The sequence below is a fragment of the Caretta caretta genome, chromosome 11, assembly GCF_965140235.1.
Source record: "Caretta caretta isolate rCarCar2 chromosome 11, rCarCar1.hap1, whole genome shotgun sequence".
NCBI lineage: Eukaryota > Metazoa > Chordata > Testudines > Cheloniidae > Caretta > Caretta caretta.
The window spans coordinates 69028672-69172850 of NC_134216.1; the positions used below are offsets into that span (position 1 = coordinate 69028672).

The window sequence follows — 144179 nt, forward strand, 5'->3', positions numbered from 1 at the left end:
GCCAGGCTGAGCTAGCTACATGCAGCTTTCAGTGAAGTACATAGAGCACTGAGCACCCCGATCGGAGCAGAGGCCCCCATTTCACCTGAGCGGTGACTATGTTGTTATATGATAATGGAGAACTCTATTCATGAGTGTGCTCACTAAAACCAGCCTGCAGTTTGATTCAACCATACTGGTGTCCCTTTCGTTTCAATTGGCCATTTAGATGACCCTGTATGTGTCTGTGTGAATATTCCATAGAGGCTCTGTAAGTCATTCCAGTACAAGTAGTCACACACGATGCTGGCCATTCATGCCAGAAATGCTGGCATGTCCTTCCCTCCCCCAGCTCCACTGACATTCGTTTGGAAGCAAGAGGGTTAGCTATTAGGAGGCAGGGAATGACTAGCTCTGTGAGAGTCAGAGATTTAAACTTGTAGGCCCTGTGTACATTACAGAAATGTAACCACTTATACTGGTGCCAACCCCAATGTAGATACACGGCAGTGGTACGAAGTGGGGGTTACAACAGCACAGTGTGTACACCACTGTAGCTACACGGGTGCAAACCCCCTTAATGTAGGCCGGGCTTTAGCAAACTGAGTTGTCATTCACTCAGCATGAGAAGGAGAGGGAAGCAGGAGTGGGGATTTGTGGGAAAGGAAACACTTTGAATCTACCCCAGCCCCAAACCATGGAGCAAGGTGTCTAGAGGGTGGTTAGATAAGGACACAGAGACTACAGCATCTGGGGACAACTGTCCTATGAATCACCTCAGTAAAGGGCATAGGGCCACAAATACAGCCCGTCGCTCTTTCCCAGAAGTGCTCCTGTCCATGTACTTGTCAAACTCCAATGACTGAACTTAAATCATCCAGTCAGGGAACATAAACAATACCATGTGACTTAGGAGACCAATCACTCAACTAATAATCAAAGAACTCAGTTTATGGCTAACCCATCGGCTGTAATGTCTCTGGACAATTTACCTGATTACTAGTAAAGCACATTCAGGAACCCCTGGTATCCTCCCAGTGTGTTCAACATTTGAATTATTTCTAATGATTAAATTTCTAGTAGTGAATCAAATTACGATTCAGCTCTGATGAAACATCTCCTCTTTTTCACTGAGGTATCTTCAAGGTTCTTTGTACAGTCCAGAATTCTCTGTCCGTGCAAAACAGGGATGGATTAAAGCGTCACCCTGACGCATCAGAAACCCGAGGCCTCCAAACTGCTTTTTGGGACACAGGAGGTAGGGCGCAAGGGTGATGCTCTTGGTATACGTACTCCAGGAGTGTTGGGATTAATGGGGGTGCTTTTACATGGGTTCTGTATAATCTGCTCTGCTTTGTCAGGCTTTCATCCACCACTGAGTCTTTACTGACAGATGTGCGGCCAATGAACTGGTGCTGATAGCTATGCTTCCATCTGAGTGAAATCAGCAGTGTAAACCTGGTTGTTCTGATAGGCCAGAATGAACACAAAACGGACATCACACAGCAATTTCATCTCCCGCAACTGCCAACCATGGCAACGCATGTACGGTATTCACCTTGTGGTAACCCAGGGCCTGCGGTCCCTCCCGCCTGTCTCAAGGTTGCCTGTAATTGCATATTCGGTATCTATGGAGCCAGTTGAAACATGTGCTCCCTAAACAAATCCTCCCTTTGAAAGCTTGTCTGTGATGTCCCCTGTAAGGCTGCTTTGCTTGCACAGAATCAGGGCACCTCCCAGTTTGTTTCAAGTGATCCTTGTTAGCGTGGAAGCAGGGAGCACCACTGAACAAATTTGTTTAAACCCTCCAGCTCTGCTTCAAATTTGAACAGCAAAGGGATTTATGAGAAGTGGTGTCTGGAGACAAGAGGAAAACATTGAGTAATCAGAGCAGTGGCTTGAAGGAGCTGGCTCCGCTGTTTATCCTGACCGCACTCTTGCTCAGTGCAGACAGCTGGAGTGTGTCATCTTGATCTCACAAAAAACATCACCTGTGTAATTCATAAAATCCAACTCTTAACCGCGTATTGACTCCTTAGACACACGAGTGCGTAGACAGAAAGCTCCTTTATTTATTTATATATATGAAGCTCCGTGATCGGCTTCAGGCTGTGTTGGTATGGGATGCCTTCATTTCCTGGGGTTGTACACGATGTAGAGTCTGATTTTGTGTGTGTGTGTGTGTGTCTCTCTCTCTCTCTCTCTCTCTCAGGCAGGTTACAAGAGGCTGCCAGGTTTTCTCTCTCCCCTATTTTCATAGACGTTTGATGGGAAAAGCAGGGCCACTGTAAATACATTTTGCACCAGTCAGGCGATGAGCTGGAGAGAACAGGGACTAAATTCTCTCCTGATTTGGAAATGAAAGGCAGGGGACATGCTGCAGGAGAACCCAAGCAAGTACCCCCAGAACGGTACATCAGGCATGTCTGTCTGGTCGGAATCAGATATGCCTGAGATAAGGGAGGCTGGGGCGGGGACTGAACAGTTATTTCGATAAATGGCTTTCAAATACCGTCTCAATTTGTGTTTCTCTTTGCAGTTGGCTCTGCTTTCTCTCCTGATTGAATAGCAAAGCTTGGGGCCTCACCTGGTGAAAATCGGTGCAGCTCCAGATGTTGGCATGGCTGCCAACTGTCTGATTTGTTAACTGGCTTATCCATTTTAAGGTAGTCTCCTTTTACTGGCCATGGGGTCTGGTTTTCCAGCATAGTGCTTCCTTTCCCCGGCCTCGGACCCGATGTCGAGTCTGGCCCCTAGCTTTCTGCATCTGACGTACAAACGAGGTGCAGTAGAGACAAGAGATGAGGCAGGATTTTCTTTCCTTCACCAGTCGACCTGTGGGAGCGCAGCTACAACTATAAATAGCTCCTCCACCACTGGGGACTGGGAACCAGCCAGGTAAGGGATGAAATTCCTCCCCGGGAGAACACGGGTTGAAAACAAACGTGAATAAATGTGTTTCATAGGGTCATTTCTCTAATAAGCGAATAACATGCAGTTCAACAGGAGACCATGAATGCGAAGGCAGACAAAGGCAGAGAGCGCCATACATCTACCCATTAGTACCGTGCATGGGTTCCCAGCCAACTTCCTCTGATCCCTATGCGGTCTCAGATTGATTCCATTCCCAATTATGGGAATGACGAACATGAGACCCTCCTGCTAGATGCCCAATCAATTGCGATATTCAGCTGGCCCCCATCCCTGTACTGTCTCTGTGGTATACAGACATTCATGACTCTATCTTTGCAGCCTCACTGTGAAATATAAGGCCCATTTTACAGATGGAGAACGGAAGCACAGAGAGATTAAGGGCCAGATTTTCAAAACATAAAAGTGGCCGAGTGTTAAGCTCTTTTGGAAATCTGCCCCCAATTGTGGGTAGGGAGCACTTGAAAATGCCACCTATAGAAGCTGGTTAAGATCACATGGGGTCTCGAGTTAGGAGTTAAACCCAGGTCTGCGGAGCCCCTGTTCCATTCTTTAACCTCAAGACCCTCCTTCCTTGCCCTCAGCAGTTCCATGTGGGCAGCTAGGTACCTGAGACACTTAATAAAACACACACACACACAATTATAAATGGATCAAAAGCCATACAAAAAACCCACCCAACCCACTACAAATAACACCCTAAGACCCCATTCAAGCCCACTGTCCCCAAAGAACACCTGGGACAATAGGTAAGCCTTGAATTGTTTTGTGAGATTCAATAAATCCCAGGTCTGTCAGACCAAGAGGGGGAATGGAGGATTTGAGAGGGATGAAAGCTAGCTGGCTGAGACTCAGTGCAGAGAAGCCTATGGAAGAGCTGGTATTGTAGGTTGGGAGAAGCAACCCCAAGAAATGGCAGAAATCATAGCCGCTCCCTTGACTGAGGCAGTTTGCCTGGCATTTGTAGTTCAGGTTCACAACCTGGGGGTATTTTGTGTTCTGGATGTCCCGGGTTCTTTTCCTAAACAGAGGGAAACAATAGAGTAAAGCAAAGAGGGTGTTGCTGGTCCAGCTAGTCCTCACCAAGGCCCAGGTTTTAAAAAGTATTTAGGCCTAGCTTCACTCAGCGTTGCATGGTATAAGTGACTTAGACGACTAAGTCCCATTCTGAGAAGTCAGTCTAAAAACAGCAGCAGCCTGGTTACGTTAATTTGTTTTTCCAAGATGTAAATCCAATGGGCCTGACTCTGGAACATGAAGCTACGGCCCATTTTGTCCTGTGCCTTTAAATTTATCCTCATTCTCACAGCGGGTACAGTTCTGCAGCCATTTGTATTGCCAAAGCTGAGCTCAGCACAAAGGAGGCACCCTATCTGCTTCAGGGAGGAGACCTCGGGCCTTTCTTGTTTTGTTGTTCTCCTAAGGCCTGATTCCACTGCCATTAAATCAATGGAAAGGCCCCCACTGATTTCACTGGGAACTGGATCAGGCCCTCAGTCTAAAATCAAGGTAATTCTACCTGAAAATATCTGTTTCCCCCGTATAACACTGACAACTCATAGGTATTGAAGACCTCCTGGCACTTTTAGCAAGAGCTTAAGTTCTAGTGTACTTGCTAAACTTGATCATTATTACCTAGACCTGATTGAAAAATGGGAACAATTTCCATGAAAAATTTGACCCTTTTTGGTCAATTTTTTTTTCAAAATTCTGTTTATCAGCTTTCTAATTAACTTCAATCTGGCATGGTATTCTTCTTCTCTTTATGAATAGTGATAGTGTTAAAGAAGAATGAAAGTAAATTAAAGCCAAAAACTCTATGGCCTAAAATTGGTCCTCTCCCATGGGTAGATTTGATATGATAATGGACACCCACTCGTCCCATTTGTGCTTTGTTAGGGTGAGCTGCTGAAATAGGCCAGGTGAAGCAGCTGTAGAGATGAACTGTCAGTATAAAGAAAAGGAGTACTTGTGGCACCTTAGAGACTAACCAATTTATTTGAGCATGAGCTTTCGTGAGCTACAGCTCACTTCATCAGATGCATACCGTGGAAACTGCAGCAGACTTTATATACACACAGAGAATATACACTCCTGCCTTTCCAAGCAGCAGGAAAGACATTTAAAAACTCTCTAACTGCTGTAAAGATTTCCGCAGAACTAAAATGTTGACAGCTAAGAACACCTGTGATCCCTCCACCTGATTTGTTGAATTCTTACCGCTGAGGATCAAAGCAGATGCACTTCACTTCTACCTAGTGTAGACCTACTGAGAACTGTTACACAGCTGGCCATGGTAGAGGTCTCTGCACTTCACTGTTCAAAGAATTTAAATGTGTATAATTAAAGGATGTAAACCAGCCTGGGGATCTTTCAGGAGGAAAGATACTGTGGCCCAGATCCTGTCCCATTAAAATCAGTGGGAGTTGGGTGGCTAAATACTTTTAAGGATCTAGACCTACGTAAATACAAGATTTTGGGTTAGATCCTAAGTGGGTGCAAATCAGCATAGCACTATTGATTTCAGTAAAGATAAGTCAATGTACACCAGCCGAGGACATGACCATTACTTTTCACAAAACAGAGAGGCAGTTTGGTGCCAGAATAAGTTGAAAGAAAAGCTAAAGGAAGAAGGTTTCAGCCCCTATCTTATTCTACTCTCTTTTAGAGTAATCAGAGTGCTTAGCCCTGTTGGAAGAGTGCTGAGCATCCTCAGTTCCACTGATACAAAAAAGTCCTGAAGGACCAGCAGTTTCCAGGTGCTCACCACCTCTCAGGAGCAGGATCTTATTGCATCAAGAACACATCCCAGAAATGCACAGAAAGCCTGAGCCAGCTTCCATTGAGCTAATACTTGGTTATCCCACCCACACCACTAGATTTTGGAGAAAGAAACAGGTGCAAAACACAAGTGTTCAGGGTGCTGAGTGTTACTAAATAAAGATGATAAACCCAAGAAGCTCTGTGAATTGGAGGTTTTCATGACTTTGTTAGAGAAATTCACATTGACTTGTTGGTTATTCCTAGTTCACTGCTCCCACCATAAAAAAAACTTCAGCACAAATGATTGCCAGATTTTGTCCCTTTGTGTATTCAGAGGAAATTAGGAGCCTGCAGGTTTAACTTTCATACTTGCGACTGAGCAGCAGCAGTAGAGACCTAAGGCACAAACAAACCCGCTACAGATACTGTTTACGAGGTCAAAACTATCAGCTTTCATAGGATCATAAAAGATTAGGTGTTGAAAGAGACCTCAGGAGGTCATCTAATCTAACCCCCTGCTCAAAGCAGGACCAACCCCAACTAAATCATCCCAGCCAGGACTTTGTCAAGCCTGGCCTTAAAAACCTCTACAGATAGAGATTCTACCACATCCCTAGCTTTTCCTGTCTCATCTGTTGATTTTCTTTAATGAACATTCTCTGCCTTATGTTAGGATAGCAATGGTATTCAATCATAAATGTGCAATAAATGGTCCTGTAGAAAAAGAGAATCACAGAATGCAACACTGAGAAAGACATTGTCACCAACCCCCATCCACTGCAAATACAGGACAGTGAGAGAGTGATCCTTCTGGGTGATACCGACCAGAAAAAGACCTGCTCCCATCTTGATCCTTTTCAATGTGTCCTGGGGAATATTCCCCTTCCAAATTCCAGCTCAATCTAATGTCCAGGGACTTCAATGGAAAAACTAGTGTTGACTTCAGTGGGTGTTTCCATTGATTTTGATGGACAACGGATTGAGCCCCTAGTGATTAGTTAAACCTGTGCCTTTCCCAGTTGCAAAAGAAGCTCTTAAAAGTGAAGATTTGCTATTATTCACATGGCTACATCCTTACATCTTATTCTATGTCTAGGGAAAACCTGGGAATCTCAGACACCAGTCATCCTGCTCCCCAGAGGGTGCCTTACTCCAGGAGCAGCTGCTGCATCCACTTTGAGACTTTGTGGGAGGAGACACAGAGGTTGGGAGAGGCAATGGGCCTTGAGACACTTGCTGATTAACCGTCTCATAGCCATAAGAGAGGGGGGTGGTTTGGGTGGCAGGATATAAGCAAGGGATGGGAGGGAATAATTCAGGGCAGAGGCAAGGGAAAGAGAATTAGTTCCTCATCCTGCAAAGACTTGTGAACATGCTCAACTTTGTGCACCGTGAATAGTCCCGTTGAAATCAACGTGACTTCTTAGCAAGGCACGCCTCGGTACACACCACCTAATCCATGGGGAGCCATCCCCACTGCAGCCACTGGCCCCAGCACCTCACCTACTGAGCCTGCGCCATGCTCAGACTTTGCCTTGCAGGCCAGCCCACCCCGGTGCAGTGTCTCTCCCCCTCCCTGAGAGGGGACTTGGGCTGCGGGAAGCAGGGAGAGACCAGGCAGGCCCCTGTGTCATGATAGTAAAGGAGCCAAAACTGATGGCATTGCAAGCTAGTGCACTCACTCAGTTTTGGCCTTGCGGTTCCTCCTGGTTATGATGGAGGGGCCACGAGGCCAAACCTGAGCAGCGCCGTGACCCCCATGCACCAGGTCACAACACCCCCGACAGAAAGCTGCGGGGCCAAACCTGAGCGGGGAGCAGAGCAGTCAGCGCCGCTGCTCCTGGCCAGGGCCAGTGATACACACGTGCGTAAGCTGTGTACGGCTGTGGGGCACCACTGCTTCTTACAGTATGTAAAAGCTAAGTACCTGCATGGGTCTTTGCAGAATCAGGGCTCGGGCCCAGTTCTAGGGAGTTTTGCCATTGACTTTAATAGGTCCAGGATTTCATCCATTGTTCTTTGTATAGCTGTAAGATCCAACCCCATGGAAAGCATCCCAATGACTTCCGTAGTAGGTGTTTGACTGTATCACTAGAGCATCGTGAATTATTGGTGGTAAATCATTTCATCAGTGAATTTATTCCCCACCACCACCTTTATGAATGATCTGAAAACAGACCTTGATTTTTCCAAATGTATTTGTCATTCAAAGTTGTTTAATGCACACCTGACATGAAAATATTTCATCCTGTTGATCATTCTCAAACTAGACACTTTGATTCTCTCTTTGACTATTCTTTAGGCATGGCCTTTGATCATCTAAATCCATTTATGTTAATAACGAGGTTAGGGTACCTAGAGCCTTGGATAAGTTTTTGTTATTTTAAATCTAAATAAATAAGTCAGCTTTTTTGGTTACTGATCTTTTCAAGACAGAAGGACAATTAGATTTCATTATGGCTGCTGCCCTGCTTCTGACATGAATGTGTTTATAAGACTTTCACTCTCCAAATGTTCTTGCAAAGAAACCCTGTGGAAAAACGTTCATCGGAAATGCACGAAAAGGGTGGCGAGTGGCATCAAAGCAAGGTCACCGTTCTTACTCAGATCAAAGCTTGTGGAGACTTATTTTGTAAGTGACTCAGTCTACTAGTCTTCATTATATTCGAAAAGCACAACCTTCTCCCCCAAAGAGAGAGAGAGCATTACACAACCTGCTGTAGTTCCTAATACTAGAAACTGATGAAACGGACTCCTTCAAAAATGACATTTTCATTTTTATAGCACTTATAAAAAGAAAAAACCATTTTCTCCTACACGGTCCATTCCCATTATTCCTTAGAATTAATTTCAGATGGTGCTTATGTCGCTCCATTGCAAATAATAGTGCAAGTCTCACTTTTACAGGCCATCACCTCCCCAGCCCCTATTTTATTCCCCTTAAGAGAACACCTACACTGCCACCTTCTGGCTATTTCTGTTACAGCAGCTAGCCAAGGAACTGCCGCGTGTGCTCTAGAGAAAACAAAAATAAGCTTTTTCACGTTCTTGAACCTGTGATTCACATGTGCACATTCAAGCCACTCTGTCAGTAAAAATACTCTGAACTACTTTGTAGCAGCTGAGCTCCTATTTCATACTGTGACAAAGATTCTTTCCTCGCTTCACCACACGCTCTCCAGTGCCTTTCTTTCTCAATCAGTTGATCTAAATGGAGCAGAGGTGAGGTCTAACATTACATTTGCAAAGGACTACATCCTAATGTCTCCATCATAGTCACTTTGAGACAATGCACTGCTTCCACATTGTCAACCCAACTCATTTGTCCAGCAACAGCCCACAGACTTTTGCACAGGTCTGATTTAGTGCTCAAGATAGTGCGAGTTACCGGGCGGAGGGGTTGGTAATAGACTGATGGCCTGCTTGTCAGCTGGTGTAAATCAGAGGAACTCAGTGGAGCTATGCCGATTTATACCAACTGAAAACCGACCCAGGTTGTTGTACCAGAGGGTGGAGATTGGGTTTACGTCTTACAAGTGCTGCCTGGAAAAAGAAAAACGACCCAGTTAGAACATAACATTATTTATTTGAAGGGATGGGGAAAACACTTTTTTCCTCCTGTTTAAGTACCAGCTGGATTCAAAGCCAATGTGAGGTGTTATTTTCCTATCCAAGGGCCAAATACACTCAAAGACACAGTATTTAAAAACAGCTCAAATGATGAGAAAGAAGGATTGGTGGTAAAAGGGTAAAACAAGGGGGAAAAAAGGCAATCTCTCCCTAAGATTAGGAAAGGGAACAAGCTACAACCCCCCGAAATTTGTTCAATTTCACTGGCCGGGAAAGGTACGGTATTTACAGAAAAAGCAGGGTGGAGCTGCAGCAACGGGGTACTGCTGTCCTTTGCAATGGAAGGGGGATGGGGTGAGCCCATCTAGAAAATGCCAGCAGAAAGAAAATGTTAAAAATAAAATCGATCGGTAACAGAAAGCCAGCTCTAGTACATTGAAGGAGAGAGCCTGTGCATGCAACAGGGGGTCTGAAAAATTCTCTTGCTTTGCATTGCCTTTGGATTCCATCAGCACAGCATAGTGTGGATGAGACAACAGTGGCATCTAGTGTTCAGTCAGCTTTCTAGCGATCAAGGTTTTAACAGAGGGAGTTGTTCAGAGGCAAGGTGGGACACAAACATGCTGGTTGATTGGTAACAGGTTTCAGAGTGGTAGCCGTGTTAGTCTGTATCAGCCAAAACAACGAGGAGTCCTTGCGGCACCTTAGAGACTAACAAATTTATTTTCGTGGGCTAGAACCCACTTCATCAGATGCATGGAGTGGAAAATACAGGAGCAGGTATAAATACATGAAAAGATGGGAGTTGCCTTACCAAGTGTGAGGTCAGTCTAATGAGACAATTGATTGAACTCACATCTTTTCATGTATTTATACCTGCTCCTGTATTTTCCACTCCATGCATCTGATGAAGTGGGTTTTAGCCCACGAGAGCTTAACCCAAATAAATTTGGTAGTCTCTTAAGGTGCCACAAGGACTCCTTGTTGTTTTGGCTGATTGGTAGTGAACTGTGCAATCATGGTGCTTGTCGAGTAAAACTCATCCCTGTTCAGAGGGCCAGCACAAGGCCTGTGCACTGGTCAAGAACCACTCGCATACACTTTCAAATTCAGCCATTCACCACTTTCAGCCCCCTCTGCACGGGGATGTTTTGCACCCTTAACGAGGTCCGCTGAGTCAGGTTGTGGAGTACCCTGCTTCTCTGAAGGCCTTTGATACAATGGGTCTCCAGCAGGACAGCACTCATCTGAGTAAGTATTCCAATTTAGTTGTATGCACAACCTATTTTGCAAAAACTCTGCTCAGAAATGACTCACCAACTCAGACTCACACTACAGATCAAATCAGAGAATCAAAGCATGAGAAAATAGAAGCTGGCCCCTCCAACACTGGAGCTCAGAATAAACTTAGTCTGGATAGTATATTAATCTTGTTTTTTTTTTTCCTCATTCTTTATTCCTGCTTTGTTTTAAGAGAGTCCCTGCATCTCTTCTGCACTAGTGTTTGTCACGGACGGACTCTTGTTCATTTTCTCTGAGAATTGCATTTCTCTCTCCTGTACATGCAGGAAGTTTACATCAGATGAATCTAAAAGTAAATCTAAAATCTGAAAGATTCCAATTTACCTAGGAATGACCAGGAATATTTACAGGTTTCAGAGTAACAGCCGTGTTAGTCTGTATTCGCAAAAAGAAAAGGAGTACTTGTGGCACCTTAGAGACTAACCAATTTATTTGAGCATAAGCGTTCGTGAGCTACAGCTCACTTCATCGGATGCATACTGTGGAAAGTGTAGAAGATCTTTTTATATACACACAAAGCATGAAAAAATACCTCCTCCCACCCCACTCTCCTGCTGGTAATAGCTTATCTAAAGTGATCACTCTCCTTACAATATGTATGGTAATCAAGTTGGGCCATTTCCAGCACAAATCCAGGTTTTCTCACCCCCTTCCCCCACACAAACCCACTCTCCTGCTGGTAATAGCTTATCTAAAGTGACCACTCATAATCAAAAAGGCTGACAAAGGAGGTGCTGTTGTCATCATGAATAGGTCGGAATATGAACAAGAGGCTGCTCGGCAGCTCTCCAACACCACTTTCTATAAGCCATTACCCTCTGATCCAACTGAGTTACCAAAAGAAACGACAGCATTTGCTCAAGAAACACCCTGAAAAAGCACAAGATCAAATCCGCACAGACACACCCCTGGAACCCCAACCTGGGATATTCTATCTACTACCCAAGATCCATAAACCTGGAAATCCTGCGCGCCCCATCAGCTCAGGCATTGGCACCCTGACAGCATGATTGTCTGGCTATGTAGACTCCCTCCTCAGGCCCTACGCTACCAGCACTCCCAGCTACCTTCGAGACACCACTGACTTCCCGAGGAAACTACAATTCTTGGGTGATCTTCCTGATAACACCCTCCTGGCCACTATGGATGTAGAAGCCCTCTACACCAACATTCCACACAAAGATGGATTACAAGCCGTCAAGAACACTATCCCCGATAATGTCACGGCTAACCTGGTGGCTGAACTTTGTAACTTTGTCCTTACCCATAACTATTTTACATTTGGGGACAATGTATACCTTCAGATCAGCGGCACTGCTTTGGGTACCCGCACGGCCCCACATTATGCCAACATTTTTATGGCTGACTTAGAACAACGCTTCCTCAGCTCTCGTCCCCTAATGCCCCTACTCTACTTGCGCTATATTGATGACATCTTCATCATCTGGACCCATGGAAAAGAAGCCCTTGAGGAATTCCACCATGATTTCAACAATTTCCATCCCACCATCAACCTCAGCCTGGTCCAGTCCACACAAGAGATCCACTTCCTGGACACTACAGTGCTAATAAACGATGGTCACATAAACACCACCCTATACCGGAAACCTACTGACCGCTATTCCTACCTACATGCAGTGATGCCATTTGGTGACTTCCAATCCTGTTCCAAAATGGAAATAAAGTCACCAGTTCCATCATGTCTAGCATTTGAAGGGTTTAATAACCCCGGCATGTTCCTCCACCTCATGCTTTCTGCCACGCAATTTCTAGAACCATTTGATCCCCACATAACCAAATGGTACTTGCAGAGGGGAAGCACTAGATCTAGAGCACAGATCAACATGCAATAAGAGAGGGGAAGATTTTCAGAGGCACAAAATGGCAGATAGGCTCCTAACTCCTATCGAAAAAAAATCAATGGCAGTTAGACCCCTGGGGCTGGATTCCAAAAGAAACTTGGGTGTGGTGATGCTCAGTGTCACCACCCCTTCCTTTTAGGTGCCTAGAAAAATCACCGTGATTCATGAAGCCTGCGTTGGGCACCTTGGCTAACTGTACAGCGAATGGAAAGGGAGAGGAATCTCGGAAAGGGATTCACAAAAGCCAGCAGGCTAGGCAGCTCTCCACCTAAGCTAGCCAATGGAATATGCCCCAGAGAGGGGTGTGTCCTAAGCCCTGCCCTCTCAGGGAGTTCAGTGCCCAGGTCCAGGCTGCAGGGAGGCAATGCTCTCTGCTTGGGATTCTCAGCTGCAAATCCTCTTGATATACTGGTGCTGTTGTAGCCCAGAGGAGCAGGACCACCTCCCTCAGAACTCAGCCCAGTTCAAGTGCCCCCTCTGCATGAGGGGGAGAAGGGATTTGAACTGGGATCTGCCACCTCTCCGGCCTATGGGGATATTTTGATGTAGGCTCATGGCGACACTCCTGTTAAAGCTTTGCACCGTGGCTAAATCATGGAAGAATCATTGGGCCAGAGAAGGAGCAAGAAATGAGAATGACATAGTAGCCTGGTAGTTAGTGCACTCACCTGAGAGGTGGGGGGGGGACGGACACCCAGGATCCAGTCCCCCTGCACCCGTGATTTTTTCCCCCCATTATTTATCCACAGTGGAACAGCTTCAAATGGGAGAAGATGAGGGAGCCCACATCAGAATATCCCACAGCTCAAGGGCACTGGGTGATAGCAGATCCCTCCCTTCAGGTGGAGCAGGGATTGACCCAGGGGTCTTTCACATCCCAGGGAACTATCCTAAGCACTGGGCTAATAATGGTGAGGAAAGTCCTCTCCACCCCCACCCCATCACCCCCAGTTCTGTGTCAGATCACCTACAAGGGCAAACACCACCTCTCCTTAAAAAGGGGAACAAATCGGACCCAGGGAATTATAGATCAGTCAGCCTAACTTTGATACCAGGAAAGATATTGGAACCAATTATTAAACAATCTGTTTGTAAGCACCGAAAAGAGCCTAGGGTGAAAAGGAATAGCCAACATGGATTTGTCAAGAACAAATCATGCCAGACCAACCTAATTTCCTTCTTTGACAGGATTACTGGCCTAGTGAATGGGATGTAGTTGCAGAAATAAAAAAAAATGGCTAATATTATTCTGACATGTATTAACAGGAGTGTCATGTGTAAGACCTGGGAGGTAACCGTCCCGCTCTACTTAACACTGGTGAGACCTCAGCTGGAGTACTCGATCCTCCAATTCTGGGTACCACACTTTAGGAAAGATGTGGATAAATTGGAGAGAGGCCAAGGGAGAGCAACAAAAAATAATAAAAGGTTTAGAAAAACTGACCTCTGAGGAAAGGTTAAAGAAACTGGGCACATTTAGCCTTGAGAGGAGAAGGCGGGGCGGGGGCAGGAGGGGGCAAGGGAGGTTATATCTTTACATACATTAAAGGGCTGTTATAATGTGAACGGTGATCAACTGTTCCTTGTGTGCACTGAAGATATGACAAGTAGTAATGGGCTTAATCTGCAGCAAAAGAAAATTAGGTTAGGTATTAGGAAAAGAACTAACTAACTATAAGTGTGGTTAAATTCTGGAATAGGCTTCAGAATCCCCATCATGGGAGGTTTTTAAGAACAGGTTGGCCAAACACCTGTCAGGGATGCTCTAGGTTTACTTGGTCCTGCTTCAGCACCAGGTGGCTGAATTTGAAGACTTTTTGAGATCCCTTCTGGTCCTGCGGGTCTATGAGTCTACAGGGACCCAATGCAGTAGCTGAGCTCTGAGCACGCTTACTGGATTGGGCCCTACAAGCGAGTTACGTGGAGGAATGCCAATCTTCCCTCATTCGTGCTTCGCTCTGGGGCTTAGGTGCCTGGACACCTCAAGCGGGGCTGCAGTGCACATGCCCAGAAGCAGAAACATTGGCACCTAGGGAAATTTTACTGCAAAAAATACAGGTGCTGAGTGAGTTTAGGCACCTATAGGGTTCAACAGCAGCTGAGCAGAGGCTTTTTGAGCCCCAGAGAGGCCTGATTCTGAGATATAGACTCCTAGAGTGGCAGTTAGATGCCTAAAGCCTTTTGTGAATCTAACCACTAGCTGCTGTTTGTGCCTTTAAACTGCCCCCTCCTCAACAGGGCAGAATTCTCAGAGGAGTTTGAGTGAGGTGTCCAAATCCCATTGAAATCCAGCATGGCTGAGGTGCCTAATCCTCACAGGGTCCTTTGAAAATCTCAGCTGTACTCCCTACGGAGGGCAGAACTCCCGCTGAATTGCACGAGGGACACAAAGTTAGGTTGGCTTAACTGCATCGCTCAGGGCTGTGAAAATGGTCACTCCCTGTGCCGAGTAATGAAGCTGACCTAAGCCATGGTGTAGGCTGCAGAGTGAAGAACTCTTTGGTTGACCTAGCTACTGCCTTTCAAAGAGGCAGACTTACTGCAGGGGCCGAAGAACTCCTTCCGTCTCCGTAGCAAGTGTCTGCATTCTGCAGGAAATAGCCCGACTTGATTATGTAAAGAGTTGTCACTTTGGATGGGCTAGCACCAGCAGGAGAGTGAATTTGTGTGGGGGGGTGGAGGGTGAGAAAACCTGGATTTGTGCTGGAAATGGCCCACCTGTTGATCACTTTAGATAAGCTATTACCAGCAGGACAGTGGGGTGGGAGGAGGTATTGTTTCATATTCTCTGTGTATATATAAAGTCTGCTGCAGTTTCCACGGTATGCATCTGATGAAGTGAGCTGTAGCTCACGAAAGCTCATGCTCAAATAAATTGGTTAGTCTCTAAGGTGCCACAAGTACTCCTTTTCTAGTAGCACAGCTGTAACATTTCGAGTGTAGACACACCCTGAGTGTCATGCACAGGTGCATGAAGTAGATGCTCTGCATTCCCCCAGCCACCCACACAGTAGGGAAATTCTTTTTCAACCAAAAAAAAAAAGCACTCACTGAACAGGTCCCTGTAGAGGCAAACACCCCCTCAAATGAGAACTTTGCCTGATTGTCACAGAACTTTGTGTTTATTAAAGTAAGGTTTCATCAATGTACAGAACTCACAAAACATTTCCAGGAAGATTGACAAACATTTACAATTCATAGATATTTTAACACTGTAGGTATAAACAAATAAAAGTTCTAACTGGCGATTTTGTTTCCTAAGAAGCCTCCAATGAAACGAACTCTCTCAGCTGGCCACTCTGCAGCAGTTCTATTAACCACTGATGAACAAGAACTCTTACTTATTCTTAACATCCAGTGTTTTAAAATTATTGCTTATTACCAGATAAAACAGCAAGATGACATAAAGGGTTGTTATTAAAAATCTCATGTCACAAGCTTTGTAACAGCATACTTCTTTGCACAATACACCCTCACCTTTTTTTCCCCATTTAAAATAATGCAGTTATGACAACCCAGGTTTTCCAAAAGCAGCTAGTGATTTTGGGGGCCCAACCAGAGACGCCTTAAAGAGTCAAGTTGAGTATCAAAGAATGGAGGCATCCCAACATCACTAGTCACTTTGGAAGGTCTTGGCCGATTTGTTTACAGAGATACAATGAAAAAGTTTCTGTAACCCAGCGTCACACGTGCTTTGCAAAACAAGTCTTTAGAACAGAATCTCACTGGGAGCTAAGCTTGGAATCAGGATCCTTCACTGGCTTCATGCTTGAGTTACAGAGCTCAGTCCTGGACAACCAGTTTTCAATCTCGGGAGGGAAGATGCCAGCCGGAGGAATAGGATTTGATTTTCTGCCACCACTTGCAAGAGCAGCTACAGGGCTGAATAAATAAGAAGGGAAGGGATATTCTCTTCCTGTAGCATTGCTGATGAAATGGGAAATCATACCCACATCGGAATCTGACTGCATCACTGGACAAGGACAGTCCTTGACACATGCAACTAAATCCACTCAGAGACTTACTCACCCGCTCACTGCCTATTGAACCTTCCCAGTGCCTAGTGTGATCAGCCCCCATGTGTCTTACCTTGGCTGCTGAGGGAACTGGGGAAGACAAAGTATCATTTACATAATGCACAATACAGTCCATTTTGGTCGAGGGATGTGACCACCATGGAGAGAGGTTGAATACGTTTCTAGTCAAAGGCAGTTAAAATAAATAGTCTCTCAGAGGTTCTTCTGACTACAACGGACAATGTAGGGAACATCCAGTTATGAGATGCCACTGGAAACCACCGGAAATACAGAACTTTATATGCTGCTCTAACTAGAGGCATCCCAGCCTTTGCAACACTTTGTACAGTGGGTTCCCTCCTCCCCAAACACACGTCCACGTCCTTGCTCAGACACTGGTCTCTCATATTCTTCCACCTGCAGAACTCTGGTTCATAGCAGCACTTGCTCCTTTCCACTGAGAAGCATCCCTGCACCAAGGCCCACTCTTAGCCCCCCTGGATCTTTTTGATTGTGCCACCCTTGCGCTCCATGCTCACAATAAAGTCATTTTACTTGGGCACTCTGCTCTTGTGGATCCACTCATGTCCTCTGAAGGAAAGAAATCACATCACTTTGGCTAACCTCAACGAGTAAGCCAACTCCCGTGAGGGAAAGGAAATCCAGCACACCTCCTGCCCAAGCAGTCTCTTCAGGGCAATGGAGCAAGTACGTGCTGCATTTCTTTCGGATTGTCTTCCACTTTCACTGCCCTGGGTCTCTTTGGGTAGGCGATGCTGGCCATCTTAAAGAATTCATCAGCAGCATCCAGTGCAATAAGACGATCCTGTCAAAATAATGGAGTCGTCAGAATTGCTGGTATCCCTGACTTTGCAACAGTTTCCATTCAAAAATGCCCTCTCAGACAGGCTTGAAAAGACATAAGGCCTCATCCTTCACGGTGTCATGCCAGTGTCATGTCTCCAAGAGAAATAATGGCATAAAACTAGAGTAACTCTCAGCTGAATCAGGCTCATGGTCTATAGTGCAGACATGTTTCTATTTGTGCCCAAGCAGGCCACCAGTGCAATCTTGGACTGAACAGTCATATCTGGGAGACTGAGGTACACGGGGCTTTGATCCTGTGCATTTCACTACTCGTGCCACTTTTGTGACCTCATTAGCAGAGACAGAGGGGGTTAGATAAGAAAGGAATGTTTAGCTACCTACCACCACAAAGAGGTATCGCTCAGAGAGCTCCCAGCTGTTTGGGAAAATGTTCGTCTCCTCAGAGATCTTTAACAGGATCTCTCGGGCTTTGCTCATGTTCTGAGAATCGCTGATGATGCTAAGTTTAGTCACCGATAACAGGGAGTCCGCTTCCTTCTGAAACCCTAGGACAGAGACGATCAGTCCAGTTTAAATGAAAGGCACAAAACATGGCAGGATGTAAGTGGGCAATAACATTACTACAAAGAACCAACCAACCCAATCCAGCTCTCGGCTAGTAGACAGCTCGGTATATATTTGAAGGTTCGCTATTCCCCCTCTGCCTTGTGTATTTGCCTTTTAGTGTTCCTATTTTATACTCCATGACAGGAAAAAATAAAACACGCTTGGATAAAGTGAACTAGCATTTCCTCTGAGCAGGCTCCACTGTGTACCCTTGCTGTAGGGTGAACGGGAGGCCACCAGTGAGATAACATTTAAAACTGCAACACATGCATTGTGCTTTCCCGATTAAGGGGCATCTTTACTTGTGCTGATTCAGTCTTCGCCTGCTCCCTGTGTGCATAGACAGTGAGTACATTCAGTCTAGGCTGGGTGCCCTGCTCTTTTCATGATCCAGCAAGTCCCAGAGCTGCTGATAGAACTGAACATATTCAGCACCTCTCAGGCCAAAAAAAACCCCCAACCAACCGAAGGGGAAAAGCAACACTGCAAGAGTAAACATGCAGGTGGTTGTTTGGTACTGAAACAGTCAGCATGGTTTTGTTTTGTTTTTTTAATTAGAGTAGCATCTGTGGGAAGGAAGCGACTTGGAGTGTAATCTTCATGATCTGCCCATAACCCTGGCCCCAGGAAGTGTGAGATCATCTGTAGGACCTTTATGACGCTGCAAAGTCTGTCTGGGCTTGTGGTTAAAGCATGGGACTGGGAGTCAGAAGATCTGGAGGGTTTATAGCTAGTTTTGCTATTGACTTTGTGTAGGCCCATCAGATCATGTGCTTTGTGTCTCATGTTCCCCCACGGCAGTCTGTAAGATTGAGGATTTTTTGTACATCACAGTGCTAGCATAATTTTCAATGTATAGTACTTTCTATCCAAGGACCCAGGGCATTGCGGTTCTGTGATAAGCGGTATGTAGGAGCTAACCAAGTCTGGTTGATAAAGGTTAACAATGATTTACAGTTTCAGTGCATAAAAGATTCCCTCCATCATCACGTCTGGGAAAATAAGTTCTTTTGCTCTTAGTGGTCATGTCCTTGCAAAGGCAAAAAGCCCAGGAACGGACACCCAAGGGATGCAGTTCCCCTGTGCCCAAGATAGACTTCCACGTGCGTAGTCCAAATCACTGCCTTCCTGATCTGCCAGAATTTTGCATCTATCTTGCCCAGATGTCAAGAACTACACAAGGCCATGGGGACCCTGGCCCCACATATCATTGCAGTTTCCTCCAGAGGACCAGCCAGATGTGTTTGGATCACAAGGTGGATTTAACTCTTTCCAGGACAACTAGGCAAAGCAGTGGAAAGAAAAGGGCATTGCCAAGCAGTTTTATTCATTTAAACCCTATTTAAAATTTCTTTACAGTTCTTCAGATCTGCTGGTATTAACCAGAGGAGGAAAATGGATAATTTCACATCACTTTCATCAGAAAAAGAGATTTGGGAAAAATGTAGTTTTAAAGAAATCAGTGCTCTTTCATTTTGAGCTGCCTTGCTCTTAAAAAGACAGGGTAATCCCTGACCCGATCGTCCAAATAGCCTGGGGACAGGGATTTTATTTGGATAATCAGGAATTTGGTTAATCAAGGGAGCTGGACCCAGCCAGCCATTCAGCAGCAGGGTGGCCTCCCCCACGACTGGGGGTTCAACTTCTCCTCTACAGTCGTGGCCAGGGTCTCTGCCCCACTCCCATGACAGCAGGACTGCAGAGGCTCCCTGCACTGCCACAGGGTGGGTGACATCCAACTCCTGCAGGCACAAGGAGCAGAAACCCCTGGGTAGGACTCTGCTAGGACTGCAGATCCTTGGCCCTCCCCTGCACCTGCAGGTACTGGGTGTCACCAGGAGCCCTCTGCAGCTCACCTGTCACAGCACTGCTCGCTCACTCCTGCACCAGAGAGGTTGCAGAGGGCTCCTGGTTCTGCCACAGGAGACATTCAACAGGGTGGGCTCCCCCACAGATGGGGACTCCTCCTCCTCCTCCTCACAGTCCTGGCCCTGAGATGCATGGGGGACAGCGAATGGATCTGGATTAACACGGCGGTTTGGATAATAGGGGTTTGGATAAATGGGGGTAATACTGTATACCACATAGAATCACAGATTCTATGTGGTATACAGTATACCCCCCATTTATCCAAACCCCTATCATGATGCAGACGTCAAATAGACAAACACCATGCATGTTGTGGCAGGGTAGAGGGGACACCCCCTTTCCTATCTGGTGGAGCACCTACTGCCACTCTGTGTAACCACCCTAGGCAATTTTTTGACTAGTGGACCCACCCAGAGTTTACAGAGTGTGACAGGGTCAGGCCAGATGGCTACAGGTGGGTGATCGAAGGTAGATATATTAGCCCCAGATTAAGCAGATCCCTTTTCCCTCAGTAAGATAATGGGTTGTTCCAGAACAATCAGGAAGTTGCTGGAACAAATTAAGGCAGGCTAATTAGGACACCTGGAGCCAAATAAGAAGCTACCAGAATCAATTAGGACAGGCAGGCTAATCAGGGCACCTGGTTTTAAAAAGGACCTCACTTTAGTTAGTGAGGTGCGTGCGAGGAGCTGGGAGCAAAAGGCGCGCAAGAAGCCGAGAGTGAGTAAGCGTACTGCTGGAGGACTGAGAAGCTTTTGACACGGTCTCCCACAGTATTCTTGTCAGCAAGTTAAAGTAGTATGGGCTGGATGAATGCACTATAAGATGGGTAGAAAGTTGGCTAGATTGTCGGGCTCAACGGGTAGTGATCAATGGCTCCATGTCTACTTGGCAGCCGGTGTCAAGTGGATTGCCCCAGGGGTCGGTCCTGGGGCCGGTTTTGTTCAATATCTTCATAAATGATCTGGAGGATGGTGTGGATTGCACTCTCAGCAAATTTGTGGATGATACTAAACTGGGAGGAGTGGTAGATACGCTGGAGGGCAGGGACAGGATACAGAGGGACCTAGACAAATTGGAGGATTGGGCCAAAAGAAATCTGATGAGGTTCAATAAGGATAAGTGCAGGGTCCTGCACTTAGGACGGAAGAACCCAATGCACAGCTACAGACTAGGGACCGAATGGTTAGGCAGCAGTTCTGCGGAAAAGGACCTAGGGGTGACAGTGGACGAGAAGCTGGATATGAGTCAGCAGTGTGCCCTTGTTGCCAAGAAGGCCAATGGCATTTTGGGAAGTATAAGTAGGGGCATAGCCAGCAGATCGAGGGATGTGATCGTCCCCCTCTATTCGACATTGGTGAGGCCTCATCTGGAGTACTGTGTCCAGTTTTGGGCCCCACACTACAAGAAGGATGTGGATAAATTGGAAAGAGTCCAGCGAAGGGCAACAAAAATGATTAGGGGTCTGGAACACATGACTTATGAGGAGAGGCTGAGGGAACTGGGACTGTTTAGTCTGCAGAAGAGAAGAATGAGGGGGGATTTGATAGCTGCTTTCAACTACCTGAGAGGTGGTTCCAGAGAGGATGGTTCTAGACTATTCTCAGTGGTAGAAGAGGACAGGACAAGGAGTAATGGTCTCAAGTTGCAGTGGGGGAGGTTTAGGTTGGATATTAGGAAAAACTTTTTCACTAGGAGGGTGGTGAAACACTGGAATGCGTTACCTAGGGAGGTGGTAGAATCTCCTTCCTTAGAAGTTTTTAAGGTCAGGCTTGACAAAGCCCTGGCTGGGATGATTTAATTGGGGATTGGTCCTGCTTTTGAGCAGGGGGTTGGACTAGATGACCTCCTGAGGTCCCTTCCAACCCTGATATTCTATGATTCTAGTACAAGCATTATCAGGAGGCATTAGGCATTAGGAGGCAGGTCCAGTGGTGAGGATAAAGAAGGTGTTGGGAGGAGGCCATGGGGAAGTAGCCCAGGGAGTTGTAGTTGTCACGCAGCTGTTACAGGAGACACTATAGACAGCTGCAATCCACAGGGCCCTGGGCTGGAACCCGGAGTAGAGGGCAGGCCTGGGTTCCCCCTATTTCCCCCACCCCCAACTCTCTATTTGATATAAGAGGAGTTGACCTGGACTGTGGGTGCCACCAGAGGGGAAGGTCTCTGGCCTGTCTCCCAACCCATTAGGTGGGCCAGCAGAGACTGTGGGGATTGTTCTCCTCCTTTTCCCCAAGCTGGCCAGTGATGAGGTTAGCTGAACGGCAGCTTTGTGCCACTAACAAAAGGAGCCAAACGGAGGACTGCCGTGAACCTCTGAGGTGAGCAAATCTGCCAGAGAGTGCAGAACCCACCAAGGCAGAGGAGGAACTTTGTCACAAGAGCCAGTGGCCAGACCCCTCCTCCAAGCTCGCCCACCCATGAGCTGCTGCAGAGAGCCATAGGATGGCACTCCTTTGCACGGTGCGGCAGGTTGGAGGGAAAAGACCCAGTGTCCCTCTGCACTACCTCTTTCCAACTGCACCCCTCTTCAGTGAAGCCTTGGTGGCTCTGTCATTTTGCATCTATGCAAAACAAAAGAAGGGGGGGGGTTTGGAAGATTACCCCAAGATATGAAGGCATCAGTAACAGCCTTTGCTGAACAGCTATGCTGCTGCAAATAAAATAGCCATGACCTCGAGTTTACCTAATTCTTCCAAAATACGTTTCCATCTGCTTCTCACTTCCCTTCGGATTTGCCGCAAGGTATAGATGTCATAGTTCAGTTTTTGCCATTCCTGCAAGGCAAGGGGAGAACAGATTCAGCCTTCTTCACTCTGTATGCCTCGTCCCACCTGGCTCTTTTCCAGTGATTTCTACTCCCAGAGACCCAGCCACATTCATAGGTCTATGACAGAGTAACGTCTCACTCCACAAGTCTGTTTCCAGTGTGGATTTATGGCCATAGCTGCTTACTTTACCAACTAAAATAATTTTTTCCTATTTTAACCTTCTTGCCACTGGAGTCAGTACATCTGTGGGAGAATGGGCATGAGTTTGGCTCAAGCATCAACATAATTAACTAAGTTCCAATCACAAGGCTTAGTGTAACTGCATTTTAAAATATGTGCTCATCTTTCTATAGCAGAGGACCTACAGCTGGCTGAAAAGTGCAAAGTATTGTCACTGAAAAAATGCTGAAACAAGGTGGTGGTTGTTTTAAAATCAAGAACAGAAAGCTAAAAACTACAAAACGCTTCTATTTCTGTTGAAAAGCCAGAACACTTCCATTCCTCCACCCCTAGAAAAGGCCATTTTTTCGCATCAAAAACAAATGGACTAGAACATTTGAGCCGGTCTGAGTTGGACCCAGTTCTTTGCCCACTGAAGTCACTGACCTAACTCCCATTTATTTCAATGGAAGTTAGGTTGATCTCTTCAAAACATGGACAAGCTCTACTCAACATTAGTTAAACTTAAACTTCCTCGTGAATGTATTCTGTCCTCAGTTACACTGGTATAATCCCTAAGAAACTCTGTGGTCTTCAAGTTGTACTGTATTGCAGAATTTAGTCTATAATTTTTGAAAATTTACCATGATTTATGGGTCCAATAGCTGAAAATGGACTCCTTATTTTGGGCAGGGGAAACAAAGAGGAAACAATCTAGAAACAGAGCCCAGCCCTCTCCTGGGTTCTGCAATGCTGTCCTAGGATGCAGAACAAGGTGTGCTGGAGGGGACTGGTTCATTCCCACTCCCACTCAGTTGGTCTGAAGCTGAAACCCTAGAGATATTTCCCATCAAAGAGCTTTTCCTGGAATTTGGAGACACAAAAAGCTGTTCCTGTGAGGATCTCTTATCTAGTTATACCAGACCTTCCATTGCAACTTATTTTCCCAGGCTTCTAACTTCTAAAGAAATGGCACCTTTTGGTTGCAATTTTCCGTGTCTGATCACAACCCACAGAATTTGTGGTTTTATTTTAAAGCTTGAGCATAACCCAGTGACACATTTCAAATTAGGCCAGGGCCAGATTTGCAGAAGAGCTCAGCTCCTATTTAGGCACCTAAATGAAGATTTTCAGAAGTGCTTAGAGAACAATGGAAATTGAGCCCTTTAGAAAACCTAGGCCATGATTATTTAAATAGCCAAAAAAGCAAGATATTTGTTTTGTCCATGCTTAACTCAGAAATGGCTGATTTTTACAAGCCAGGACTTACCGGTACTGAGGACTAGTCTTCAAGCTAGTGCTGAACAGTTAAAAATGACTGAACAACTGGGTTTGCAGATGCGATTTCCATTCAATTTAGAGTTACTATGCAATTTGTTGTGCTGCAGAATACAAAATATCTATGTTTTTAGTGTCATTTTATACTAATCTTTTAATCTGGTATCCCACACCTGAGTAAACTTTTGACCCTGGAACCGTAAAAGTGACATTAGTTTAGCTATTTGTGCATTAGTATTTCAATTGACATTACAGAGATTAAATGCCACCACTTATTTATAGAACATCAAAACTGTGCACACACCAGTCAGGAAATGCAACAAAAGTAAGATTCCCCTAGTAATCACGGCACTCCCACAGTGCATGTGGCCCGGTTCTGACCTCTGATACAAGCATGCAGTTGTATATTTGAGGTTGAGTTGGACCCCTTATACATTAAAGTATCCATTTAACATAGTAACTGGTCATCCAAAATACACTCTGTCCTTTGCTACCGTGATTACTAATATAAACATGTTAAATGGATACCTGAACGTTAGTCCATTTTACAGAGTAGAACGTGTGTAAAAATGGCATCATGGAGTGGACAGGTGTCAATCTTTTTCATCTCTTAATTATTTCCCTATTTCATGCACTCAGTTTACAAGTAACCACCAGCCCTATGTGAATTCAACTTAGGGTCTAAAAATCCAACTGGATTTTTCTTTTTTTCTTTTTTTTTCTTTTCACCTTATCAAATCAGCACAATAAAGTTCAGTAAGTCCTGTGACCACACTGTCTTCCAATTATGCAAACGCCTGTGTAGTCTGTGGATTTGCACAGGTTAAGTGATTGGTAATCCAGACCTTTGATACATAAAATGGAATTGAATTCAGATCACTTTCCTAGTTGTATTCATTCTCTATCAAAAATCACTAGTAAACTTATGACTGGTTTCAGAGTAGCAGCCGTATTAGTCTGTATCAGCAAAAAGAAAAGGAGGACTTGTGGCACCTTAGAGACTAACAAATGTATTTGAGCATAAGCTTTCATGAGCTACACCCCACTTCATCGGATGCAGTGAGCTGTAGCTCATGAAAGCTTATGCTCAAATAAATGTGCTAGTAAACTTATGTGATCAATCACTTTGTTCCAGTTACTCATAACGTTCGTCTTTTGGGCTGTATATTTCCAAGTCTGACCTCTGCTCACAGGGTGAAGACTTTTGGAAAGTTTAAGCAATGATGCTTCAGCTTCTCTCCAATCCCCATAACCACCCCATACACACACTTTCCTCCTCTAAAAACAAAACAGACACCTCACTTAGAAAGGCACAAAGCCATCTATAGGAGGACTGGGGCTGGGGGGAGGGGGGTTGCAAACACCTGGACATTTCATTACAATCAAAACCAGTTAAATTACATATGTGAGATCAGATCCATATGTTTAACCATTACAGAGGAGACAGATGTCACCAACAGCCAATCAGAAACCTGCATTGTATGTCTGACTTTCAAATCCCATTTCACCATTCTAATAGAGTTACAGAGCAGCTGTATACAATGTACCTTTCCCTGCACATTTGTATACATCTTGTTCATTAACATGCCATTTTAATTAGAGTAATTTTTATATGACCTAATTTCCAGAAATTTAAGAGCCATTAACTAAAATTATAGAGCATGTCAGGATCAATTAAAGAAGGAAGAGTGATCTGCCAGTAAAATGCATTATGTTGATAATTTTCCTACAATTACACAGAAAGTCTGCAAGAGAAACTTCTCATTTTTAATAGGTAATTACTAACAGGTAAATGCTAATTTAGCTTTTAAAGGTGACCAGCAGATATTGGGATCACGTCCCATTTCCTCACCCTCCCCCCTTTTCTTTTTTAAATTTAAGCAGGCATTAAAAACCACTTTAAATATTTGTTCTGTTTTTTCCTAAAGGCTGCTTTTGCTTAAATTTGCTCCAAAATAACAAAATTGGTTTTACTTCAAACCAGGTTAAAAAAACAAAACCAAAAACTTCACATTCTGTCCTATTTTGATTTGGTATGTTGGGATTTTTAAAGGGAATTAGGGACATTCTTAATCCAAAGCAAGTGTCCACCCCACGAACTTGCACTGAAATAAGGAGGGGGGGGGGAAGGTGTGAATTAAAACCAATTAGGTATTTTGATCAAGTGTGAGTGCAGATGGAGCATGGGGTTCTGTTTGCTTTTTACCCAGAAATATCATAGTTAGCAGAGGGATTGGACAATTGGAGTGGGCTCGATCTCTGCTCTGAATTGATAGGTCAGACATGTTTTAATCTTTCACATACACACATTCCTTTCAAGTGTTTTTTAAAAGTTTGGAATTAAAACAAAAATATCCAAAAATCCCATGCACTCTCAATTACTAGATTTTATTGCTCTTGTGAGGACAGAGCCTCCTTAGTTCTCCAGCCCACTCCACCCCCCAAGAGTCCTGCAGCAAAAACACAGAAAGAAAGAGAAACGGAAAAGCAGAAATTCCTTTCCATGGAACCATATTGACACCCCCCCCCCCCCCACTACCCCCTGGAGTCATCAGCAAGGTTGAGATGTTTAGATCCACAGCACTGAGCTAAAAGAGTAACTGATAGCAGTAGTAGGCTGTTATTTTCCTGTGTGGAGCAGCCCATACAAGGGGATGAGACACTCTTTGCCACTGGATCTCACAGCTGTTTACTAGCCTGTACGGAAATGTTGAGACTCAGGAATCCTGGGTTCTAGGCCCAGTTCTGGAAGGGAGTGTGAGCTCTGGGGGTTACAGATCCTTCTGCCCCAACTCATCCTCAAATTGCTTTCTCTGCCCCCACCCCCCCGAGACTTTTGGTTCCCCAACCCATGGCTCTCACACCTCTGAATTCTACTCAGACTGACGGCTCCTCCTCACTGCCTCAGCACCTGCAGCACCGAACACAGAAAATCTTCATGCTGTCAGTTTGGGTCCAGAGGCCACAGTGGTGCTCAGGTCTTGCTCAGCCCCAGCAGCTCTTGAATGCAGCTCGCGCAGGGACAATAGCGGGGATGGCACATGCATAGTCTAGATGGCACATAGCAACTGTATTGGGAGGTGATGGAGGGTGCTCTGTGAAGACAGACTCTTCAGAGATGTCACCACTGTTTTCTCTTCCGAGCTTGTGGGAACTGAAATTTTCAGAAGATTAGAACCTGCCCAGATTTTCACAAGCAAAGCCACATCCCTGGCACTAGGACAACCTTCCTGCCAAATATCAAGTCCCTGCTGCAAAGCTTGGGCATGATTGAGCTTTTCAGTGAAGTTACTGTAAGAAATTGGAGTCGGCTGAACAACTCCCTCCCCCACAACCCCTCTGGAAAAAAAGATTAACCTGAGGCGGACACCCGACAAAGGAAATTTCAGCCTGAACTATTACAGTTTGGTAAAGCTAAAGGCAACTGTAAACAGGGTCTGATAATGGAAGTGAAGTTTGCCTGACATTATAGCCCTCAATACCAGCTCTACCTAAAATGACTCGTGATAACACCTGCGTGTTACTAGGAGACAAACTGGATGTGATGTTTCCATATTGCACGTCTAGCACATTCATACTTAGAGCATCTTGTGTAATTACTGTGTGCGCCTCTGTACTGGAATGGGGAAGGGCCCTGGGTGCGCTGAGTGGAAGGACACCATGTTCTTCCACTGATGACTCAAGACATTTGGGTATCAGTCATATTTAGAGCAGGGTGGGGAGTGGTCCATCAAATTGAGGCTCAGGCAAGAAAGGATGACGACAAGGATGTCTCACTCATTTTCTCCTGACTCACTAACCAACTCTCTCACCCTGCCACGTCACAGAGGCAGGTGGGTGTGGGCTGCTGACTCCTTGCATCTGTGATAAGCTAGGTTTACAGGACCAGGAATCCAGATCTTACCTTAATCTCTGCCTACAACTCTTATGCATTACTGTCAGTTTAGCCAAGGAGGGGGGATTTAGCCATACCGCTCCCACTGAAGTCCATGGAATTTGGAGCTAAATCCTTTAACTGATTTTGAACATATCAGCCCCAGTTTCCAGCACAGTACCAAGTAGGTGCATTCTCTCTGCTCATTACTTGGCAGTCACCAGCCCTCGTTGCCCTGTCTCCTTGTTGCCATCTTGTCACGGTGCCAATGTGTGACTAAAGCTGAACTCCAGCACAGCACTGAACCATAGGCACATGAGCCAGAAAAAGCCAAGAACAGAAACAGCCCTGCAGTTATCATCACACCTGGGTTTAGAACTGGGACGGGGACACCTGGACCAAGAGAACCATCCCCATGATTCTGGCAGCCCCAGCAGTCTGCAGGCTGGTCTCACTTCTCCCTAGGGACTGGCCTGGTAAAGAGTGGCTCCAAGATCAGGGAGTGCAAAAGTGGCTAAAGGCCACTTTCTACACACTGGCCCACCCAGCTGCACGAAGTGTTCCTCAGTCACATGTCTGGCCCTGTGAGTTTGAAGTTGGTGACATCAGAGCAGAACTCCAGGCTCACCACTCCTGGAACTGGACAGCTATAGTATGTGAGAGGACTAGCAACAACCATCTCGCAAGATCCTCAGTAGCCTGCGGGCGGTATCAAAGGAAATTAACTTAGAACGGATTCAAGGACTCTGAATAGGGAACAAACCACGCTTTAGGAACCGTGACCAGGTCTCGGGGAAGAAGAGACCGCACAAAGTGACCCACATCTAGGAAGCAGAATCCTAGATAAGAACAGAGGCACTAATCCCTCCTATTGCCTGCCTCATTGGTCTGAAAGTTATAAAGAAGCCAAGCCATAAACCACACACTCAGTTGTCACTCATATACATCTCCCACTGAAATCATACATAGGCAGTATCTACTGTACCTTAAGTTAGAATTTCTCTATATAATGAAGTGTCTAATACGGGGTGGGCAAAATTTTTGGCCTGAGTGCCACATCTGGGAGAGGAAATTGCTTGGGACAGGGGGTTGGGAAGCAGGGTTTGGGAGGGGGCTCAGGTCAGGGAGCTGGGGTGCAGGAGGGGTGTGGGGTGGCAGGGGGCTCAGGGCAGGGAGTTGGGGTGCAGGAGGGGTTCAGGGTCCGGCCCAGTGCTGCTTACCTAGAGCAGCTCCGGGGTGGCGCGCACTGGGGCCAGGGCAGGCTCTCTGCATGCCTGCCCCGGCCCTGGCCCCCCACTGCTCCGGGAAGCGGCCAGCACCACGTCCCTGCGTGGCCCCTTGGGGTGGGGTGGGGCAGCAGAGGGCTCGGCGTGTTTCCCTCACCTGTGGGTACCTCCCCCGAAGCTCCCATTGACCACGGTAACCTGTTCTTGGCCAATGGCAGCTTTGGGGAGGTACCCACAGGCAAGAGCAGCGTGCGGAGCCCTCTGCTGCTCCACCCCCACAGGCTGCAGGGACGTGGTGTGGCCGCTTCCAGGATTGGTGCGGAGCCCGCGGCGGTGGCAATCCCGCAGGCCGGATCCAAAGCCCCGAGGGGCTGGATCCAGCCCGCGGGCCATAGTTTGCCCACCCCGGTCTAATACCAACATGTGCGTTAGCCCTTGCACTTGCCGACATACAATTGTTATCCAAGGTGGCATTATATGGTTAAGAGTGATTTTCAATTTCAAGGGTTTTCCTGGCCTAAGTCTGGTTTGAATTCTTGAATTTGAATGATGGTTAAAAATCCCGTTTCCATGTCACAATCCATGCATGTCACAATCACATTGCGAAATCAGATGAATTCACCGTGTAGTACTAGCTGATCTCTGGCTGTCTATCAGACCAGTAAGATCAGAACCTCGTTTCCCAGATATGCAGCATCCTGGGCAAGATTTCTATCTCACAGGAGCACATATCAGTTTAGGCCGGGATCCAGCAATTCAAATCAGTGGGGGAAACTTCTATTGCTTTAATTGAGAACTGGGTCCGGCCCTTGAGGTACACAAGCAAAGCAGCCTTTAAGAAAGTCACTTTAAGACGTCACTTAATTGAAATGTTCTTTTGTACCTACAAACCACTGAGGTGACTCAAGTATTTTCATTTGTTTGTAACAAATGGGATTAGATACTTACGCCAAAAAATAACGTAAACCTAGGTGCTTAGGTTAGACTCCGAATTAGAAGTGTCCTGATTTTTAAGAGGTGCTGACTTGTGGGTGACACTCTTTCAGCAACTAACTCTGATTACGATCCAAACTTAAGGCATCAGGTTTGAAAATGTTGGCCCCGAGCTTCTCCGGTTACAGACAGGACATTTCTATACTTCTTCTGTATGCAGACAGCCAAGTCAAGACAGCAGCGCTCCAAATGAATCATCTGTTTCCCTCCATTGCTCAAATATAACCAAAGGAACTCCTCTGAGATTATGATTTTGAGTGAGAGGATCATGGATGTTACGATAGTCAAGAATTTATGCCAGGAGAGCAGGGGAAATTCAGATCAGCACACAGCAGCGTATGCTGTTTTTTCCCCCAGCCTGGGAATAGGAAGAAATCCTTCATTCTTAGCTAAGAGAGTATTGGTGCTATTCACTGATTGGCAAAGCAAAGCAGAGGTGTTTCCCTTCCCCACCTCCTCCCTTGGAGCCTGAAAATGGCCTCATTGTTCCAGTTTTGCACATGACCTGATACGCCATTTAAGTTCTGAAAAGGAGAGGATACAGTAATAACCTGGAAGTCCTCTCTTTTGTGACGCACCCTGGACACTAGGATGTGAACTCTGGCTCGGTGAGAAGGGAAAGAGATTATTTTTTAACTGAAGAAGAGACTGCAGTTTGTAAGTGAGAGTTCGAGGAGAAGTTGACTGCAACCCAGAGAGCAAAAACAAACCCCAAACCTCAGCTTTCCCAGTGTGAGGCACCTACTGCCTTGGCCCTTTTTGGCAGAGATCCCTTGGAATCCTCCCAGCGTCCTCATGACCCAAAGTATTAACAAGGAAGGAAGGAAGGAAGGAAGGGTCTCTGCAAAAAATAAGCAGTGAATCTCTGACCTCTTTAGACAAATACATTTTTAATATACAAACTATTTGCTCATTTGAGTTGAATCCAATAATTAGTTTCTATTATTAGGAGCCTTGGATGGGTGGAAAGTGTTTGTACCCTATTGTTTTATACCAGTGGTTTTCAACCTGTGGTCCGTGGACCTCTGAGGGTCTGCAAACTATGTCTAAGATTTCCAAAGAGGTCTGCACCTCCATTCGAAATTGTTTAGGGGTCCACAAATGTTAAAAGGTTGAAAATCACTGCTGTATACTAATCACTCCAGATACCCTGATCTCTCTCTCTCCACCTGAATTTTATGTTAACGGGGACCTTGCTAGAACCCATCTGCAGCAAAGCAATGTTCATTCAGGTCTGTTTTTAATTACACTTAGAGTTACTGGGCCAAACTCTGCTCTCTAATGGAAACCCAGAGCAATTTCATTCGTGTCAAAGGAGCTGCTCCTGATTTACCCCAGCAGAACAGCAGAATTGGTTCCATTGTCTGTTTTGTTTAGAAACAAGGCTGCTGCTTTCTTTTCAAATCTTTAGGCACTGAATTATTCCATTAACATTGAAAGGATACAGCACGCTCTCCCCCCCGCCTCACACCGCCTGGGCAATAGCTTCATCTCACCTATACACAGAACCTGTGGTGCAGCTAGGTAGGGGCGGATTCGCCATCTCTGGCTGTCTTCAAATCCAGATTGGCTGCCTTTCTGGATGATAGATTTTGGTCAAACACAAGTTATTGGGCTCAGTACTGGGATATCTGGGTCAAACACTATGGTCTGTGTTATTAAGGTCAGACTAGATGTTCTAATGCCTTAAACATTGCAGAATCTAACCACGCCATCTCATGGTGAACTTATCCTGAGGATCACTCCTTGGCTTCTGCCCTGGACTGGACATTCAGAGGTGAGGGCAATTTTAATGACTGTCCACAGAGCGCAGGCCAAAGACCAACTTACGTCTAATTAGCCTCTAACTGTTTGATGGTTAACAGAGGCAGTTAATATTAATATGGGCTGGATAGAACTAGTGACCTAAAAGTGGAAGGTGCCATATCTTGTTACAACCTTTGAAGCCATCAAACCGTCCTCGTTAATGAATTAGAGGGTGCATGTGGCTACAGCCTAGTTGGAATTGCTATGTGTACTGCAGGTTGTTGTCTGGGACATTTCTGATAAGCGTATGGTTTAATATCCATCTAACACTTTTGTTAGCATTAACTAGCATTTGTTAGCATTAACTCTGGGTATTCTTTTTATCCATATAAATGTCCCTTCCCTTTCTGAATCTAAAGGGGCATACAAAGGGCTGAAACAAGACTGAAGAGTTTTTGTAAACAACGCATAAAAGCATGACCATGAGAAGAGACCCTGGGAAAACGCTCACTAGGGGGCTTCACTAGCAGCTTCTTTCCTCTAGGAAGTTAAGTTGGTTTTGCTTCTATGAAAATTAAATAAATTGAACCCCTTTCCCCAAATGTTGGGCCATTTTAACATCTGCACCTGTTGAACACAGCAGCGGACTTAACAGAATGATGGATTCACTTCACCGCTGCACGGCCTCAAGCGAGAGCAAAGGAATGGAACACACACACACTTGACGGGTAACCGTGACATCGGTATGGGAACGCGTCACAGCTCCTGCCACAACCTATGACAGACTCTTGTGCAATAGCAATCGCAGCACCCAGGGCTGAAGATGAGGCGTAGGGAGGAAGTGACAGGGGGAAGGAGGAGACCCTTGGCTAGGTTAGAACACCACCGCTGGTGGCTTTAGAGGCTTTGTACAGCTGTTGAGGGAAGGATGCAGCAAGCACTTGCTACTACAAGGGGAAGAGGAGGAAGGGGTGTACCACTAGAGCATGACTTAACAGAGAAGCAGCGTGGTCTTGTGGGTGGGGCACTGGACTGGGAGTCTGGAGAGCTCGCTTCTATTCTTGGCTCTGCCTTTAACTTGCTCCGTGACCTTGAGCAAGCCACTCACTTCTTTGTGCCTCTGGTTCCCCTTTTACTTCTTGTCTATTCAGATTGGAAGCTCTTCAATACAGGGACTGCCTCATGATGTTCCTGGACATTGTCTAGTACAATGGGGGAAATCAGGCCTTGACTGGGGTCTGTAGGTGCTACTATAATAAAAATAATAAGCTGAGCTAGGAGTCTCTTGCTTCCTTTGCACTAACAAAGCTTTTTGAAAAGAATCAGAAGCAAGTCCCTAGCACTGCATCCCCTTTCCTACTCCGCCCTTCTGCCACTCCCGAGGGATTCTCAAAAAGAACAGGAGTGCTTGTGGCACCTTAGAGACTAACAAATTTATTTGCACATAAGCTTTCGTGGGCTACAGCCTACTTCATTGGATGCATAGAATGGAACATATAGTAAGAAGACACACACACACAGAGAACATGAAAAGGTGGAGTAAGAGGCTAATTAATTAAGATGAGCTATTATCAGCAGGAAAAAAAAACTTTTGTAGTGATAATCAAGATGGCCCATTTAGGCAGCTGACAAGAAGGTGTGAGGATACTTAACATGGGGAAATAGATTCAATATGTGTAATGACCCAGCCACTCCCAGTCTCTATTCAAACCCAAGTTAATGGTATCTAGTTTACATATTAATTCAAGCTCAGCAGTTTCTCGTTGGGAGTCTGTTTTTGAAGCTTTTCTGTTGCAAAATTGCCACCTTTAAGTCTGTTACTGAGTGGCCAGAGAGGTTGAAGTGTTCTCCTACCAGTTTTTGAATGTTAGGATTCCTGATGTCAGATTTGTGTCCATTTATTCTTTTGCGTAGAGATTGTCTGGTTTGGCCAATGTACATGGCAGAGGGGCATTGCTGGCACATGATGGTATATATCACATTGGTAGATGTGCAGGTGAACGAGCCTCTGATGGCGTGGCTAATGTGATTAGGTCCTATGAAGGTATCACTTGAATAAATATATGGACAGAAAAGGAGTACTTGTGGCACCTTAGAGACTAACCAATTTATTTGGGCATGAGCTTTCGTGAGCTACAGCTCACTTCATCAGATGTTTACCGTGGGCCTTTGTTGCAAGGATAGGTTCCTGGGTTAGTGTTTTTGTTGTGTGGTGTGTGGTTGCTGGAGAGTATTTACTTCAGGTTGGGGGGGGGGGCTGTCTGTAAGCAAGGACTGGTCTGTCTCCCAAGATCTGTGAGAGTGAGGGATCATTATCCTCATACCTTCTTGTCGGCTGCCTAAATGGACCATCTTGATTATCACTACAAAAGTTTTTTTTCCTCCTGCTGATAATAGCTCATCTTAATTAATTAGTCTCTTACTCCACCTTTTCAGGTTCTCTCTCTCTGTGTATATCTATCTATCTTCTTACGATATGTTCCATTCTATGCATCTGATGAAGTGGGCTGTAGCCCATGAAAACTTATGCTGAAATAAATTTGTTAGTCTCTAAGGTGCCACAAGTACTTCTGTTCTTTTTGTGGATACAAATTAACACGGCTGCTACTCTGAAACAAGGGATTCTGTGCATCTAAACTCCAGAGAGGGTTTCGGTAAAGCCAACCTTTTAAGCTGTTACTCCCTGCAACTTTCTGACTCAGAGTACCCAACAACAGGCTGCAGCCACCACACACAACTGCAGCTGTCCCCACAATAGCTGGGGAAGCTTTAAAGAAGGACAGGCTCCAAAAGGAACATATCTGAACTTCTGCAAAGCTTTGCAGAAGCGTAGTCTGAGCGCACCAGAAGCCCCTGAAAAGGAGAGAAGGTTCTCATGCCCAAGCTGAAAACGCTTTGCACAGCCTCCCAAGTCCAGAGTTCTCATCCCAGCTGTGCCACACTACACAAGTAACTTCATCTCTGTGCCTCTGTTTCTACTACTTAGTTCAATGTTCTGCAGAAACATTGACTAACTGATCCTTGTACCGCTCAGGCTGAGTAGTAATATTCCTACAAAATGGTATAGGGAACCTCACAAATGGCAGCAAGCAAACCCTTCTTGTTCTGCTACTCGCACAATGATACAGCCCTTCAGAAAGCAGATATTAATGAAAATAGTCTCACTTGGGGGGGGGAGAGGGGGGAATTTGCTTCCGGATTCTTATTGAATGAGAAAATTCAGCATCCAAACACATGGCCTTGACTTCAGTGGACCTATGGCAATTTACCAGCTGAAGATCTGATCCCTTGAGTGACTCACCACCTCACTAGGAGAGAAACAGTACAGACGAACCATCAGAAATATCAGGAATGTTGACTTTGGTCAGTCCAGGTTTGGTTGATTCTATACTAGATGTGTCAGAGCTGTGAGCTCTCATACCCTAACGGAATATTCATCCATGGTAATCTTTAACACAGATGCCCTTTCTCCCAAATGTTAATTGGACATTGATGTTAAATAGGTGTTAGCAAAAGAAACCCAAACATTTTAAAGCAATCTAAAAATCCTCACTCTTAGCTGCAGAGCTTACTTTCATGATTCAGTAAGTTGTCATTTCACTAGGTCACCAGCCAGTCTTCCAGGGCGGGTGGAACCTGAATGTTTAATGTCATAAGCAGGGGAAATTTTTAAAAAGACCCTACTGATATTTTATCAATCCTATAGAAGTAACAAAAGTATTTCCCCCCTTTTGTGGGTCACCTTTAATGGCTGAGTTGGATAATGGAGATCAATAAATCCATTTATTAAACAATCTGTTCTTACAGATAATGTTCCAAGTTAATATTCAGCTACACAAGTACATACTGCCTGGTGTGCCACAATGCTCATTGTTATTACACGTGGTAAGTGTGCTTCAACCAGGGAAATGACACCACCACAAAAGAGACAGGATGGATTTATGGTCAAAGCACTCATCTGCAGTGTATTCCTAGCTTCACCTAGATTTCCCATGTGATCGTGGGCAGAGCTTACTTATTCTCAGTCTTAGTTCCCCAGATGCCAAATAATTTTCTCCTCTCCATCATGCATATTGTGGTATGACCTATGGCCGTGAAGACTAGAGAAAGCCTTGGTGCAAGACTAAAGAGCGGCAGATACAGGAACCAGTGGAGAGCATAAGAATTTCCATAGAAACAGTTCTAAAGACTGCAGTACCCCAAGAAGTAACCATGGCTTCTTGCATGAATTTTCTGTGCTATCCTCGCGCTCTAGTGGTGGCCAAACTACAAGCATGTAGCTTCCTCCACCTCTGCCATCCCGCCACCACTGGCAATGATCTTCAGTGAAGTAACAAGCAGTTTTGTGATGCTGCTCAAATATGCCAATCCATTTTGTTCAGTCTTGACTTGTTCCTTCATAGGAGTTGCCCAAAAGGGTTGTCAGCAGCCCTGGGACCAGACAGGGAGACTTTGCAACACGTTGAAGTTTCACAAGAACCTGCCACTAGACTGTAGCAAAGGACACCCAGATGGCAGACAGGGGCACCCAGATGGCAGACACCAGGACAACTGCAAAAACATCACATTCAAGTAGTTGTCAAGTTGGCCAACTCTGCTTTTCCCAACCTGTCTCTCCCAGGCAGTGATCCACAGCGGCAACTGTTCCAATATCAGACTGGTAATGCTTTGCTGGAAATCTCAGTCTCAGGCCAGTGAAAGCTCCAAGGGAAGTGATGACTAATTCCATGCATCACAGATGGCTTGTGAGAAAGTGTGAGTTCTGTGTTAGACACACACACCAGCCTGCCTTGCTGATCTGAACACTCAGCTGTTCAAACATTTACCTGGAAAAGTTCCATGGAATCAGTGCAACGTATTAAGTACTTTAAATGCCAGATTGAAGTGGGGAAATCCTAAGCATTCAGTATGAGCCAGACTGGCACAGAACTGGAAGTTGAACAAAAAGTTGTGCCAAGGAGAATAGAGACAAATGCTATCAAATACCTTCCCCGATATGGAAACTTATTAATTAGTAGGTGGTATTCTTCATGCTGCCAAAGCAATCCTCCCTCAGAGCTGTTTCTTTATTCCCTTGAAATTAATTTGCAGCGCTGTTCTCAGGAGCTGTACATAGGAAATTAGGTCAAACAACCTAAAGATTATCAGATGTGGGCCCAAGCTTTAAAATACCAATCCAGACCTGTACCGCTCCAGCCTTCGGGGGTTGTTCTGAACTAGTGGTGTGGTTCAGCCCACTGGAGACATGATCAGATGCAAAATCTGGATCCATGTTCATATTCTGAAGAAAAAAAAAATCTCCCTATACCTTGACCCTAAATAATCCTGAATTAGATTAATGTCCAGGCATGCTGCAAAAAGCATGGTTTGGGGGAAGTTTGAGGGTATATTTCTGGGACAGTGACAGGGCCTGTTTTGCAGGTTTGATTTACTGGCGGAACTTAGTGTTATATGATTGACGGCAGTGTGGCTTAGTGGATAGATCACTCTGGAGACCCGCGTTCTATTTCCTGTTCTGCCACTGGCCTGCTAGGTTATCTCCTTGCACCTCACCTTCCCCCATCTGTAAAATGGGGACGATACTGACTTCCTTTGAAAAATGCTTTGAGATCTATGGATGAAGAGTGCTGGATAGAAGCTAGGGATTATTACTAAAGAGCAGATATTTAGGCCCTGTTTATTTTAAAAAGGGTTTACCCTGCTGTTATTCAGAACAGGCAGATTCCCCACTGAGTGAAAGTTCTTTGGCTGGAAGTATCCACATTAGTCAAGTGGACACAGGCTAAATGGAGGAGAGCTGGCTTGTGACACATGCTCACATCTATGCAACAACAGCACTCAAGGAACTACACTTACAAATCATCAATATTGGAGCCATTTAAAGGGTAACTTTCTCCTCCCATCTTGCAATGTATATGGGCTTGTCTCCACTTCCAGGAAAGTTAATCCAAATTAACTAAAATGTGCGAATTTGAAGTAGAGTAGTTAAACCGCATTAAACCCCATGTGAATACCCTCACTCAGAACTAAAGAGAGTCTTTAATTTTAACTAATCCACTTTCCATTCACACCTTTAGTTAACTTGGATTAATTTTCTGGATGTCCCTGTAGAGACAAGCCCTTAGAGTTGTACAAATGAAAGATCCTGTTTCTGAATCTTTTAGGAGGCACGTGGTAAACCTCTCTCATAGCTTGGATGACTATGCTATACGAGACATGGTTTAACACAATACAACAGGAAAGAGGTGCTCTGTCCCAACATGCCGACCATTTCTAATTTACTCCCACCTTCTGGAGTCTCTGCATACCTCTCAACCCTCACCTTTGCCAGAACTGAGTACAGAGCTCTCTTGAATTCTGCATTTCAGTTGCTTTCTCCAGTAACTTAGAGCACAATGATCATGTTTATTGAGTTGTAGATCTCGGAGCACTTCACAAAGGAAGCTAACTTATTGTCACCCCTATTTTAATGGTGAGGAAGTGGAGACACAAATTAGGGACGTGACCAACCCAGCCTCAAATAGCAGTTAAGTAGCATATTTGGAAATATGACCCCTGTCCCGGACTCACAGTCCAAGGCCCTATCCGCTAGATCACACTGCTCCATAGCTGCTAGGAGATTCATTACGAATTACTCATTAACGTGCAAGATAATCCATCACAAAATTAACTTTAGCACACATACCTCAGTTTTATTTATTTACAGGTATACTGTGGAGCACTGCAAGTTATCTATAGTGCACAACGGCATAGGAATGAAGATTTACAGCACCGTGCATTGAGAGTCAGATTCTAAGGCCAGCGGTGACCATTACATCAGCTAGCTTGACCACTTGCGTAACACCGGCCACAGAATTTCTCCGAGTGGTTCCAGCATCAAGACCATAACCGATTTTCTAGAAGCCATGCTGTACCTCAGACATCCACTCTTGATTTAAAGACTGCCAGTGAAAACATTTTACAGGCACGTGAGCTAAGATGACCCTTTTTGTGCCCAAATTGCAAGGCTCTCATGGTACCAAAATTTGTTTCAGACAAGTCACAACCTTAGAATTTATTTATATCCCAAGGGTGGGCTCAAATAAAGAGACTACAGATGCTTCTGTTTATAAATACTTATCATAGAATATCAGGGTTGGAAGGGACCTCAGGAGGTCATCTAGTCCAACCCCCTGCTCAAAGCAGGACCAATTCCCAATTTTTGCCCCAGATCCCTAAATGGCCCCCTCAAGGATTGAACTCACAACCCTGGGTTTAGAAGGCCAATGCTCAAACCACTGAGCTATCCCTCCCCCCAATAAATAAAATGACTTATTTTAATCAAGTCATTATGGGCCAGAACTTTACCCTGCTGTTATTCAGAACTTCCGTTATCACCACCACCACGTGATTGTCTTCACGTATGGCACAGCTGCACCGCATCAGCGAAGATGCTGCTGCATCAGTGGGAGAGCTTCTCCTGTTGCCATAGTTAATCCCCCTCCCCAGGAGGCAGTAACTGTCTATGGGAGAAACCCTGTTCAGGTGGGATAGCTAATGCAGGTTAGCTCTGCTGCTTTAAAAAAAAAAAAACCACACCACATTTTTTGCACTGAAAAAAAAAAAATCAGAGTTCCGTGTGGATACCAAGCACGTGAATTGGGCCCAATAACTCTGTGGTGGAATATGGCCCTTTCCCTAAACGCTTGTACTTGTAGGTCCTTAAGGAAGACAAGGACATGTGGGTACCAGTTCTGCAGAGCACATAAGGACGTCTAGTTAAGTTATTGGTACTTAAGCACGTTTAAGTGCTTTGCTGAATCAGAACCTAGAAATAGAAGAGAATTCTCCTCTCACTAACACTGATTTGACACCAGCAGAACACAAAACCTGAAGTCTCAGTGACAATCAGATCATGGGAGAGATCACAAGCAGTCCAGCATGTGAACCTTGCTCATTCCTAGCAGAAACAGCATCATCTCCTTTGCAGCTTCCATAAGGTCTCTCTGTGGGAACTATTCTGCTCAGACTGCAGCTGAAGAGCAGAGCCGTATTCACTCATCTGGAGAGTGATAATTTAACAGCTCCCCAAAGAAGATTATGTTTAGCATTTACAGGCCATTATGTGTTGCAATTCAAACCTTTGCTTCTCTCATAGGGCTGAGCTCTCATTAGAAGAGGGTGAAGCTGTTCGGCCTAATTGTAAAATGTTCGCTGGGGTAAGATGTGATTACTGCACAGAGTACAGAAATGTTGGGTTCTCAAGCCAAGTTTTTCTGGTCTGTCAGAAGGAGCCGGAATCAGAAGCAGCCACAGAGTCTCCAACAACGAGGGTGTTTCCAATTGTTACCAAACACACATTTTTTGTTCTGAGTTATATAGATGTCAATAAACTGACCTAGTACAGAGTTCTCTGAAGTGAAAATATGAAAACAAGAAAGATGTGTTAAGATACAGGATTTAGAGAGCACGTCTACACTGCAAAAAAAAAAAAAAAAAAAAGTGTGTTCGTAACTCCTGTTACAATAGCAGTGAAGACATGGCAACTCCAACACAGCCAGTGATTTAAAAGGGCCCGGGGCTCCTGGCTGCCACCACCACAGCAGCGGCCGGAGCCCCAGGCCCTTTTAAATCGCCGCTGGAGCCCTGGGCAGTGTGGGCCAGGCTCCGTGGATGGGCTGGGCTGGCTGATCCCAACCTCGCCCCTTCCGCCTGAGGCCTCACCCCTCCCGGGGGCCCAGAGCCAGGCCCCTGTACCGGAAAGAGTTTAAATATTACTTTCACCCCTGCAGTCAGGAGTACGAAAAACCCACACCCTGGACCAGCATAGCTACGCAGACGTAACTCCCAGCATACAGACAGCTACATCAACAGAAGATGGCTTCCGTCCACAGAAGATGGCTTTGTTCAAGGAGGTGGCATTTCTGTATTGACAGAAAACCCCCATTCTGTCTATGTAGGCTGCATCTACACCAGTGATCTCCACAAGATGATCTTAAATTCAAAAAGTGATCTTGTGCATAAAAAAAAGTCAACCCAGGATCTACCCCGCCCCTTCCCTGAGGCCCCGCTCCCTCCATTCCCCCCTCCTCCCTCACTTTCACTGGGCTGGGGCAGGGGATTGGGGTGCAGGAAGGGGGGCAGGCTCTGGGCTGGGACTGAGGGGTTCAGAGTGTGGGAGGGGGCTCTGGGCTGAGCCTGGGGAAAGGGTTTAGGGTGCAAGCTCTGGGATGGGGTTTGGATGCAGGGGTCATATGGTCACATTGCACCTAATCTCATAGAATCCACTGGTCAGTTCATGAGTTTCACTTTTTATTAGTGTCATTTGTGGCTTATAGATCTAAAACCCTTCAGGGACTGTCACAAATCAGTGCAACATTCTCAATTGTGGGGTGTGCATTGGCTGAGCCTGGGGCAGGTGGTTGGGGTGCAGGAGCGAGGGGTGCAAGCTCTAGGAGGGAGTTTGGTGCAGAGGGGGGTTCTAGGCTGGGGCAGAGTGATGGGGTGTGGGAGGGGGTACGGGCTCTGGGAGGAAGTTTGCATGTAGGAGGGGGTTCCAGCCTGGGGAGCGAGGTGTAGTCTCCGGCTGGGAGGTGCTTACCACAGGCGGCTCCTGGCTACGGGGCAGTGGGGCTCAGCCATGGCCCCACGCCGCACCCAGAAACATCTGGCTGCTGGCACATCTCCACAGTCTGGGGGGAGGCAGCGGGTCTCCATGCGCTGCCCATCCCTGCAGCTCCCAGCCAATGGAAGCTGCAAGGACAGTGCGCAGAGCTTCCCCCTCCCCACCCCAGGGGCTGCAGAGACGTGCTAGCAGCCAGACGCTTCCGGGAGTGATGTGGGGCCAGGGCAGGCAGCGGCCCGGAGATCACAATCAACAGGCAGAGGTTCCAGGATCAACCTCTGCCAGTATAGTCTCTGTAGCATATACAGATCTTTGGATTCTACTGCTGGCTCTACCACTAATCTGCACAATGCAGGGCAAAACATTTCACTTCCTTGTGACTCAGTTTCCCCATCTTTAAAAGACAGCTTCTTGTGTGAATCATATGGAGATTCACAGAGTAAGCGCACCATATCCGATCTTCCATCACGATTACTCTGTCTTGGTACATCACATTCCAGGAAACTGACTTGTTGCTTCAGTCTCAGAAGTACTGCTTCAGAAAGGATGCACTTCTGGGAATGACCTAACAGGGCTGTAATTAACCGCTGGAACAATTTAAAAGGGATCCTGGTGGATTCTCCATCACTGACTGCTTTTAAATCCAGAGTGGACGTTTTAGAAAAAAAATTCCTAGAGCAGATATCTTGGGGAAATTCTACAGCCTGTACTGTACAGTAGGTCAAACTAGATCGTAGATCCCAAGGCCAGAAAGGACTATTGTGAAGGAGCCTGCATTCCTCACAGGAATTCAGACAGGATTTTTTTTTTATTGTTTGCATAAATAAAGTGATTAAAAACAAAGTGTGATGAACATTGTGATTCAAAACATGAATATAGTCAAAGGGGTAGACTCAGCACTCAGTACTCCAGTAAAGCTCCCAGAGACTTCAGTGTAACTGTCTTTAGAAAGAGCAAAAAAGTGATCATATTGTTAGGTAGGTGTCACCACATGGCACTGTTACACCCAGTCTCACATGTTCTTAGCAGGTCTGAATAAATGTCCTGTGTTAATTATTCTCTTTAGAGGAGCTGTTGCAAACAGCAAGACAGTTTCCTCTCTGCCATAATCTCTGTAACAAGAGTCGATCCTTGGGGCAGAGTTGCTTCCTAGGAACTGTTTGAGCTGAGATTTCTGAAGCACAGATTTCCCAGTGTGCTGTTTGTGACCACCTCTGTTCAAGGACTGGCATGTACTGCAAACAAGTTAGTTACATTCAAAAAAAAAAAATCTAGATACCCAAAAGGCTCCCAAATCTGCTACCATTTGGCATAGGGGCAACAGCAGGAATGAGGAATCCAAGCAATGCTGCATTATATAAACTATGACCACCACTATAGCTCTGACCAACTGAATAGGGAGTTTCACCTTAGTACCAAAAGGGCTTAGTTAGTTTGTAGGAAAGAGGATCCTCCAACAACACTGAATTCCAGCTGATTTTGTGTTGGCGACGACAAGTCACAATAAGAGAGAGAACCAGGCTTTATGCTGATGCATGTTACAAATTCTTCCCTTTCCTACACACAGGCCAGGAAACATCGTTTGTCCTTCAACCCTTGATATTAATGTTCTTCCTCTTTAACAAAGTAAGGCTACAAAAGAAATTTTAAAACCATGCTAGTACAAAACTCCAGAATAAAGATCTATTAAGATTTCAGCTCACAAAAACTTCAGTCACAGTCAGAGTAAGTAATGTTAAGGGCAAAATATTAATAAAAGTAAAGTTGAAGGAGTTAAATCCGACACTCAATTCTTAACTCCACCGGGTGATTGAAACACAACAAAACTAGTGTCCCAGGGGTTTGTTTATCTCCTAGAGTGAAGGCCTCCAGCCTTCCAGCACTGACCACCACTCCAGATACTACTCAAAGTGTTAAGAGTTTTAAAAATGGACGAACAAGCAGCCTGATCCAACGTCTGTTGTAGTAAATGTGAGTCTTTCACTAGAAGGGCAGTCCAGTCAGTGAGGTGCTCAGGTAGGGAATTCCCTGCTCCGCCGTTGGCTTCCTGTGACACCTTGGGCATCTCACTTAGTCTCTGTGCCTCAGTTTCCCATCTGTACAATAGGGATAACAGCCCTGTTCTACCTCACAGTGGGTGTTGTAAGGATCAATACATTAAAGACTGAGAGACATTATAGTTATGATGCTGTTACATAACAACTAATGGCTTTCATAGTCATCAGGAAGTAGTTCTGGCTTATAATCATCAGATTAAAAGACTGCTCTAATCCAGAATAAATTAAATATTTAATAAGTGAGGACACAAGTCACAAGCCACTAACTCAGCTACGTTTCTTCACATCATATTAGCTTAAAGCACCCACATTCCTGAGCAATAATTTAGGGACTGATCCAAACTGTGGCCCATTGAAGTCAATTGAAACTAACGGGGATCTTTTCATTAAGAAACTTGTGATCATGAACCTAAGAGCATGAGAAAAGTTATAGTTTCTATACCAATAAGGGTCATGTGTAGTCATGAGAATTGTGTTGCAATTTTGTTTCCCATAATTTAGCCCAGGTATGAATTTCCCCCAACCCTCCAAAACATCTAAACACTAACTACCCCAAAAGCCCACTTCATGACAATATATTCAAAAATTATATTCTCTCATTTCAACTAAATGTCAAAAGTATAAGGATTCATTAAAAAAACTGGCTCATTTTCACTTAAAATTCCTAGATTCACTAAAATTCACTAATTCCTAGAAAAAAGAAAAATAATTACATTGCAGACGTTATCAAATTAGGTCATTTTCATGGGATCATAATGAAATTATGCACTATCCAGTTTTCCTGCAAACATTTCACAGTTGTAATAGCTGTCCAAAAAGGGATGTGTCAATTTCATTTTAAAAGAGTATTTTCTACAGCCTGTTTCAATCCATGCTCCAGGTCACTAATGTCACACACATGAAGTCCATTAGGGAAATAAATCAGGCCTATAAAATATAGTTTATATAATGATGACAATTCCCCCCCCCCCCCCACTATCCTAACCAGCTGCACAAGTTCTTCTGTACTTGATCATTACCATATTCCGATTACACAAATATTTGACTTGACAAGCTATTGCAGTTCAGGTTCAGCACAAGGACAGGACCATTCTTGTGGAAATGTCAGGTTTGTGGTGTGGTAGTAACACGAGGGAAGGGAATAGCGAAAACAGCTTTGAACATGCAAAGGCCAGCATATGCTAATAAGGCATAGAAGCATCTAATAATGGCAATGTGAACTATCAAGCAGGAAGTTAAATCCTGTGACCCTCCAAAAGAACTGCTCTCTGGAGAATCGTAGTTCAGGATGCAGGCACAGCTTATGTCAAAGGTGTCTTATCCAGAGATCAGAACAGCCACTGCTGCTTCTACAACTACAAAGTATTATAGGGTATGTCCACTGGGGAGGGAGAGAGGAGAAAAAAAAAAATTCCCACAGCAGAAAGTCTCAGCATCTGGGTCAACTGACTCAGGCTCATGCTACAGGCCTAGAAACAGCAGTTTAGACATTTGGACTTGGGACCCAGTGAGGGGGAGTCTCCAGCCTGAGCCTGAACATCTGCACTGCTATTTCTAGCCCTATAGCATGAGCCCCGCAAGCGCCCGGGTGCTAAGATTTGGTACCACAGCTCTTCCCCGCTCCTCCGCTCCCCTCCCCTCAGTGTAGAGCTACCCATAGTAACATCTTAGGGGACCCAGCCAGGATACAGATCCCAGTGTACTAGAAACTGTAGAAACACATAGTAAGCTCTTTGGGGCGGGGACTCTTTGAATGTCTGCATAGACAAGAGAGAGAAGTTACTTGGTCTATGTAGGTAGTGGTTTAATTTAATAGAAGTCTGAAAGAGCCTTAAGTGTGCGTGCTGGTATAGGAAATGTATCACAGAGACCGCTCTTTGACCAGGGAATAGAAAGGCTTCCCTACTTCACCTCTTAACAAATTTAGTACAGGGGGAAAATAAGTAGAATTCTCTTTCCCCAGAGTAATACTTACCATATGGTACGCACAACCTCCAATCCAACCTAGATATACAAGCATCAGCAACTCTTTGATGTAGTCCTTTGGACACTTCCTTTCATTAGAGAAACATCTGCACTGCCCGACTATATTTAACATCACCATGTATAACCTCCTCTTCTTTGATACTGCTACTCAACTAAGCTACCACAGCAATAATGTTCCATACAGACCTGAAAGGTATCCAAAGAATGACCAGACTTACCGTTTGGTTAAGTTTATCTCTAATATGACCAACCACCGGGATATGTGATGACATTTGTTCTCAGCTGTTCGTGGCTGGTTTGTAATTGTGGCAAGTGTTTATTCAATGACTGTGTATCCATGAACAACAGTCCTTTAGCCTTACCTCAGAATCTTTCTCCAGCTGGTTCCTGACGACAATCAGATTATACAGTATCCTGTCATCATCGGCTTCAGTGTGGGACATGTCATGAGGGGTGCTCCACAGGTTCTTCTCCTCGTCCCTCGCCAAGGTGGCTCCAAACGAGGCATAAGGGTTATTACTGAAAGGGGGAATATTGAGGTGCAGTTGTCAGTGACTGAGTCTGGAGAACGGCAGTTAAGTTCTATAGTCAGGTGTATTCGATAAGTGGGGTCTGTACGGTTCAGCTGATAACACTTTTGCCCCTGAAATAGAAAAGCAGGTGTGCCAGCCTGGCCCTAGAACGGAGTCTAGTGCTCACTGCTCTCAGTCTAGGCAGTCCTGGTGGTGTCGCTCTGTTAAAGGTGCTGTACTCTGAATGAGACAGGAAACCCATGCATCTTAAGTATTCACAGGGTATCTTTCAAACAAACATCCTTCTGCACAATGCAACAGGTCATGACATCCATCACTGAACTATTCAAACACCTGATAGCTACCACCATCATCTAGAGAACAACTGCTAGGAGCCAGCTGAATGCCTTGCTTTGGAAAGGCACAACATGAAAAGTGGACTTATCCTTATAAATACTCTATTCTAAAGCCCCATAGCATTAGTTCCGCTCAGCATTGGTACAGCGGCCTTCTTCCAGTCAACCGGTTCTGGTGTGCGTCAGTGACAGCTCTCGAACTTTCAAGTCTGCTGTATGCTGACAGAGTTTGCCAGCAGCCAACTCCAATGCACGTTGCTACAGTTGGCAGTAGTAGCTGGAGTACTGAGGGGCCTCCCTTTATCTTGGGAAACTACCCAAACCTACTGCACCCAAAAAGCAGATTAAACATCCCTTTACAAAAATTCTTAAAGCGGCACTGTCAGTCCCCCGGGTCCCAGACTTACACAGGGGGTGAAGAGAAAGCTTTGCGATTCCCAGAACCTATTTCTGAATCAAATAGGGGGAAATGTCAAAGACGGAGATATAATTTATCTTTTCTTCCTCCAACACCCCAGTTTCCCTTTTACACTAGCTTGGAAAGCTAATCTCATCCTTATACAGGGGGTTGGTGGGGGAGAGAAAGGGTTTCCCCTCCAAAAACAAAACCCATTCACTACTACTTCACTAACAGCCTTGTCCAGACACTTCAATCCCACCCGGCACTGATCACAAGTAAACACTGTTCTGATGCTCACAGTCAGACTCCTCTGAATGCGGTCACTACAGCAGTTGCACTTCGCGGAACCATTCGCTCCCTGGGGCAGGAGAGTTGAAGTTTTAGCTGTTGCTTATTTCAAGCCTCGAGCACATTTGCAAGGAGCACTGAATATTTAACAGAAGAAAAGAGGCAGAAATTAAGTCTGCTCTCTGCTGGCTCCCAGAGTCTATGGCTTCCATGAGCGTCACCAAGATTTCTCTGCTCACCCCGATCATTACAAAGCCCACGTCATTAAGAGGATTACATGTATAGTTCTTAGTAGGACCATCACATTTGTGTTTTGTCTTGGCTGCCAGTTCCCATGTAACTCAATCCATGGCATGAACACAAAGACTTCAGGGGCCTCTTAACCTGCCTTTGTTCTTTGATAGGTAGACATCAGAGAGGCCACCTTCAGATAAGACACCAGTATTTCAGGAGGCCTATAACCAGTGGCAGGTTTCACAACTATCCGTCAGGAGAGGGAGTCTGGCCATGGCAGCTGTTGCCACTTTCACTGGTGGTGCAGAAGGGGCTGGTAAATCCTGCAGCTGTCACTGGGAAAAGGAGCAAGGGTCTCAGGGGACAAAAGACCCCCTCTACTTTCTCCCTTGGCAGCTTTGCAGAACAAGCAGAGGCAGCAGTCAGCAGCTCCCCTTCCTTTTTAGGGCTGGTAGTGTGTCCCCACCCTTTGTAGATTTCACCAAGGGACTCTGTGTCACAGCATAGACCAGGATCCAACCCGTCATCTTCAAAGACGGGGCTCTGATCTCCTGCCCCACCCAGCTCCTGACTTCAGCGAGCCAGGGACTGTAAATTTCTAAACCTGAGCTCCGAGTTAGCTACTTAAGAAATGCAATAGTAGGTTGGGCCTCTAGGGAGATTTAATAGAACCCCATTTACACACACCCAAAAATCTCTGTTTACGTCATGTTTGACCTCATGCCCTTGCCAAAACACAAGGAAATTCCAGAAGCTTGGCCTTCCATCCTTAATTCCTGTTGTCTCCAGGTATTGCAGCTCCTGCAGTCTGCTTAAGACGCAAAAAGTACAAGCCGAGGATAGTGTCATTTGAGCTTTTTTACCTTGCTGTGCCTGCTCTCGTCACACCCTTTACAGCACAAGCTTGCTTGTATTGCTTGCTTTCGTCTAATGGCTGGTGTGGAGGATGGAGTGGCATCAATATTTTTCCACACTAGCAAACGGCCAGAGTACTCCGCCTGTTAAATGCCAGGAAATTTCAGTCCCCAAATCAAACACATTCCAGTTGTGCATATAAAAGATCATCTAGATCTAGGCACAGTGTACAAAATTAACTTCTCACAAGCGCTATTCATGGCCTGCATGCTCCATACATATTATCGCAGTGGCTAAAGGCCAAATTACACTTTTCCCCCAGAAATGCTCATCAAAGAACAAGAGATACTCCGATAATTCCACAGGCCCAAACTCACAAAGTTTCCAAGGTACCCTGCCGTCAGCAGGCAGTTTGCTTGCCCACAGCACAAGCAGGGGTGTCATCGTCTCAACCAGCAGACATCACAAGTCTTGAAGGGAAACTCCCCAAGGGATCACAGGGCCTTTAAGGAGAGCAGGGGTATCTGCAGAGAGGCCTAGATCCTTCCCCATCCCTCATGGCAGCAGTTTGCTGAAGACCTGGGGAGCCTTGGCCTCATCACCTGTCTCCTGATAGGATTTGAAAGGGCAGAACAGGAAAGTGCTCAGCTTAATGCAGAAAGGGTCATAATTAACTTCGGGTAGAAAATCCCCAGCTTTCCAGAGATGGGGTGACACTATGGAGAATGCCTCCTCCTGCACAAGAATCCATCCATATGCAGTTTGCCTCATGGGGATCCTATGGAGTTTGGGAGGGGGCAGGTTCGAAGAGGATGCCTCTCCTACCCCCTCTAACAGATCCTGGGCCAGCAGCACAGGGTGTCCATTCCTTTCATTCCTCGGATGAGGGAAAGTCATTGGAATGCAGTGGTACTTTACTCTGGCTAGGGACACAGTGTTACCCTTCAAAGCCTGGATGCTGAAGACATTGGATAACTACAAACCCCGGATAGGGCAGCAGAGCATAGGCCTGCATATGCCTGACCAGTAAGGACATTGGGTACTCAGTAGCATTGGGGGAGGATGGATTGGTGTTTGGAGCATTAGCCTAGGACTGGGCTGCACTCCTGGCTCTGTCACAGACCTGCTCTCTGATCCTGGGCAAGTCGTTTGGTCTCTGTGCCTCAGTTCCTTATCTGTAAAATGGGGATAACAATACTGCCTTTGGCTGGCCTATTTGGATTGCAAGCTCTTTTGGGCAGGGACTGTCTCTTTCTAGGTGATTGCTCAGTGGCTAGCACAGTTCTCCTCCCTCTCCCACCCCCCAGTTGGGGGGGTCCCTTGGTGCTACAGTGATACAAAGAGCTTTTCTGTTGTTTTGATTTACTGGCTGGCAATTGGATCGTTTCATTTTCTTGTGTGTGCTGTCCAGCAAGGGTTGTGTAATCCTGCTGGATGGTCATTATGATGTTGTTGTAACACTAATTCAGTTTTCTTAATCAAAGTGACTAGATCTTTTTTGTAGGTATTTTCAAATTACCCCTTAAATTTAAAGAAATAATAATATCAGATGGGGATTCAGAAAGGTGAGAAGTAAATCTACTCAATTCTTGTGAGGGACAAGCTGACGGGACCTAATATTTATACTATTTGCTCCCTTAAATTTAGTGCTTTAAAATTTTTTTGTTCTGTACAGCCATTAACAACCCTATAGGCATTTTGCCTGTGAATAAGGCCCCTTATAAACTATTTTTATAGGACTGCTAGCTTGTAAAGAATCTTTTTTATACTTTACCATAAATATCCATACAGGAAGGTTATTTAGGCTTCTACTAGGCCAGAAAGCTGTTTTTCCTTGTGCTACCTGTTGCCTGATCTCTTGCAAACTATAATTAACAAACAAGCCAAGGAAAGAAACTTCAGAGGCAAGGATGGCACACCACCATTATTTCTAGATTAGTGCTGGCATGTGTTCAGTAAAGCCATTTCCAAATTAAATCTTTCTGGACTTCACTACTTTATATCCCAAACACTTCATTTAAGGTGCAACCCTGCTCCCATTAAGATTAATTGGAGTTTTGCTCTTAATTTCAATGGGACCAAGATGTCATAACTAAAATCAGCACACTTGCTACATTTTAATATGTTTTCAAGCTGCATTTCAATTATGCACCCTGATCTGATCTTAAGTGTGAGCAAAGTGTTACTCACTGGGCTGATGTAAGATGAACAGCTCAGGAAATTCTGCACCATGCCATCATCATCTTTTTGGACCAACTTCAGAGAAGTACAAGATCTAAATCACAGTCACTTAAAGTTCAGTTAGTCAGGTCGAAACGAAGCCAGGTGTGAATCTCAAATATTTTGTTCTTCATCCTTTTATAGCAGCAATGCCTTTTCCCAGCCCAGGAAGTGCTCCACAAGTGGTTTACATAGTGTGACTGAAATGCAGCCACCTCTGGGGTGGAGGGCAGGAACATCTCCTCATGTAGCACACTGTACAAGTAGGGGTATTGTTGGGATGCTGGGGCAAATGCCTGCTCAAGCCAGAAGGGGTTGTTTTAAGTGTCCATGCAGACGAGACAGGTTCTCAGCTTCTAAGGTATCATTATAAAGTCTCCCATAAGATGAGATTCACTGCTGGAATAAGGCAGCCACAACCCTATTGCCTTCAGTGGAATTGCTCCCGCTTATCAGCCCACAGCATTTAGTACTCATTTTATCTCCTGTAGAAGGATACAGGGCTGAACCCATCCTAATGGGTTCGGAAACCTTGTGTTCCAAATGCTAAGACAATCCCAGCCACTGGTCTTAAAAAAAAAAAAAAAAAAAAATTCATGTATTCCCCACTCCCGAAGGCACATGGGACACCACATAACTCGCAGAGACCCCATATTCCTATAATGCTGTATCCTCCTACGTGACATTTAGAAGGAAGAGATAGGGAAAAACCAGCACTATATCACCACCATCACCACACCCTCCCAGGTACAGAAGCCAAGTTGAGGGCATTTGGCGCGTTGCCCGGCCTGGCCTCTATCCAACAATTGCTGAGAGTTAGTGTTTCATAAACAGGTCACTGCTCCAAGGAGCTTTCAATATTTGAGAATGTATTATCTACACTAAGAGCTTCAATTCTCTCCATTCAGCTGCCGCCAGAGAAGGCCCCCCTCTTCCAGAGAGCTCACCTTCAGAGCGAGACAGATTACCACGCGTTTCTTGTGTTTGATGGAAGAGGCTACCAAACCAATTTTTAATCAGTCTGCCATTTACAAAGGTTACATTAAATGCTCAGCAATTCATTTAGGCTGAAAGCTCTGCCTTGCTAGATTTCACCATTTTCTAGAGCGAGACCTTACTATATTGGGAAAAAAGTCTCTCTCTCTCTAACACCAGTTGAGTAATATGTTATTTTAATTTGGTTGGTACCCTTCAGATGGGGTTTGGGGAAGTTTTAATGATTTTCCATTCAAAACTCACTTATTCAGGAATTAGATCTGCCAGAATAATCTTCTAAAACCCAGTTACAGGAGCTGAAATGCCAACCAATCGAAAGATGGCTGCAGTTTAAACAAAAGTGCAACTCTTTCAAATAATGGCTACTGGGTTGTGGTGACACTAATAGCAAGGAAGGACTCATGAGACAAGGTAGCTGTCAGATAAACAGTGCTTCTATAGGATTTCCTGTGAAAAGCCAGCATTAACTAAACAGGATCATCACTATCATGTGTTACTAAAGAAAGGTGTTCCATGCAATCAGCTCACCGACTGAAGACTCACAAGGCTTTGCAAGACAATGAAACAATAAGGGACTATGCCTCTCCAGGCAGGTGCTTAACTTTCATTAAGTTAATAGGAATTTCCTGTAGCTGTGTGCACCAAGGTCAGTATTAAATGTCTCTGTGTTATTATTTAGGTAGCATATTTAGAAGCAAGAACTCAGGACAGTTAAATCCGTATTGCTTCCCACCTTCATTTGTCACGTCCATGCCACTGAAGTCCTGGACTTGCTCATTAAAAATAGATTTCAGAGCAGCAGCCGTGTTAGTCTGTATCTGCAAAAAGAACAGGAGTACTTTAGAGTCTAAGATGCCACAAGTACTCCTGTTTATTAAAAATAGAGAGGTTCTCCCCATCTAGGGAGGTGGTCTCTGCATTAGGCCTGGGCAAGACTACTGAATTGGTTATCATATGCAAAGGCCTGGAGAGCCGCAGTTAGTGAAGTCAGTGGAAAGATTTCACCCACATAGCTCCCTTTGACTTCAGGAGGCTTTGGATCAGGCTCTAATAGCCCAAGTGATGTTAGGAGGAGGGTGGGAAAGAGAAGGGCTGCAAGCAACTGCTACTCCAGTCACCAGGCTGAAACTCTGCACTCTGCTCCAGCGTGGGTCAAGGATGTCCGACCCTCCACGCTTGCAGTTCATCCACAGAGAGCCCGACTACGCGGGCCTTCTGCAGCTGCAGTGCTTCTAGGTCACGTTGGTGCTGCTTTGACAGCCCTGGAGATTGAAGTGCCCCCTCTCCCTTCACAGCACAGTTTATATAAGCCTCTGAAATATGCCTGCAAGAACTGTGTATGTTTATACTAATCATGAGGTGTGACTGCAGCTTTAGTAGACTGAGTACCTGAGGGGCAATTCCACGGCCGAGAGCACTTCAGTGTGGTCTGACCAACCTGCCCAGAACCCTGGCTACTTGCTCACCGGCCCAGTGGTAAAGAGGGGTTCATGTATGTGACATTGCACTAGAAACAGAGCATGGATCCTGCAGAGACTTACACTCATACTTAACACTGACGTCGACGCACAGTTGCAGTGGTCTCCGTGAGTTGTACCTTAAGGGCCCCAATCCTGAAACATTTTATTCAAACGCTTCACTTTGCACAGACTTCAAGGAGACTATTCAGAGCCCTCAAAGTTATGCATGTGCTTTGCAGGATCAAAGTCCTAATTCAGACAACTGAAGGAGAAATTGTTTTTGCCATTTTCAGACAAAATCTGAAGCATTTTAAGTCATGCACGCACCATTTGCAAAAAAGAAGAAACTGAAGGTGCAATATACCTTTGATGCTTTTATAAAACTGAAAAAAGTTTTTTTAAATTTGTAAAATATCAGAGATTAGTATATACAGAGAGTGAAAATAAAGATCACCAGGGGAATGCTGTAGAATTCTTGTATCACATTAACAAAAGGCCAGATTCCGCCAGCTTTATGCTGACTAGAATGTGTGAACAAACCCCTTGACATCAATGGGATAATGGGTGCACAAGATCAGAGGCCTTACTGCACACGCTTAACTACACAGTGATCAGTCACACTGAAGTCAGTGGGACTACTCACAGTGCATAAAGTACGTAAGTAAATCTTGTGTAGGATTGGGGCCTTAAAGTCCTAGTGAACTAGAGAATCTGACCCAGGGTATTTACATGCAAGGGGTATAGCCATTAGCACCCAAATCCTAAGAAGGCAAGAATGGAGCCCCCTTTTGTTCAAAGTCTCTGTCTCTCCTACATGGTGTAAGATTTTAAATAGAAATGGACACAAATATATAGATTCATAGATATTAAGGTCAGAAGGGACCATTATGATCATCTAGTCTGACCTCCTGCACAATGCAGGGCACAGAAGCTCATCCAGCCACTCCTGCAATAAACCTCTCACCTATGTCTGAGCTACTGAAGTCCTCAAATCATGGTTTAAAGACTTCAAGGTGCAGAGAATCCTCCAGCAAGTGACCCGTGCCCCATGCTACAGAGGAAGGCAAAAAATGCCCAGGGCCTTTCTAACGTGTTCATCACCACAGAATCTACCTTAGACACAGATGTAGATTCATTTCATTAAATATATTGCATTAAAGTATGTTAAGATCTAGCATATACAGCGGTCTCCATAAAGCTAGCCTCTACCACACAATGGTAACTAGAACAGGAGTACTTGTGCACCTTAGAGACTAACAAATTTATTTGAGCATAAGCTTTCATGGGCTACAGCCCACTTCATTGGATGCATAGAATGGAACATATCGTAAGAAGATAAATAGATATACATACAGAGAACATGGAAAGGTGGCGCAAGAGGCCAATTAATTAAGATGAGCTATTATCAGCAGGAGAAAAAAACTTGTGTAGTGATAATCAAGATGGCCCATTTAGACAGTTGACAAGAAGGTGTGAGGATACTTAACATGGGGAAATAGATTCAATATGTGTAATGACCTGTACATTGGCCATGACCTGTACATTGGCCAAACCAGACAGTCTCCATGCAAAAGAATAAATGGACACAAATCTGACATCAGGAATCGTAACATTCACAAACTGGTAGGAGAACACTTCAGCCTCTCTGGCCACTCAGTAACAGACTTAAAGGTGGCAATTTTGCAACAGAAAAGCTTCAAAAACAGACTCCCAACGAGAAATTGCTGAGCTTGAATTAATATGCAAACTACATACCATTAACCTGGGTTTGAATAGAGACTGGGAGTGGCTGGGTCATTAATTAATTAGCCTCTTACTCCACCTTTTCATGTTCTCTGTATGTATATCTATCTATCTTCTTACTATATGTTCCGTTCTATGCATCCAATGAAGTGGGCTGTAGCCCACGAAAGCTTATGCTCAAATAAATGTGTTAGTCTCTAAGGTGCCACAAGTACGCCTGTTCTTTTTGTGGATACAGATTAACACGGCTGCTACTCTGAAACCTGTCACAATGGTAACTGACACCACAGCTCATCCCCTAATCTACAGGAGTTCAACAGGCAGCAATTACAGGATCAGGCCTTTAGAATAGGGAGGTAACACCAGCATCTTGAACACCACCTGCGTGGTGAGTGCTGACAGACGCTGAATTTAGTGGTTACCGCTATAAAAACCCACAACACAAGCTCTCCTAAATGTACTACAAGCACCTCTCCTATTTTATATGTATTATGGAAAAAAACATTGTCAATACCTAGAGAAGAGCTGTTTACTGCTCATGTGTGTCAATACTGCCAGTTAAAACTGATTCATAGCACATGGCCAGGAATGCATCTGTCAGTTGTTGGATGACCAAATACATACCATAAGGGTTAATCAACTGAATTAATCCACATGCTAAGAATGATTTATTCCACTGACCCAAGCTTTACAGTCTAATCCTATTGGTTAAGGTGTGTCACTCCCTGACCTGACAAAAGCTGGATGTCCGTGTGAAAACTCAAACACCAAATGGTGCTCCTAGAGAAGCAGCATTTGGGTAGAGTGGACAAGAGCAGAGCAGGTTGTATTACTAATGCTTGGGGAAGCTACTAATAGAATGGATTGCATAACATGAATATTTAGAACATTTGACATGAAATACCAAGTTCTGAGTCAGTTTCAGGACATTTAATTTTAATGATACTGTATTAATGAAAGATCATAATCTCCTCACACAAAGTCTTAATCCCTTTTTTAAAAAAAAGTTATTCTGTTCTTTAGGAAGAATAGCCTTAGTGACTAGGGATAGGAATTTCAAGAGGAGACTAGCTCCTTTTATATGAAGTTTTACATAGTAGTTCTAGTTGCTGCTACTGCTTTTATTGAGACCAATAAACTCATGACATGCCCTCTTAATACTCTGGCTATTTATAACATAAGAGCTGCCATCCTGGGTCAGACCATGGTCCATCTTGTCCACTTTTGACAGTGACCCTTATCAGAGGTTGAAGAGGAATGCACAGAACAGGGCACTTATGGAGTCTTCCGGCAATCAGAGGTTTAGGGTCACCTCGAGTATGGGGTTGTGTCCCTGACCATCTTGGCTAATAGCCACTGATGGATCTACCCTGCATGAACTTATCCAGTTCTATTTTTGGCCATCACAACATCCCCCAGCAATGAGTTCCACGGGTTACTTGTGTGAAAAACTACTTCCTCTTGTTCATATTAAACCTGCTGCATACTAAATTCATCAAGCGACCTTTGTTTTTTGTATTTTGTACCATTTTTGTGAAATGGTAAAAACCACTTCTGTTCCACACTACACATGACTTTATAGACCTCTATCGTATCCCCCCTTAATGGTCTCTTGTCTAAACTGAACTGGTTTAATCTTTTTAGACTCTCCTCATACAGAAGCCATCCCATACCCTTGATCATTTGTGTTAGCCTTCTCTGCACCTTTTCCAGTATATCCTTTTTGAGATGGGGTGACCAAACTGGACACAATATTCAAGGTGTGGGAACACCATGGATTTAAGTGGTATTATGATACCTTCGGTCTTATTTTCTATCCCTTTCCTAACAGTTCCTCATATCCGGTTAGCCTTTTTGATTGTTACTGTGCATTGAGTGGAAGTTTTCAGAGAACTATCCACTGTGACTCCAAGATCTCCTTCTTTGGTTCTAAATTAACAGTTACCACCCATCATTATAAATGTATAGTTAGAAAAAATAATCCCAATATGCATTACTTTGCATTTATGAATGTTGTATTTCATCTACATTTTGTTGCCTAGTCCTCTAGTTTCGTTAGATCTCCCTGTAAATCGAAAGCAAACTGCGAGGTATTAGGTATTTTTTAGATTATGTTGTATCATCTGCAAAGTTTGCTACCTCACTGTTCACCCCTTTTCCAGACCATTAATGAATATGTCACACAGCACAGGTCCCAGTACAGTTCCTTGAGGGTCACCCCACTGGTCATGTCTCTCCATTCTGAAAATGGACTGTTTATTCCTACCCTTCTCCTTCCCTCCCCATCTTTTAACCAGTTATTGATCCATGACAGGACCTTTCCTCTGTCTCATGGCTGCTTAGTTTCCTGAAGAGCCTTTGAAGAGCCTTGTCAAAAGCTTTCTGAAAATCCAAATACATCATATCAACTGGATCACGCTTATCCATATACTTCTTGACTCCCTCTAGAAATTCTAACAGAATTAAGTAATTCTACTTAATAGGAATCCTGTTTAAAATAGGACTAAGAAATCTGCCTTTATTCCAGATTTCCAGTGGGAACGATTTTGCAGCAGATTCTTTAGAATATGTAACTTAAATTGACAGCAAATGTACATCATACCTTCAAGCATCTGCATTCACTCACATTTCTAAGTACTTTATTAAGCAATCGTTGTTGGTATAAAATGAGCCTGGATAATTCTCACTCATCCCCTCCAAAATTATCTGATGTAAAAAAAAAAAAAAAACCCACTAAATTATATCATGTGCCAGTGGGCAGCGGTGCCGGTGTCAGTCTGTAAACCGGTTTCAGAGTGGCAGCCGTGTTAGTCTGCATCAGCAAAAACAAAGCATGAGGAGTCCTTGTGGCACCTTAGAGACTAACAAATTTATTTGGGCATGAGCTTTCCTGGGCACTTCATCAACCGTAGCCTTTGCAGGGAGAGAAGAGGATAACCTTCACCGGTGGCGGCCTTCCCGTGCCTGCCCCATCCACGGGAATACCAGCGCCGAGCGCTGCCCAACGTTTTCACTCTGAAGAGTCATAAAAACGTCCTGCTCTTTCCAGTCTGCGGTCCCTCCGCTTTACACACAAAGTCCTCGGGAACCGAAGCATCCAGGGACTAAACCGGGTAGAGTTTTAAAAGAGAAACAAATCGGTGTCCCCAGATCTCAGCCAAGTCTGTTCCCTGCCGCTTACTTGGGGAAACCGCCAAGAACCTCAACAAACAAACGCCCCTTCCTCTGGCCCCCTGCCTAGCGAGCGCCTACGGACTCCGCCGGGCCAGAGCGGCCGCCGAGCGCTCGGGCGTGAGCCGCCGCAGGTGCCCGAGCAAGCCGGGGCGCCGCCGACCCGGCACTCCGGAGCCGGCTTTGGGCGCCAGCGGCGGCACAGAGCTCGGGCAGCCCAAAGGCTGGGGGCCGGTTGCGGGGCGGGGGCCCGGTGCTCGGGCACCCCCCCCGCCGCCGCCGCCGGGGGGCCGCCCTGCCCCTTACCTGACCAGCGGCTCCTTCTCCGCCCGCGCAGCATCCCCCGGGCAGCGGCAGCAGCAGCACAGCGCGCCCAGCCAGTCCCGCAGCCCCATGGAGCCGCCGCCGCCGCCGGACGCGACCCTAGGCGGCCTCCGGCCCCGCGCAGCCCCCGGGCGCCCTGCCGGCCGAGCGCCGCTGTGCGCAGGCAGGGCGAGCGCCTGGCCGCGCTACCATGGCGAGCGCCTCTGCCCGGCGCCGGGCTTCCCCTGCCCCGCTGCGCATGGGCCGCCGCCGCCTCCGCCCCCCGGGGAGCTCCCAGCCGCTCGCCCGCGGGGCGGGGACGCGGGGCGGGGAAATCCAGCCGGCGCCTGGCCGCACGCGGGCGGGCGGGAAACCCCAGCTCCCCCGGCGCCTGACCTCCTGCCCCTTTATGTCCCCGCCCGCCCCGCCATCGCAGCCGGGCCCCGCCGGGCGGCTGTCCCGGGGTCGAGCCAGCGAGGCCGCAGCTAGCCCGGCGCAATCACTGGCCGCAGCCTGGCGGAGCGATAAACGGGTCCAGCGGGAGCCCCGGGCCACCAGGCCGCGCTGCTCAGCCTGGCAGGCGCGCGTAGCCCCAGCGAAGTGACTCCCCTGCCGTAAGCTACCCCCGCCCCAGTGTTGGCAGCTCTCTAGCTATGCGAGGAGAGAGAGGGAGGCAGTGCCCTTTCCCCAGTTTGAGGAAGATTTAAACTCAGGAGGCTTGGGTTGTCTTCCTCACGAGTTAAGGGGCCGATTTACACAACCCTCATTCGCATTTGGGGAGCGCTGTGGCCCGGATCCTCAAAGGAGTTCAGCTGCCCAACACCCCCTTTGAGGATCTGGGTCTTGCTGATTTGAGTAATCCCACTGAAGTGAATTGCGTTACTCATGTGAGTAAGAGTTCAATGTAGATAAGGATAAGATAAGGGCCTGTAACTTATTTGCTTGAGTAAAATGGGATAATACTGGATTACCTTAAATGGGTTTGTGATCCTTAATTTATGTTTGTGAAAATCACTTTGATCTCTCAGCTTTTCTGCTAAAAGGCTCTGTACTATATACAGTGTTATCATTTCAGTTTTAAGTCACAGCAGCATCTTTATTATTTATATGTGTATTACCATCGCCCCTAGAAGCCTTAGTCACGGATCAGGTCCCCATTGTGCTAAGCACTGTACAAACACAGAGCAAACAGATGGTCCCTGCTCCAAGGAGATTACAATCTAAGCGTATGGCTACTCTGCTGCTGGGAGGTATAATTCCCAGCTCATGCAGACATACGTGAGCTAGCTCGGATCAAGGTAGCATGCTAGAAGTAGCAGTGTGACCACAGTGGCATGGGTGGCGTCTCGGGCTGGCCGCCTGAGTACAGTTTCATCTAACATCCTATGTATGTACTTGGGTGGTTAGCCCGAGCCTTTGCCCATGCCGTCCTGGCCACACTGCTGTCGTTAGCCTGGTGGCCCCAGCAGAGCTAGTACGTATACGTCTGCCTGAGCTGGGAGTCAGAACTATACGGCAGCTGGAGATGAAGACGAGGCAATAAGTGGATAGAGGAAAACAGACGGGAGTACAAGAAAACACAGAGGCCATGTTAATATGATAGGTAGTAGTCTCAGCACACCCACAGCTATCTGTTGTCAGGGTTTTTGTAGGCACCACGGGAAAGGAGAGTTGTGAGGAGGGGTTGGCAGAAGAATAATGAGGTGGTGTAGTGGCTGTTTACAGGGAGTGCCTCCCACTCGTGTTGGGCAGTGTGGCAGAAAGCACGAGAGCGTACTTATTTGACAATTGAACAAGTGGTCAGTGGAGCTGGCATCAGTGGCCAATTGGAGGTGAGCACTGACAGCTCAATAGCTAATGAGTTAACTAATGATTAACAGTTACCTTATTGCCTCTTTTGCTTTCTGAGGTGAGCTGTGTTGTGTGCCATTGATTGTTGTAAAACTGCAGACCTGCGTGCGTGGAGAAATTACACTGACATGTAAAAATATTTATGGAGAAGTCCTGGCCTCATTCAAGTCAATTGGAGCTTTCTCATTGGTTTCAGTGGGGCCAGGATTTCACTTGTATATTGGAAGAGAGGAGAGTCAACCTGATGGAGAAACCCATGTCTGGCTGTGGAAGGCAGGTGACGTCCCACCCAAGTTATGGAAGTGCTGCCTTGCTGAATGTGTATGGCATTGAACTGAAAGACAATTGTTTTGCTGTGGACCTGTTATGAGGCTCTTACTCCAGTTCAGTAGAACCATCTCACCCAAGGCTTGTCTGAGCACAGCGTCCAACCGGCATCCTCCTCTGCTTTGGCTTTTGGAGTGGAGCGGGGAGAGCAACTGCAGGGAGTGGGAGGGCTAGCTCAGTGGTTTGAGCATTGGCCTGCTAAACCCAGGGTTGTGAACTCAATCCTTGAGGGGGCCATTTAGGGATCTGGGGGGAAAATTGGAGATTGGTCCTGCTTTGAGCAGGGGGTTGGACTAGATGACCTCCTGAGGTCCCTTCCAACCCTGATATCTATGGTACTTCTATGACAGTGCAACTACTTGTTTCTGGTTTATTCCTTTGCAGCCATGCCAATGGGCCTTTGATTTCTGAGACTAAAGGCCTGATCTGAAGCCCCTTGAAAGCAATGGAGGGCTTTTCATTGTCTTCAGGGCTTTGGGTTAGGTCACTTACTCTTATTTTCTTCCTTTCTTACCACGGATATGCCCTTCACGAGTCAGCATGGAAGAGGGATGGCTTGTAAAAAAATGAATTAAGTTGATCTTTTGCTCTTAATTTAATTGGCAACGCTAATTGTGGAGTACTTGATTGTACTTCAGAGCACACCATCAAATGTCAGACCGAAAAAACCCAAAAGTAATTGCACTAATTGCAGTTGGCTGTATGCAGCATGAACACTCACTTAGCTTTAGTACTATATCTGCCTGATACTATTTCAGTTTTGCTTATGCAAGCAGATATCATATGTCATATATTTTTCAGACACTACGTAAGCACAATTAAAAGGGGAGGAAAAAGAGGATTTGCCACTTATTTTATTATTATTATTATTCTAGGATTTGTTAGTTCATAACCATCCACTTAAAATGTGGCATGGTGAATTTAATGCTGGAGAAAGGTTTACAATCCAGGAAACTGAAGCTGTCCATTCAGAAGAGGTGCAACAAAGGTGGAGGCAATGCAAGATTTCCCCAGTGCTCCTCCAATGTGCCCCAAACCAGACCTGCTGGGACAACCTCTAGAGTAAGAGAGTAGCTCCACTTCCACATCCATCCAGTTCTCAGCCTCAGTGCTGAGCTGCCATGAAGGTTGCCAGCTAGTGCCATATTCATTCATAGATTTTAAGGCCAGAAGGGACCATTATTACCATCTAGTCTGATTTGCATGACACAGGCCATAGAAGCTCACCCAATAGTGGATTTTGTGGTATGGACACCTGAGCACAGAGAGCTGCACTGAGTCCACCATGTCATTTGACACAGGCCACCCAAAAGCCATCCTACATTAGCCACTCCCTGTGCTGGATTTGAACTATCTATCTATACTACTTATATGGCCTCATTACTGTAGTTTCTGTTCCTAGTTGTGAGGGAAAATATGTTAACAACAACCCTGTGAGGTAGGGCAGTGTTATTATCCCCATTGTACAGGTGGGGAACTCAGGCACAGAGAGGCTAAATGACTTGCCCAAGGTTACCCAAGAAGTCAATGGCAGAGCAGGGAGTTGACTCCAGGTATCTTGAGTCCTAAGTTAGTGCCCTAAACATTGGACCACCCCTTCTCTCTGCTGCCCTAGCACTGAAAAACTGTATTTCCCATTATCAGTGACTACAGGTTTGATCTCCTCCATTTGGGCTCAAATTTGAACTGGCCTTTTTTCTACCCATATCACCCTGCAAACGCATGTCTAATATACTGCCCACTATCATAAGTAGTTGCTTTCCATGCATCCCTCTCAAAATGAGTATATGTGCTTTGGATTATTTTTCCCTGCGATGTATTAGATTGTTAATCAATTTGAGTCAGTATTTTAATAAACAACAAAGTTAGTTCCTGTCATATACTGGGGTATAATCAATAAATCATGCTGATTATAGTTATTTTACATGTCAAGTCATATCTCTACATGTCATTGTCCAGATTGTTGCAGAGTGTTTGTGTGGTTTTTATTAACTCTTCAGTGCCGATTCATGATTCATAGAAATTACAAGATAATCAAATTATAGAATCATAGATATTGTTTTATCTGTTAGAGAATCATAGAAAATTCTGTCTGTTCCACCAAAAGAAAGAGATGAAAGGAAGGAATCGACAGAAAACACCGCTGCTACACATTGCTTTCGTGCATTTAATGAAATTCAGATGTAACAGCTCACTGGAATTTGGTGTGCCTGTATATAATACTCAGTTATGATATGATTCACAGATCTCAGTCTGAGTTACAAAGGGAGCTGTGTACCCCTAGCCTCATTTTGCAGATGGGGAAACAGATGTTCAGAAGCTTTCTCAAGATCACACAGCAAGTCAGTGGCAGAGCCCATGTCTGCCAACTCTCAGTCTGGGGCCCTATCCATTGGACCATGCTACAGCAAGGTTGCTAGCTTACATGCCAAGGGAGCGTGATGAAGAGCAGGGGGCAGGGCCGGCTCCAGGCACCAGCGAAGGAAGCAGGTGCCTGGGGCGGCCAATAGAAAGGGGCGGAACTCCATCAGTTATTGGGGTGGCATGTCCGGGTCTTCGGCGGCGGGTCCTTCATTCCCTCCCTTCCACTTCGGCGGCACTTCGGCAGCAGCTCAGTCGGGTTGGGTTTTTTTTTTCACCGCTTGGGGTGGCAAAAAAGCTGGAACCGGCCCTGGCAGAGGGAAGGCTTAGGTTCAATGCTCAGTTGAGTTGGTGTTTTACATCCAGGGTGAGATGTCAGGGAGATTATCAGAGACCTGCGACTGAACGGTGTAAAGATGGAGATGCAGACTTGTAAACTGTCCCCAGAGAAGTCATAGTTAAAGCTGAGGGAGCAGATGAGGTCAACAAGGGATGAAGTATAAAGGGAGCAGAGGACAGGCTGCCTTAGGGATTCCTGCAGGGAGTGGGAGAGCAGTGGAGGAAGAGTCCCCAAAGGAGGCAATGGAGAAGTAGTGGAAGAAGAAAGAGGTGAATCAGAAGCATACACCATCTTGGAGGTCTTAGGAACGAGAGAGTCTGGAAGGAGGGGTGATACATCTTGTCCCAAGCAGCAGAAGATGAGAATGGAAGACAGGCCCTTCAGTTCAGCTAGACGTGGTGACCGGATGACCTTGGAGGACTATCAGGGCAGACCCCAGAAGATGTATAAATGAAGCCAGGTGATTCTTTAACAACACATGGCAGAGCTGCAGCGAGGGCACAGTTGGTTCCGTTTTCCTGAAGAGGAGTGGAGCTGAGCTGTCAACGTCTACAGGGTTTGGGCCGGTCACCAGGGCTGGAGCTTCTCCCTGTCTCCAAAGCATGTGCTGCCACACCCAGTCTCAGTCAAGGAGGTTTATTTCTTTAACAGAGGTTATCAAACAAGCAGAAACTCCATCCTTGGCCCCAGGCTTCAGGGCCACCCCTCCCAGGAGTCTCTGGCATTCCAGCTCGAGGCAGCTTCCCAGCCCTCTTTTGGCTCAGCTCCCTTCCTGAAGCAGCAGCCAGGGGCTGCTTCCCTGAGTCCCTGGCCTCAGGGACCCACCACAGGAGCTAACTCTGCTCTGCTGTGGTCTTCACTCCCCAGGGCTTGGCCTGTCTCAGTCCTTCCTCTGGCCCAGCAGCCCTTTATAGGCCCAGGTGTAGCTCGGCCCTCTTTAATTGGCTGGATTGGATTCACCTGCTCTGGTCCTGGGGCACTGAGCGTCATCCATCTGCAGAGACCAGCTACCCTGTGACAGACAGGGCCTAAATGAGGGAGGCTTGTCTCTGAAGCCAGGGTATCATCTGAATAAACCTAAGCAAGGTGTCAAAGCGAAGAGGATCGGAGCTGGCTCGGATTTCTAAATACAGTAAAAACGTTTATGGTAAGCAGATGAAAATATGGCTGTTAAACTATGGATGGGCTGTGAGTCACCGTGAAGTGCTTTGCAGTATCTGTGCTCTTCACTCTCTTCACAGACCCAGTTCTGTCTCCGTGCTGCCGAGCCAGGAATTATGGACAGGGATTCCTGTTATGCAAACTCAAGTGACAAGACTGCAGACAGTGCTGCACATAAGAGAAACTTCAAAGATCACAGACGTTTCCAAGGTAACGTCCACAGACTGCGTGCTCTGTGCTTACAGCATAAGAAACAGCCAATCATTTGTAGAAAGCCATTCAGTACAGTCCCATTCACTCTTCTTTGCAGTGTAAGGGGCAGGTTCTGATACCCTAATTCATGTTAAACCAATAATCCTACTGAAGTCACTGGGACTACTGAGTATGGTGCTACCCAGCATGAGTTAGGGTAATGACAGCTCAGCCCATCTCAACTCTTTTCTCTTTTCCCCAGAAAAGACACTTATTATTATCTCCAATACCAATGAAAAGACTGCTAAACAAGGGGTTTTTTCCCTTCTAAAGGGAACAAGGGATGTTGTTATGATGAAAGCCTTATTTAATAGTTTACACTTCAGCTACTGTAGCTGTTTATCTTTCTTTTCTGTATATTTAATTAAAGGTTAAAAAGGGATTTTTAATGGTGTTCACCATGGTACTAAGCAAGCTGAGCTCGCTGTCTACCCAGCCCCAAACTTTGTTTACAACTGTTTAATGTTTTAAAGTGTCAGAATCATGTTAACAATTTTAACTCTTTGGACGCATCTAAATTAATACAACAGGTATCAGAATCTGGCCCATTGGGATCAATAAGGGATATGCATGCAATGAAATATCTTCTGCATCACAGTTGGAGTGTGAGTGGCAGGAATCAGCTAACCACCAGAGAAGTACTAGATTGACAGACTAGGAAGGCAAATGTGAGTATTTGTACTGGAAGCCTAATTCTAGGAGACAAGTTCATCCCATGAGGGAAACAAGGCAGTAACATGTGATCTACATGTCCAGCATTGGGCATCAAATAGTCACAATGAATTGCAAAAATTATTCAGCGGATAACTTCAAATATCAAATGAAAATTTTAAACAGCTCGTGACACATTCATAAACAGATAAAGAGGCTAAATGTATTAGGTAACAGAGAGGAAGGTTACTCTTGAGGGTTAAAGCAGAGGACTGGAACTTGGGAGATTTGGGCTCAATTTCTGGTTCTGTAGCAGACCTCATGGATCATCTAGTGTGACCACCTCCATTACAAAGGCCATAGAACTTCCCTGAATTAATTCCTGCTTGAATTAGAGCATATCCTTTAAAAAACCTTCCAATCTTGATTTTAAATTTACCAGTGATGGCAAATTCACCATCACCCCTGGTAAGTTCTAATGGTTAATTATCCTCATTGCTAAATATTTGCACTTCATTTCCATCTGAATTTGTCTAGCTTCAATTTCCAGCCATTCAATCTTGTCATATCTTTGCTAGATTGAAGGCCCCATTATTAAATATTTGTTCCCATTGTAGGTAGTTAAACTATGATCAGTCACCTGTTTACATCTGCTCTTTGTGAAGCTAAACCAGATGAGTTCCTGGACCTATCACTATCAGGCATGTTTTCCAATTCTTTAATCATTCTTCTGGCTCTTTTCTGAACCCTCTCAAATTGATCAGCATCCTTCTTGAATTGTGAACCCCAGAACTGGACACTATACTCTACCAGTGCCAACTACAGAGGTAATATAACCTCCCATTTTGGGGTAGGGACTGTTTCTTACCTAGTGTTTGTACAGCACCTAGTACAAAGGCTCTTGTCTCGGGTTTGGCCCCTAGGCGCTACAGTAATGTACAGAATGAACAATAATAATTTACTTGCAGTAAATAATTGGAGGCAGTATGGTCCAGCAGGCATGACACTGGACCAGGACTTGAGACACCTTTGTTCTGTTCATGGCCACTGACCTGCTGTATGGCCATGGGCAAGTCGGTTTGTCTGTACCTCTGATTCCCCCAACACACACACCAGTTGCGTGTTGAGTGGATTATGGACTCGTTGGGGCAGGGCTTGTCTCTTAGTATGTGTGTGTATACCCAGCCATGACAGTTCAGACATCTGGGCACTATTGTAATACAAATAATAACAGTTGGATGGGCTCTAGCAAACCGAAAAATCCTTGATTTGTTGATTCGTTTCTCTGCCAAAGAGACTTTCCACCATTGTAGAAGTCTTTAACAGTGCTCAGAAACCTGGGGAATACATTCTCTATCAATTTAAACTGTTGCCCTTTAGACAGAAACTGAACTATATAAAAATACCCAACTAAAATGAGATGTTTCAAATTCCTTTGCTCTTTCTCATGCTAATAAATCTTCCTAGGTTTTTTCCCCCCTGTTCAAGAACAAAAGAAAAAGGTAGCAGTCTCAGAAGAACCACATGTAAGCCATAGTGGGATCATAAAAGCAGATAATAAAGATAAGCTGAAATATTGCAGAGCTCATTACATATCATGCTTTAAATGACCCACAGGGTGCGTCTTCCCATCTGCAAATGATGCATGAGGGGAACAGACCTTTACCATTTCCTCCTTTTTATTGCACGCTACGTGGCCTCATCAATTTGAAGTGTAAATAATTTTGATGGCTCACCTTTCAGGAACAGCGCAGACCAGAGACACTAGTAATACTTTTACTGATTCAAGAGCCCTTTTCCCAGACGGGGCCTGTGCTTTGATACCCTCTTTATTCCTCCCCTGCATCACTGGAGTATAAATGTGTCTCCTCTAACCTTCTGTGGCCTCGGACAAGAAGGGCCCAGTCATTAGTGTCACCCTTGAACCAGTGTCTCGTGTGCTAATGCACGAGAGCCCAATTCTAAAGGCCAGTGAAGTCAGTGGTACCACTAACTTTGGATCAGGTCCTTACTTTTTCCACCAAACCAAGCCGTAAATTGATTAACTAATTGTATGGATCAAACTGCCAGACTAGTTTTCAAAGTCTGGAGGCAATGAACAGCAGTGGGATGCAGCTGCTAACCTCTGCGTTGGCTCTCAAAGCATCTGGAAAGCAGGGATTGTGATTCATGCTGTAGGAAGATGGATATTTTATAGTAACTGCCCTCTGGAAGATTCTTGAAGCAAGCCTCACATTGTCTCTTGTGGCAGTGTGCTGTCTGTTTCTTTCAGTATGGTGCAGTGAGAGGTCATTTACCTCCTTATGCCGAGCCATTAACTCTTTGTTAAAATGCAACATGCTCTGGCAATTCTTCTTCCACGTGCACTGAATAATTGATCTGAGTGAAAGAGAAAATTTTAATTGTGAGGCTCAAATTTAATACTAGTGAAAGGAAATTCTCGCCCCCTCTCCCCTACCTACTCCCCCCCGCCCCCAAATACGATTAGAACATAAGAACAGCCATAGTGGGTCAGACCAAAGGTCCATTTAGCCCAATGTCCTGTCTTCTGATGGTGGCCAATGCCAGGTGCCCCAAAGCAAATGAACAGAACAGGTGATCATCAAGTGATACATTCCTCTGTCGCCCAGTCCCAGCTTCTGGCAAACAGGGACACCATCCCGGCCCATCCTGGCTAATAGGATAGGATAGGAGGACTCATCAGTGGCTATCTTCCATGCATTTATCTAGTTCAGGTCAATGTTTATACAGCCTTGCTAAAGGCTTTTAGGAAGAATGGGGGTAAAATTTATAACTAAGGCTGACTCTTGTTGCTGGGGAAATAAGTGGAAATGTTGTGGTGCCGTGCATTCTGAAACGATCAGTAGAACACCTGGGATGCCACACTTACTGCTGCTGATAGCCATTCTTGGTAGGCAATGCAAAGCACAGCCTTGAAGAATCATGTACCGATGCACAAATAGGCTGTGACATATGCAGCAGCATTACTAAAATGTGAACGAAGCTTTTAGGAACATGCCCTGGAGTAAAAAATCAAACAACTCAAATGAGATTATATAAACATAGGAATTTAGAATAGTCACACTGTATCAGATCCCCTTGTCCAGTATCCTGTGTCCAGCTGTGGGGAATAGAGAATGGCTGAATGGAAGTCACCAGTCATGTTGTTACCTAGAACCATTCTTGGCAAGGGTGGGGGACTATAAAAGTGAAGGGATCATGTCCAGCATTACTGCCAGGCCCTTCTATTGTGTCCCACTGGGTTTTCTCCCTAGATTTACTGTCCTCTGTACAGGAAGCCAGGGCTCAAATGATCATTCAGTTCACCTTGATTTTTGAGGACTAAGAATTAAGGAAGAGATATACTTCCAGTGTATTCATTTAAAACCTCAGTAAATATTTTCCAGTACTGGCAAACTGAGGTAATATCACTGATTAAGAGCATTCCTCAGTCTCCAAATCCTATCCCCTGGAAATTAATTGCAATACAAGGAATGCCAGGTGTTAGTCCAATCAATTCCCCTTATAACTCATTTTGTATCACAGAATAATCCCTCTGTTTGATTGCAAAGATACACTGCAGTGTGTGTGAGAGAGAGACTTATTATCATAGGGCAGATAGGGATGTTTAGACAAGAATGTGTCCATCTACACTTTTTTCTATAAAAACAGCCTCCATTATAAACCATAGTTAATCAGGTGGTTTCAGAACTTGTGTATCTAAGGTTGGCATTCGTTTATTAGGTCTACAGCAGGCTACTGGACACATTTTGAATGAGCTTGTAGTAAAAGGTGACCCAGACTGAGCAATGTCCAAATACAGTCTAAGGGCCTGATTTACCACAGAGAGGGTAATTAACCTTCCCAAGGGATGGGTCATTTCTCCATCACTTAGAGACTTTAAATCAAAATCTGATGTCTTTCTAAAAGACATTCTTTAGTCCCGCCCTGTGTTCTTGGACTTAATGCAGGAATCACTGGGTGAAATTCTGTGGCCTGTGAGATGCAGGAGGTCAGACAATGCTAGGGGAGGTCAGATAATCATAATGGCCCCTTCTAACCTCAGAATGTTTGAATCCATAGAACCACAAGTTTTATGCTAGTGTATCTCCAGTGGATGCCTCTGCCCCCGTGGCGGTGCAATGGTATAAACTGCTGTAACTCAGTGGTCAGTCAGGCCCTGCAACTTTATTAAAGGGAGCTGTGATTAGAGGAAGATTAAATGTCTCAGGATTAGAGAGAATGGAGAACTCGTTAAGACTTTTAAGGCACCTCTATGAGGCAACTGACAAGTCCAGAAGAATGATAGCCTATGGGCTTATAGCACAGCCATAGTCCAATGCAATACGTGAGAATTAATTTTCTATTTATAAGGAGTAAACATGATTCATTAGAAGGCATACGCCAATTTACATCGGCTGAGAGTCCAACCCCATGAATATATTCATTTTAAAATTAAAGAGGCAATAAATGCCATTAAATCCCAAGTGGACTGTCAATTCTGACAAACTCTACACTGTTCAGACCAGTCTCACTACTGCAGCTTAATGTAAAAATCTTTGCCTCAGGTCTTAGCCATAAAAATGGACAAAGTGGTATGGCTGATAGCTGTTAGAAATGGATCAGTATGTCTGGTAGGAGGGTGCACAGCAGATGAACCACACAGGACCCTGGGGCCAATCCATTCTGCTGATCAAATGTAAAGACCTGTCTTTTATATTTAGTTGTTGATTAAAGACTTATTCACACAGAGCGGGCCTGCTTCACGGAAATGTTAGAATGTAATGCCCTAAGCCAAGCTTACACAGTTCAGTACATGCCCCCTACTTTGATTCATTGGCTCAATTTATGGCAGCGTGCTAAGAGTTGAAGGGAACATTCTCTGTGGATGTAAAACAGAATAGCATTTACTGCCAGTGTAACTATGGTCTTTTACATCAGCTGAGTATTTGGCCCAAGGACTCTAATCTAGGCATTGTCCTTGATCCTTGATCTATAATGATACCTTGTTGAAAAGGTGTGTGAGGGAGAGATGATTGAGACAGGGCAGGAACAAAGAAATAATATCCAAACAGCTGTAGTTTCCTGGATGCCATTGGTTTACTATTTTTGCCAAAGTTTCATAGTCCTTGAGAATCTAACATCCAGGAGCTGATATAAACACAAGAGAAAATCAAAGTCCATAGCAGCTATAGATAAGCAGTTAGAACTCAATCCAGTTTGTAGGTTTCCTGTCTTCCATTTCCTTAAATGCATAAATAAACCCTACTAGTATGTGCCAGTGCTTTGAGTTGGGACTATACTTGTGTTCACTGCGGTGTCCCTTTGGGGTTGATCCAAAGCCCAGGACAGTCAATGGAAGGATTCCCATTGACTTCAGTGGGCCTTGTATCAGGGCCTTGATGAGCATACCAGTCAAAAAAAATTATATAAACTGTCCCTTGCTTTTGCAATTTTCATTTTTCCCAATAGTTGTATGTGAGTAGTTTTGTAAACACACCACACATCCATGAGACTGACTTGCCATGACAGCCATCCATTTCACACCTCTCTTCCGGGATACTGTGAAGTCACTTTGCAAAGACAGCCTTTAAAGCTTGTGTTCCACTATTGCACAGCCAAAAGGACCACACTGTGCACGTGCAAGTTACCCAGTTTTCATGAGTATACACTAGTTTTTGAGTGCATGAATTTAGAGGCAGGGATGGAGTCGCTGTGAAAATATGGCCCTATATGAATTGCTTAAATTTTCCCATCAGTTGTTTTTTCTGTTTTTCTATGTTTTTTCATTTATTTTCTGTGGGCCCACGCAGGACCGGATTAAGGTTATGAGGGACCTAAGGCTAATGGGAGGGAAGGACCTAAGTCTACAGAAAATATTATGAAGTAATCAAACATTTTTTATCAACATACCTATTTACATATTATTTATTTATATCACATTAACAAGTTTATTATACTCTCACAACACTCAATTCTTCACACAAACAATTTCCCCCCCTCACTTTAGCTGTGACAAAGTCATGAATGATGTCATCATAATTCAAAGACCTGACAATTTCATTCTCCATGCTCAAGAGGGACAAAGCACTGAGATGATCTTGAGTCATGGTGAGTCTCCAAGAATCATCCAACGACTGGTTGATGCAGAGAAAAAATTGTTCAATTCTTGGACAAATCCACAAAAAGGAACTGCTTCAACACAACAGTCCACAGCAGACTGGCCAACAAGGTTGAGTGCGTGAGCAGCACATGGTATGTAATCAACCAAAGCATTGCCCTCTTTTATCTTTGCCTGCGTCCCTGAATATTTGCCACTTATATTACTTGCATTGTCATAGCTTTGGCCATGACAAAGTCTGATGTCAGTCCCATTTTCGGTGAGAAAATCAACTTTCGGTGAGGCAAGTTTCTCCCCTGTGTGGCTGGTGATGTTTATGAAGGTAATGAAATGCTCACCTGGTCCTCTGGGTAGTACATAACGCAAGATGACAGTCAGCTGATCTACATGTGACGCATCTGGTGCTGAGTCGATGGACACTGAAAAATATCCCACATCTTTGATCTCATCTACAATGGCTGATAGTGTCTTCTTTGCCAGCAGTGCAATGAATTCATCAGAAATAGTCTTTGATAGATATGATGTATGGCCTTTTCCATGATTTGCGTGTTCATTGATGTGCTGAGCTAAGAAAGGGTCGAACTTAGCTATTAGCTCTAGAACACCAAGGAATGGCAGACCACGCTCAGCAAGAAAAACTATGATTTCAACTTGGCATCTGAAAATGTTCTTCCAATAAGCACGAGCTTCCAAAAACTCATTTTCCATTTGGGTATCAATTCTGCCACTAACTTTCTTTCAGGCATGATAGCTGCTAACTGACAATGAATGCTGCTCAATCATTGCATGATTGATAATGTATGCAGTAATTCTTCCAATCACTGACACCTTTGCAGAACATTCCCTACTTTTTGGAATCAGAAAACAGGCTGCAATAAAAACAGTACACTTTCTTCTTAGAAGGTGAATAGATGAGCCATTCTCGCTTGCCAATCTGTTTGTTAGGCTTCACATATTCAAACATTGATTTGGTCAGATAACAATTCTGATTGGTGTACTCTTGCTTTGTCAATGAAAAGTCAGCATCTAAAATCTGGCATTTCTGTGGGCCTTTCTCAGTCCAATATGCCATGAGATCTTGAGAAGTCATGTCCTAGTCACCTGGATCACTGGAGAAGGATATATTTGTATTACTATCACTGGGAAAGCCTTGAGAGGAGTGAGGTGAGACTGCAACTAGAGAAATCACAGGAGGCTGTTCCTTTTCATCAGGCGCAGATGCAGCAGGTTCACTTGGGCTGGTATTTGCCTGGACTTCCTCACCACCAGACTTAGTAGGAGGAAAAAACGTTAGGAGAGAAGGAGTTCCTTTCAGCACTACATCTTGTCTTTGCCGTCTTTCTTTGGTATCCGTCAATTTCTGCCATCCTCCTTTCTTTGACATGGTTCCTATTGGCCAGTATAGGCCTACTGTGTACAAAATTCAATATGTCTTGGGCCCACAAACACTTACTTAGCCCACAAAGACAAAATCACAACCACCATTAATTGAATTCACAATCTTGATGAATTAATTTGTACAAAGCAATACCTAATGAGACAAAAAAATTCCCATGGTCCCGCTACCATTGCTCAGCTTCAATATGGAATGGAGGGCCTACAGTAGGGCCTAAAAATAGGAGGGCCTAAAGTAGGGCCTAAAAATAGGAAGGCCTAAGACTATAGCCTTATTAGCCTATGGGTTAATTTGGCCCTGGGCCCAAGCCAATGATTAATGGGAGTTGTTTCATTGGCTGTGATGGGCATTGGATAGGGCCCCATTTGCCTAAGATCAGTAAACTATTAAGCATATGTAAGCCCAGTGGCCTGTAATTCTGGAGGGGAAGGCATTCTCTTCTCCCATCTCTTGGTGAGCAAAGGGAAGAATTACCACAGAGCTGTTTTGTCTGCATAAGCCAGGGGTGGCCAAACTGGCTCGCAAGTTACATGCAGCTCTTTTACCATTGAAGTGCAGCTCATGGAGCCCCCCACGTTCCCCCACCCCATTCTCCACCTACCAGACTGGGGGTGGGGGAGCTCAAGACCTCTGCCTTGCAGCAGGGTGGTGGGGTAGGGGCTTCTGGTCAGCAGGGTGAGGGATCTTGAGCCTTCAGCCCTGTGGGGCACACCTGCTGGGGCTCGGAGCTTAAGCAGGAGTGGGCCTGAAGCCACAGGAGCCAACTTTTGTTGGCACCAGTGGGAGCTCATGCCCCCCTGCCCCCGCCCCAAATCTGCCCCCTCCCTGCCCCTATTGGATCCCTCCCCAAATGCCCGCCCTGCCCCTCCCAGGCTTGCCGCACAAAACAGCTGTTCCGCGGCGCAAGCACTGGGAGGGAGGGGGAGAAGCAGGACGCGTCGGCCCGCTCAGGGGAGAAGGCGGAGCGGAGGTGAGCTGGGGGGATGGGGCTCCAGCCCTGGAGCACCCACGGAGTCGGCGCCTATGCCTGAAGCCCCGAGCCCTGGCAGGCCCCTCCTTCAGGACTCAAGCCCCAAGCCCCGGCAGGCGCACCCTGGCTCTGGAATGTCTGAAGGTTGTTGTATTCTGAAGGCTTACTTGGAAGATCAGTACATTTGGCCACTCCTGGCACAAGCTCTTTACTCAGAATTGCAAGCGAACAGAGGCTCCAGAGTGGAAGGCGCTCTCTGTCCCCATCTGTTGGTGAAATGAGAGAAGTACAGCGACATTTGCCCAAGCCTTCCACCAAGAACTCCTCCAGTGATAGTTTGGGAAGTCAGCCTAGCTACAAACTCAGAATTGGCTGGAATAAGTGGTGGTGCCTCAGGTTAGGACCAGACAGCACTTCCCAAGAGACCGGAGACAGGCTTGTCCGAGTGCCCCTGAGATCACGCTACCCCCTGACACAAACCCAGAAGTGGGGGTTAGTGGATGGAAAAGGAGGAAGTAATGTAGTAAAGGATGTTCATCTGTTGGTTATTCATTACTGGGGGCTGGGGAGCTGGTATTGGGCTACTGGCACAGTTACTGGGGGGAAGGTTTTTATCATTCATGTAAATGTATCGTTGCTGTGTGTCATACAGTGGCTGGCCCTCTTAAATGAGGTATGTCCTGCTCCCCTGTGTCAGCACAGGGGCTCCCAGGTTAGCCATTAAGAGGGCAGGGCAGCACCTGGGGTTATAAAGGATCAGGGAGAATCAGCCAGGGAAGAGGTTCCTGGAGGAAGGCTAGAGAGCAGCAGAGGCATTTGCCAGATGGTCTCCCCAAGCTGAGAGCCAGGGCCAAAGAGAGAGGAGGAGCTTTTCCACGGACATCTCTATGCTGGAGAGCTGGGGCCAAGGGCCAGACAGCTGAAGGCAGGGGAGCAGCGGAAGGGCTTTCATGCCGATATTTGAACACTAGAGAGTGGGAAAAGGCTAACGGAGCGGGCGAGTGATGGATGCTGTTCTAGTGAGGTTGAGTGCCTCCCAGCCGAGAGGCTGTGGGATTCCTGCTGGGGAGAGCAGGGCTGCACTCTGGCTGGAAGGGCTGAGGTGGCTGTCCTGGCCAAAGGATGGGAGAGGGCCAAAGAAGGGCTTGGGCCCAGTAGAAGACACCAGAGCGTGGTATGTGCTAGGCTGATGGGTTATAGGTCATGGGATTTTAAGGACTATGTGCACTGGGTGTGATAAATGGACTATGTTTTGGGACACTTGTTATGGATTATTTGCAGCTTGTTTTAATTATAAACCGACCCCAAGGATGGGTATTATTGAGACTGGGGAGCCTGTGGTGGAGTCCTTAGAGGCCCAAGAGAGGAAATGAGACCTTAACCCTGGAGTGACCACAAGGGGGCACTTGGACATGAGGGTGAATCGTTCACACTACTTTCCCCTAACGTTTTCCTTGTTTCATATCCAGGCCCACTGCCCGCAATGGAAAACGGTTCCCTATTGAGGATACCTAGGGAAGGTATTTAGTGATCCCAGAAACTCTGGATGGGGCTTGAGCCAGTGTTTTTTGCCAGTTTGAAGAGGGACTCCTAGCTTTTTGAACCCAATGCTTGTTGCTGGTGTCAACGCCCTGGCAGACGGGTTACACCCAAAAGAAAGAGAACTCCCAATAGCAGGTAGTTGTGAGAGGACTGTGCACGCCTTATGCTGAGTGATGTACGCTCCAGATGGGCAGTTCCTTGTGTACCCAACTTCAAAGTCAAAGTCTGGAGAGATTTTGCAGGGCACCTAATGGCCCTTCGCTAATTAGAGCTTCTGTCTAGTAGGTGGAGAAGGGTGACATCAAATAAAATTAACAAGGAGAAATGTACTCAGCTGTCCGTTATTTTTCTGGAAACCCTGAGCAATAAAGTTTTGATTCAGCAGTCCTACCTTATTAGCAAAGCATTTTAAGACCATGACCCATCGGCTTCAATGAGACTTAAGTATGTCCTTAAAATTAAACAGGGGCTTAAGTGCTTTGCTGGATAATATGGACCTAAGAACATTGGCTAGTACTTTGCTGAATTGGAAGTGACAGATCCTCAGCTGCTGTAAGTTAGAGCTCTGACTTCAGGTATAAATCAATGTACCTTCATTGACTTCCCATGTAAACTGTTATAACTCTGACTCTGGCCAAGCTACAGTGGTTTTTACCGACTGAGGATTTGTCTCTAACATGTTCAGATATCAGTGATTTTGCTTTTAATTTAGGTATTAGAAATCTAAAGGGTGAATGAAAATCTGTCCCTTCCATCCCGCCGCCAGCCTATTGCACGATACAAAGGGGACACTCAGCAAAACTAAAGGGTGGGACATTTGGAACCAACTCCACAGCATGCAGTCACTGGGATTCACTGCTGCAGCAGTGCAGTGAGACCAAGTATGTGAGCCTGCTTTTCCATTGCTGGGCACCTTCTGTAGCTGTTTACACGTGTCTAAAGTGCCTGCACAATGCTCCAAACTCAGCCTGACTGTGCTTTGCATCCATCTTCCACAGGACTCAGTGACTGCCCAAGGAGACCAGGCCCGTGATGGATAATTTATCTCACGCTTCAGGAACAATCACCTGGAGGCACCAGAAAGAGATTCCCCACATTGCGCTGTGCAGTACAGCACAGTGCTGCTGGGTGGGATCACTACTGAGGATGTCTCCTCTGAAGCATTGGGTACTGTCCACTTCTGAAGGCAGCAGACTGAACCAGGCTAACCAATGAGTTGATCTGTTATGACGACCCCTCGGCCAGTTGTACAGCAGTAACTGTATCAGTAAAGTTAAAGTGATACAATTTCAGTGTGTTGACAAGCCCTTACGGTCGGTCGAAATGAATAGATATTGCTCCTACTTCATTGGGCAGTAGGGGGAGCAACTTTCCTATAAATCAGAGAAGGATGTGTAGAGGCTTGTAGGGGCTTTGTGCTGGGAGAGAAGCTGAGCCCTGATTAGAGAGCCTGATTGGTTCTGATTCTCTGACTAGGGGTCCTATACAGATAGCCAGCCAGTCGTGCAGCAGCACAGACAGCTGCAGCGGTGCAGGAGCCAGCAAACAGAGCTGTAACAGGGGAGTTTGAGTGGGAGTTTGTCTTGTGGTGCATGTTTGGGGTTTGTTTTTGCTGTGGGTGGTGGTGCTTTGGTGGGGTTTGTGTTTCCCAGATTAGCAGGATTGAGGTGGGAAGGCTATGACAGATACAGAGGCAGCAGTGGGAGTGATCCATGTCACGGAAGACACAATGAGGATAACTGGATGTGGAAGCTGCGGTATGTCCATGATCCTGGAGGGGGTACCTGGAAAGAGTTTTGTCTGCATGAAATGCCGTCTGATAGAGCTGATGGAAGAAAAGATCCGAGGATTGGAGATGCAGGTGGAAAGTCTGGTTGAGTTTAGGAAGGGGTTTGAGCAGGTTATGGAGCAAAGACATGAAGAAGGGAAAAGTTCAGACTTGCAGGTGGAAGCAGGAATGGGGAACTCTGAGGGGAGTCTGGGTGAGGAAAGTGGTCAGCGGAAGCATGTGACTAAAGAACCAGGCAGAGGAAAAGACGGGCTGGTGAAAGAGAAATAGAGCTCAAGAATAGGTTTGCAGAGTTGGAAAATGAAGAAGGGGCTCAGCAGGTAATCACTGAAGATGGAAGGGCAAGAAAGAAGAGAAGAGCGGCTAGTCCTATAGGAAAAGGAGAAGAGTTAATGGAGACTACACCAAATATGAGCCCCAGGAGGATACAGGATGGGTTGAAGAGGATTACAAGGGAGAATAGGAATGGAAAGAACTTGCAGCCAGAGGGAACAGGGGATAGACTGGAGAATGCCACCGTCACCAGGAAAAGGCAGGTCTATGTGATCGGGGACTCTTTACTGAGAAGAATAGACAGGCCTGTAACCAGAGCTGATCCAGAGAATAGGAGGGTGTGCTGTCTTCCAGGTGCTAAGATACGGGATGTAGACCTGAGGTTGAAAATGATCCTAAAGGGAGCAGGAAAGAATCCCCTAATTATCCTTCATGTGGGAACCAATGATACGGCTAGCTTCTCGCTGGAAAATGTTAAGGGAGACTGTGCTAGGCTGGGGAAGACGCTTAAGGAAATTGAGGCTCAGGTGATCGTTAGTGGGATTCTGCCTGTTCCTAGAGAAGGGCAACAAAGGTGTGACAAGATTATGACTATCAACAGATGGCTCAGGCAGTGGTGCTGTAAGGAGGGCTTTGGGATGTATGGCCACTGGGAGGCATTCATGGACAGAGGACAGTTCTCTCGGGATGGACTTCATCTGAGTAGGGAAGGAAATAGACTTCTAGGATGGAGGCTGGCACAACTGATTAAGGGAGCTTTAAACTAGGAATTTGGGGGAGATGGTTGGGAGATGTCCAGTAATCTCCACGCCAGCTTTTAGTATTGAGAGGGAAGAAAACAAAGTAAGAGAGGATACAGCCATGGGTAGGAGAACGTATATAAGGAGGAAGGGCAGTGTGGATACCAGTCTAATAGGTTATACTGGCTGTAGAATGACTGTGCCTAATAGGGTACAGAATGTGAGTGAGGCCAAACAGCAAAAATTAAGATGTTTGTACACCAATGCGAGGAGCCTAGGTAACAAAATGGAGGAACTAGAGCTACTGGTGCAGGAAGTGAAACCAGATATTATAGGGATAACAGAAACATGGTGGAATAGTAGTCATGACTGGACTACAGGTATTGAAGGGCATGTGCTGTTTAGGAAAGACCGAAATAAAGATAAAGGTGATGGAGTAGCATTGTATATCAAGGATGAGGTAGAATGTAAAGAAATAAGAAGCGATGGAATGGATAAGACAGAGTCTTATTATATTGGGGAAGAAAAACTATTAGAGCCTCCCCTTGGATAGTGCTTGGGGTGTGCTATAGACCGCCAGGATCTAATTTGGATATGGATAAAGCCCTTTTTAATGTTTTTAATAAAGTAAATACTAATGGAAACTGTGTGATCATGGGAGACTTTAACTTCCCAGATATAGACTGGAGGACGAGTGCTAGTAATAATAATAGGGCTCAGATTTTCTTAGATGCGATAGCTGATGGATTCCTTCATCAAGTAGTTGCTGAACCGACTAAAGGGGATGCCATTTTAGATTTGGTTTTGGTGAGTAGTGAGGACCTCATATAAGAAATGGTTGTAGGGGATAATCTTAGCTCAAGTGATCATGAGTGAATTCAGTTCAAACTGAACAGAAGGATTAACAAAAATAAATCTGCAACTAGGGTTTTTGATTTCAAAAGGGCTGACTTTCAAAAATTAAGGAAATTAGTTAGGGAAGTGGATTGGACTGAAGAATTTATAGATCTAAAGGTAGAGGAGGCCTGGGATTATTTTAAATCAAAGCTGCAGAAGCTATCAGAAGCCTGCATCCCAAGAAAGGGGAAAAAAATACATAGGCAGGAGTTGTAGACCAAGCTGGATGAGCAAGCATCTCAGAGAGGTGATTAAGAAAAAGCAGAAAGCATACAGGGAGTGGAAGAAGGGAGGGTTCATCAAGGAAAGCTACTTTATTGAGGTCAGAACATGTAGGGATAAAGTGAGACAGGCTAAAAGTCAAGTAGAGTTGGACCTTGCAAAGGGAATTAAAACCAATAGTAAAAGGTTCTATAGCCATATAAATAAGAAGAAAACAGAGAAAGAAGAAGTGGGACCGCTAAACACTGAGGATGGAGTGGAGGTCAAGGATAATCTAGGCATGGCCCAATATCTAAACAAATACTTTGCCTCAGTCTTTAATAAGACTAAAGAGGATCTTAGGGATAATGGTAACATGACAAATGGGAATGAGGATATGGAGGTAGATATTACCATATCTGAGGTAGAAGCGAAACTCAAACAGCTTAATGGGACTAAATCAAGGGCCCAGATAATCTTCATCCAAGAATATTAAAGGAATTGGCAAATGAAATTGCAAGCCCATTAGCAAGAATTTTTAATGAATCTGTAAACTCAGGGGTTGTACCGTATGATTGGAGAATTGCTAACATAGTTCCTATTTTTAAGAAAGGGAAAAAAAGTGATCTGGGTAACTATAGGCCTGTTAGCTTGACATCTGTAGTATACAAGGTCTTGGAAAAAATTTTGAAGGAGAAGGTAGTTAAGGACATTGAAGTCAATGGTAAATGGGACAAAATACCACATGGTTTTACAAAAGGTAGATCGTGCCAAACCAACCTGATCTCCTTCTTTGAGAAAGTAACAGATTTTTTAGACAAAGGAAACACAGTGGATCTAATTTACCTAGATTTCAGTAAGGCGTTTGATACCGTGCCACATGGGGAATTATTAGTTAAATTGTATAAGATGGGGATCAATAGGAAAATTGAAACGTGGATAAGCAATTGGTTAAAGGGGAGACTACAACGGGTCCTACTGAAAGGTGAACTATCAGGCTAGAGGGAGGTTACTAGTGGAGTTCCTCAAGGATTGGTTTGGGGACCAATCTGATTTAATCTTTTTATTACTGACCTCAGCACAAAAAGTGGGAGTGTGCTAATAAAGTTTGCGGATGATACAAAGCTGGGAGGTATTGCTAATTTAGAGAAGGACAGGGATATCATACAGGAGGATCTGGATGACCTTGTAAACTGGAGTAATAGTAATAGGATGAAATTTAATAGTGAGAAATGTAAGGTCATGCATTTAGGGATTAATAACAAGAATTTTAGTTATAAACTGGGGATGCATCAATTAGAAGTAATGGAGGAGGAGAAGGACCTTGAAGTATTGGTTGAGCATAGGATGAATATGAGCCTCCAATGTGATATGCCGTGAAAAAAGCTAATGCCGTCTTGGGATGCATCAGGAGAAGTATTTCCAGTAGGGATAAGGAGGTTTTAGTACCGTTATACAAGGCACTGGTGAGACCTCACCTGGAATACTATGTGCAGTTCTGGTCTCCCATGTTTAAGAAGGATGAATTCAAATTGGAACAGATACAGAGAAGGGCTACTAGGATGATCCGAGGAATGGAAAACTTGTCTTATGAAAGGAGACTTAAGGAGCTTGGCTTGTTTAGCCTAACTAAAAGAAGATTGAGGGGAGATATGATTGCTCTCTATAAATATATCAGAGGGATAAATACCAGAGAGGAATTATTTAAGCTCAGTACCAATATGGACACAAGAACAAATTGATATAAACTGGCCACCAGGAAGTTTAGACTTGAAATTAGACGAAGGTTTCTAACCATCAGAGGAGTGAAGTTTTGGAATAGTCTGCCAAGGGAAGCAGTGGGGGCAAAAGATCTATCTGGCTTTAAGATTAAACTCGATAAGTTTATGGAGGAGATGGTATGATGGGATAACATGGTTTTGGTAGTTAAATATTCATGGAAAATAGGCCCAATGGCCTGTGATGGGATATTAGATGGGGTGGGATCTGAGTTACCCAGGAAAGAATTTTCTGTAGTATCTGGCTGGTGAATCTTGCCCATATGCTCAGGGTTTAGCTGATCGCCATATTTGGGGTCGGGAAGGAATTTTCCTCCAGGGCAGATTGGAAGAGGCCCTGGAGGTTTTTTGCCTTCCTCTGTAGCATGGGGCACGGATCACTTGCTGGAGGATTCTATGCTCCTTGAAGTCTTTAAACCACGATTTGAGGACTTCAATAGCTCAGACGTAGGTGAGAGGTTTTTCGCAGGAGTGGTGGGTGAAATTCTGTGGCCTGCGTTGTGCAGGAGGTCAGACTAGATGATCATAATGGTCCCTTCTGACCTAAATATCTATGAATCTATGAAAAAGTAACTGGGATATATTGACAGAGCTTCAAGAGTATGCAGTCTTCTTGTAGCCGTGTGAGTCCCAGGATATTAGACAGACGAGGTGGGTGAGGCAATATCTTTTACTGGACCAACTTCTGTTGCTTCAAGAGGGGTTTCTGGTTATTTGAAATTGCAAGCCCATTAGCAAGAATTTTTAATGAATCTGTAAACTCAGGGGTTGTACCGTATGATTGGAGAATTGCTAACATAGTTCCTATTTTTAAGAAAGGGAAAAAAAGTGATCCGTGTAACTATAGGCCTGTTAGCTTGACATCTGTATTATGCAAGGTCTTGGAAAAAATTTAGTTTGGGGTACAGAGTCAATTACCAACTGCATTTTACAGAGAAGTCTTGGATTACAATGATTTTGTTCTTCCTTGTTTCAGATGGGTGTTAAATTATCAGAAATGCAGGATTCTGCATTCACCACTATTGGTATGTCTACACTTTGAGCTGGGGGAGGGGCCGATTCCCAGCTTGAGGAGACATACCCACGCTAGCTCTGACTGAGCTAGCTCACTAAAAATAGTGCAGCCGTGGCAGCACAAGCAGCGGGAGGAGCTAGCTGCCCCAAGTAAGTCCCTTGGGTCTAAGGTGGGATCTTGGGGCAGCTAGTCCCTCCCACTCCTCATGCTGCTGCCATTACTTTATTATTAGTGCACTACCTCAATCAGAGCTAGCGGGAGTATGTCTACAAGCTGGGCATTATCCCTCCAGCTCGAAGTGTAGACATAACCTAAGGGCAAAACTCACCCCCATACAGTGAAGATCATCCTTAAAACTGGTGGTTATTAGTATTATTAATTATTTGTATTATCGTAGTGCCTAGGAGCCCTGCTCTTAGACAGAAGTCCATTGTGCCAGGTGCTATACAAACACAGAACAATAGTCACTACATTCTCGGACAGTTTATTATGATAGCATTTAATATTCCAGTAGCATCCTGTTGTCCCAGGCATTGAACACACACAAACAAAGGCCTGGTTCTGCCCCAAACACCTGACAGTCTAGGGCCCTGTAGCCAGCCAGCCAGCCCCCCCCCCCCCCCCCGCTCAGACCAGCATTGCTGGAAACACAGGAGGAAGCAGGAACAGGGCACTTAACATATATTCCAGCACAGCCTTTGAAGCACAGGTGTGCTGCTACAATGTGCCTCTGGGAACAGATACGACGATTAAGCTCACAGCAGGCAGAGGCCCTGTGACAGACATGGCTCTTAGCCCCTACTAAATAGCGTGATGCACACACACCAACATCCTAGGTGGGAAAATATTTACCCTGATAAAAGAAATGTCCAGTAGTCGAAACTTATTGTTTCTCTCCCTTGCAAGTGTAAACTACTCTTGCAAAAGCTGGCGTCACCCCGACAGACCAGCCTCAATTTGGCATAAGAAAGGAGAAAGAGAATAAAGGAGTACAGAGGTATAAGTAGGGGACCTACAGCACCATGATTTTTGAGTGCTTTTCACTATCTATCTGCTGGTCAGATAAGTGACAGCCTCCCAAGGCTTCTGCAGCTAAGAGGGTCCCTACGCCTTGTCCCTTATTCGTCTTTCCGCGGAATTGAGTGACCGATCCTGGCTTGGCACCGCTGGAATCGAGAGATGCAAGGAGGGTAAGAAGCACCCACACCTGATCTCCTATCTTTAGTGTACACATATTTTGAAATAGAGCTCTATACTTTGTTTTCTTTCTTTGGGATTGTGGCTTCAGTTTTGTAACTTGTTTGTGTGTGTGTAACATCTCTACATTTAAATAAGTAGGCACTAGCAATTTTGTAACCACATGATTAGAATCTAGCTTAATAAATTTTGGTAACCATTTATGCATAAGCCTGACTTGTTTTCTCTGGTTTACTGTAAAGCAGCCATCACAATTAAAGAACCTCAGCCGTTTTGGCTCTAAAGCCTGGCCATTAGGTGAGAGTACTAAGAGCCTAGCGTTGAGTTGTGCCGCCTCCATGGGGCAAACTCTTGGGGCACCTGTCAGTCAATCCTGGCTGCCCGCTGCGAAGGAGCTCTGAGCTCTAGCAGTTAAAGTCACGGGTGTGGAGAGGCTCTTAGTGCTGCCATTGGGGCACCTGTCAGTCAGTATTGACTGCCCGCTGCGAAGGAGCTCTGAGCTCTAGCAGTTAAAGTCACGGGTGTGGAGAGGCTCTTAGTGCTGCCATTGGGGCACCTGTCAGTCAGTATTGACTGCCCGCTGCGAAGGAGCTCTGAGCTCTAGCAGTTAAAGTCACGGGTGGTTAGGACCTTGGGGCATCCGTCAGCCTAGCCCGGGCTGCCCGCCGCGAAGGGACAGTGCGTCCTAGCGGTTAAAGTCACGGATGGTATAAACGGGCATAGCTGGCACCTCACCAAACATCCTTGGCCGTCGGCTAACAGGCCCTGATCCTGCAAACAGTTTAACATGATTAACTTCACTAACATGGCTTCAGTGGAATTATTTATGTGCTTAAAGATTAATAGGTGTGATCTGAAAATGAAAAAGCTGAAGGAAGTGTTATCAGCCCTCCAGCCAGCAAACACTGGCAGATTTGGCAGGGGTAGACCCTAAGGAGGGGTGTGAAGGAGAAGAAGAGGCTGACGGCCTTTTAGTTTTTTTAACCACTCATTTGTTAGCAGTTTGTCACTAGTGCAGCCTTATAATTATCAGAGTTCCAGCAGGCCCTGGTTCTGCCCAGACCAGGAATGCAAGAACAGCCTTTTGTCAATATTTGTTTTCACTTCCACTCTTGGCTTAAACCAGAAAGTACAGAGATGGGGGGGGGGGGTTTAAAGTGAACCAGACTTTTTCTACCCCTAAAAGAAAAAGTTCAAGTTCAGTATGAGTTCTGGGCTAAGAGCTGGTTCTCATTTTGTTTGACGTCGTTTGCCTGTCGCACTAAATGACCTACCAAACTCAGTATTTGCTGCAGCAATGTAAAGTGATCTCACTGAAGTAAGCTTGTAGAAAATCTAAATTCACTTAAAATAGCTGCAAATTGAGTACAATACCATTAGAAGGGGTGGAGGAGGAGGAATAGATAATTGATATTTCTCTTATGATTTATGTTCTCGAATCTTTCCCATGGTCAGGAACATTTCCCTTTCATTTCAATGAATTTTTTGTGTATAGTAAAATACACCCAGATTTCAAAGGTAATTTACCAACTCCCAGAAACGAACATGCTTCCCTAGATACATTTAATCTCCCAAATAAATAAAAAATGCAGAATAAAAAAAATGCCCCATCCATCATTCCTGGGCATTGTTATCTGGAGATAACAGAACTTTACAGAAATCACGGAGGCTGGCACTACACACGCAGCAATTCACATGAAACAGAGGCATGTTCCAGGTGCTTCAAATACTTTTCCGTATAGAAAGTGTGGTAACTGGTTGGAAAAGCTTTTCAGTTCCACATCTCCAGGGGACTGTTACAGCCAAGAGAGAGGAAAGGAAAAGCAATAAAACCCCACAAATACCTGCTCACAGTATCCTTTTGCATTCATCAAACTTAATTCTGTTTAAGGTTCCAAATGCAAATCTCAAGGTAAAATTCAGAAGTAGTCAAAATCATGCTATAAAATATATTTACTCTAACATCCTCAGCAGGGTTAAACTTCTTGTTTCATGAACACACAACTTGAAAACTGACACAGGGTTTCCAAGACAGAGAAGAACCATTGTGAATGAGAGTTCATAGAATATCAGGGTCGGAAGGGACCTCAGGAGATCATCTTGTCCAACCCCCTGCTCAAACAGGACCAATGCTCAATTTTTGCACCAGATCCCTAAATGGCCCCCTCAAAGATTGAACTCACAACCCTGGGTTTAGCAGGCCAATGCTCAAACCACTGAGCTATCCCTCCGCCCATACTACTGGCCAGTTCTTAAAATGCATTTGATTGGTTATATTTATTCAGCTGAAAACCAGCAGCCAATGGAATCTTCTGTTTCTAAAGCAGTGGATTAGGCTCAGCTGATCTGGGCACTAACAAATCAAAGCTTCCGGGTTCACAGGCTGGCTTCTCCCAAGCTGCGGAAAGAATATAGCTAATTCATCAACTATAGCAGGAGTTCTTGCTTCCTGGGCAGGGAGTCCCCTCCGTTTCAGGTTTCAGTGACATACACAGATAACAAGGTATGTTTCTTTTTATTGCTTCACAGTTTCTTTTGGTGTTTCTCATATGCTAACTTGTGCATGGAAGAGCTTGTCAGGTTGAGAAGTTTTTATCTCTGTGAAAGAAATGCATGATTTGGGGGTTGGAAAAAAATTGACTGAAAATGTTTGGTTTTGTCCAGTGGGCTACACAAGGGCAAATGATGATGGCTCAGCCCTAACGTTTACCTCCTATAAATTGTTATAATTCATTATGTCTCTGTGTCCTTTACTCTGCTTCCTGAAGCGTTTTTCTTTCAATGCCTTTTTGGCTTTGACAATAAAAGCATGAAGAACTGAATTAAATTGAAATCCTTTAGAGACAGAATGGTAGTTTCTAGTCAATAATATTCAGGTACTGATACAAGTCCCATTGTAGCTGAGCCTAGAGATCTTAAACTCTCATCTTCCTTGATGCATTCATCTGTGCCCTGTCCCCGTGACAGATTCAGATGCTGGAGTCTGGAAGCTGGACTTTCAAATTTTGTAAATGGGTGTAACTGACCAAGTTTCCTGACAATCTCTACTACACACAATCTTTCGTGGACATGGTTTATAATGATATTAACCCCTTTTTCTCTCTGCAAGGCTGAATGCCATAGCATCCCAGTGGGTTGCAGAATTAGCTAAGTTTAACTTCAAAGTCAAATATTGTCCAGAGAAATCTGATGTGGAGGCAAATACCCACATACCCAGAAGTCCGCATATTCAAAATTGTGACAGAATGTACTGAAGAGACAAGCAAAGATGTTTTGATTAATGCTGTTCTATAATGTATGGATGTACACAGAGACGTCAAGGTACTTTGGTTGGCAGCTATTACTAGCAGCCTTTTGGCAGTAGGAGACTTCTCCAGGGGCATTAAACCCATCACAATGCCTCTTCCACAAGAAGACATTTTTGGCAGCCCAGAAGGACAATCCGGCTATGGCTAAATTCTTCATTGTAAATTATAGGGGGGAAAGCCTAATCACCAAGATAACAGAGGAGGATACACAGTATCTATTTCTGTATCTTATCCTGCAGTCTATCCAAGACTGATGTAAAAATTAGTAAATGAAGCGATATTGCTTTCTGGTATCGAGATTGTTTTATATTCAAGGTTTAATCATTTTGCATAATGTACAGGTTTTTTAGTTCAGCAGATTTTTTTTTCTAAATGTGTGATATGCCCAGTGACTTTGCATTATGTGGTTATACCACTGATCATATAGGCAGTGTTATTTCACCAGATATGAATGTCTTTTGGACTATGAACTGTTCAGACCTGGCTATTCTGTCAGACTGTGGAACTCAGCTGCCACAGAGTATTCCTGCTTGATTGGCACTCACCTGGTATTTGGTGGACCCAGGTTCCCATCCCTGGTCTTAAACCAGGCACAGCAGAGACTTGAACTGGGATCTCCCACATTTGTGCCCAAACCACCAGGCTATTTACAGTAGTAGTTCTTACGTTCTCTCTGTGTGGCCCAATGAACTTTGAATTGCTTATACACAGTAGAACAGCTTCAACAAGACAGAATGAAATTTGAAAGGCGGCTCTCATTTTAGAGGGTCTTCAGTGCCCCCTTTTTAGTTTTTGAAGTTTTTAAAATATTTTTCCTGGTATTTTTGTCACTTCCACTTGGGGAGCGGAGGTGGTTTTCCCCCTTTTTTTCCTCTCTCTTCCTCACCCCCACATTTATTTCAGAGGGGAGAGAGACAATTTTCAAAAATGAGTGAGGAGAAAAAAAAAGAATAAACAAATGGTAAAAGGTATTGTAAAATAGCAAAAAAACCAAAGTGCCACATTTTGCAATGTTTAAGTGACTGTTTTTGGACAAACAGTCAATTTTAAAAAGTAATTTTTTTACCTTTTTAAAAAAAAATAAAAAATCTTGACCGGCTATAAACATAGGCCCAAATAATCAGCTGGTGCAAATCAGCATAGGTCTGTTCTCTTCTGATTTGCAGCACTAGATGATCTGGACCATGTTGTATTTCCTCCCACAAACCGCTGTTACTCTGCTTTTTACATTTACCACCTTTACCCAAGACCAAGACACTTGAAAAAACAAAGTTCACTGACCCAATGCTAAACATGAAATATCTTTGCACTTAGCTTATTTCAGAAGTTAGAACTTCAGTACCTAATGTGAGTAATATTTAATTGGTTATACCATTGATCATATAAGAAGCATTATAATTACATAGTCAGTGGAGTTATGGCTAATGTAACAAAATGAATTTGCTTAATCCCCCTAGGTGCCAGTTTGCTGGAACATGGCTGTGCGTTTGTTAGATACACAGTATAATGCAGATTCCTATCAGAAATACAGATTCTCTCCCTCTGAAAATCTCCAAAGTGTCATCTTCTCCTACCTGGAAGAAAAGGTAAGTGACCCTGTCAGGCCCTAGGCTGAGAATACATGTTGTTAGTTCTACTGTGGAAAAGACCTACAGACCAGTGCTTCTCAAGCTATCTGATGTCGGGGACCGGCAATTACTTTTTTCCAATGTGCACGCAGACCGGCAGCCGACGGCTCACAGACCGGCACCGGTCCGCGGACCACCACTTTGAGTAGCACTGCTCTAGAATACAGTAGGAGTGAAACCAATAGGATACTACAGAAATTACTCTAATTACCTGGAGAATCAGAGCCTTTTCTCTCTGACTAGGACTGGGTATGTGTACAGGGGTGTAAAGAGGACTAAGATTTGGCTCTTCATAAGAATTTGTGCTCCTCTTGCTGAGACGTGTCTGTTCTCTCCTCAGAAAGTAAACCCCATTCGGCTGGCAGTGGATGTTGGCTGCGGGTCGGGACAAAGCACTCGCGTACTTGCAGCTCATTTTGAGAAGGTGGTTGGAACAGACATCAGTGAAGCTCAAATCGAGGCAGCCAAACAAGCTGCCTCCTTCCCAAATGTTTCTTACCAGTAAGTGTTCCATAAAAGGATGCTTTCCCTTTGGATGTATCCAGAGTGCTGACCTTTGCACAAAGCAAGCACTTCATGAACAGGACAGATACAGGCCAGCATTTTCAAACGAGGTCAGTCATTTCTAGGTGCCTGATTTCAAACATATTTGGTCTGCTTTTTCACAAAGTACCCAGAACTCACGACTCCATCTGAAAGTCAGCAGGAGCTGCAGGTCCTCAGCGTCTAAAAATCAGGCCGCTCCTAATTAAATGCTGAAATATGGATTTTGGAGCTTGGGCTGACATTCTTAGGCCAAACCCCTCTTCAGTTCCAAGGGAACAAAAAAGTGAGGCTTTTCAATGTCAGATTTTCAACAACACCACATTTCCTCTCAGCAGTGTCCACACCTGACAAGTTTCATGCACGTCAGGCCCCAGTAGAGACGACTCCTTCTTCCCAATTTAAATATCTTCCCTGTTTCCCTTTATAGTGTGTGCCCTGCAGAGGAGCTGCCATTTGAGGATGGTTCCGTGGACTTCATTACTGCTTTTGCAGCTGCCCACTGGTTTGATATGCCGAGGTTCATGAAAGAAGTGGATCGAGTTCTCAGGCCACATGGCTGTGTGGCCCTTAGCACCTACACTACAGACTTCAGTATGCACTATAAAGACTGCTCGGAAAGGCTTACAGAAATCTTCACTGAGGTGGGAGAAGAAAACAATCCTCTTCTGAAAAAAAAAGACACTCCATATGGCAGGAAGTGTATAGTATATTTTAAGGTTGCCAGACACTTTCCAGTATAAGACCCTGTTTTCAGCTGTTTACAATTTTGCCAGACCTTAAGCGTTTGGGCTGAAATTTTCCTTTCTGCCTGTCTGCCACAGCAAAAACAGTCAGCCATTTCCAAAAAACAGAAATAGAGACTAATAGGTGCCTTTGCCCATTTCAAAACAAATTCTTATACCCATTGTGTTGAGAAGTACTAGCTCCTCAGCGCTCTGGAGCAGAGCTTGGAATTTGCAGAGCGGTTGTGCGAGGGATGTGCCTTCCGATTTTTTCCCCATGGGAAAACCACCCAAACTTGGCTGAGTTATAACTCTTTGAAAAATTTCAGCTTGAACATTGTCAGTAGAGGGTTTGGCAGCTAAATTTTCCAAAGATTCCATCTGCAATGAACATGCTCCAGCTCCTCACAGCTCCTGGTGCTCGCCCACAGACTGTGAATGCACCGTCCCCACACAGCAATTGAGTATGCTCCATCCTGAAGCTGTTCGGGCTGAGCTGGATGTTCCCTGCTGCAGGTCACTGTGGTGCTGGGCACCAGTTCTCACCGCAGGGACACTGTCTTCAGTGGTGCCCTGCTTATGCCCAGGCAGCATGAGCAGGAAGGAACCTGGCTCAATTCAGAGAGGACATGAGTTGTGGTGGTAGAGGGAGTAGATTAAGACAAGGAGCTTGAGGAGGACGGGGAGTCTAGGACTTGGAGCCAATGAGAACAGGATAATTGGGCATAAAGCAGGCTACAGGCTGGTGGCTAGAACTGGTTGTCAAGGAGAGACGGACAAGATGCCCAAGCGTGAGATGAGGGGGTACTATGAGGTGGCATGAGGACCTTGGGGATGGAGGCTGAGTTTTTTACTGTTTGTGAAACTCTCAAACACTATAGTGGTGAGTAACACAGACAAGCCCACACAGAAATTAATAACTGTGCATGGCAGGGTTTGAATAGTATGCAGGAAATAAGGCATGAGGTCACTCGTTGGACAATCAGGATAAAGCAAAATATTAAATAGCTACACATTATGTGTGCATTGTCCATCTTGTTCACTGCGTTAGGCAGGGGTCCTGTGGAAAAACTAGTATCCAGTCATGTAACTTAAAGACTGTATCATAGAGAAGGTGTACGATGGAGGCAAATTAAGGTTACACAAACAACCTTAATTCTGGCATTTCTTAACTTTGAGTGCTTGACTTTGTATCCTGGATAATGTTCTTTTAATGTAGCCTTGGGGTTGTATGTAGGGTCTGAGCCAAAGTCCATGGAAGTATGCAAGAGTCATTTGACTCCACTGGGATTTGGATCTGGCCCTTATGGAACGCTGCCAGGTGATGTGGTACATTTGGGAAGGCTGGTTTGCGTTCAGGCAGCTTCCATCACATAAAACCCATTCCCAGACAAAAACTACCTTCACATTGAGATATGGGTCAGAGAACATACGAATAACTAGGGATAAAATCCATTAGTCGCTGTTGTAATTATCCCCTAATGAAGTATTACAAACCAGGACATTCAGAGTTATTGTTAGACTTACCTTCCCTAAGGTAAGGAGATGACTCAGGCCAGGTACCCAAAAAACATTAATTCTGTCCTCTATTGATACCATGTAATGCCCATAGAATTCTGACTAAGGCATTATAATGCTATGGTCTCTTCAGATTGAACTGATTGTAAAGACATATTAGCTTTCTGTCTTCTCCCACCTCCATAATGTCACTCAGGGGGCCATTTTGAGAAGGGTATCTATGAGAGTAAGGCTACAGTATGCCTCAACAAAGATTGCTGCTGTCTCCATGTACTTGGTCGTCATAGTATTCCTATCTGCCTCCTGATGGCACAGGTGGCCACCATCTTCCCTGAGGTGGCTTCATTCTCATCGCATGGGCAGTGATCATTTTGATGGAGGCCATCTTAGCTGAGGTCAGCCTTATGGCCTAAGCCCCATGTAAGAACAATGGAAGAGGTTATGTCCGCCATTTTGAAGTAGGGCAGTTTTTCATGGATATTCTCTGTAAAAGAACATTACTATACCACACCAACAGAAAGAGATTCGGTCTAGTACAAACAATAATGGGTGGGTGGTCGGGGGGAGGGAAATGACCATTAAACCCAAAATATAATTGTTCAGATGTAGCCCATTCACATAACTTCTGCGAGTATTATGTGTGGGGAAGTCTGAAGGGTCTGTATTATTCCATTATTCTCCTGTGTAGCTCTAACTGGCCCTCAGGCCAGGCAGCCCTGAATCAGGGAGTGCAGCTCAGATGAAGTGGAGGATCAAGGCCTTACATAACATATTTGCTGTTTCTGTTCTGACTTTACAGACCCGGGACCTGCTTCTTGAATATGCAGATGAAAAAGTAAAACTTGTCTTTGCAGAGTATAAAGAGGTGTTTGAGTCTGTGCCTTTTCAGGACAAGCGGAGGTGAGACGACAAGGACAAAACTGAATTTTATGTAATCTCTTGCATTGTGGGCTGTGTGAACCCTGGAATACTGGGCACTTGGGCGTATTCATTGGTCTTCACTTTGAGACTGCAGGTTGCAGAAGATTCGTAGAGTTTAAGGCTAGACGGTAGCACTGAGATCATTTGGTCCAATGTCCTTCAAACAGATCTACAGTGTCTGGTCTGTCTGGTTCATCTGTGTGGTCTCCTCATCAAATGAGAGAGGTTTCCCCATAAACAAATGTCCAAAAAGGGGAAGGGATAACAGATCATGCCCCACATCTTAATAATCTGCATGAGCCGATCCTCAGCTTGTATAAATCAGTGTAGCTCCATTATCCTCCAGGCTTACTTCTCCAATGCTCTGGTTTCTTTCCACTCTTGCAGAGTTACCCAGATCTTAGACAAAATTCCCATGTCTGTTTCTGGGGTGATCGGGTTATTCCAGTCCTTCTCCATGTATCAAGCCTTTCTGAGGAGCGACCCTGAAGCAGCAAAATCCCTCCTCCAAAAAACTGAACAAAGGTAAAAACAATTTAAGAAAATGAGCAGAATATGGGCAGCTCTCTTGTATGACATAGGTGAAGAGTGAGGTTGCAACAATTCCTCCAACGCTGGGGGAAGGGGAGGCAGTCATTGCACTGGTGCAGCCCTCTTTGCTCTGGGTCACTATTGTGAGTGTGGCTTTTTATGGGCCAGATCCTCAGCTGGCTTAAATCAGCAAAGCCCCATTAGCTTCAATAGAGCTATGCCAACTTAAACCAGCTGGGGATATGGCCCAGTATTTCTGCCAGAATCCCCTATGTGCATTGCTGTCACTAGTGAAGTCTAGCTTGATACTTCATAAAATAGGCAGCTTAGCTAATTTCTTCCTTCTGGTACTTGATACTGAGTATTTCCTTCTGGGACATCCTGAAGTTTAATTAGCAAAGGAATAAAATATTAAGAGCTTGAGCTTCTAGTTCCATCTTATACCCAATAAACCACAATCTCTTGGGCTATATGGTGCCTTCAGTCTCTTTATACAAACCCAGTAACACCAAAAGTTTCACAAATGGGCAGCCTACCATACGGTCCTCAGTAATTACGGTTAGTGACTGGCACAGGTAATGTGCTAAAACTGCTTTAGACATAGTAAACTTCTCCTGAAGTACCTTTTGTGTATCCTTTTACGATAAGAGTAGAATGTTTTTTGGTGGGACAGGTATGTCTTAGGCTGTGGTGCTAAGAACTGGCTGTCACCTCTGCCTCTGGTAGAACAGGAGTCAATGTATACAGTGAGAAAGTAAGTGACCCTTCCTCCATTTCTTGTTTCAGGTTCCTGGACACCATGGGAGTTTGCTCTAATGAAACCCAGGTAGAGATTGGGATAAGGAGTGTTTCTGTTCTAGGCTGCAAGGGGCCATGAATGGAAAATCCAGCGATGATCCTATAGCCAGAAGAAAAATCTCGATTTTTTGGTATCTACTTGTAACTGATGTTATCACCGTTCAATAAAGTCCATGGCAAAACTCCCATCCTCTTCAATGGGAGAGAAAGGAAGCACGATATCAAATAGTACCAATATTAGAAGGGCTTTCACGGCGTGGTTGCTTCCTATTTAAAGAGGAAAAGCACGGTGTTCTGTCCAGCGTCCCTTCAACAGGCATTGGAAGAAATCAAGGACCCTTTGCCACATAGAAGGCTGCAGAGATTGACTCATATCTGGAATATGCAATAAACATCATGTCCCCTAACAGCTGAGAGATTTTTGGAGGGCTTTATTGTCCTACTGAGTAAAAATAGCTTGCAGCAAGATCAACTGCTATATGTAATTCCCTGTTAATGGGGTAAGCAAATAGGAACAGCAATAATGTTGTAGAGTTCTCGGAATAATACGTCACAGGCATCTTTCAACCAAAGCCCTCCAAGGGTTGTTCCAGGTCGATCAGTATTACTGTCTGCGCTCCACATGAAGTGAAGAAGAGACCAGCCCCAAACATGCCAATTACAGAACTTCTTATTACAGGCCAGAGTTTCAGAAGAACTTGCCTTCCATTCAGGCACCAAAATAACTGACGGGATTTTCTAGAAATCTCAGCACCTTGGGTGCCTAGCTCCGTGTGAAAATCTGGCCATGAATGAGCGTTCTTGAAAATCTGACTCCATTTGTGGGTGCTGAGCACTTGAAAATCCAGCCCTAAGTGTCTAAGATAGCAATTGTAAGTCACTCCCATTAATTCTGTGGTTAAAGAGTAGCAGCCGTGTTAGTGGGAGGTGACTCCCAGCTTGAGGAGACATACCCACGCTAGCTCTGACTGAGCTAGCCCACTGAAAATAGTGCAGCCGTGGCAGCACAAGCAGCGGGAGGAGCTAGCTACCCCTAGTACATCCCTAGGGTCTCAGGTGGGATCTTAGGGCAGCTAGTCCCTCCCACTCCTCATGCCGCTGCTGTCACTTTATTATTAGTGCACTACCTCGATCAGAGCTAGTGGGGGTATGTCTCCAAGCTGGGCATTAGCCCTCCAGCTCAGATTTAGACATTACCTAAGGGTGGAACTCATCCCCTTACAGTGAAGATCATCCTTAAAGCTGGTGGTTATTGTTATGATTAATTATTTGTATTATCATAGTGCCTGGGAGTCCTGCTCATAGACCAGAATTTCATTGTGCCAGGTTCTGTACAAATGCAGAACAATAGTCACGACATTCTCAGGCAGTTTATTATGATTGTATTTAATATTCCGGTAGCATCTTGTTGTGCCAGGCATTGAACACACGCATACGAAGGCCTGGTCCTGCCCCAAACACCTGACAGTCTAGGGCTCTGATCCTGCAAAGACTTACCGACATAATTAACTTCACTAACATGACTTCAGTGGGATTATTTAGGTGCTTAAAATTAAGCAGATATGATTTGAAAACAAAAAAGCTAAAGGAAGTGTCACCTGCCCTCCAGCCAGCAATCACTGGCAGATTTGGCAGGGGTAGATCCTACAGAGGGGTGTGAAGGAGAAGAAGAGGCTGACGGCCTTTTAGGTTTTTAACCACTCATTTGTTAGCTGTTTGTCACTAATGCAGCCTTTTAATTGCCAGAGTTCCAGCAGGTCCTGGTTATGCCCAGACCAGGAATTCAAGAGCAGCCTTTTGTCAATATTTCTTTTCACTTCCACTCTTGGCTTAAACCAGAAAGCACAGAGATGTGGGGCAGGGGAGGGGGTGTGTTAAAGTGAACCAGACTTTTTCCACCCCTAAAAGTTCAGTATGAGTTCTGGGCCAAGATTTTCCCACTTTGTTTGAAGTGGTTTGCCTGACCCAAAAAATGACCAACCAAACTCCAGTATTTGCTGCAACAATGTAAAGTGATCTCACTAAAGTAAGGTTTCAGAGTAGCAGCCATGTTAGTCTGTATTCGCAAAAAGAAAAGGAGTACTTGTGGCACCTTAGAGACTAACCAATTTATTTGAGCATAAGCTTTTGTGAGCTACAGCTCACTTCATCCGATGCACTGAAGTAAGCTTGTGGAAAATCGAAATTCCCTTAAAATAGCTGCAATTTGAGTACACTGATTAGAACGTGTGGAGGTGGAATAGATAATTTATGTTCCGAAATCTTTCCCATAGTCAGGAAAATCTCCCTTTCATTTCAGTGACTTTCTTTTTTGTATGTAGTAAAATACATCCAGATTTCAAAGGTAACATATCAGCTCCCAGAAAGTACCATGCTTCCCTAGATATGTTTAATCTCCCAAAGAGCAGAATAAAATAATGCCCCATCCGTCATTCCTGGGTGTTCGTCTTACTGGAGATAACAGAACTTCACAGAAATCACAGAGGCTGGCACTACACACACAGCAATTGACATGAAGCAGAGGCATATTACCAGGTGCTCCAAAAGAAACAAGAACTTTTCCGTATAGAAAGTGTGGTAAAATAAAAGCATGAAGAACTGAAATAAATTGAAATCTTTTAGAGACAGAATGGTACTATCTATTCTACAATATTCAGGGTACTGATACCAGTCCCATCGTAGCTGAGCCTAGAGGTCTTAAACTCTCATCTTCCTTGATGTATTTATCTGCGCCCTGTCCCCATGACAGATTCAGATACGGGAAGCTGGAGTTTCAGACTTTGTAAAGGGCTGTAACTGACAAGTTTTCCAACAACCTCTACTACACACAATCCTTTATGGACATGGTTTATAATGATATCAACCCCTTTTTCTCTCTGCAAGGCTGAATGCCATAGCACACCAGTGGGTTGCAGAATTAGCTAAGTTTAACTTCAAAGTCAAATATTGTCCAGAGAAATCTGATGTGGAGACAAATAACCTACCCAGAAGTCCCCTTATGCAAAAATGTGACAGAATGCACTGAAGAGACAGGCAAAGATGTTTAGATTAATGCTGTCTTATAATGTATGGATGTACACAGAGATGGCAAGGTACTTTGGTTGACAGCTATTGCTAGCAGCCTTTTGGCAGTAGGAGACTTAAACCCATCACAATGCCTCTTCCACAAGAAGACATTTTTGGCAGCCCAGAAGGAAAATCTGGCTATTGCTAAATTTCTTCACTGTTAGATATAGGGGGAAAAGCCTAATAACCAAGATAACAGGGGAGGATACACAGTATCTATTTCTGTATCTTATCCTAGATTCTATCCGAGACGGATGTAAATATCAGTAAATGAAGTGATATTGCTTTCTGGTATTGAGATTGTTCTATATCCAAGGTTTTATCATTTTGCATAATGTACAGGTTTTTTTATTCAGCAGATCTTTTTTCTAAAGAGAATGTGATATGCCCAGTGACTTTGCATTATGTGGTTATACCACTGATTATATAGGCAGTGTTATTTCATGAGATATGAATGTCTTTGGGACTATAAACTGTTCAGACCTGGCTATCCTGTCCAATTGTGGAACTCAGCTGCCATAGAGTATTCCTGCTTGATTGGCACTCACCTGGCATTTGAGGGACCCAGGCTGCCATCCCTTAAAACAGGCAGAGCAGAGATTTGAACAAGGGTCTCCCATGTGAGTGCCCAAACCACTAGGCTATATACAGTAGTAGTTCTTATGCTCTCTCTGTGTAGCCCAATGAATATTGAGTTGCTTATACACAGTGGAACAGCTTCAACAAGCCAGAATGAAATTTGAAAGGTTGTTCTCATTTTACTGAAATGCCCCCTTTTTAGTTTTTGCTAAAATGTTTTTGTAGTTTTAAAATATTTTTCCAGGTATTTTTGTCACTTTCATTTCGGGGGGGGGGGGGATTTCTTTCCCTTATTCCCCCATCCCCACAGTTATTTCAGAGGCGGGAGGGAGACAATTTTCAAAAATGAGTGAGGAGGGAAAAAAGGGAGGAGAGAAGGTAAAAGAAAATAAGAAAAACCAAAAAATTAATAGTAAAACGTATTTTAAAATAACAAAAAAAGAAAATGCCACATTTTGCAATGTTTAAGTGACTGTTTTTTTGACAAATTGTCAGTTAAAAATAAGTATTTTTGACAAAAAATAATTTGACACATTTTGACCAGCCCTACTGTAAACATAGGCCCAGATAATCGGCTGGTCCAAATCAGCATAGCCCATTCCCTTCTGATTTGCAGCACTAGATGATCTGGCCCACATCATATTTCCTCCCACAAACCCCGGTATTCTGCTTTTTACATTTACCACCTATACCCAAGACAAAGACACTTGAAAAGCAAAGTTCACTGATCCGTATTTAACAAGAAGTATCTTTGCCCTTCACTGATTCCAAGGGTTAGAACTTCAGTACGTAACTTGAGTAATATTTAATTGAGTTAATTACATAGTCAGTGGAGTTTGATCTTACGGCTTGTGATGTTGCACCCCATAATGCTTTATCTAAATATGCTTATGAGTGTATATATGACATAACTGAAATATGTTTTATCTTACATATGCGTGTAACATATCTCTGCAAAGGTTTTGATCCACTCAATATATTCATCCTATTTCTATGCATGTATCATTTTTGTATTCGAAGTTATGAATATTGGCTGCGTTCTTGTTTAATTTTAAGTAGCCTTAGTAAAGCATTTGGTCAGCTTCTTTAGAAAGGAATTTGCAAGTTAAGTGCGCAGTCAAGAAACACTTAAGCTAACAATGAACTTGGAGACGTCAATCCACATCTGAGTTTTCCCAGGAACGTGGCCTGGATGGTAAGGAACTCAGTCATGCATGGACATGTGACTTGCCCATGTGATTTCAAAATGCCATCTTGGAGCTGGATTTGGCATGGGAGAGAGGAGGGGGTCTCCACCCACAAGAGATAGTCTATTTAAGCCCCTGGGAGGCCCCTCTATTTGGTCTTCAGCTGGCTCAAGAGATAGCCTCTCCACCCCCACAGGATACCTGAAAGAAACTGGAAGAAAGGACAGTAACCATGGGGGTGTGAGTGGTTGCTGGACCCAGACTAGAAGGAGGCTAGTCTGCAAAAGAAGCTTACTGGAACATATCTGAGGGTGAGATTTCATCTGTAATCATTGTCTTACTGTATTAGGTTTAGACTTGCGTGTTTTGTTTTATTTTATTTTGTTTGGTAATTTACTTTGTTCTCTGTTATTACTTGGAACCACTTAAATCCTACTTTTGGTATTTTATAAAATCACTTTTTACTAATTAATTAACCCAGAGTATGTATTAATACCTGGGGGGGGGGGGGACAGCTATGCATATCTCTCTATCAGTGTTATAGAGGGTGAAGAATTTGAGTTTATCCTGTATAAGCTTTATAGAGAGTAAAACAGATTTATTTTGGGTTAGGACCCTATTGGGAGCTGGGCATCTGAGTGTTAGAGACAGGAACACTTCTTAAGCTGTTTCCAGTTAAGCCTGCAGCAGTTGGGGGATGTGGTTCAGACCTGGGGCTGTTTGCGCAGCAGGCAGGCGTGTCTGGCTCAAACCAAGCAGGGCACTGAAGTCATAAGCTGGCAGGGAAAACAGTCTCAGAGGTAATCAAAGCACATCAGGTGGCAGTCACAAGGGGGTTTTTGTGATCCAACCCATCACATGGCTAATGTAACAAAGTGAATTTGCCTAATCGCCTTAGGTGCCAGTTTGCTGGAACATGGCTGTGCGTTTGTTTGAGGCACGACATCATGCAGTTTCCTCTCAGAAATACAGATTCTCTCCCTCTGAAAATCTCCAAAGTCTCATCTTCTCCTACTTGGAAGAAAGGTAAGTGACCCTGTCAGGCCTTAGGCTGAGAATACTGTGGAGAAGACCTATAGAATACAGTAGGAGTGAAACCAATAGGATATTACAGAAATTACTCTAATTACCTGGAGAATCAGAGCCTTTACTCTGTGACTAGGACTGGGTACATATATAGGGGCATAAAGAACACTAAGATTTGGACCTTCATAAGAATTTGTGCTCCGCTTGCTGAGACGTGTCTCTTCTCTCCTCAGAAAGTAGACCCAATTCGGCTGGCAGTGGATGTTGCCTGCGGGTCGGGACAAAGCACTCGCGTACTTGCAGCTCATTTTGAGAAGGTGGTTGGAACAGACATCAGTGAAGCTCAAATCGAGGCAGCCAAACAAGCTGCCTCCTTTCCAAATGTTTCTTACCAGTAAGTGTTCTATAAAAGGATGCTTTCCCTTTGGGTGTATCCAGAGTGCTGACCTTTGCACAAAGCAAGCACTTCATGAACAGGACAGATACAGGCCAGCATTTTCAAACGAGGTCAGTCATTTCTAGGTGCTGGATTTCAAACATATTTGGTCTGCTTTTTCACAAAGTACCCAGAACTCATGACTCCATCTGAAAGTCGGCAGGAGCTGCAGGTCCTCAGCTTCTGAAAATCAGGCCGCTCCTAATTAAATGCTGAAATATGGATTTTGGAGCTTGGGCTGACATTCTTGGGCTGACATTCTTCAGTTGGCTGTTTTCTGACATTCTTGGGCTGACATTCTTCAGTTGGCTGTTTTCTACACTGGCCAGGTACAGACAGTCAAGAAGTGCACGTCCCTTCAGTTCAGGGAGCGTGGGTCAGGTTTCCCTTATGACCGAAACACACACACAGCCCCATGCCTTAGTACTTTTTATCTGATTTGTTGGCCGTGTTTTAAAACAGACCAACCAATTAGGGTAGGCCAAATTTTCAGTGTGGTTAGCATTGTCGCTTTGACTGTATAATGTATGCTTACTTATCTCCTTGTAGCCAATTGTTTTATAGATTATTTTACCACATAGAAGTCAGCATAGATTGTTATCTAGTTGCAGCACGTTTTGACCACAAATCTTAGCTTCCTTTTGCAAAGCTTGCTTTTTAGAGCTTCCAGAATGAGGCCTAACACTGACAATACTTTTGTTTAGTTCAAGCTTGACAATACAGTTGTTCAAATTATTCACACAAACAATAATGGGTGGGTGGTCGGGAGGGTGGGTGGGGGGGGGGGGGGAAACAGGGAATGACCATTAAACCCAAAATAAAATTGTTCAGATGTAGCCCATTCACAAAACTTCTGTGAGTTTTAAGTATCAGGGAAGTCTGAAGGGTCTGTATTATTCCATTATTCTCCTGTGTAGCTCTAACTGGCCCTCAAGCCAGGCAGCCCTGAATCAGGGAGTGCAGCTCAGATGAAGTGGAGGATCAAGGCCTTACATAACATTTTTGCTGTTTCTGTTCTGACTTTACAGACCCGGGACCTGCTTCTTGAATATGCAGATGAAAAAGTAAAACTTGTCTTTGCAGAGTATAAAGAGGTGTTTGAGTCTGTGCCTTTTCAGGACAAGCGGAGGTGAGACGACAAGGACAAAACTGAATTTTATGTAATCTCTTGCATTGTGGGCTGTGTGAGCCGTGGAATACTGGGCACTTGGGCGGCATTCATTGGTCTTCACTTTGAGACTGCAGGTTGCAGAAGATTCATAGAGTTTAAGGCTAGACGGTAGCACTGAGATCATTTGGTCCAATGTCCTTCAAACAGATCTACAGTGTCTGGTCTGTCTGGTTCATCTGTGTGGCCTCCTCATCAAATGAGAGAGGTTTCCCCATGAACAAATGTCCAAAAAGGGGAAGGGATAACAGATCATGCCCCACATCTTAATAGTCTGCATGAGCCAGATACTCATTTGTATAAATCAGCATAGCTCCATTCCCCTCCAGGCTTACTTCTCCAATGCTTTGGTTTCTTCCCACTCTTGCAGAGTTACCCAGATCTTAGACAAAATTCCCATGTGTGTTGCAGGAGTAACTGGGTTCTTCCAGTCCCTCTCCATGTATCAAGCCTTTCTGAGGAGCGACCCTGAAGCAGCAAAATCCCTCCTCCAAAAAACTGAACAAAGGTAAAAACAATTTAAGAAAATGAGCAGAATATGGGCAGCTCTCTTGTATGACATAGGTGAAGAGTGAGGTTGCAACAATTCCTCCAACGCTGGGGGAAGGGGAGGCAGTCATTGCACTGGTGCAGCCCTCTTTGCTCTGGGTCACTATTGTGAGTGTGGCTTTTTATGGGCCAGATCCTCAGCTGGCTTAAATCAGCAAAGCCCCATTAGCTTCAATAGAGCTATGCCAACTTAAACCAGCTGGGGATATGGCCCAGTATTTCTGCCAGAATCCCCTATGTGCATTGCTGTCACTGGTGAAGTCTAGCTTGATACTTCATAAAATAGGCAGCTTAGCTAATTTCCTCCTTCTGGTACTTGATACTGAGTATTTCCTTCTGGGACATCCTGAAGTTTAATTAGCAAAGGAATAAAATATTAAGAGCTTGAGCTTCTAGTTCCATCTTATACCCAATAAACCACAATCTCTTGGGCTATATGGTGCCTTCAGTCTCTTTATACAAACCCAGTAACACCAAAAGTTTCACAAATGGGCAGCCTACCATACGGTCCTCAGTAATTACGGTTAGTGACTGGCACAGGTAATGTGCTAAAACTGCTTTAGACATAGTAAACTTCTCCTGAAGTACCTTTTGTGTATCCTTTTACGATAAGAGTAGAATGTTTTTTGGTGGGACAGGTATGTCTTAGGGCTTGTCACCCCCCGAGTGACATAAGTTACATTGACTTAAAGCGGTGTCCACACCACGCTGCTAGCAGGAGACGATCTCCCACTGATACAGCTTCCACCTCTCATTGAGGTGGAGTGATTATGTGGACTGGGGAGCGCTCTCCCGTTGGCATAGCACGTCTTCACCAGGCGCATTACATTGGCGCAGCTGATCAATGCAGCTGCGCCGATGTAGCGCAGTAGTGAAGACAAGCTCTTAGGCTGCGATGCTAAGAACTGGCCTAGCTGTCACCTCTGCCTCTGGTAGGACAGGAGTCTGTCTATGCACTGAGAAAGTAAGTGACCCTTCCTCCATTTCTTGTTTCAGGTTCCTGGACACAATGGGAGTTTGCTCTAATGAAACCCAGGTAGAGATTAGGAAAAGGAGTGTTTGTGTTCTAGACTGCAAGGGGCGACGAATGGAAAATCCAGCAATGACCCAATAGCCAGAAGAAAAATCCCGATTTTGGTATCTACTTATAACCAGATCGATAAAGACAAGGTAACACACCATGGAAGGGATCATTTGAACTACTCATACATATTGCTGGGTTCCAGGTTAATCATTTCGGCTCCAGAGAGAGACCTCGGCATCAGTGGAGGGGAGCAAACAAAATATTAAGATGCATGAGGAGTGGGGTTGAAAGTAATACAGCCTCCCTATGAACTCTGTGCTCAATCCTGGGCATTCTACTCCAGAAAGGATATAGCAGACAAAAGTGTTCAAAAATGGGTGATGAAATTTTTAAACGCCTGCAGAAACTTTGAAGGAAGAGATCTGATACTGGCCACTACTGGAAGCAGGCTACTAGAAAGGATGGACCACTGATCTGATGTGCTGTAGTATTTTTTGGCTTCCCATGGTGAGGCAATGTCTCAGCTTCTCATGTACCACTCTCATAAATCTGTCCATTTAAAATATATATATATATAGTCCCAATGGGTGAAATTATACAGGGAGTCAGCACAAAGCCTATGAACTGCTTAATCCCTATTTTGTTCTGGCTCTTTGCATGAGGTGACTTTCCCCTACTGAAAACAGGATAAGGGACACATTCTCTTTTAGGATCTTCTCTGAGCTGTTCCTCAGTTTAGCATTTCAGAACTGCTGTTATTTTATTGGATCCAGAAGGAACAGGGGAGGGATGATTACATACACCAAAAGCATTTCTTTGGACATTAAAGAACACTTCACAGCACAAGCACTGTGAGGAAATGGCAATGCAACAGTCTCTAAAGTGCAATAAACTTTACAGCTACAACACATTTACAAGTCTGGTAAATTTGAGTCTTCTTCCTGGACCTGGATGTGTTGCTGTGACCCTGCTGGCATGTCACTGCCCAGGATGGTTTTGGAATCTATGCAGTGGTACCCATTCTCCTCCACCTTTGGTTCCAGCCCACCTGTCCAGTGACCTCCCCCTCTGAGGCTGGCACTTGATGCAGGGTTTAGAGAACATGGCCCCTTTAAAACGTTGCCTGCAGCAGAGGACGTACTGATTGTTCTAGGAAGAGGAAGTGCTGGTTGTTCCAGGGGTGTGGAGAGAGGGAGAGTGACAGGGAGTGTGTGCCTGGAGCTCCAGACAAGAGGGCTGTGATGTTGTATGATTAAAGATGACCATTTATATCATTGATATTGCCACTGTTACCTAATTGCAACAAATCTTGCACAAAGTGTATCATGTAAGGTGTCCATGGAAAAGTTACAATCTATTGAGTATGATTTTCCTGATTAAATCACTGTATCTAAAGTTATGAATATTGGTATGTATTTGTATCTCCAACATGTGGTTTGTTCCTGGGTGACACCCTCCAGATAGATTTACATCAGGGCTAGATAGCTATGTGTTGATGACCTATCAAGGACACTCCACTCACACAAAGGCCATTGAAAAAAGTCATCTAGTCCAGATAGCTCTTCCTGCAGATGCCTGAGACAGCAAGGGGCCAATGGCCACCCCTGTCATTCAGCAAAACATGTAAAGGCATGTGGTGTGGACATGTGACCTTGGACGCCATCTTGGGCCAGTAACTTTCCATCCTGGTCTGTGGGCTTTGTTTGGGACAGTGAATTTCCATGCACATGGTAAAGGATATAAAAGCCCCTGAGACACGTCCATTTTGTCTCTTTCCTACTCCAATTCCCTGGATTGTGGATTTACAACTGTGGTTAGATGTTTGGCTCTGTGTGTGTGTGTGCTCTGTGTTCTCAGCTGGCACAGCAGACCTCAAGCGGACCGCCCAATGACTACATGAACAGTTAAGGGATGAAGGCCCAAGTCGAAGCACAATACTAGTATCCCACAGACTCTACCGGACCACTAATACATGTATGCCCATAACAATGGCATTGCTCCACACTACCCCAAATTCGACCCAGCGAGGTTGATTTTAGTGCTAAACCCCTCGCCGGGAAGGAGTACAGAAATTGATTTTAAGAGCCCTTTAAATCGACAAAACAGGCTTGGTCGTGTGGACGGGTGCAGGGTTAAATCGACCTACCACTGCTAAATTCAACCTAAACTTGTAGGTAGACCAGGGCTTGGACTTGGTTGTCTGGATGGCAGCCAAGGGCTGGAATGCCTAAAGGGGACTGTTTGGCTTCTGGTTAACCAGTGTGGCACTGCAGTGTTAAAAAAGGGTTAAAGGGTTAAAAACGCAGAAGCCCTTTTGTTACTGGCTTGGTGAATCTAAATTATAGAACAAACCAGCAGTTCTGGGGGGTTGTCTGCCCTATTTCTCGCAGTCTGCCCTTTGGGAAGCATTCTCAGTGTGGTCCAGCCGAGGCACCCAATCACAAGGGCTACAACAAGCAGGCCCTCACATAATGAAGCAACCAAAAACCTACCCAAAGTCTGGGAAGGACAGAGCGGCTGAGCAGGGATGCTCCAGGACAGAAGCCAGGAGGGGCACTGCAAGAGTGGAACCAATGGGAACTCCAGGGGAGGGGGAGAAGTTTATAACTAGGAGGAGTGGGCGCCACACTGAAGAACTTACCAGTGGAGCAGGCCAGGAGCCGAAGGGTTTGCTGTAAGAATTGTGTTGCAGGGACTTGGCCAGTTGGATTTAGGCTCCTTCACCCTACTGGAGAAGAAGAGAACTAGAATTGCTGCAGGCTGTACAAATTGAAGGCTGTCTTTGCAAAGACTCAAGGGGAGTTTGTGCAACTATCGTCTGTGTCCCTCTTTAAGGAGCTGGCCATACCCTCCAGAGGGTTTGGACGCTATTCAACAGAGACTGAGAAGAGTGAATCCTCCCGGAGAAGGGCCCTTTAATGCTATATAATATAGATGATAGCTCGCTATATCAAGGTCCTGAAAAGACTAAACTCAGGTCTATACCCTAACAGACGGGTAAGCGGAGTCACAGGAAAGGGGAAAGAAATAATATTCTTGACATTAGCTCAGTGCTTTCCCTGAGCCTGTTACACTTACAATCCAGGGCCGTTACGCTGCAAACACTTTTGCACGCGCTCGACTTTACTCACATGACCTTGGTAGGATTGGTTATGTGCTTACAGGTAGGTATGTCTGTAAGTATTCGCAGGATCAGGGCTTAAGCAGACAAGCAAGTAGTCAATGGGGGGAGGGCAGGAATACAATCAAATGTATAGCGTTTTGACATGCCTATAGGGCGGGTAAGAAACGTGCTGAGGCTAAGCCTCCCCGAATGAGGCAAGAAGTGCTGGGCGCAGCGCACCTCTCTTTGGAGGCCCACCACCTTTGGACCGCCGCTGCCCGCAGCTCCCACAAAGCAGGGGGGGGGGCCACCAGCACCAGGACTGTGGCCCTGCCTGTGCTCCACCCCGTGGCCCTGCCCACGCTGCGCTTCTTTCGCCTGAGACTCCACCCCCGCTCTGCCTCTCACGCCTCTCCACTCCCTCTCCCCCGTCGCTTGCCCTTAAGGCAGGTGGGGGCAGAAAGAAGTGGGTGGCAGGGGGCTCAGGGAGGGGGCGGAGAGGAGATGGTGGGGGGCCTCAGGGGGAGGGGGCATAGAGGAGCAGGCAGAGGGGGCCTTGGGCAGAGAGGAACAAGTGGGAGGCTCTTGGGGGTGGTGAGGAGCACATGGCAAGTGGGAGGATCCTTGTGGGAGGAGGCAGAGAGGAGTGGGTGTGGGGGTGAAGAGGAGTGGGTGGTGATTGGAGTGGGGCCTTGGGGGAAGAGGCAGAGCAGGGGCAGGAAGAGGTGAAGCGGAGGCGGGGACTTGAGGGAAGAGGCCAGGTGGAAGCAGGGCCTCAGGGCAGAGTGGAGACAGCTAGTCCCATTTGCCCTCAATAACTGGGAGATTTGTCAGGGATCTGTCCTGAGGAGGGATCTGATGGAGAAGAGGAGAATTGCCTCTTCTTTAACCCCTAGTTTGTGAGCTGTTTCTGGGCTCAAGCCTGCAAATCACTGAGCACTGTGACCATGACCCAACATAGCACTTAAAGTAGAGACTCGCCTTTGAACACCTGAATGGTCCCAGTGACTTTTCTTAAATGTTGCTTGTTCTTTCGTTCGATGGTACAGATCCCTATTGACTTGTGAACCTATAGAAGTTCAAAGACCCAGTTCAGATGAATGTCCAAAACCTCGGATACTTACGTGTAGCTTGTCCAAATCCCGTTCTCTGGCTGGAGTATTACTCGTGCATTCTTTTAATTCCAGTAGTTTCAATATGTTCTGGTTGAACCCAGACCAGAGACACTTCGAGAACAAGCCAGGAACACAACAAGAACAGCCTTTTGTGCAATATTGCAGTTCTTTCACTTCCACTCTTGGCTTAAACTAGAAAGTGCAGAGACGGGGCGGGGGGGAGACTTTTCAAAAGTCGGACAACTTTTTGCTCCTCAGAAAAGTTCAGCATGAGTTTAGATGAGGGGCCAGTTCCCATTTTAGCTGAAGGGGTTTGCCTCTCCCACCAAATGACCCACCCCGTAAAGTGATCTCGCTGAGCACACAATTCGAGCACAGAACGATTAGGGAAGGAATAGGTCATTAATATTTCTGTTATGTTTATAGGTATTTTATGGGGCCATATCTTACCCATACTCAGAAAAAATCCTTTTCATTTCAATGGGAGTTTATATATAGACATATTAAATACAACAAAATACATCCAGATTTCAAGGTAATTTAGCAGGCCCTGAGTGTCACATGCTGCCCTAGGTGCAGGGGTCAAAAAGAATACACCATAACTGGGTGGGAACTGTTAGTCTTCTTGGAGATAACAGAACTGCACCAAAATCATTGAGGCTGGCTCTATAGGGACAGGAATTCACATGAAGTGAGCACATTGGCAGGAGCTCCAAAAGAAATAAGAATTTTCAATCTACAAAGATAGTACTGACAATATACAAAGGCGGAAAAGCTTTTGGTTCCACATTTCTAGGGGACTTAAGTCATAACAGCTGAAAGGAACAACAGTTAACCCAACAAATACCTGACAATATCCTTTCACGTTCATCAAACTTCATTCTGTTTAAGGTTCGAAATGCAAATCTCATTGCAAATGTCAGGATTTGTCAAAATTACCCTATAAAATATATTAACTCCAAAATGCTATAAACGTTTTTATTCGTTGTCTTTGTTTCACATCCTGAAATGATGCAGGGCCATCTCAGGCTGCCAGGCATGGGTTTTCCAAGAGAAAGAAGAATCACTTCTGAATTAGAGCACTATTTGTCATCTCTTAAAATTCAGTCAATTGGTTACATTTATATAATCAGAAGCCAATGGAATCTATTGTTCTCATGGTTCTAAAACTAGACTGCACCGAATTGAAATACACAATTAAGAAGCTATCCGATTCAAAGGCTGGCCTCCCACCAATGTAGAGAAATAGTGCAGTTAATTAATGAATTTAGCACGGAATCTGTCTGCTTCAGATTTCAGTGACATACATAGATACAAGGCATTTTACTGCACTTTACTGTTTTGCTGTTTCTTCCAGACTTTATCACATGCAAATTTTTTTCTGGTAGGGCTCCTCAGTAGAGCTGGTTGAAAATGTTTCAGTGGAATAGGTTTCCGTTAGAAAATATTGTTTTGTTGAAATCAAAGTGTTGCACAGGAAAGTGTCAATTCCAACAACAATTTTGATAGAAAAGATACAAAATCAAAATGGAATACTTTTTGTTTTGTTTTGACATTCATCTTGAATTTTTATATAATATCTATAGGATATAATTAGTTACATTTTGATATTGAAACACAACCTTTTGCCTGTATCAAAAGGAAATGCTGACATTATTGAAACATTCATTTTGATAAGAATCTTTAGATTTTTCCGGAGCAAAATATTTCAGAATATTCCATAAAAAACATTGACTTTTGGCCCTGATGCACTGTTGGGATTTCCCACCAACTCTACGTCACAGGTTGAGAAGCTTTTATCACTGTGAAAGAAATGTACAATTTAGGGTGAAAATAAAATTGTCTGAAAATATTATTGTCCAGTAGGCTACAGAAGGGCAGATGATGGTAGCTTAGTATCTTTAAAGAATTACAACCCATACTCTATGGGGATCACATCTTAAAAGAAATCTTTCTCAAAACCCCTCCTCTGGCCTTCAAACAATCCCCGAACCTCTCCAAACTCATCATTAGAAGCAAGATCACTAGGACCAAAAGCCGCCAACTCAAAGCCAGAACAACAGATGCAAAACCTGCAGACACATCTCCTCTGCTACAATGATCAACACCCCCACCCCGAATCCACATTTCCAGATCCAAGGGTCCTTGTGATGTAACCCCACACAGGACTGGAAGGGGTTAAGGTGGCCAGGGAGGCCTACTAACTCAACAGGCTGCACCTGGAGGAAGAGCCAGGGAGCAGGGAACTGATTGCAAGCAGGCTCAGCTGGGCAGGAAGAGTTGGGGCCTATAAAGCCAGGAAGCTAGCAACAGACTGGGGCATCAGTCTTTCCCTGGGAGGAGGGTTTGGAGCTGGTACACCCAGAGAAAGGAAAGGAACCATCCAGGAGTGGTCGGAAGCAGTTCTGGGAAGTAGTAGTGAGGGTTGGGAGAGGAAAGCCTAGAACTGCTGGGTTGAGTGTCTCTGGACTGGAAGCCAGAGTTGAGTGTGGGTCTGGGTTCCCCTGCCAGCCACTGAAGAAGTGACACCCGAAGCAGCGAATGGGAAGACTGACTAGTACTGCTGAAGGAAAGACTTTGAAATACCCCAGAATGGGGGAATGCTGAGTGACCTGGCTGGAGAGCTGCGTCATGAAGAGGATGCTGCGGTTCCTGGAGTCAGAGAGGGGTTGCAGACCAGAGAGAGCGATGGAGTAATGGCATGCAACTGCAGGAAGGGCAGGATCCTGATGGGAGATGAGAAAAGGGACCCAAGCCAGGAGAAGGACAAGGGGTCCAGAAAGCATCAGGAGGAGGCACCAGACAAGCCGTGAATGGAGCACCCCATCACAGTCCTACACATGCCTATCATAATGTGTGGTGTACCTCATCTAGTCCACTAAATGCCCCAACACCAACGATGTGGGTGAAAACAGACAATCACTGCGCTCTTGAATGAACTCTCACAGGAAAATGATAAAAGACAAAAACATCCTGTCACCTGGGCTGAACATTTCTCACTCCATATCGGACCTCTCAGTCCTCGTCCTCAAAGGAAAGCTGCACAGCACCTTCAAAGGACGAGCCTGGGAGCTTACATTCATTACTCTGCAAGACACTAAAAATCATGGGCTGAACAGAGACACTGGATTTATGGCTTATTACAACAATCTGTAACCCACTAACCCCACTTTTTGTCCTTGGACTGCAGAGGTGTTAACGGACCACTCCACATTGAATGGTCCCTTAGAATATGTGTTACCTACGTATTCTACCTTTTATATAGCTGTGACACTCTGAGCATCTTTCCCAACCCCGAAGAAGAGCTCTGTGTAGCTCGAAAGCTTGTCTCTCTCACCAAAAGATGTTGGTCCAATAAAAGATCTTACCTCCCCAACCTTGTCTCTCTTATGGCAATTATAGTCATACAGTTATAACTTATAGCTTCTACGTGGATACTCTTACCCTGGTATATAAGTAACCCCAGTGGGGTTATACTGGTATAACTAGGGAAACCTCCTTGTGGAATCGCAGCCTCACGGTAGATCTACACTTAAACTGCGGCAGTGGCCCAGCTGTATTGCTTCAGTGAAGTTGCTAGCTACGCCAATGAGGGATTTTCCCGTGGTGTCACTACTCCACCTCCTGGAGAGGCGATTAATATGTCAACAGGAGAATTCTCCAGTCAACCTAGCACTGTCTAAACTATGGGTAGGTTGCTTAGGGGTGGGGATTTTTCAGCCTAAACTAAATCGTCCAAATTTTGTAGCATAGTCAAGCCCTGAATGTGTCGAGTTGGTTCACTCCTGGGTTTAATTTTCAAACACTCCTTGATCTAGCCATATAGCTAAATATCTCTTTCTTGGGGGACACTAAGTCCTTCTGTGCTCTGGCATGTTACTGAGCTTCTCTGCCTCCATTTCCCCAGTTATAAGATGGTGCTGATGTTTACCTCCCTCCTAGGGATGTTGTGAGAATTAATTATATGGAGCCCGGTTTCAGAGGGGTAGCTCTGTTAGTCTGTATCAGCAAAAACAACAAGGAGTCCTTGTGGCACTTTAGAGACTAACAAATTTATTTGGGCATAAGCTTTTGTGGGCTATAACCCACTTCATCAGATGCATGGAGTGGAAAACACAGTAGGCAGGTATAAATACACAGCACATGAAAAGACGGGAGTTGCCTTACCGAGTGGGGGAGGGTCAGTGCTAATGAGGCAAATTCAATCAGGGTGGATGTGGCCCATTTCCAACAATTGACAAGAAGGGGTGAATATCAACAGAGGGAAAATTACTTTTTGTAGTGCTAACGAGGCCAATTTAGATGTGGTCCATTCTCAACAGTTGACAAGAAGGTGTGAGTATCAACAGAGGGAAAATTATTTTTTGTGGTGACCCAGCCACTTCCAGTCTTTATTCAGGTCTAATTTGATGGTGTCAAGTTTGCAAATTAATTCCAGTTCTGCAGTTCCTCACTGAAGTCTGTTTTTGAAGTTTTTTTGTTGAAGAATTGCCACTTTTATTAAGTGTTATTTATTGTCTGTTATTGAGTGTCCAGGGAGATTGAAGTGCTCGCCTACTGGTTTTTGAATGTTACAGTTCTTGATGTCTGATTTGTGTCCATTTATTTGTTTTCATAGAGACTGTGCGGTTTGGCCAATGTACATGGCAGAGGGGCATTGCTGGCACATGATGGCCTATGTCACATTGGTAGATGTGCAGGTGAACGAGCCCCTGATGGTGTGGCTGATGTGATTAGGCCCTATGATGGTGTCCCTTGAAAAGATATGCAGAGTTGGCAATGCGGTTTGTTGCAGGGATTGGTTCCTGGGTTAGTGTTTCTGTTGTGTGGTGTGTGGTTGCTGGTGAGTATTTGCTTCAGGTTGGGGGGCTGTCTGTAAGTGAGGACTGGCCTGTCTCCCAAGGTCTTTAGATGGAGCCAGATTTTCAGACCTCTGCTCACCTTTCGGCACCTAAACAAAGACTACATTTTCAAAAATGCACAGTATCCAGCAGTTCCTCTTGTGACACCTAGATCTGAATTGTTCCCAGCCCTGTGCTGGAGCACAAAGCAGAGGGTAGGGTCAAAAGATCACTCCCTATTCAACCTGGTGCATACATTAAGGGGCCAGTTATAATTCTAACATACTGGGTATTTCGATGACCCTTGGTCTGTAAACTGCAGCCACCATTTGTGTGAAGGGCCAGAGAGGAGACCAAGAGAAATGGGGTTGGAGAGAGAAGGAAGGGGCAAATTTGGATCTCAGTTGCACTGGTGTAAATTTGGAGTAACTTTTGGAATGTAGGACTTTCCATACTGGATCAGACCAGGTCCACCTAATCCAGTATCCAGCCTCAGACAATGACGAGTACCAGCTACATCTGATAAAGGTGCAGGAAACCCTGCGGGAGTGGAAGCAGTTATGAAATTAGCTGAAATAGTTAGCAGCTGTTTCATGGCATGAGACATGAGAGTTTATATCATACCCCAAACTCCAATTTGTTGCTTTAAATCTTTACTATTATAACTCTGGCCATTCTTGTTATCCAGATAGATGTCCAGTCCTTTGATGGCTTCTGCTAACACTTGGCCTCACTGCTATCTTGTGGCAAGGAGTTCCACAGGTCAACTGTGTGGAACTTTTATTTTCTTTTTCCAATTTTAAGGTTGGTGCCTTTCAATTATAGTGCATGCCCCATGGTTCTTGCTTTACAAGAAAGGGCAAGATCAGTATCCAGCCCCATGCTGCTCAATTCAAAATTGGTTCCTGAAGTAACAAGTGAACAATGAAATCATTTGAGGATGGGAGTGGTGTGTGCTTGGTTCTACATGTCAGAAGGCAGGCAGCAGCGTTCTGTACATGTTGGGGCCTGAAGAGGCCGCGCAGTCGCAGAGCACCCCGTCGTCCAACATCCTCCTTCTGGTATTATAGATGGAGACTTTGGCCAGAGCCAGGAGGAGGTTGACAAGGAGGTCTCACGACTTTGTGGGGCCATGGATAGGGTGTGCGAAGAGGAAAAAATGTGGGGAGAAGTGCAGCCAGAGGTTCTGGAAGAGGTTCTGGAGGAGCCAGAATAGGGACTGCAACCTGGTGCATTTGAGATAGGCGTGCGCCAGGTTCTCCTTCACACCGCAAAAAGGGCAGGCCTCAGGTGTAGGGGTGAACCGCGCCAGGTACACGCCTGTGCTCATGGCTCCATGAAGGAGCTGCCAACTAATGTCCCCAGCGGGCCGTGGGACCAAGGTGGAGTAAAGGCTGGCCCACCGGGGCTCCTCACCCTCTTTAGGTGGAAGATAGTCCTGCCATTTGGTGTCGGGGCTAGACATGAGGGTGAGGAAATGCAATGTATGGAGCACGAGCGTGTACAAATGGTTTCTGGGCACGGTTCGAAACTGGACTGGCTGCGCGGTATGCAGCTGGCTCGAAGTGTGGGAGCGGGGAGCCCAGGGGGGCTCACGGAACAGGGGCCCAAGAAAAATGTCCGGAGGGCCAGGGGTGACGGGTGGGCTGGGAATGCCCTCTCGCAGGGCTCGCCGCAGGAAATTGAGAGAATCAGGTGACAAGGCAGCCTTCACCTCCTGCAGTACGTGCCTACGGGTCGGAAGGGTGGAAAGCCCCATGCATCGTCTGAGTGCGCGGGGCTCCACCCAATCCCCCCATCGTAGTCCAGGAGGTCTCCGACTCTGGTTGTTTCTGCCAGGATCAACTTCCGACACACCGAGGGAGACTCCGCCACTGCACATGGAGATTGAGGTTGTGTAGCAGGGCTCCAGAAGGCCTCTCGGATGGAGTAAAAAGAGCTGCCGGTCATATCGGAGCCCTCAGAGGCGGCGGAGGAAGGTGTGCGCCAACGTTCTCCACGCCGGACTACCTGCTCCGTAAAGGAGCCTCTGCAGGGCCTGGAGGTGGAAGACATGCACCTGGCTGCACAAGCAAACCAGGCCCTGTCCTCCCTCCTCCAGGGGAAGACTCAGAACCCCCGCAGAGACCCAGTGCAGCCCTGGCCAGAAGAACTCCAGAGCCATCCTCTGAAGCCTGGCCAAGATCCTCGGGGCTGGGCTCAGGGTGTTGAGTCAGTGCCAGAGCATGGACAGGACCAGTTGGTTCAGCACCAGTGCCCTCCCTCGCAGGGAGAGACACCAGAACAGTCCTGTCCATCTCCGCAGCTGCTCACACACCCTGGCCTCCAAATCCTGCCAGTTCTCCAGCAGAGAAGGATGAGTGGCGGATAGATAAATGCCAAGATAGAGCAGCGGACCCGGGCTCCACCGGATGGCTTGAAGTGTGGGTGGGAGGGAGTTCGCCTGCCACCCATCCCTGACCACAAGGCCAGAGCTCTTGACCCAGTTGACCCAGGTGGAGGAGGCCGCCAAGTAAACGGCCTGGCAGGCCTCCACCCACACCAGGTCATCCAGGTCCTGGACCACGAGGAGCATGTCGTTGGCATACGCCGACAGGACCAGCCGCAGCTCCGGCTCCCGAAGCACCAACCCCGTGGTCCACCCTGTCAAATGCCTTCTCCTGGTCCAGGGACAGGAAGGCAAATGACAGACCATCCCTACGCCCCAGCTCCAAGAGGTCCCGGACCAAATACAAGTTGTCAAAGATGGTCCAGCCCGGGATGGTGTAGGTCTGGTCGGGATGGACCACGTCCGCCAGCACGGACCCCAGCTGCAGCGAGATGGCCTTCGCTACGACCTTGTAGTCCATGCTAAGGAGCGAGATGGGACGCCAATTCCATAGGTCGCAGAGGTCCCCCTTCTTTGGCAATAAGGCCAGCACAGCTTGCCTGCATGAGAGAGGGAGGATCTCTCTTTGCAAGGACTTGGCCCAGACGATGACAAGGTCCGGGCCAAGGACATCCCAGAACATGCGGTAGAACTCCATGGTCAGCCCGTCCATGCCTGGAGATTTATTAGTGGGCATGCGGCGGAGGGCTTCCGAGAGCTCGGCCAGAGAGAGAGGCAGCTCCAGCCGGTCTCGGTTGCCCGCGCTGACTGTCAGGAGTTCGGTCCAGAGCACCCTGCGGGCATCGGCGTCGGTCAGATCCGGGGAGAAAAGGTTAGCGTAGAAGGCCCTGGCACTTCCACGCATCTCCTCCGGATCCGTGAGGGGGGTCCCATCCTCCGCCAGGAGGCAGGTGACGTGCTTTTTGGCCCCCTTCCTTTTTTCGAGGGCGTAGAAGAAGCGGGAGCCGCGATCCGTCTCCCAAAGGAGGTGGATGCGGGATCGAACAAAAGCGCCCCGGGCTCAATGGTCCTCCAGGGCCCAGAGCTCCTGCCGCTTCTCCCGGTACGTTGCACAGAGGGGTGGATCCTCGGGGCTGGAGGCGAGACGCCTCTCTAGCTCTAAAACATCCCCCTCCAACTGCCCTCTCACCGCGTCCCTCCGCCAGGTGGCGCCCTGGGTGTAGTCGCAGCAGAAGAGCCGTGCGCGCACCTTCCCCACATCCCACCACCGCCTCCCTGAGGCAAAGGCACGCCGTTGCCCCCACCAGGCCAGCCAGAACTCCCGGAAGGACGCCATGAAGCCCACGTCCTCTAGCAAGCTGTTATTAATATGCCAATAGGCCGGCCCCGGCCTCTCCGAACTGAGAGAGGCTGTCACGGTCACCAACTGGTGATCCGAGAACGGGGCCGGTCAGACGCCAGAGGCATGGGTTCGTCCAGATGGAAACGCGAAATATAAATGCGGTCCAACCGGGAGTGGCGCGACCAATCCTCCTCCACCCAGACATAAGTAAAGGTAACATCGTCGTCCCGGCAGTGGTCATGCCAGACGTCCACCAGGGAGTGATAGTCCACGATCTCCCTGAGGACACCCATGGCTGCCTGGGATGTCTCGACGCATGAGCGGTCCCGGTCCTCGAGGGTGGTATTGAAGTCCCTGCCCAGGACCAGGGACTCGTGAGGATCCAGAGTGCTGAGGAAGGCTGACGCCTGCCGATAGAAACACCCTCGTTCTGGGCCCGTGTTCAGGCATAAATGTGGACCAGGTTTAATATCAGTGCCTCCACACAGGCCTGGACATGCAACTGGCGGCCCGGCACAACCTCGACTACCCCCAGCACCTCGAGCCGTAGCTCAGGGGAGAACAGGGTGGCCACCTCATCCCCCCACTCCAGCTGCCAGCTAGCCTCAACAGCTGGGTCTCCTGCAGGAAGATCACAGAGTACCTCCCATCCCGAAGGAAGGAGAGCACCTGGCTCCTGCAGAGACCCACGCTACAGCCCCTGGTGTTCAGTGTAGCAAAGATGGTGTCCTTCATAGGGAGAGCTGGGGTGAATCCTCACGGGCAGAGGGATCGACGGCCTCCAGCGGGCCCGCAACAACCCATGTTCAACACCAAAGGTCATCAGGGAGTCGCAGAACTTGCAGGCCCGCCAGTAGACCATGAGGCCCTGCCTCCTGTTCCCTCTCCCCTCCCCCAAAAGGCCCTTCACGGCCCGGAGGACGCAGTGTCAATCCCCCCAGTGCTGGAGGGCGAGCTGCACCTTGCCCTTTGAGCCACGGATGTCCAGCAGGAAACGGCACAGCTCTTCCCTCAGCACAGAGGGGGACGTGGCAGCCAACCCGCAGCCGTCCTCCGGTGAGGCCCCAAAAGATCTTCGCAGCCTGCAGAGATGGGCAAGCATGGAGCGGAACCCCGGTGCAGTTGCGCCGGGCAGCCCAGGAGGGGGTGGTGGAGGGAATAGTGAGGAATAGGAATAGGAGGGAATAGTGCAGCCCCCATGATTTTGGGAAGAGGGGACACGAAAACCGCCCCATGAGAATCATCCATAGACAGAGGAAACGAGACAACCTCGGGGGCAGCAATAGTATGGGTGGTGGCAGGGAAGGGGGCGAGCGACTCATTGAGGATGGAAATAGGATCGGGGCGGGGCGGGGCCAGGGACGAGGACAGAAGAAGGGGCGGGAGCAGGGACAAGGGCTAATATTGGGACCGGGGCTGGAAAGGGGCTGGGAGCAGGGGCAGGAACAGGAGTGGGGACTCTGATGGATTCACGGTCCCCGGAAGCCGGGCTATTGGGGTGTGGCTCCTCTCAGCTGGGATTGAGGGACAACGGGACAGGGGTTAGAGAGGGGCCTTCACTGACGCCGGGCATGGGAGCTGTGAGAAACACATCACCCGTAGCCACTGCATCAGGCACTACGGAAACTTCAGTGGGGCTCCCCTCCGGAGGGGAAGCCAACCGCTCCATCCAGGTAGTAGAGGGCACCCACAGGCTCGGGACCTGACCGCTCGGCATCGGCCATCGCCTCTGGGGGCTCAGCGGCCTCAGGTGAGGTGCCATCCGCGGCCGGGCAAATAGGGAGAGCCAGGGGCACCCCCAGAACCAGAGTGGGGGCTACATTTGGGAGCGAGGGGCAGGGAGAAGGAGGAAGGGGTGGTGGAACTGAGCCGCCGCCCAGATCAAGGCCCGCTGGTGGGAGGGCGTCATCCTCCTCCTGGGTGACCAGGGTCAGACCCAGGGCCTCGATCTCCTTGAATATGGAAGTAAATGCAGTCCACGCGGCCCCAGAGTCCTCCCCGCCAAGTACCTGGGCACTGGTAGCCCCCCTATCAACAGCGGCGGGGGGCACAGATGGCAAAGGGGCCGGGGGAACTCCTACAGAGGCCTCCTCAACAAGGGAGGCAGTGACATCTTCGTCTGCTGCCATGGCTGCCATGGCCGGTGTCTCCTGCTGGGCTCCATCTGGGGGCGCGGCAGAAGATGTAACAGCGTCAGCCCCCCGCAGCATCTTTTGGGGGGGCCTCCTCTCCCTCTTTGTCGGTGGGGAGGGATCAAGCCCGCAATTTACGGGCGCTGCGCTTCCCCCGGACAGGCACCCAGCCCTCCGAAGTGGAGGTGGAGGGCCAGTCAGCAGGGGTAGGGCCAGGGGGCAAGGGCAATCATTTTGGGGCTCGGGGCAGCAAGGGTGGGACAACAGGAGGAAGGGAAACCTCCCCCTGGGGCAGGCCCTCTCCCTCAGCCGGCAGAGGTCTTGCCACCCTCTCCTCCACGGGAGGAGGGGCAGTGGCAGCTGGGCTGCCAGGATCGCCAGCGGTGACAGGGCCGGCGCCTTCCCGGGTCTCAGGGGTCCCGGACGCTCCTCTGGAGATGGGTTTCCCCAGGGTGGAGAGGGCAGGCAACAGGGCAGCGTTGGGCAGGAAGGGCAGGACGGAGGTCAATACCACCTGTACGCCCAAGTCCTCCAGGGGTTCCAGGGGGACGAACACGCCCCCCACCGCCATGCTCTTCTCTACCGCCTCCCAAGCGGCAGCCTCCAACGCTAGGAAGATTACAACCTTGCCATACATCTTGGAGGCCGCCATGATGGCTGTGGGCCCTACCACCCTCGCCAACGCCCGCACGTACGTTTCAACGTGGGGTGAGGTGGGCACCAGGAGGCAGTGGATGCCGTGCCTCCTGGTCAGCAAGGGGAAGGGGCCCCGGCCACCAGGAATGGTACCGGAGGTGGCAGTCGGGGGGCGGCGGCCACCTGGGCGTACGCTCTGGGGACAAAAGGTGGAGCGCCCCCAGAGCTGGTGGAGGGAATGGCTAGGGAGGAAGGGGCCGCGGCAGGGAGGGCAGCCCTGCCAATGGGAGGGTTTGTTTTCTGGGCGGGGCCTTTGCCCTTCTTATTCCCGTGGCCCTTTTTGGCGGTGGAAGGGGCAGCCATGGCAGCGGCGGAGTCGAGGCTCGTGGTGGCCAAGGGTGGTGGCAAGGGAGGAACTACGGGAGCAGTAGGGACAGGAGCAGGGGCAGGGGTGGGGCCAGGGGCAGAGGCAGGGTCCTCCTCCATAGTGGAAAGAGGCCGGAGGAGGCCCTTAATCAGGGGTGGGACAATGGGCAACTGCTCCTCCCCACTAGACGGCAGGCAGGGGAGGAGGGTCCAGCAAACAGGGTATTGGGAATAGGGAAGGTGGGACAGGGCCAACCACTCCTCCCTGCTAGACTGTATGCAGAAAGGAGGGTACCAGCATGGGTTGGGGGGGGAACTGTAGAGGGGCACTGAGGGAAGGGAAGAAGCAACCACTCCTCCCCGCTAGGCTGCAGGCAGGGGAGGAGGGTGCTAACAGCAGGAGGACATGGGGACAATAAAGGCGAGGGGGACAATCACGGGCGCAGGGCTGGGCGCCGGCTCCTCCGGCTGCACTCGGGCAGGGAAGGACTACGATTGCATCAGGGGAGGTGCAGCGATCAGGGTAAACAACTTAAAAGGGGGGGGGGCACAAGCGCTCCGAAAGGGGACATGGGCACACCAGACTGCGGGTTGGGCGGGGCAGGGGTCACGGGGAACAGCAAACAACTGAGGGCAGGGCAAGTAGAGCACAAGTGTGGGGGGGGGAACAAACTCCTGGGGAAGGGCGGGGCAGGCACCCTAAGAAACCCAGGAACCTAGGATAGGGCCAGGCAAACAACCAGGGAAAAATCTTCCAGGGAGCTACAGGGGGAAGGGAGGAAAAAACTGCGCTGGGGAGTAACAGGGAGGGCCCCCACCCAACTGCAACTGAGGGAGGGGGGCCAAGTCCAAAAAAGAGGGGGGGAGTGCACCCACGAGCGCTTGTGGGGCTCACTCCAGTCCTTGCTCGCTGCTGGAAACAGTCCCAGATGGTGGTGGGCGAGGAAGCAAGCAGCCCTGTCAAGGGGCGAGCAGCAGGTGTTGATGGTCAGCCGGATCGGTGGAGGAGGCGGTGGCAAAAAGGGGTGGGGTGGTGAACGAGGATGTGGCGGGGGGGCAGCAGGACAGGGGGAGGGCTCCACACCTCTCCCCCGGCCCCCCACAGCAGCAAAAGGCTACCACCACCCCAGAACCACAGCTGTTTAAGTCACTCAGTCCAATAACCGACCCCCTCCACAATTCCTCGCAGCGGCCTTCCTCCTCCTCGATGGAGCAGCAGCAAGCGGGCAGTGGCCAGCCAGGTGAGGACCCAGGCAGAAGGGGTGACAATGGTGGTGGGGTCCTCGCTCCTCCTCCCTCCAGAGCAGCACAGCAGTGGCTCCCAGAAGGAGCCAGCAGCGGCCCTCCAGGAGGGAGGGAGCTCCAGCCAGCAGCAGCAACCCAGGGAGGGAGGGAGCTCCAGTCAGCAGGGTATCCCAAGCACACTGACCTCTCTCTCCTGTAGTGGGGGGGGGGGTCACCCACTCCAGCCCTGGAAAGGGTTAAAGCTAGCCCTGGGAGAGGGCTGCGGGAAGCAGCTAGGCTGATGGAGAAGGCAGCCACAGCTGGGGCCATGCCCCAATCAGGTTGCAGCTGGCTCTTTAAAAGGCCAGTGACCCAGGAGTTTAAGATTCTCTCTCTAGCTTTTAAGAGGGAAGGACCTGGCTGCCTGGGAGCTGAGCAGGGACCTGAGGTAGGTCAGTGCTGGGGGAAGGGCAAGAGGGGTTGGGGAGTGCCAGCCTGACAACCCCCCAGGCTGCAGGGTCTTCTGTGGGGCCTAAACCAGGTGCTGGGGCTGCAAAGGGGCAGCCTGGGGCTAGGTAGAGGCAGCAGGTCCTACCCCCCCACCCCCTTGCCAATGATGAGTGGCCATTACAGGCCGCAGTCGGCCCCAGTGAGCAGCGGCTAAATGATGACTGGCAGTAGGCACTGAAGGTGGGATTAGGGGTTGTGGGCTCCCTGGGGCGGGGAGACCCAGAGACTGAGGGGATACTGCTGGGGCAGAACCCCCAGGCAAAGGGGCACGAGGGTCTGGTGGTGGCAATGACACTGGCCTGCAGAGAGTGCTCTGGAGCTGGCAAACGAGCTACTTCCCAGACAGCCAGCAGTAGGTGCCACAGGGATGATCCCGCATTGTTACAGAAGGGGATTGCTCCTCTGCTTAAAGCAAGCATGTGCTTCAGTTAAAGAGGGGCTTTGGTGATAATGGAGCAGAAAACAATTAAGTGCTCCTCTCTGACTAATGCAAAGTGATAAATCCCAATGTGCTTTGACTTCCCCAATTCACGAAGAGCAGAAATGCTGCTACAAGCTGAAAAAGTGCTTTGCATAAAATCCTGAGACCGCTATAGCCAGTGAAAGGCGTGGAGCGGAGTAATCGCCCCTGGAGCTGATAACATCCCGTTTCCAGGGTGCCCGATCTGAAAACAAACAGTCACGGAACAGAACCCTTTTAAAGGGTCACCCTTTAGAAATGCCAAGGTAAGCGTGCATGACAGAGAAAAGTAATAATGCTCCCAGCTGGGGAAGACCCAAGATTTGGGGAGCGGTATTGTTCTGTTACTTCTCAGGCCACAAGTATCCCACACTAACCCATAGAGTGAAAGCCAAAGGAAAGGTACCAGAATGGAAATAATGACTGAGCAAACTGGCCACTGGACTGAACTTTTACATCCCTGTGGAGGAAACATAAGGGCCAAATCCTCAGGTGGTGTACATCGTGTTGATGCATCAGCCCTCCTCTATCCTCATCCTGAGCAGAAAGTGGCTAAAGGATTATGCCAGTTTATACCAGCTGAGGATCTGGCCCAGTGTCTTTATTTTATATAGATAAAAATGTACATATGTGAATAATATATTTTCACCATTTAAAATATATTGTAAAATCCTCTTTTTATAGTATATAAAATATATATGGATGTTTTGAAGCTCTGATCTGTGGCTGTAAACCATGTTAGATATAGAAATTACACACTAATTATATGAGGTTTATGTGGACAAAATTTTACTACCTACATATGGCTGTAAAATTCATTAAGCCAGTACCTGCTATATAGTAGATATCTTAGTCACATCTATTTGAAATGCTAGGTGCCTATTTTTAAAGCCAGGTGAGTATTTCGTTTCAATGTAAGCAGAGTCAGGATGAGCTCCACCCTGACATCTGGTGGTGAGGTGTGGCAAGTTGTGGAAAAGAACTTTAGGGGCTGATCTCATTTGCATAGGCACACCCACCCCGCCTAGAATGAGGCCATAGCTGCCCAAATGGTCACTTTGGCTGCTGTGGGATCCCCAGTGTCTCTGTTATTGGGGCAGGAAGAATAAATTATTACCCTGATTATGGGGAATCGGGGACAGTGGAACTGTACTTGGCCTTTGTTATGATGGAGGGACTTGCCATCAACTAAGTAGCACTCACTAGGCAAGGGACATGGGTTCCAAAACTCTGTGAATTGAGAGAGGCTGGGGACAAGTATTAATACTTGGTGGCATTGGCCCCCTGGTGAGGGCCTTACATGCTAATTGCACTTTCTCTCTCTCCACTGTGGAATATCAGAGCTAATTTTGATTCCATTAGGAGTCTAGTTACAGGCTGCTGAGCTGAATTCACTTTGGGCTAATGGTGCACCAGCCCTGAGGCTCCCCTGCTACAAGCTGAAATCCCAAAACAGCTAAAAACTGACTAAGAGCTGAAATCAGTGAGTGTTGTGTTAAGTAGTGGGGGAGCCTGAAGATATATGGTGGAGCAATTTGTGGGACGGCTGGCAGAGCATTGCAGTTTGCGGGGCAGCAAGCAGAGCAGCTTGTGGAGCAGAGGGGCTGGTGGAGCAGAGCAGTTGGATACCTAGAGTGGCTCATGGGGCGGCTGGCAGAGTGGAGCCCCATGGAGAGGTGGGGCCATCAGCTTTGGACCATATAAGGTGCCCCTTAACCCCCCCCCCCAAAATCTCCACCCAGGTTGGGAGGTAAATCTCTGCAGTTGAACTTTCAAACTCTGAGGCTGCACTGACCACGGACAGAGACTTTTGGGTCACTGGACTTTTGGGACTTTGGGTGATTTGGGGTTGCTGGACTCAAGAACCAAAGGGAAAGGACATGCCTCAATTTGCTTGGGGTGGGTTTTTGCTCATGGGTTGTGTTATGAATCCTGTTGGTGGTGGTTCCCCTACGTAATGCCACATTGTTTCTCTCTGTTATTAAAAGGCTTTTTGCTACACTCAGACTCTGTGCTTGCGAGAGGGGAAGTATTGCCTCTTGGAGGCGCCCAGCGGGGGTGGTATATATTTGTCACTGGGTGGGGGCTCGAGCCGGTTTGCATTGTGTTATTGGAATGGAACCCCTAGATACTGAACCCGGCCCTTGTTGCTGCCAACTCTGACAGGCAGAAGGGTTACATAAAGAATGTCATTATTCACTCATCATACAGGATGGGTGATTAATGTGTGACCACCAAAACCAGGTATTTCTGACAAATGTTGCAATCCTACTTGATTAAATTTATTTCTTGAAAGGAGTATTTGTGTGATCAAGCATGGGTAGGGTTGCTAACTTTCTACTTGCACAAAATCTAACACTCTTGCCCCAGCCATTCTCCGAGGCCCCACCCCAGCTCACTCCATCCCCGCTTGCTCTGCCCACCCTCACTTGCTCATTTTCACTGGGCTGGCTCAGGGAGTTGGGGTGCAGGAGGGGGTGAGGGCTCCAGCTGGGGGTGCAGGCTCTGGGGTGGGGCTGGAGATAGGAGGATTGGGGTGTAGGAGGGTGCTTCGGGCTGGGACTGAGGGGTTCAGAGGGCAGGAGGGGGATCAGGCCTGGGGCAGGAGGTTGGGGCACAGGGGATGAGGGCTCCAGGGTGGGACTCGAGATGAGGGGTTTGGGGTGCAGGAAGGTGCTCTGGGCTGGACCAAGGGGTTCAGAGTACCCTCGCCCCGCACTGCCCGGTCCCTTTTTGACCAGGCGTTCCAGTTGAAAACTGGACACCTGGCCATCCTAAGAATGGGGTCTGCTTTTTGAGGATAGTTTGCAAAATACAGGCTGAGGGTAAAATTCAAAATGCAGTGTTAGGGTGTGAAGAGCATTAGCCCCTCCTACATCCCACTTAAGCCTTATTACAAGGGCTTTAAGTGACACCTGATATGAGGAAAGGAAACTGCCAGCAACAAATGAATGGGAAGGAAGTAATGGGTGACATCGGGGTAAAAGGAGATGACAAACTACTTATAAAAACAGATTTGTTACGTTCATGACCGAAGTAATAAATTGTACGTTTCAAAGAGGAAAGAAAACAGAATCTGAGAATTATAATGAAAACTGCTGGCTATTTTCACCTGGAATGCCTATAGCCAGGGGCAGGAATTAAAGAAAAATACCCAATGACATGAAACCACAGCCTGATATAAGATGCATACAAGAGACTTGGACTAGATGACCTCCTGGATTATCATTCCAACCCTGATAGTCTATGATTCTATGACTTGGCATGACAAGAAAAATTGGACTATACGTTCCTAGGATATGGCTTATATAGACATGACTGCAAAATAGAAAAGGGTGGGGGTGTCTGCACCTTCATTAAGGGGACCGGAACCAACTTGAAGTAGAGGTTAAAAAGCTAAACATAATGCTACTGAGATATGATACAAAACAACTCTGCTTCTCTGATTTTTATAATGTTTATAATACAGGCAGGAAACTAAAGGTGATGGACCTAAAAGAATGAACTACAGAGGTCACATGCCCGTTCATTATCTGTGGTGATCTGAGGTAAGGTGGGGAAGTGAGGAAAATGATAAAAAGGGGAAATGTTAAGAACAATTCTTTGAAGAGAATAAGTTAGCAATATTAAATGATGGTGCATCTGCCAGGGCCAATACATCTGGCAGAAGCGTCTCATACTTGATCTGGAAACAGCCTCTGGCACCATCACTAGGAAATACAGCTGGGAAATGTAGAGAGAGGAGGGAATGGGTAGCGACCATTTCCCAACCTCAATTACATAGCAAGGAAAAGGAAATACTGAAGACAAGGAAAATATCCCCACTTGAAATCAAACAAAGCAAATTGAAAACTCGTTAGAAACAAAAGTGAGGAACATGTGAATGAGCACTGTATAAATGAAGATATTGAGGAATTCTCTTGCAATGTTACTAGGGGAATCCTAAAGATGGCTAGCCTAGCTATTTCTAGGATACCAAGGCTACATAAAGATAGGAACAGTGTACCGTGGTGGAACAAGGCATGTGAAATGGCAATTAGGGGAAAGAAGAAGGCATATGTGACAGCAAAGAATTCATTAAATAGAGGAAATATGAAAAAATAATGTAAAAAAGAAAAGGCAGTTGGACAAAGGGCAAGAAGAGAAAGCTGGAGACCATACTGTGGTAAAGTAAATAAAGATACCAATACAGCAGAGATATATGAACAAATTAGGGAAATGAATGGAATGAAGAATAAGAGCCATATAATACCAAGACTTGTGAAAGTCAGTAATGATGAACTCGGAGGATAGAAATTAGGGAGAGGAAAAGAAGATGAATTCAGGATAATTATGAGATGATGAAGAGGTGGGATGAGGATGTGGCTATTTTAAATGAAAAAGTTAGTATGAGAGAACCCCCCAAAGTGATAAAGGAGCAAAATGGAGTAGTGGGTAGGCCTGGGTCTTCCCCCACCAGCCACAGTTGGGGTGGCTAAAACCCTGAGGGGGGGAGTAGCTCAGAGAGGGGGCTGAAGAAGCGAAAGAGGGTGAGTAATTATGGAACTTAATTACCACCCCCTCCCCACCTCACCAGAAGGGGGCTGAACTATAAACAGTGACTCAGCTGGAGAGCGGGGACGCCAGGTGAAGAGTCTCCAGGGAAGAAGCCCTGGGGGCGCTGCCAGGGGTGCTGGGGGTGTCGCAGCACCCCCTGACTTGATGTGGCTTCTGTCATATACAGGGTTTGCAGTTTGGTTCAATGGTTCTCAGCACCCCCAATATAAAAATCACTCCAACATCACTGGGCACTGCTGCATATCAGAGCAGGGGATGATACTTGAGTGAACCAAAAGGGGCTGAGACACTTTGAAAGCTAGGCCAGGAGGGGCAATAACCAGGGTACTGTGACAGGCCTTGTTGGACTGTTGACCCTGGAAGGGGTCTGTTTTGCGTGTGCGTTTCACCCGTGGACTGTGTGTGACTTGGCTGGAGGGCTGAGTCACTGGAGAGCCACCAGAGACATTTAATGGCCAGCAGGGGTCACTGCACGCAGCACTACGCAGAGGGAGCACAGGTGCAGGTACGCCTGGTTGGTAGGGACGCTCCCATGAAGTGAGGGGACCCCATCACAGGGCGATACTGAAATCATATAACAGGAGAAAAGGTGAAATGCCCAAGGAATGGAAACATTCAATGATTGTCCCAGTGGGGAAAATGGGTAAATCGTGCTCAAGACGTGAAGCGTACAGACCAATTGCCCTCCCAGCATGTAGAGGTAAAACTCACGCTGTCTGGAGTGGCTCATGACCGTGACTGCCAAATTCAGGGCAGAGTTGTAGCTGTCTCGGTCCCAGGATGTTAGAGACACAAGGTGGGCAAGGGAATTGTGACGGGTTGTCACCGCCGGGGTGCGGTCTGGGAGCCGGGGGAACCGCTGTGCCCTCTAACCCAGCTGGGCAGGCCTCTCTCACGCTGCTTTGCAGGAGATTCAGCCACTCTCCAGACCCTGTTATCACCCAACATGACAGTAGGTGGCGCCACATCAACGGAGTTACCCTGAGTGCATTGCCTAAGCCTCTCAAGGACAGACAGGGTACAACAGCCAAATTCCCAGCTCCCCAGCCTTGCCCCCTTGCTGGAGTATAAACCCAGAATGATACTGTCTTGCACTGCACAGGGATCTGTATAATGTCAGATCATTTATATATTTGCTTCCCTCTCAAGGTGGGAAAGATATGCAACAGCCTTTGTTCACAGAGCTGAGATTTTTTCCCCTAGACACTTCACTCAAAACACACTGGTTAAGAGAAAGCATAAAACAAGTTTGCTATCTACAGAAAGATAGATTTTTTTTTAAGCGATAGCAAACAAATCAACGCAGATTACCTAATAAATAAACAAAACTGCAAACTAAGCCTAAAGTACTAGATAGGATTTGAATCTGTAATCTCTTACCCTGATTGATATTGCAAGCAGGCTTGCAGATTCTTAAGGCACAAGCTGCACTTGCTTTGCAGCTTGGGCTCACCTCTCCCATCCCGAGTCCTTTGTCTTTCACTGCTTCTTTCAGGTGTTGAGCTGTGGGGGAGTGAAGACCAATCATGATGTCACTCCCCACTTTAGATAAGCAGGGTGGGAGCCCTTTGTTTCCAGCTAAGTCCCCAGCCCAGCTTGTGGAAAAATACAGGTACTAAAATGGAGTTCAGTGTCATGTAGTCTGGTCACATGCCCTTGTTGAGCCCTAGCAGCCATTACTCATAGGCTGGCTGAAATGTTCACAGGCAGGCTAAGCTCTTCCATGGTCCATTGCTTTTGCTTCTTCCTTGTTGTTCCTGAAAGGCTGGTTGTGGGTGTAACCCAGAGTAAGCACATTTCAAATACAGATCCATAGTCAATATTCATAACTTCAGATTCAAAAAATGGTACATGCACAGAAATCAGATAATCCTATTTGGCAAATATAGCAAATACATGAGTCAATGCATCTTTCCTGACTCCGGAATCAAGTCTGCTATGCCACAAAACCCAAGAAGAGGAAAAAGAAGAGAGGGGGCTGCAGGGAGAGAGTCTGTAGTCATTCTCTGGGGAACAAAAAAGATAGGAAACAGTACAGGGAGACCATAAGGAGTCTGAGAATTTAGACCTTGGCTACTGCCCACAGGGTCTCTGAGCTGGAGCCCAGAGTAGAGGGAGACCCAGGCTTCCCCTATCAGCCACCAAGGAAGGTGGGATGAAAACCCCTGAGGTAAAGGGTGCACGGACCACAGACCCCAGAAACCAATGGAAGACCTGCTGTAAAGTCATTGGACTATGTTACCCCAGAAGGGATGGACTAAAGCATGACCTGGCCGGAGGGCCCAGTTGCAGAAAGAGAGACCACCACAGTGATGGAGCAACTGTTGTCAGGGGGTGTCCTATGGGCAGAGAGCCACTACCCCACACCTGGCCAGGAGGAGGTGCTCCTCTAGTGAATGAACCCCTTACAAATACCTCTTTCAACGAACGATGTGACATACAAATAACTGTGAGTGTTCTAGCAGATCCCTCCCCGGGGACTGGGTGCACAGGACTCTGAAACAGTTACTAAATCATTCATCACCTGCTTTTGCATAGTCCCTTTCTCCTTGAACATCTTGAGGTAAAAAGTCCATAAAAGCAAACGAGATTAAAAGACAAGGCCAAGAGAAAGAACTTGTGTTACCAACCCCAACCCATCTTCCTTGGAAAGGTGCACCCACATTAAAATGAGGGTCTGGTGCAACATGAATATGGCACAGAGGTGTTGACGATTGAAATCCAAATTGCTTTTATTAATAGTAGCCCAGAAGGATGATGGATTTGACCATTAGGTCTTGTCTACACATGGAATCTCTCAGGAAAATTAATTGGAATTAATTTTTGAAGTGGATTAGCAAAACTGCATTCAATTTGCATTTTGGGAATGAATTAAATTAAACAAAACTAAAGCCACTTAATGAGAGCATCCATACAGTGTTTTAATGCAATTTAATTGATCCACTTTAAATTCACACCTTGAGCTAATTTGTATTGGTTTTCCTGAGTTTCTGTGTAAACAACCCTTTAGGCGGGGAGATAACCACAGATTGTCTCCAGACAGCATTCCAGGGGTACAAAACTAACATCTCAAAGAGAATTCTGTTGCTAATATGGTTATTTGTGCCAATATTACTTGAACATAATTTGGCTGAGCAGAGAGAACTACTTCAGATCATTAAGGGTGAAATTCAGCCCTGTACAGACAGACAGCTCAAGGCTTATGCACCATTTATGTCCTTGAAACTAGCCTTTAGTGGGATATAAGTGATACGCAGGCCACGTGCTACTCTTCTGTGCAGGGGTGAATCTCACTGTAAATGAATAAACCCAGTTTTAACAAGCCAGGTTAGTGCATCACATAATGGACTTGGCTCATTTATTTCCACCACGGTCATTTAGTTTGAATTATTTATAATGCTTCACAAGTTACAAGTAAATGCTCAGCTGTGTAGCTAGTGAGCGTTGGATGCGAGCTTGCGCCAGCCTTCTGTGGTGAACTCTTTGCGGAGCAGTGGGGAGAGATGGTCGGCTGTTGTGAGTTGTATGATGTGTGGATTAGCTGAGTCTCCAGACTCCAGCATGAGTGTGTTCGCAGCCTGTCATGCCACAGGGAGGAAGAATGGCAGGATGCAGTGTGGTGGGGTGAAACCCGTCTAAAAGAGTTAAAAGCACATTCGTCACAGTTACCACAGATGTGCTGGAATAAATTAGTTGCTTCTCAGCCAGCAGGGGTGAGACTCAGATGTCGGGTGATAACTACTGGAAAGCTGGGCCTCAAAAAAGGCAGAGAGAGTAGCCCAGAAAGGGAAACACAGGCACTGGCTTCTTCCGGGCCCCTGGCGTGCTCAAGCCCCCATTCCACCCCACGCCCGCCCTCATTTGACCCCTTCCCTCAAGCCCCCACCCCACCTCTTCCTGCTCAGTTCCACCTCCTCTTCCGCACGTGCCCTGTCCCTGCTCCTCCTTCTCCTTCTCCCTCTCCCCCTCCCCCCGTGCCTCCTGCACGCTGCTGAACTGGTGATCGCGGCGGGCGGGAGGCACTGGGAGGAGTTCATCGGCCGGGCCGCCAGCCAACAGGAGGCGCTGGGGGAGAGGGAAGGAGCTGGCTGCCTGTGGGTGCTAAGCACCCACTAATTTTTTACCATGGGTGCTCCAGGGCTGGAGCACCCATGGAGTCAGCACCTATGAAGGGGAATGAGGATAGAGCACAGAGGACGGGCTGAGTTGTTGAGAAACTTTGGATGTTAGCCCTTGCAATGAGAAGCTCTGGCACTAGGAGGCACTGAGTCCAACCACTTATGTGCAATCCTGGGGCGGGGTTTCTAGCTTCACTGTAGTAAATGCTACCCTAGTGGCTGTCTAACACCAAACTGGAGGATGCTGGAAACTATAAAGATATCCACAGACACCCAGCCATAGTGTCTTAGGCCCAGCTCCTCAAAGGTATAGAGAACCTGGTCCTTATTACTCTAATGTTCATTCACACAGTTGTATTATGGCTGCTCCAGTTAGGTGACGGGAGCCATGTCCCACCTCCTCATCGCCCTTCCACGCAGCTGGTGACTGTAACTGGGCAGCATGTGCGGCCTGCGTGCAAAAGGGAGGGGAAGCCAGAGGGTATTTGCACTTCTGGCAGCACAGAATAGCTCCAAGGGGGTGTTTCTGGGCTGGGGGGACTGCCTGAGTGGCTACGGAGGAGGGGAGTGCATTCTACACCTCGCTAAAAGGTGTAACGGGGCCATCAGTGAGCACACTGTCCTCAGGGTCCCAGCAGGTGTTATACTGACCCCCGCTCTATGCAGACTCCCTGGGCCAACTGCATCACTAGTGTATGTTCTATTCAAGCCAGCTGAGTTACACCAGAGAGGAATTTGGCTTAATGCCGCCAGGCATGCGTGTGCTCGGAGCGTTACTATACCACAGGGCTCTACCTGTCAGTCTTAGTGCAGCCCCATGTGATGTAACAAACCCCTTGTGGCGGTGCCCCGCTGGTGACAGTGAGTAACAGGGGTTGGCAAGGGTTCCCATTCCACTTGTTGGAACCAACTGGAAGCCAAGGCCTGTGGGATGAATTTCAACAGAACAAATGGGCCCAAAGAGTCAAAGATGTTAACATGACCCTGTCGCTGTCTACAATCATGTGAAGCATTCAAGGTGTGTATACAGAGCCCTCAGCCTGCTTAGCACCCTGGGAAACACACCATCCTTTTGAACCTTGTATTAAAGACACAGAAGAGAAGGGAAAACAGTGAAAGCATTTGAAATATAAAGTATTACGTGTGGCATTCAGTGTTGCAACATCCCTTGTTCCCTTTGCCATTAGCTGGAGAGAGTCTTTAGAAGGACTTCTGTCTCTCCCCTCTCCCCTCCCTCCCCCCCGCATTTGACAGTCTTTTCACTAGTATTAAAGATGGGAACAACTGTCCAATTTGGGGGGGAAGAGAATTTAGTTGAAATGGGCTGGAGCCGTTGTTATAGCTACTAAGATTGAGCCGGCTTCCTTGAAGACAAAACAAAACACACACACAAAAGGTGTGGGGTGGGAGGGCAGGGAGAAGTGAAACAGCCAAAATGGAAAATGCAGCTTCTGTCTCTGGTATTGACTCTCCCTTGAAGGATCACTGCTGGAGAAATACCGGCACAGCCAATGGTCTAATCAGCCACTTTGAGCCCTGTATCAGCATCAGGCTATATGTATGTTGCAAAATATCCAGTCTTGACTGGCTAAGCCAGGCTCTTATTAAACAGATGGCAAAAAGAGAGAAATGGGGAAGAAAAGGACACACAACAGGGGTGGGAGTGACAAAGTCTCACAGCCCAGATGGTTTGGGCGATTTAGGTGGGGCTGGGTTTGGTGACAATGTCAGCTGGGTCCCTCTTTTGGTCTGGTCAGGACATCTCTCAGGATCAGGACAGTGAAGGACAATGGGGTCCCAGTGGATACTGGGGGTCCCAGAAGATAGTAGGGGTGGCAGCCAGGATGGTGAAGTTTATCCCTTCCTTTCTCCCATCTTTCACTCAGCCAGCATCTCCCCAAAGGACCCCAAAAGGGAGTGCTGGATAGAATTGCCTGAACTCTCATTATTCTATCCACCAATTAGGCCTAATTTCTGAGACACCAGTTTTGGTTCACTGATACCCAGTCCTACACTTCTCTTGTTTCCCAGGCCTGATCTTAACACAGGCCTTGAGTCATATCAGTCAGCCTTTTGGTTTGGTCGAATGCAGCTTTTCTGTCTCCTTTTCCAACCAATATTTATTGTTTCAGATTATTGTGGCCTCTAAAACTTTTATCTATTTCCCCATAGTTAGGTTCACAACTGGGGTAGGATGCCAAAGCCCCGATTACCATGACAGTCCCCTGGGTGGGGGACTTCTGTTTTCAGGAGTGACCCTTTTAATTCTTGCATTTTCTCAGCCTCAGAGGTTTTTCTCTAAATGGATCTGTTCAGCTGATGTTCTATGATTTAGGGGCACTAATGTACAGACTCATTTTTTCCCAGATGAAAAGCTGTATTCTTTTTATTGGAGTCTAGAAACCTTCACTTGACATGAAGGAAAAAGCAATAATTCTAGTATATAACAGACCAAGTAACTTATGGATCACTCAACTATATAGCGCTAAGATTAGTTTGTTTGTCCCTGAACTGTTTTCCCCTCTGGATGTACCCATAGCAAGAATTCACGTACACCTGAATATAGTGATGCCTAAATACCTTTGAGGATCTGGTATATTCCACTATATTCTATGGCATTTATCTATTATCCTAGCCTGCAACTAGCCTCCCTCTCAGACATCAAGAACATTTGAGAATTACAGTGGAAGAGCTCAGTTGGAATGGGAAGCAGAAGAGCCTAAACATCTGTAAAAGAAAATCACATTTCCAGCTTTGAATTTGAAAGCCAGCCCCTTTCTTTGTTGCTAAGCTCCCTGAGCCTGATTCTGAGCACATTTACACCCGTTTTAGACAAGTTACTCAGCTGCACAATGGCAGCTAGTGGTGAATCGGACTCTGTGAGGCTGCAGATCAAATTTTTTTAAAAAGATGATTGAATCTAATGAAGTTTATGACTGAAAATCAGGGGCCAGGTGCTCAGCTGGAACAGGCTGGACTTGCTCCATTGATTGTTATAAATGATGTGTATTACATAGCACCTATAAGACCCATTCACTGACCAGGTCCCCACTGTGTTAACTGCTGTATAAATGCAGAACAAACATACGGTGCCTTCTCCAGAGAGCATATATAGCACGTGGAATTACTGTTTGGCTAACGGAGAAACATGGGGAGATGCCATAGTGCCCTGCTCCTACATCACTGAATGCTTGGGACCATCCCCTCTCCCTTGGGGAGGGGGGTATCCTTATTGGAACAGCTCTAGACTTCTGATTTTGCAATACCTTCCCTACCCCCACTCACGCTGGCTCCCATGTTAGACTATATTTTTAAACCCTCCCACTCTTGCTCCCAAAGAAGAAACAGCCCTGCGCCGAAATCAAAATGTTTTTTGAACAGGTGGCTGGAAACAGGTTTCCTTTGAGAAAGTCTGCCGTTAAGACGAAATTGCTCAATTATCCCTTTATGGCTCTGACAAGGATAGATTAGATCACGCTGTAATAAATTAGAACTGAATATGCTAATTGGAAGTAAGCGTCAAACACTCCACATTTATGTGCCAGGCACACTGCACTTTTACCCCCGAATTTAAAAGTGCCAGCAGTGACCCTGGTCAGCATAATTGTGCCTGGAGCCATGCAGTACGCAGCCTGTCTTGGAGGCGGGCTAATGGACAAAGGATATGTTTTCTTGACGCTTAGTGAGTTTATGGAAGAGGATGTAATTAAAGAAAGTAGGGTCAGATCCCCAGCAAGTGCAAGGCAGGCTCACTCTGTTGACTTCAGTGGCCTCTAATCAGGATGATAAGATTAGAGGGTAGAATCCATTAGAGAGAGGAGATGGGGCAGGCTGCAGCCCCAGGAACCAACTTCAACACAAAGCGTGTCAATGGAAATACTCAGTGATGTGCTGTCAGTCATACTCTTTCCCATTAATTTACGTACCAGGCTTGGCTGCCATGTTCGTATTCAGACTAGACTGGCTCAGGACAGCTACACACACACACACGGGTGTCCCCTGGGAAGGAGAGAGTCTTGTCGCAGGTTGCAGAAGCTCCTCTTCCTGTCTTAGATGTCTGAGCCAGGCCTGGGTAACATCAGGGCAAGTTAGAGGTGGGGACCTAGGGGGAAATCTCCAGGTAAATATGAAGTGCTGAAAGGATCTTCGTGGCTATTTACTTCTTGGCTCCTCCAGCGCTACCCGATCTCAGCTCAGCCCCTACCCCGTCAGTGTGAGCAATTTCACACACACCCCCTGCCAGCATTAGCCAGGCTGGTTCAAAACCCTCTCCATGCATGGCTTTGAGATGGCTCTTTAAGGTGGAAGTGTGAGCTGGAACAGCCTGTGGACTTATCAGGACAAACTGCACAGCTCTGCCAGGGTCAGAAATGCTCCCTGGGCTCAATAGACATGCCTAGGAAACTGCTACTCGCTGATAATAAAGCACTGTCTGACATGTCTGCTTTTTCTGCTGTCTGTGTATAGTCACTGGCTAAATACATACGCATGTAAAACATCATAGGCCAACATTGGAAATGATCAATGGACTATCTCGCTGCTTGATCTAATTCTGCCACTGCTGGAGACGTGCAAATCCCCAGGGCTGGTGGACAGGGTAGCATAAAGTGTATAAGCTGGAGAAGTGCTGTGAGCAAAGTGTCTCTTCTGAACCCCTTGCGATGCCGTGCAAAATCACATGGGAAAGCCAGGGCAATTCAGTTTGTTTGCTTACCAGTGCTGTAAATTGCCACATGCCATCGATTTTTAGAATACAATGCCAGGCCTATTGATCTACTGAATAGTTTGTGTTTGAAAAGGACAGATTTATGCAATTTGATAAACTCTGTAAATCGATGTAGCTTTCCCATGCTTCTTTGTTACAGACGCCACTATGTGAATACGTTGCCACCCGGCTGTCGGTAAAGATGAAGCATGGCTCATTGTGCTTGTGTATTTCTTTACAGCTGGCAAAGAAGAAAGAAATGATTTTGCAGCATTGTATTGGATGTATGACTAGAACTGTTCACTTCTAGATGCTTGGGCCTGGGTGAAGCAGCTGTATTCTAAAGCCCAGTGAGAGTAAACAGCTAGAGACTCCAATTTACAACTCCATTGCCAGGTTTGGGGTATAACTTAGCCCACCTCCGCAGGTGCAGAGAGTCCTCTTGGATCAGAATGGTTCTTATTCAGCTGGGCCCGGGCGTGGGGTTGGTGGTCACACAGAAAGGTTGGAGGCCCAGCAGAGCAGGGGATGGCTGGGGGATCCACTAGTACCGCCTTTCCCGACATAGAGGGGCCTGGAAGGTGTATGCATTAAGATGGTCCTTCAATAGCATGTGACAGGGTTAAAAGGAGCATCAGCAGGTTGCATTTGTCAGAAGAGGGGCTCAGCTCTCAAGAGTCTGGAAGACGCTGGACTATGGCTGCTAGGGCCGGGCACAGGGGCTCTGCTGGCTGGGTGGCTGGTTGCAGTGGCAGGAGTCGGAGCAGCAATGATGCCGTTCCACAGCCGCGGGTCAGCAGGGAAGGGATTCCCTCCCTCTCTACCTCGCCGACTTCCCCAGAGCGCGCCTGTTTGCTCCAAGGCCTTGCCCATTGCCATAAGCTAAACTGCACGAGGCCTGCTTTAAACAAACTACACGTGTCTACGTAGCCTTCTGCACTGACTTCACCACTTGGGTTTAAAAATCACTGGCTAAATTAAGCCAGGACAACATTTTCGTGCAGACAAGGTGTGAATCAGTGAAATAGCGCCTCAGAGCCAAATTCTGCTCCATTACACCCAGGCTGCCCTTCTGCAGTCAATGGCGTTGGATATCTGTGGCCGGCAGCAGAATTTGAACTTGGGTCTAGATTTGGCCCAGAGTCTTTAGAGAAGCCTGACAAACCTGCTGGGCTCTGCTTAGTCTCTGAGCAGCCTGGGGCTCACGAAGACTTTAACTGCACCAGAACCGGCCAAAGATACTCTCCACTCCTACAGCTCAGTGAACTCACCCTGACTCCGTGGAAGCAGCAGTACCTGAGAGTCCTATACTTCTTCCCTGCTTCTTGAAGAGGAGGAGGCATCTGTGATAACAAATAACTGAGCTGGATCTTGATCTCATTTACATGGGCATAACCAAAATCAGGATCTGTCCCACCATGTGTTAGATCATTGAAAACAATTAAGGGCTTTTACTGTTTTACTCTGGAAGACATTTCTTCTAGTAATGACATCGCCATGTAACCTTGTCCTTTACTTTAGCAAAGCTTTTGATACAGTCTCCCACAGTATTCTTGCCAGCAAGTTAAAGAAGTGTGGGCTGGATGAATGGACTAGAAGGTGGATAGAAAGTTGGCTAGATCATCGGGTTCAACAGATAGTGATCAATGGCTCCATGTCTAATTGGCAGCCGGTATCAAGCGGAGTGCCCCAAGGGTCGGTCCTGGGGCCGGTTTTGTTCAATATCTTCATTATTGATCTGGAGGATGGCGTTTGCAGATGACACTAAACTGGGAGGAGTTGTAGATACGTTGGAGAGTAGGATAGGATACAGAGGGACCTAGACAAATTAGAGGATTGGGCCAAAAGAAAGCTGATGAGGTTCAACAAGGACAAGAGCAGAGTCCTGCACTTAGGACAGAAGATCCCATGCACTGCTACAGACGAGGGACCGAGTGGCTAGGCAGCAGTTCTGCAGAAAAGGACCTAGGGGTTACAGTGGACGAGAAGATGGATATGAGTCAACAGTGTGCCCTTGTTGCCAAGAAGGCTAATGGCATTTTGGCTGTGTAAGTAGGAGCATTGCCAGCAGATCGAGGGATGTAATCGTTCCCCTCTATTCGGCATTGGGGAGGCTTCATCTGGAGTACTGTGTCCAGTTTTGGGCCCCACACTACAAGAAGGATGTGGAAAAATTGGAAAGAATCCAACAGAGGGCAACAAAAATGATTAGGGGGCTGGAGCACGTGATTTATGAGGTGAGGCTGAGGGAACTGGGATTATTTAGTCTGCGGAAGAGAAGAATGAGGGGGGATTTGATAGCTGCTTTCAACTACCTGAAAGTGGGTTCCAAAGAGGATGAATCTAAACTGTTCTCAGTGGTGGCAGATGACAGAACAAGGAGTAATGGTCTCAAGTTGCAGTGGGGGAGGTTTAGATTGGATATTAGGAAAAACTTTTTCACTAAGAGGGTGTTGAAGCACTGGAATGCGTTACCTAGGGAGGTGGTGGAATCCCCTTCCTTAGAAGTTTTTAAGGTCAGGCTTGACAAAGCCCTGGCTGGATGATTTAGTTGGAGATTGGTCCTGCTTTGAGCAGGGGGTTGGACTAGATGACTGTTGCCTGATTTAGGGTGTTAATAACACACAACCCGTGTTCTGGTGTTTTATATGATAACAGCATTACTTGGTCTTTAACCTTCCAAGTATTCTCTCTCTGGTTTTTGCCAAAGTAAGTCTTTGCCTTTCCTTGGATTTTCCCAATTTGGCTGCTACCCACAAGTGGATTTTATTTAAATGTTTTTGCAGATTCTGCAGGTCGGTATCCATTTTTATTCCCTCTAATTGAGTGCCCCTGGTGTGCCAAATTAAATGTTTTGGTAATCGCATCGTTCAGCCTGTCATCACTTTAAAGGGTGCTTTATCAGTAGATGCAGCCAGTGTTGCTCTCAATGCCATTAAAATTAGAGGCATGAGAGTGTCCCAGTTACGTCCATTGGCATCAACCAGTTTCCTCAATATCACTTTTTATAGTCCGATACCATGGCACACTCATGTAGGATCACTGTTGAGTTATCCTTTGCCTGTTCTACAGTAAGACACAACAATTGGTTATCCAAATTAAGAACACATCCCTGTTTGTATAGGAAATCAGTTCCCAATAGGCTATTCCTTGGGACTGCTAATTTCATCAATGCAAAGGTATGAACCTTTCTTAGGTGACCTATTTGTACTTCAATGGGTTTAGAAAGTGTGGTAACAACCTGATTACTTGCAAAAGTTGCAAGTGTTTTTGTACACCCTGATGACAGAGAAGAGGATCTAGGATCCTTGACATGGATAATGCTAATTGCTGCCCCAGTAGCTATAATAAAATTCCTGTGGCGGCCCCCTACCACAGCAAATACTGTGGGTCTCCTGCTTGCATCCCTGCCTAAAGGGGCTATGACTACGCTCAGGGCCAACTGGCATCATGATGAGAAATTTGTAGAGTATGCAGACAAATAATCTATGGGTTTTCCCTGTATCTCTCCGGAGGCTGTCCACCGGAGAGAATGAAATGGGTCAACCGAGGCCACCAGACGGTTCAAGGGTGCTGGACCTTGGCCTTCTATCATCAGCTCATTCATGCAGGCTTGGAGTTCCTGGATATCCTGTCATTGAACCTCAAGCATCTGCTGCACTGTTTTAAACATCATTACAACTGAGTCCTCATCTTTGTGGGGAGGCGGTGACTTGGGTCTCTGCAGGCATGAATTGTTCTGTGCGGCATTTGAAAAGAAAGGAAAATGGTCCCGGGCCCATACATGGGATCCAAACACATAACCCTGTCGAGAGACACGCCCACTTGAAGGTCCGGGGTTACTACGTGAGTTAGGATCATTTTGGTACCTAGGGAATTTAGGAACACCTCAGCCGAACCCTGGGGGTCCCTCAATCCTCACAGTGGGCTTAGCTCATGGTTCCTGAAGTATTTGAACAGGGGCTCCACACTCACCTATTTGGGGGCCTCCATGAGAATATGCCTTGGCCAGTAAGGCTAATGCCTCCTTTAAAGAAGTATCATCAGTTATATGCATGTTAATCATTTCCCGTAAATGGGGAAGAGAGTTATTAACCAACAAACTAACGTATGTGGCTCATCTGTTTCTTCTTCCATGTAACCGTGCCATGCTGCACTTAACCACAGGTGAAATTGTTGTGGGGACTGAAGAACTATACAAGTTCTGAGTTATTGCAGCCTCTTGGCAGCAATTAATAAATAGATTTATCAACTCCCCCGCCACCACTAGTGTGAATCATCGGGCCCGATACTACTGCTAATATCTTATTGGTACCATTCGTTATAACTTCAACCTTTAACAAAACCCCTTAAATGCATGTATCGCTTTCAATAATAGCACTATTACTCTTGATCTTGCAAGATTAAATTTCAAAACCTCTAATCTAAAACTCTAAGTTAAACCACAACAGGAAATACTGGGATTGGTGCCAAGCCACAGCCACAGGAAATCAGGTTCCTGTGTTCTTAAGAGTGAGGGGTTAAGACACACAATCTTGCTCTCTAACTCTCTGTAACTTTAACTCTTTACTTATGCCTCAGGTGAGATTCTCAGGGGCCTAAGGATGCCTGGAATCCCTGAAAATTCCTGTCACACACTCCTCAAATCTCCTGGCTGGCTCACCAGTCTGTTGCCTGATTTATGGTGTTAATAATATTGATTTGGATAGTATGGGTTTTAGGCTCACCAATCTGTTTGATCAGAAGATAAAAGTTCTTGTCCCAAATCAGGCTCCACAGAATTTACAAAGGACCCTCAGGGTATGACAGGAAGCTCACACTGAGACAGATATATAAGAGCTAAGAGCTATCAAAGCTAACTTAGAGTTTACTTGACTAACTTAAACTTAAAATCAAAACCTAATAAACAAAACTAAGAACAAAAGCTTAGGTAAACCAAGCTTAACCTAGTCCCCTTGAAACTTAAAAAGTTAAGAAAAACAAGTACAGTCTACTAATAGTAGTAGTCATAGTAGATAGATAGAGGAATAGAATAGAATAGAAATAGAGATAGTGAGTACTCTAGCGAGGTGGGTCACCTCTTTTATAGGGCACAAGTGCCAGAAATCCTTCCCCCATGCCCAAATTTCATTCCTCACCCACAAAATGTTAGGGTATGCTTATTCCATAGGCTAGTATGTTTGTGCAAATTGATGACATGTATATACACACATATGTTTTTTTTAGTCATGCCAGTTCTTTCCTTGTGATGTACCTGTTAAGTCTGTGGGTACAAACTTGGAAACCCCCTATACCATTCTTCCATTATCTATCTGTCCAGATAAAAGGTCTTAGACATATGTGTCGGTACTTATCTAGGGAAAAGGTCTTCATATAGATATGGTAACTTTGCCTTAGCTTAACATACAGGATATGGCCTGTAGGTTCCTTTGCATTAAAGCCAAACTTATTTTAATATAAATTTATATAAACCTATTACAATAAACCAAAATACTTAAACTATAAGAAAATATATATATATACAAGCAAGCAAGTTAATCCTATAGGCTACAATGACCTCCTGAGGTCTCTTCCAAACCTGATATTCTATGATTCTAAGCCAATGGTGAGTGTGTGATACATGTCCCCGATCCAGAAGACATGGGTCTGCTACAGATGCAGCTAAGGATGCATGACTTTTCAGCTCAAACTGTAACAGCTCGTGCTTTTGTCTCTAGGGACTTGGTTCAACCCCGGGTGTGTTGAACAAGATGGTTGCTATCACATTAGCACAGCCCATTTTTCTCCTCTCTTTGCAAAGCCAACGGGCAGGGGTTTTTTTTGAGTGCTCCTTCCCTGAATACATATTCCAACATGTTTGTCTTTTCAATGAAAGAAAAATTGATATTGATCCATCAGACAGCAGCAGAAGCATGTGGATACACAATGCAGTGAAACATTTGTCAGACAAAATGTTAAGAGTTTGCCTTCAAAAAAGGTTATGATGAATGGACAGGTTATTTTTAGAACCACGAAAACTGTATTGCTAACTCTCAGGACTTTCTCGAGAGTCTTGCAGCAGTCTAACAGTGTTTTTGTTAGAGCCCCAGCTGCTGGAATCAAGTTACTACCGGAGAATCTCAGCTTTGAATGGTTTAAAGTAAGTTCCGAGCCCTCATGGCGGCAGAGAAAGGCATGAAAATGTTCATCCCAAATCCTCCGATTCTTCAAGGCAACTACAAAGAACCCAACATTTAATCTCATGATTTTTAAGACAATCGGGTGATTTCCAAGGCTTGACTCATAATTTTTAAACACCTGGGGTTGCAACACTGTGAAAAGTGCCTTCACTGTATCCCTTTTGAAGGGAAAGTGGGAATGTGTAAAAAGCACCACTCCAGAATCAGTTCCACTCATGGCATTGGCTAAGACAGCGTTACCGCTTTTCAGATATCTTAAAGCCAAAAATACATTTGTGTCACCTACTATTAATGTAGCCCTTCTTGTCAGCCATAGCAATTATCCATCCTAGGTTTCTTTCATGTAAGGTAAAATATGTCTAGCGGGTGAAACAAAAGTATCCATAGCTCAGCTCCTCAAAGGTATTTAGGTGCCTAACTCTCAATGGAGTTTGGAGCCTGAATACCTTTAAGGAGCTGGGCCCACATCAATAAATTAAACTGGGCCAGATGCACTGGTACTTTCTAGCTGCTTGGGTCCACTCCAGTGACTCAAAGCAGCCAGGAACTCGGCTTACTTCCCCAGCCAGTTTAACCAGGGTTACTGATGCCGTGAGCTGCCTGAGCAGCTGTGCATACCAGTGAATTTGCCTCCCTCTCTTTCCTCACAGAATTACTGTATCTTCAGAATGCAGCTTAACATGGTGATGATTACTGTATGGATTTGCAAACAGAATTTTCCCCTTTTGGGACCCAGGATTGATTCATAATTGCCTTAGGCCCTTGCTAATATTTTAGCTCAGTGTTAACCACTCCATAGCAATCTGAGTTACAACTGCATTTATAATAATCACCTGTATCGCTGTGTCAAACAGTTATTCTTTGTGTTAGCTAGTGTATTAAGTATGTAATGAAATTGGGACACAGAATGAGCCAATGGTCTCCCTGTGTTATAAATCAGTAGCTAGGTTACATGGTGTTAACATTTCACTGTTCTTAATTAAAAAGGATATTTGGAGGATACGTATTCTGCAGGGGCTCTTTTACACTCTCTGAGTTGGAGGCCCAGTTGAAACCCCTTTAAAATGTGGGCCCAGATTCTCAAAGATATTTAGGCTCGTACCATCCACTGAAATCAGTGGAAGTTAGGTGGCTAAATACCTTTATTGCAGGAGTCTCATGAGAATATTGTACATTGTTCTTGGTGAAAAGGAACAAATTAAAGTAGTGCTTGAGAGAGATTCCAGTAGAGTGGAGTCTGAAGTTGATTTTATCTGCAAATATATCTGGGCATGCTATGCACATGAATGTTTCTATTACAATTACATTGCAAACAAAATTTGCAGGTGTAGAAGAGGGGATTTTGGTGTAAATGATAGTCCAGTAAGAGTTTGACTGAGAGACTCAGGTCCCCTAAGGCATCAACTGATTTAAATGGGAGTTAGGCACCAAAATACCTTTGAGGAGATCTGAGCTAAACTGACTAGGTTGTTTACCATCATTGTTTGCACTGTTGTAGCCATGGTATTAGAGAGACACGGTGATGAGGTAATTTATTTTATTTGACCAACTTCTGCTGGTGAAAGGCACAAGCATTCAAGCTACAGAGAAGACCGGAAGAAGAGCTCTGTGTAGCTCTAAAGCTTGTACCTTCCATATTGTTGCAATACAGGATATTACCTCACCCACCTTGTCTAGCTCATTTAAATCTACCACTGACCAGCAATCAGATGGCACGAAGGTGTGGCTATGAATCTGGACTAGATTCAAACAAGTAACTGATGAAAGGCTAACTCTCCCATTACCAGTCACAGGAGCCATATCTTCCCCTTGTGTCTTCACAGCAGAACAGTGATTAGCTGTCAAACAAAAGTGAGTCTGAAAACGGACATCCACAAAGCGGAGCAGGCGTCCCATGGCACTTCCACAACCCAAAATTAACTCTGCAAACATCATCTCTGGACATCCTAGAGTATGGGAGAAACTCTCATGCCAGCTGGCCTTACCAATGCTATATTCGTTAAGAACAGCAGGATGATATTCACTTGATCCTGTGAGAGTACAGGGAGCTGGACTTGGTGACATCTTGAGTTTCATTCCAGCCCTACATTTCTGTGATTCTATCTTGACAGACAATATTACAGTAAAATGTCTCCTTTAGATACCCAGATGGAGCTTCACAGACCGCATTATCTTCCATTTTCTGATGTATAAATAGAATAAAAATTTATTAGCAAATGTACATACCCCTTCCCCTGACCTGACTAACCTCTGGGAGCAAGATCTCATCTCTATTCTCAAGTGCCCCATTTCAGTGCCAGTGATGAATGTGTTCACAAACACAAGGGATAAAAGCACATAAGTGTCTTAGGAGCCTATTTCCAGTTGACTTTCAGGGAAATGTGGACCCCAAAGGCCCAGATCCTGAAAGGTATGTGGGCCCAGAACCCCCAATGATTTCTGTCTGGGCCTTAAGTCATTTTTGAAAATGGGGCATAGACTTCAAAATCACATAGGCCCTTTTGAATGTTTTTTTTCCCAAAATCCCTCACCTAAAACACACACAAATAAAATACCTGCCAAATAAGAGTGACCTATTTATGGCCAAAACACATTAATGTGGGCCTGGAAAATGTGTTAGTCAAATAACGAATTATATCTACAGTATCTAATGTTCCTTAGAGTAAAAATACAGTTTAAGAAATTTGTGTAAGTGATAAGTCTCCCTGTTCCCTGGAGGTCTCTTTCATGAGCTGTACGTTCAGAGATACCACCTTCATTTCCAGGAATTAAGGTGAGGAAGGTGCTTGCAGTTGTTTTGTGAATAGTGAAAAGGGAGTATACTGATTCACAAAAAGATGCTTACAAATGTACTCTGTTGTTTTACAGATCATGTACCTTTTCCCCTGGTATATTCCCTAAGTACTGTGACAGGGTCCGGCCAGATGGCTACAGGAGAGTGATAGAAGGCTGATATATTAGCCCCAGGCTAAACAGGTCCCTTTTCCCTGAGCAAGGTAACAGGAGTAGTTCCAGAACAATCAGGAACTTGCTGGAACCAATTAAGACAGACAGTTTAATTAGGACACCTGGAACCAATTAAGAAGCTGCTAGAATCAATTAAGACAGGCAGACTAATCAGGGCACCTGGTTTAAAAAGGACCTCACTTCAGTCAGTGGGGGGTGTGCAAGGAGCTGAGAGTGAGAGGGCGGGCTGCTGGAGGACTGAGGAGTACAAACGCTATCTGGCATCAGGAGGAAGGTCCTGTGGGGAGGTTACAGAAGGTGTTGGGAGGAGGCCATGGGGAAGTAGGCCAGGGAGTTGTAGCTGTCACGCAGGTGTTACACGAAACACTGTAGACAGCTGTGGTCCACATGGCCCTGGGCTGGAACCCAGAGTAGAGGGTGGGCCTGGGTTCCCCCCATCCTCCCAACTCCCTACTGGATACAGGAGGAGTTGACCTGGACTGTGGGTCCCACCAGACCGGAAGGTCCCTGGCCTGTCCCCCGATCCACTAGGTGGATCAGCAGAGACTGCGAGGATTGTTCTCCTTCCTTTTCCCCATGTTGGCTAGTGATGAGGTTAGCTGAGTGAATGGCAGGTTTGAGCCACTAGCAAAAGTGGCCAAACTGAGGGCTGAGGTAAGCAAATCCGCCAATAAGCACAGGACCCACCAAGGCAGGGGAGGAACTTTGTCACAATACCCAACGTTCTCCCAAAGGCTTCACTACTGGGAATGGTAAAGCATTATTCCTCAGCATCTTCGGGGCATGTCTGAATGTGCTTTCATCAAAGGCACATGTGGGAATCACAAATCTGCATGGCAGGGCCCAGTGACTTTGCCGGTGGAAGATACTTATCTGTGAAACTAAATACTTATCTGTGAAACTTTCAGTCCTTATTACCCTATCACATGGGGATTGACCCCTTTAGGGGAGATGGTCCCCATCTGTGACAAATTAGCTGCCTCACAGGTAAGGCTGAGGGGCTAAGGGTCATAAGAGCACCTGGTCCTTATAAGGACCAGCAAGAACTGCAGATTAGTTGACTGCAGGAGCAAGGGAAAGCAAGCAAGCCTGTCTGGCTCTTGTAGGAGTCCCAGGCTCAGGACAAGGGGGTGGGTGGGCTGTCTCTGGGAACTGTAGCCTATGTTGGGCTGAGGATCTACTTTGTTCTGACATTTTTGACAACACTTCTGGTTAGCCAATACATTATGCCCTGAGGCAAGAGCCTGAAACAGTCCCTGGGGTGATATTGATGCTTCCTTGGCTAGTGGGAGCCCAGCAGCTTCCATGTGGTGGAGAACATGGACCACTGATTGCGCCCTGGATGTCTGCTGGGGCTCCCATCCGCACTCTTAATAAATGGAGAGGATGGAGGGCATTCTCTGCCTGCTGATGGCTCAACAGCTCCCCTTATGCACAGTCAACAAAAGAAGAAGGAGGCTCAAACACCAGCAGCAGAAATCATTCCTGAGACATCCTGAGAAACAGGGCCCACAAGAAGACCATGAGGCCTTCCTCTGCACCTTTGAGAGTGTGACCAGTACTGCCAGTGGGAAGAGTCGACGTGGGCAGCCCCAGCCCTTTCCATAGGGCTTTGGAAGAACCACCAGCCCCCTCCACCAGTCATTCCCACAACCTAGTGGGAGCTTTTAAACCTCACTGTCAGCTGTATTACTTATGAATTTCATGTCAAGAGTTAAGGATCCAGCATGCTGTTAGCATTAAAGAAACTCATGTGGAAATATAGGGT

The 144179-nt window shown here is 46.1% G+C and overlaps 2 protein-coding genes and 2 long non-coding RNA genes across 5 annotated transcripts; 3 read left to right on the forward strand and 1 right to left on the reverse strand.

Moving 5' to 3' along the window:
• Window positions 1-15510: 15510 nt before the first annotated feature.
• On the reverse strand, window positions 15511-58234 carry MREG (melanoregulin). Its single transcript, XM_048869917.2, is given in 7 exon segments — window positions 15511-17249; window positions 17633-17796; window positions 22413-22503; window positions 45783-45939; window positions 57962-58064; window positions 58067-58180; window positions 58183-58234. Coding segments are annotated over 7 exon segments (801 nt in total). The 5' UTR covers window positions 58220-58234; the 3' UTR covers window positions 15511-17114.
• A 103-nt stretch (window positions 58235-58337) lies between these two features.
• LOC142068581 (uncharacterized) lies at window positions 58338-83030 on the forward strand. The gene is made up of 2 exons (XR_012664459.1): window positions 58338-58572; window positions 75929-83030. It is a non-coding gene; the product is annotated as an uncharacterized LOC142068581 (long non-coding RNA).
• LOC125645179 (uncharacterized) lies at window positions 61926-64975 on the forward strand. The gene is made up of 3 exons (XR_007359220.2): window positions 61926-63984; window positions 64079-64208; window positions 64781-64975. It is a non-coding gene; the product is annotated as an uncharacterized LOC125645179 (long non-coding RNA).
• A 2145-nt stretch (window positions 83031-85175) lies between the features above and the next one.
• LOC125644973 (putative methyltransferase DDB_G0268948) lies at window positions 85176-103226 on the forward strand. 2 transcript variants are annotated; one of them, XM_075118128.1, is made up of 12 exons: window positions 85176-85323; window positions 87586-87714; window positions 88097-88257; window positions 88730-88943; window positions 91342-91442; window positions 91851-91988; window positions 92781-97935; window positions 98523-98650; window positions 98884-99044; window positions 100115-100215; window positions 100625-100762; window positions 101800-103226. In XM_075118128.1, exons 2-7 carry the CDS (start codon window positions 87604-87606, stop codon window positions 92869-92871), a joined length of 816 nt encoding a protein of 271 aa, XP_074974229.1. In that variant the 5' UTR covers window positions 85176-85323; window positions 87586-87603; the 3' UTR covers window positions 92872-97935; window positions 98523-98650; window positions 98884-99044; window positions 100115-100215; window positions 100625-100762; window positions 101800-103226. The 2 variants fall into 2 exon arrangements, with proteins under 2 accessions (XP_074974229.1, XP_074974228.1); XM_075118127.1 differs by having other exon boundaries at window positions 100666-100762.
• Window positions 103227-144179: the final 40953 nt, after the last annotated feature.

What these genes read in the sequence shown, in the direction of transcription:
- LOC125644973 (XM_075118128.1), top strand. Translation starts at nt 87,604, where the DNA reads ATGGCTGTGCGTTTGTTAGATACACAGTATAATGCAGATTCCTATCAG. An exon ending in TTCCCAAATGTTTCTTACCA is followed by an intron (nt 88,258 to 88,729) that starts GTAAGTGTTCCA and finishes TTCCCTTTATAG; the next exon opens with TGTGTGCCCTGCAGAGGAGC. An exon ending in CCTTTTCAGGACAAGCGGAG is followed by an intron (nt 91,443 to 91,850) that starts GTGAGACGACAA and finishes CCACTCTTGCAG; the next exon opens with AGTTACCCAGATCTTAGACA.